Below are 112,443 nucleotides of genomic sequence, written 5' to 3'. Positions count from 1 at the left end.
AGATGTCAACACTGCAGCGAGGTCTCCTCGGGGCCCCTCGTCTGAGGTCCACTGTGTCCTGTCACTATCACGTCACCACATCCTGCTTAGGGTTAAAGCACTTCTCAGTAACTGCAGTGTTTGTTTGTCTCTCCTGGGGATCCAGGAGAGCAGGACCTTGACCGTCCGCCCACCACAGTCCTTGGGCCTAGCCTGGGTCCAGAACGGGTTGGCACTCAATACTTCTTGCATACTAATCCTGAACACAAAAGAAGTGGGTCATTCCTATCCAGTCTGCTGTGCTTGCTTTCGAGTCTCCACGCTTGCTTCTGGGCAGATCTCTGGATCTTTCTCTGTGGTTCCACCTCTCCGTCTCTGTGTAGTTTTGTGCGTCTCTGAGACATCCCTCCTCCGACCTGTGCACTCTGCCCCTCTTCCTGTCCCCTCTGGGTCACCCTCAGTGTCTTCAACTTTCCCTGTCTCTGTGACTCACCCTCACTCACTCTCTTACATCCTCATCCTTACCCCCTCCCCCATCTCTCCACTCCTCCCCATCCCCCCTCTTTCTTGCTCTATACGGGGCCTTTGGACTCTAGAATCCACTTCCCCCAACCAGTTCTACCCCCTCCTCCACCAAAGAATCCCCCGTCCTCCCCAACTTGTCTCTTCTGACTCTGCCTCTCCCTGTCCTGTCTCTCCATTTAGCTTCCCTACACCCCGGTGCTCCTGTTTTGTAATCCTTCCCCCACATTTTCTACCCACTCTCCCTGAAACTGCCTCCAGGGAATTCCTCCCTGGTCCCCTGCCCTCCAGGCTCTCCCTTTTTCTAGTCCACCCAAGGGCCCCTGAGGGGAACTCCCAACTCCCAGTCTGATTCCATCCCTCCTTCTGCTGCCTCATATCATCAGGACAGAGGCTGCGGAAGCCCCTGGGCACCACCAATAACCACTTCCTCGCCATCTGTGTCCGAGGCTGTCTTCCCACCAGGCTGGGAGCCCTAGAGGGCAGGGCAGGGTCTGGAGCATCTCCAAACCCCAGCACATCAGGCACACAGGCAATATTTACTGAGCAGATGAAGGGACATGCACTAAGCAACGTCCCTTCTGCATGCTCAGTGGCCTTCGAATCCATCCCCCTCCACCCCCACAGCCCTTGCTCAGCTCACCTGACACCCTCTTCTCTATCCCACAGCATCAGCCTCCTGTTCACCACTGCCCCCCAGTGGTTCCTTCTAACACTCACATCTGGTCCTGGACTTCTGCTGCTCAAAACTCTCCCGTCTCTCCTCACGACCCTCAGAAGAAAGCCCAAACTCCTCCTCCTGGAACTCCAGCACCTTTCAACTCTGGCTATCTAGCTGCTTCTCTGACCTGACCTCCCACCCCAACCCTGTCCTCCAGCGTCCCAGAACTTTGAACCCTGTCCCAGAGACAGCACGCTATGTCACTCCCCGCGGCCTTTGCCTGAGTCACTCCCTTCATCGCTTGACAGATTCCTACGCATCCTTTTTAAACTTAGGCTGGGCATTAGGTTCTCCAGGAAGTTTCCCTGAGTACAGCCCACTGCTGGAGCTCGGTCACTGTGTTCTCTGTTCAAGGTGCCCATCATGGTCCCTGTCACACCAATCGCCCTCCTTGGATTACAGTTTTTGGCGACTCCTCCTCGACAGCAGGGCTGGGGTCTGTTTCATTTCGGGGGATCCTGATCCTATAACACACTGCCTGGTATGTTAGCAGAGGCAAAGAAATGCCAACGAGTGAATGGCTGAATGAATGAATGAATGAAACACAAACGTCTAAGTCCCACAAAGCTTCTCTTGCACACCAGACGCCCTGCCTGTGCTTTAGGATTTTGTGTGATTACTTGCTTCCTCCCAGGAATGTGAGTTTCAAGGGCCACTGCCTGTGTTTGATGCTGAATTTCAGCCTGCCTCTGCCTCACTCTCCTCTTTGATTTCCTGCCTCCCTTTTGTGCCCTATTCACATTATGCTCCTGCTTAAAGCCATTCCATGGCTTCCTGCTGCCCTCAGAATGAAATCCAAACTCCTGACCTGACCTACAAGTCCCTGGGCAGTCTGGCTCTGTCTACATCTCCAGCTTTGTCTTGTCCCATCTGCACCTGGCTCACTATACCTTAGCCCTCCCTGGAAGCTCTTCCTGCCCCAGGGCCTTTGCATATGCTGCTCCCTGGCTGAGACACTTCCCCCAGCTTCACCGGCTGGTGTCTTGTCATCCTTTCAATGTCAGCTAAAATATTCTTTCCTTTTAAACTGGGTTACACCTCCCTAACAGAGCATTTCAGATTTCTCCTGTGTTCTAACTGTAACTTACTGTTTGTATATACAGTTCTTTGATTACTGTCTGTCTCTTGCACAAGATGCAAACTCAATGATGACGTTGGGGAACCCCGTCTGTCTTCCTTCCTTCTGTGGGCTCAGCATCCAGCACAATGCCTGGTGCTTAAGTATACAAATAAATTTCGGATAATGAATGAACGAGTCACTCTCTGTGCCCGTTATGTTCCCTCCCCAGTACCTTCCTGGTACACAACAGGCACTCAATAAACCCTTGTGGAATAATGAATGAGAAAGTGAATGAATGCCCACGTCCATTCCTTGTTACTTTGCCTTTCTGCAAGCCTTCTCTTTACCTTTCTGCCTCTTTACATAGGGCATATATATAGTTTGTAGGTATAACTATATATTCGTGTGTTATGGGCCCCTCTCCAGGAGTTGGGCTGGGCTGGGAGTCCCTCCCTCCCCCCCGCCCCGCCCCCACATGCACACAGCAAAACATTAAAAAGAAAACATCTCAAAACTGCAAAAAAACTCCACGGCCCTCCCCCCTCCCCCCATCCCACAAAAAAAATAAAACACGACGCCCCCTCCCAACGGCCCCCTCCCTCGGGGGGGGTCCCCGATCGGAGCGCGGGGCGCGGGGGAAGGCCAAGCAGTCTCCAGCGCGCTCGCGGGGTGGGAGGGGCGCCCCCGCCCCCCCGGCAGCCTCGTTGCACGCGCGCCCGCGCACGCGCCCCGGACACGCCCCCTCGGCGCCCCCCGGCGCGCGCCCCTACACCGGCGTGGTTTTCCTGTTGAGCGTGTTGGTGTTGGAGGCGGCGGCCTCTTTGGCCAGGGTCCCGGGGGCGGGCGCGGCGGGCGCGGGCGGGGCGGGCGCGGCGGGCGGCCCGGTGACCGTGACCGTGACGCCACCGCCCGCCTCCTTGGGGAAGGCGTTGTGCAGCGTGAGGAAGCCGGGCGCCCCCCCGCGGTCCCGCTCGGCGCCCGCCCCGCCGCCGCCCGCGCCCGCGCCGCCGTACGCCCCGCCGCCGCCGCCGCCGCCACCGCCGCCGCCGGCCCCCGCCAGCCCCGCGGCCACGCTGCCCTTGGACGGGTCGCGGCTGAGCGTGTACATGGAGATGTCCGTGGAGGCGAAGCCCGGGCCCCCGGCGCCGCCGGGAGACGCGTCCCGCGACGGCGACGGCTCGCTGGAGCGGGAGCTAGAGCGGGAGCGGCGGCGGTAGCGGAAGCGGTAACTGGGCAGACGGAGGATGGCCGAGGGGCCGCTCCCGCCACTGCCGCCCGCGCCCCCGCCGGCCTTGAGCAGGTCCGAGCGAGACTGGCAGTGCGCCTCGCGGCTGCGCTCGATGTAGATGTTGACGGCCAGCACGCCGATCACCTCGGCCAGGATGAACGACAGCCCGCCGAAGTAGAAGGACCAGCCATACGAGTAGTGGTTCTTCTTCTCCTCGTCCCGCTTCGGGCCCGGCTCGCCCGCGTTGGCCGAGATGTACACGATCACGCCGATGATGTTGCTCAGGCCTGGGCGGGGGACGGTCAGACGGGAGCCTGGAGGCCACCGCCGGCCCCGCCCCCGCCCCGCCCCGCCCGGGCAGTCAGAGCCCAGTCCCAGATGCTGCGGCTCCTCTGGAGCGGGCCCAGGCCCCGCCCCGCGCTGGTCTAAGCTCCACCCCCGGATGGTCTAGGCCCCGCCCCAAACGAGCTCTGTCCCGTCCCAGGTGTTTTAAGCTCCTCCCGAGCTGGCCTAGGCCCCGCCCCACACTGGTCTAAGCTCCACCCCCGGGTGGTCTAGGCCCCGCCCCAAAGCTCTAAACTCCTCCCGAGCTGGCCCAGGCCCCGCCCCGCGCTGGCCTAATCTCCACTCCTGAGTGGCATAAACCCCGCCCCAAATGACCCCGTCCCGTCAAGTGCTCTAAACTCCTCCCAAGCTGGCCCAGGCCCCGCCCCGCCCTGGTCTAAGCTCCACCCCCGGGTGGTCTAGGCCCCGCCCCAAACGATCCTGTCCCGTTCCAGGTGGTCTAAACTCCCGAGCTGGCCCAGGCCCCGCCCCACGCTGGTCTAATCTCCACTCCTAAGTGGCATAAGCCCCGCCCCAAATGATCCCGTACCGTCTTCTCAGGTGCTCTAAACTCCTCCCCAGCTGACCCAGGCCCCGCCCCGCCGTGGTCTAAGCTCCACCCCTGGGTGGTCTAGGCCCTGCCCCAAATGCTCCATGTCCCGCCCTGGATGGTCCCTGTTCCACCTCAAGCGGTCTAAACTCCTCCCGAGCTGGCCCAGGCCCCACCCCTTGCTGGTCTAAGCTCTACCCACAGGTGATCTAGGCCCCGCCCCCAAATGCTCCGTGTCCCGCCCCGGGTGGTCCTTGTCCCGTCCCAGGTGCTCTAAACTCCTCCCTGGCTAACTGGGGCCCTGCCCCAAGAAAGCCTAGTCTGGATCACGCCCCAGTGGTCCAGGCCCTGGCTGGCCCAGACCTAGTCACGGACGGTCTAAACTCCTTCCCAGTTGATCTAGGCCCCACCCCTAGAGGGTCGAAGCCCCACTCCCAGCTAGCCCCGGCCCCACCTCCACTAGTCTGGTCTAAACCTGGCCTCAGCTGGTCCAGGCCCTGTTTGGTCTGGTCTAAACCCTGCCCGTGATGACGTAATCCCGGCCTGGGTTTCCAGGCCCTACCCTGACAAGTCTAACTCAATCCTTAACGTTATAAACCTGGGTTTTCTCCTGAGTCCTACGCTCGTTTAAACTGTTAATATGGTAATTCCGCTCTGATTCTCTAGGCTCGGTCCCTTGCAGATCTAAACTCTTCCTTTCGTGATATCAATCCAGACTGGTTATCTAGTCTAGGCCCTCCCCCCGCTGGTCTAAAATTAGCTCCTACTGGATCAAGTCCCCCTTCTACCCCAAGTCCCGCCTCCAACCCATCAAACCCCGCCCCCTGCGGGTCCAGACGCGGCTTCTCCGCTTGTCACCCCCCTTTCAGTCCTCTGGCTCAAAAGCAGATCTTGACCCATCTCCAAAGCACCCCCTGCTCTTTATGCTAAGTCCTCCCCCTTCCCTGGATTCTGCCCCCTGGAATTTCCCAGCACTACTCATTTCACGTAGAAAAGCAGGGAAGCACCTGCGGGGGTAGGGGAGAGTGGGGAAACCTCACTCGAAGTTGGTCTAGATGGTTTCCCAGGACCAGCCTCTTCCTGGATCTACCGGGGTTCACGAGGCCCCGCCCCCTAAAACAGGTTCCTCCCCTCCATCTGCCGCTCAGTCACCGGGATGCCAGCCCCGCCCCTCTATCTTCAAGACCCCGATTGTCTCAAGGCCCCACCCCTCCCCCAATCCCCGCCCCTTCCGTGTGCAGAACCGCGGGCTTTGGAACGTAAGCTCCCCGCATCCCTGATTACGCGCTAGACACCTGTCAGTGCTGGGCTTGTTCCCCCCAAAGACGGCGCGAAGGCGACACCTACCTTGCACAGCGGGTGGCGATGGAGCTTAGGAAGAGCCTAGGAAGGCTCCAGGCCCCAGCAGGCGCCTGGGGCAGGGTAGCTTTGCAAACGCACAGGCACACACACACACACACACACACACTCACGTACACACACATAACACACACAAGCGCCCGCGCAGGTGGCCGCCCCAGCCGGCCGCCCCCTCCCTCTGCCTCTCACCTGCTGCCACGAACAGGATCCCTGCGCCCAGAATGATGTTCCTCTTGGACTTATAGACCCGGGAGGCCGCCACGCACACGCCCCCGAGCAGCAGTAGGATGGCGCTGAGGATGGGGAAGATGCTGGAGGCCCGGACGACTCCTGCGAGGGAGAGGAGAGGAGGGGAGAAGGCGTGGGAGCCAGGGCGTCAGGTGCGGCCCTTTGCGCCCCTCGCGCGCTGCGCTTCCTGCCGGCTTTCGTCTCCGCTCCTCTCGCTAGAAACCTCCAAGTCTCCCTCTCTGCCTGTGTTCTGGTCATTTCATTTTTTCTTTCATTCTCTCTCCTCTTTAAAATTTCTCTATTTTTCGGTCTGATCTCCTCTCCCGCCTTTTTTCTTCCTCCTTTTCTTTCTCCCTCGGCCTATTTTTCTCTCTCCTGGCACATTTTTTTTTTTCCTTTTTACTTCTCAAAATCACTCTCCCTCTCTGTTTTTCTCTGAACTTCTCTGTGGACCCTCCCTCTTTTTCCTTCTCCTTTGCATATTTCTTCCCTTTCTCTAGATCCGTCAAATCTCTTAATATCTTACCCACCCCCTTTCTGCCCGGCTTCATCTATCTCTCCGGATTCCCCGCCCTTCCTCCCTCTGTGCCCCACCCCCTATCCTTCTGCCTGGCTCCATCTACTGCTCTGGGCTTCGCGCGCGCGTGTGTGTGTGTGTGTGTCTGTCTGTCTGTCTGTCCTTCTCTAGCTGCAGTCCTTTCCACCCACCCTCCAGACCCCAGCAAACGGATTTTGCAATTTCTCAGCCCCGCTGAGGCCGCAGCCAATCACAATTCAGGATTTGCCGCGTTCTCGGGGTAGCTACCAATCGCAGCACCGGCTTCCTCAGCCAGCTCGCGAGAGTGGCCCGTGCGCGCCGCAGGTCGCCTCAGTGGCCAATCCCAGCCCAGAAACCGACAACCAGTCACGGAGCAGTGTCGCCGCGAGCCCGGGGCAGCAAGGCGGCCAATCACCTCCCGGGATCCCCCCCACCGCCCCTCAGCCCGCCCCAAGGTGAGAGGAGGGGGTGGGAGAGGGATCACTAAACCAATTGGGATCCAAAGGATCTCAACATCTGGATTTGGATTGGCCGTCTAAGTGCCGCTCCCCAGCGCCCCCCTCCGCGCTCCGGCCCCCGGCCCAGGCCCGGCAGTCCCCCCCACTCTGACTCAGACCCCCACGTACGGAGCAGATACTCCGCGCTGTCATGATCGTAGTCCGTGTCCTCCGGGAAATGGTTGATCTTCACGCAGACGCCTCTTTTCAACCCTGGAGGGGGATGGGGGGGCTGATGGTGGGGGGGCGGGGCTTTAAGAGTTGAGAGAACCCCCGGTGAGAGAAGACTCCCCCTCCTTCCCCAAACCCTTCCTCTCTCTGGGCCTATTGGGAGACAGGAAATCCTGGCTCCTGAGCCTATCAGCATCTGGGACAAACTCTAAACTTCTCTGGCCTCGGTTTTCCCAGCAGTTAAAGAAAGAAAGAAAAAAGGAAAAGGGGGGGGCGGGGAACACCCATGCAACACTCACTAAAAGGCCACAAAGACCTTTGCCCTGTAACCCGGGCTAGGACACAACCCCTCCGGCTTTCCGTTTTCCCCCCGCTATGAGAAAGAAGGCACGGCTTCGGCAATGTCAAGGCGCTCGGCAACTCTGCACTTGTCGCCGGATCTGAAAATGCGTGGGAAAACGAAGGCGCGCACAGAAGGCGAGGACTACATTTCCCATGAGGCCCTATGAAGTCTTGAGTCCAACGGTGAGAGCGCAGCCCCACTGGACCATGGGAGTTGTAGTCTCTTCAGTTCTGCCTATAGGACGAGGGCTTCCCAGGCTCTTACCTGGAATCCTCTGGAAGGAGATGGAGTGGCTGGAGCAAGTAGAGGCATGTGAGGAGGTATGCCTCTAGGCGTCATGCAGTCTCACCCCCTTCTTCCATCCCAGAATCCTCATTCACACACTCTTTGGGGACCCATCTTCTCAACTTTGGGGCAGTTCCTATTCTACTACCTCTATCACCTAACTGGAGATGGATATGTAAATAAATATAAATATAGATACATTTAGTTTCCTCGATTCTCCAGGCTCCTTCCAACCTGCAGGCCTTTGCCCATGCTGTGGATTCCGTTCACAGTCTTCACTGATGAAAAACTTAGCCTGCAAGGGGGCAGCTCACAGGGTACCTGCTTGAGGAAGCTTGCCCTGTGTACACGCACGCGCGGGCACGCACACGCACACGCCTCCCACCAAAGTTGGGTCAGTGTCCCCCTCTAGGGTGCAACAGCTCCCTGTGGTACACACACACACACACACACACACACACAAAACCCTTTTTTTTTTTTTTGGCATGCATAAGGTTGCTTTATGAGCTTCTTCTTCCTCAGTAAGCTGGGAGTTTCCTGCAGGGGGAAGACAGGGAGTCTGATTCCTCTATGTGTCCCTAGCATCGCCTGGCACAAAGGAGGCCTCAAGACATGAGTGTTGAATGAATGAATGAAATTATGAATGAATATAGGCATAGCAGAAGGGGAGATTGGAGGCAGAAGATGACAGGGAAAATAATGGGGATAAAGGAAAGGATTGGGAAGAAGGAATATAAGGCAGTGAGTAATTCCACTAACAGCTAATATTTGCTAAGTGCTTCCTAGGTGGATTAACTCATCCGGAGCTCCCAAGAGTCCCATGAAATAGATAATGTTATTGGTGTTGTGCAGTGGCCAAACGTTGGGAATTGGACTCACACTGCTCGATAATGAAACCCAACTCCATCATGTCCTGATTCTGTGACCTTGTTGGTGTTACTTAGGCCAATTTGCTTCAGTCCTTTCACCTATGAAAGGGGATAACAGGACCTACGTCATGGGATTGCTGTGAGGATTGAATCCAGGTAAAGAGATTTAGCACTTTGCCTAGAACATAATTAAGTGCTCAGTTGATATCAGTCAATCTACCCATTGTCCAGATGAGGAAGCAGAGCCACAGAAAGGATTAATCAATTCATAGCTGATAGGTGGTGGAAGCAGAATTAAAACACAGCAGTTTGCCCTACGGTATATAAGGTTACAGGCTGTTCAGTTCACCACTAATCTTCCAAGCATCTAGAACAATGCCTAGCACTTAGTGCTTAATAAATATTTTTATGAGAGTATGATTGAATGGGCCGAGGACATGAAAAGATGCTCGACATCACTAATCATTAGGGAAATGCAAATCAAAACCACAATGAGATACCACCTCATACCCACCAGGATGGCTACTATTAAAAAGCAAAACAGGGGCACCTGAGTGGCTCAGTTGGTTAAGCATCTGCCTTTGGCTCAGGTCATGATCCCAGGGTCCTGGGATCGAGTCCCAAGTCTCAGCAGGGAGTCTGCTTCTCCCTCTCCCTCTCCCTCCCGCTCTGCCTATTTGTGCTCTCTCTCTCTCTGTCAGATAAATAAATAAAATCTTAAAAAAAAAAAAGCAAAACAGAAAATAACAAACACTGATGAGGATGTGGAGAAATTGGAACCTTTGTGCACTGTTGGTGGGGATGGAAAATGGTGTCAGCTGCTACCATTTTAAAAATTAATTAAAAATTTTTTAAATTAAAAACAGTGTTACTATATGACCCTGCAATTCCACTTCCGGGTATATACTCAAGAGAATTCAAAGCAGGGTCTCTAAGAAACATGTGTACACTCATTTTCATAGCAACATTATTCACAACATCCAAAAACAACCCAAGTGTCCACTGGTGAATGAACGGATAAGCAGAATGTGGTCTATACATACAATGGAGTATTATTCAGCCTTAAAAAGTGAGGGAATTCTGACTATGTGCTGCAACATGGAAGAACTTTGAAGACATCATGCTTGAGTGAAGTAAGCCGTCACAAAAATACAAATATTGTATGATTCCACTTATATGGGGTGTCTGGAGGAGTCAAATTCATAGACAGAGGGTAGAGTGGTGTGTGCCAGGGGCTGGGGGAAGGACATGGGGAGTTTTCGTTTAATGGGGACAGTTTCATTTTGCAAGAGTTCTGGAGAATGGGCGCACAGCAATGCGAGTGTACTTAACACTACCGTATTGTACCCTTAAAAATGGTTAAGATGATAAACTTAATGTTATGTTTTGTTATATTTTACCACAATTTTAAAAAAATGAATGAATGATTGATCATACACCTCTCAAGTGCAAATTCTTATCCATCAGCACATCCATCATGGTGTGATCGATAAGACTGTGGGCTCAAGTTCTCTCCTTTCTTGAATGGGATCACAGTACGTCTCTCAAAACAGTTATCATAATTAAATGAGGTTGAGCATGTAAAGCGCACAGCACACAGACCCTCTCAACAGATTAGCGATGACAGCAGTAATGATAACCAGTACGTACTGAGGGCTAAACGCACACCAAGCACCTCTCCGAGCATTTGTCCGGTATTAATGCACTCGGTAATTATGACAAACCCTAGGGATACTGGACAATAATGACGTCCCTGCTTTATAGATGAGAAAACTGAGCATAGAGTGAAAGAAGTTGCTTAGTCCCATGTAGATGTTAATTTGGGGTGGGGGGAGGAGATTAAGTGCAGCTGGGCTTCAGAGAATGAGTATATTTAAGACAGTGGAGCATGGTCCCTGGAATCACATTCTCTGGACTCAATGCCAGGACGGCCACCTCCCACCTGTGTGGCTTTTGGGACTTGAATACTCTTGAGTCTCAGCTTCCTCATTTGGGAAATGAGGACAATGACATGACCTCATAGGGTTTGATAAGAGTTCAGTGAAACAGAGTCCAGGGCAGAATACAGGGGGCTATGCAACATGCTTCTGCGTATGATCTGACTTGACTGGGCTGAGCCAGGAGCTTTTTATGTGCAGGGATGGCAGTGATGTGTCCCTGGGTCTCCCCCGAGCCTGCCCAGCACAGACCCGGGTAGGCAGGAGTGAGGGGGTGGGGGTGCTGCAGTGAGGGTGCATGGGGAAGTGGGTTCCAGCCCGCTCTGCCCCTCACATGTTGGGTGACCATGTGGCTGACTCACTTCCCTTGCTGGCCGTCAGCTTCCTCCTCATACCACTCCCCCCGACACAATTGGGAGGATTTGGTGAGATAATAAGACATGCAAAGTGCTGAGCACAGGGGCTTTAGATAACCAGCTTGAATAAATGGAGCTGTGGGCCCAGGGTCTTGATTCCTGAGGAGGGGGCTACACCCACACGGATGCCACCAGCCCCAGGTGGCTCTTGGGCACTTGAAACGTGGCAATTGAGATGAGGTGTGAGCATAAAATACGCACCGAATTTCAGTCTTAGTATGAAAAAAATGCATAATATTCCATCAATAATTTTTATCTTACATATTAAAATGATAATATTTGGCTATGCTTGGTTAAATAAAAGATGTTATTAGCCTTTATATTGATTTATTATAGTGTATAAATTCTATTTATTAAATTATACTCATTGAAACTTCTCCTTTTTCCTTATATGAATGTAGCTACTGGAAAAATTTAAATCCTATATGCGGCTTGTGTGATGTTTCTATTGGGCAGTGCTGGGTAAGAGGCTGGGATTTCTGGGCTATCAAGGAAGATGAGGCTCAGGGCAGTCACCTGAATTCTGAATAATTAGAAGAACACCAACAACAAAATATAAACGACATAATCTAGCCCTTACTCTGTGCCTGCTAGCCTTTTAAATGCCTTACAATTGCAGCTCATTGAACCCCTCCACAATCCCTGTGGGTCAGGGGCTATTGCAATTCCCAATCCTCGGAGGATGGAAATGAGGCACAGAGAGGTTCAATGTGTGGTCTGAGGTCACCCTGTTGTGCTCGGCAGACAGGAGGTAAACCCAATCCCAGTCTTGTCCCAAAGTCTGTGTCTCAGCCACTCCATCTACTGCATCTGTCGGGGAGACTCACAGGGACATGGGGACGGAACCCGAAAATCCACGGGGATCCACTGCCTTGAGGAGGCAATGGTCCAGGGGGCTCAGTTTCTACATTCCTGGGCCCCACATGGGCTGGAAGCTGGTGGATGCATTGCTTTGTTCTCCTAGGAAATAAAACAGACCTGGATTCAAATCCAGACTCGACTACCTATTAGTCGTGTGACCTTGGGAAAGTCGCTTCACTTTCTCTGAGCCCTTGCTTCCATTTCTAGAAGGTGGAGGTAACAGGGGTACCTATCACACAGGGCTATTATGAGCATTCTGTGGCACATACACACCTTCATTTACACTCTCCTTGCAACATTTCCTTTGGCTTCTGGGATACCCACTTACCTTATTTTCCCTAAATCTCTGTGGCTCCTGCTTTCTGAGCTCCTTTTGCTGGCTTCTCTCATCTCTTTTTTCATAGTGGACTAGCTCAGGCTGCAGCCCTTCATCTAATTGTTTGGTATGTTTCTCTCTTCGCATTCTCTAGGTGACCTCATCCATCCATATGCAATGACCCCCCCAATTTATATCTCCAGCCCAGACTGTCCCCTGAACTCTGGCCTCATACATCATATCGCTCACAGCTTAGATCGGGGGGTCAGCAAACTACAACCCGTGGGCCAAACCCAGCCTGCCAAATCCAGCGAAGAATGGGTTTTACATTTCCTAAGTGATTGAAAAAAAAAAAAAAAAAATCAAAGGAGAGTGTTTCGTGGCACGTGAGAAAGATACGAAATTCAGATGTCGGTGTCCACATACGAGTGTAACCGGAACACAGCCACGCTGATTCACTCACGTGTTGTCTTTGGTTGTTTTCAGGAGTGGCTGTGACAGGGACAGGTCCACAGAGCCTAAAATATTGACTGTATGGCACTTTGCTATGCCCACCCCTGTCCTAGGTGGTATCCCTAATAGGCATCCCAAATGTAACATGTCCAAAACGGAGCTCCTGATATCTCTGCTCACAATAAATTAGATCAGAGACAATAAAATAAATGCAATGAAACGCCCACTGTACCATCCTCCGGGGGCCCCCGCCTGCACCCCCACCCCCACCCCCACCATGCTCAGGCCACAGCCCTGGGTGCAGTGACTCTCAACCGGGGGCGAATTTATTCCCAGACCAGAGACAGTTGACAGTTTTGGTTGTCACGACGTGGGGACTGCTCCTGGCACGGAGAAGAGAAGGTGGAGGCCAGGATGCTGTCGAGCCCCCCTACAGTGCGCAGGACGGGCCCCCACAGCTCGGAACCATCCACGCCAAAGTGTCAACAGCGCTGAGGTTGAGAGATGCTGTTTTAGAGACACCCCGACCTCTCTCTCTCTCTCTCTCTCTCTCTCACCTCCCACAGCCACCCGGCCGTCAATGCCACAACCCCCACCTCCACTCTAGCTTTGGGACACGCTCTGAATTCAGATCACGTCTCCGACTCCGCCCACCCCCAGCCCAGACAAGCCTCCGCCCGCCCCTTCAGTCTCTCCCCCGCGGGCCAGAGCGCTCCTGCCCTGGTCCGCAGTGTAAGCCAGCCCAGGAACTCCGGACGGGAAAGGCAAGTCACCTTCCAGCACCCAGAACGTGTGAAATCGGGGCCTGTTCTCTCTTGGATTGCATCTCCCACCACGTCCCCTCACTCACTCTGCCGGGGGCCAGACACACAGGCTCCCACCTCAGGGCCTTCGCTGTGGCTCTTTCCTCCAGAGAGCCGTGTGGCTCCATCTCTCACTTCCTTCAGACCTCCACCCCGAGGTCACCTGCTCAGCGAAGCCCATCCTCGTCTCCTCACCTGCAACTTCACACATGTGTGTCCTAACACATTCCATCCTCTCCCCCGTCCTCCTTAGCACCTAGTGCCAGCGAACACCGTAAAGGTTCTGTTTACTTAAATTTCTTATTATTTGTCTCTCCCTCTTGAATAGAACACATATAAAAACGGGGATCTTTTGTTTTTCGCTGCCATAGTGCCGCGATTAAGAACAGTGCCTGGCGCATAGTATAAACCCAATAAATATTGGTCGGGTGGATGGATGGATGGATGGATGGATGGATGAATGGATGGATGGATGGCATTCTTATTATACGCTGTACCCTGTCCTAGGGGTTTCAGGATGCAAGCCTCCACACGCGGCCGGTACTTGGTGCTTGGTCAGGCCAGTGAATGGACATGGATTCGAATGTCCACAGGAGAAAGGAAGTACCATAATGAGAGAGTGGACGGGTGTGAGGCGATAGGGAGCAGAGGCGAATGTGGGGACCCACAGACCGCATGCCTGATCTGAAGGAGCAGCTGCTGCTTGGATGGGCCAATCGTGGCCACTGCAGAATGAGGCCCTGCGTTGTCAAATCTTCCACTAGTTCAAAAGAAGCCGGAAATCAGATTTTTCAATGTGAAGTCTCCCTATTTTTAAATGTTGGCAACTGATTCAGATTTTGGTTTCAGTTTTAAACACTTGGCACACCAGACAAAGCATATCTGCACATCCCATCCTTCAGACCTGAGTTCTCTTGGCTCTGCCCCAATCACAGCTGGGCGACCTTGGGCAAGTGGCTTAACCTCTCTGAGCCCCGACAGGAGGGTGCACCTGCCTCACAGGATTAAATGAGACAGTTGCACTCCTTGCTCACCATGAGTGCTCAGCAAAAGAGAGGAGGAAAGCATGGGAAAAGAGAGCGATGAGGAAGTGGAGGGATCTTGGTCTTTTTGACGCTGGAGGCGAGGTTTGGGATTGTGTAGTTGCAGGTGAGAGCTGTGAGGCTCAGGGAGGTGAAAAGAGAGCATTCACACAGGGGACAGACGCATGGTGGGCCTGAGACCCAGACGTCCTTCCTCTTGCCCGGCGGCCCAGGGCTGTGCAAAGACACAGCAAAGCTGAGTGGGAGGGAGGAAGAGCTGGGGAGGGAGAGAGCGGCAGTGGGCTGGTGAGTGGAGGTTGAGGCGGAGGGCCCCAGCTAGGAGAAGGGCTGCAAGAGGGAGAGCAGGACCCAAGGACAGAGCAGAGACAGAGACTGGAAGAGGCGCTGGTCTTAGAGTCCAGAAGTGGGGTATTCAAGGAGGAGGAAGAGGTGAAGGAGGTGTGAGTGGAGGGAAGATGAAGCAGAGGAGGCCTAGGGCCAGGATGGGAGGCTGGAGGCAATCCTAACGGGTAGAGCCAAGCATGACTGGAGTCTACAGGAGGGAAGAGAGAAGAGGGTCATGAGCTCTGCCCAGAGAGGGCATGACCATGACGTCTGCGGGAGAAACAGCCCAAGAGGAGGAAGAAGGGGCAGGGGGAACGGTGGGGACTGGGGTAGGGTGGTGTCTGTGGAGAGAAGCTGAGAGGGGGCCTAGAGGAGGCGAGGCTGCCCCGGAGAGGAAGGGAGGGTCCGGGGCAAAAGTGAGAGGGAAGAAGACTGGATGCTGAGGGCGCCGAGGAGGGAGGAGGCAGAGGGACCGACGGGAGCGGGCAGGAGGCGCCCAGGAGGCAGGACCGGGCGCCAGGGCCAGAGGGGAGGGAGAGTGTGCGGGGCGGGGGATGCGGGAGGGGGCCGGGGTCCCAGGAGAGGTGACAGGGCGGGGGAGGGCGGGCAGCGGCCGGCGGAGAGGGGCCTGGAGTCCGGAGGGGAGGAGGGGCGCGAGGCAGGGGCCCCCCGCACCCTACCTTCCAGGCAGCAGATCCTCCAGAGCCCCGAGTGGGTGAGGCCGCCGGGGTCCTTCTTCTCCGAGGAGCCGCCGCCCCCGCGGTGGGCCGGCGCGTCGTCGCCGGCCGTGAGGTTGGTGGTGTTGCAGATGAAGGCGCGCGTGTACAGCCAGTAGTCGGTGCTGATGGCGATGGTCATGAGGCCGAAGGCGGCGAAGGCGCCCACCGTGGTCAGCAGCACCTGCGCCCCCTTCTCGCACCAAAGGCCCCTCTCTTCGTTCCAGCGCTTCAGCGACTCCAGTTTGACCACGGGCAGCCGGGGGGCCGGGGGCCACCACCGGGGCAGCGGGGGCGGGGCCGTGCCGGCGGCTGGGGGGGACACAGCGCAGGCGGAAGCGGGGGCCCGGGGCCGGCCGGGCTGGGCGGGGGCGGCGAGGAGGAGGCGCGGCCCCGGAGGGGGTCAGGGGGCGGCCATGGTCGCCGGCTGGTGGGGGCGGGGAGCAGAAAACGGATTAGTCCAGAAGGACGGAGCCGCCCCCACCCCACAGAGAACCCGCACCACTTCCTAGGTTGAAGAAACTCCTTCCACTCGGGTCCTCCCTGCCTCCCTTTCTCTGAAAAAGTCTCCCTCGGCCCAGGGCGGTCTTCCCACTAAATCCCACCGGGAAAAACTCCCCCCACCGTGCCTGACACAGCAGACACTCCTCCTGCGCCTTCCCGCTCCTCCCCCTGGTCCTCCAGTCTTCCCCACCGCGAAAGCCACCCCACCCCCACTCTGGCCCCAGGGCTTCCTCCTCCCAAGGAACCTACAAGATCCCCATCGCCATTCTGATCTCTCACAGTTCTGTCCGCCCCCCACGTCCCCTGCAAGTTTCACCTCCTCACCTACTATGTCCTGTAGTCAAGAAACATAAATTTCTCAATCCCTCCTCAGCTAACAAAAATCTTCCCAAGGAATCCTGACTGTTTGCACAACTAAGAAGAACCACATGGTCACCACCACTACCACCCCCATCCCCCTACAGTCCCTTCTGGGTAGGAACCCCCTTCCCCACTCAGACCTCTATGTCTCTGGACCAAGGTCCTGAACCTCAAAAGCACCGTGAAATCACCAAAGGACCTTAGAGATCAGGATACCTGATCTTTAGGATACCCACCTGAGCCCCACCTGAGCTCCACCTCAGCCCCATCAGAGAAATTCCAATTTCATTGCTCTGGTGGCCCCAGAGCATCTAGGTTTTTGAAAGTTCCCTGGGGGATTCTAATGGGCAACCAACACGTTGGACCCTCTGGTTTAGAAGAATGCCCCCATCTCCCTCATACTTACTCTACAGCACCCACTGTCTCCCTTGAACCAACCCCAATCCCCTACTACATCTTGGACTCAAGCAAAATCCCCCACCCTCTGCTTTGCTTAAAAAAGTCTTCCGAATCTGGCCCCCACTGTCTCTACAACTTAGGCAAACTCATCATAGCCATCACTTTCTCCTCCTCCATTAAGAAAAATTTCCTCCATGAGCTCCACGGAGGAGCTACTCACAGGAATCCCTTCCCCCAGACCCACATTTCCTCTCCATTCAGAAATCTCCCGAGGTTTGATCCAAACTCCCACTGCTGTCCAGGGAGAGCCCCCCACTCTGCCCGGCATCTCTCCCACCCCATTCTTCTGTCCTTCCATCATCTCCCACTGCCTCCAAATCCCCAGACTGGAGCCCTGGTTCCCTGTTATCTTCATCACACCGATGAACCCCCCAACTCCAGATCTCCCCAACTCACTTGGACCTCCCACTCTCTTCAACTTACAAGAACCTCCCCCCTAACCTGACTTCTCTTACACCACCAAGAATCCCCTTCCTCCACCAACATCTCCTCTACTCAGGAAAATTCCCTTCAGGAGCCCCCACCAACTTCCTTTCTTGGGAACCCCCCAACTCCCCTTACTCTTTCACCTGTGCAGGAACATGCTCTGCAGCCCTACTTACTTCTAAATGTAAATGGAGCCCCCCCCCATAGACAGTGCCCCTCAGAAAAATTTCATCCACGAGGCTACAAACTCTCTTTTAGTTGGGAATAATTTCCCACTCAGCAACCCCCCCCCCCACCGGGTCTCCTCATTTCCCTCTTCCCCAGCATGTCCACCACCACACCCCCAGCCCTGACTTCTCCACCCCAACCCTCCTTCCAGGCACAGGACCCTTACCTGCTTCCACCACTCACTGTTTCCTAGACTTCTTTCCCAAACCCCCTGTTAAGGTTCAGAGCCTGGAAGCCAACAGGATACCCCCCCACCCCCCCACCCCCCGTCCTAGTACCAGGGTGACCTTGGCCTTTTCCACCCCCATCAGCTGGCCCTGCCTGGGTCTGCTCCTAGGAGGGGCTGCTGAGAAAGGTTGTCTATGGGGGGTGTCTCCATGGCAACTGGGCCTAGTGCCCCACACATGTGTTCCCTCCCCCACCTCTACTAGCCTGCCCACACGCAGCCCCTACCCATCCCCATTCATCAGCCCACTGGACACTGATATCCCCCAGCCCCTGTCCTCAGTTCTGGCCCCTTCCTCTTTCCTCTCCAGACAAATGCCGAGTTTCCTCATCTCCTGGCTTCTTCTCCCCCATCTGTACCCCTCACCACCAGCACCACCACCGCCACTGTCCTAGCAAATCTCTGCTTCCACCCCGGGGTGAGCCCATGACCCCGAGGTGTACCCCTCCCCCTGCTGGCCCCCCACAACCAAAAATAAGCAGGGGATGGAAACGGGGTAAGTGAGGGAAATTCTCCATCAAAAAAGATTTGAAGATCTTTTCATTTTGTCGATTTGAGGGGCAATCTGTTTGGTTTTAGGGACTCTTCCTTTAGTCCATCTGTCAGCGGCAGCAAAAGAGGAGGGAGCAGGGGACCCCCAATCCTAAAGCTTCCGGATATGAGAGGGGTCACCAGCCCTTCTCCCTCTGAAGGGGCTGGCTCCTTCCTCCAGAATTAGGGGGGTCACAGAACCTTCCTTCTACACCCACCCACCTCCGATTAATAAAAAGATCTGTCTCACCTCTGTTAACGATAGGTCAACTCTCCGATGCACTGGGGAGGGGACGATGAGCCCCCCTGTCTGCACCCCCCCAGAAAAACCCTTGTGGCTCCCAGTTCTCACTGCTCCCCCTCCCCCAGCAGCGAGGGACCCAGGCGTCCGACCTGGTTGGGGGGTGGAGATGAGGAGGCGTATGGGGAATGAGGGTGTTGAGGTGGGAGGGGAGGCTGAGGGGCAGCTCTGAGCTCGGGCCCCAAGGGAGTGGGGGTCGGGGTGGAAAAAAAAAGGTGAGGAGACAATTTGGTTCTCGTGTCGCTGGGTAAAGTGCGGAGCTGGAGGACGAGAGAGAGAGGGAGGAGGGAGGGAGGGGGAGGGGAGCCGCTGAGGATGGGGGAGCCACGGAGAGGAGGTGGGGGGAGGGAAAGGACTGGGGGGCAGGGTCTGGGTGGCAGAAGGAAGCTGAGGAAAAAGAGAGAGAGGGACCCAGAGAGGGAGGGAGAGAGACAGAGAGAGACAAGGAGAAGCGGAAAGAGAGGAACCCAGAGACTGTGAAACAGAAATGGGGGAGGGAGAAATTTGGGGGAGGCAGCGGCTGGTAGCAGAAGGAAGTTGGAAAGAGACACACACACGGAGAAATATCCAGAGAGAGAAGGGGACAGAGACAGAGACACAAAGAGAGAAACCAAGAGACTGGGGGACAGATGGGGGATGGGGTAAGGGAGAGGATGGGGGGGTCAGAATGGGATAACAGAAGGAAAGAAGAGACAGGGACAGAGTCATCCAGAGAGGGGGAGGAGAGACAGATGGGGAGAGACAGACAGAGACTGAGGGTTGGGGGGAGAGAGAGAAAGGGAGAGAGAAATGGGGGGGTGGGGGCAAGGTCTTAATGGAGAGAAGGATGCTTTAGAGGGAGAAAAAGATGGAGAGAGAGAAAGAGAGAGGGAACGGACAAGAGAGTAAATAATAAGAGAAATTTAGGGGAGAAGGCTCTGAGTGGCAGAAGGCGGCTGGACACGGAAAGGCAGGTGCAGAAGGAGAGAGAGAGACCCGAAGAGAGAGATAGGTGGAGAGCGCTTGGCTGGGAGAGACCCCGGGATGGAGACACAGAGAGACACTGAGGAGGCATCAGAAGGAAGCTGGAGGAAAACAGGAGAGGGGCCAGGCTCCGATGGATGAAGGAGGTCAGAGACCGAGGGCACCCGCGCCCCTCCCCCACCACATCCCTCGCCCCGATCCCTACCCCCATCCCCATTTCAAAGCCACCACCCCACCCCCACTAGCCTCCATCTCTCCACAGCATCGCCTGCCGCCGCCGCCGCCTCTTCCTGTCGTCATAGCAACAGGATCCAGGCGCCCAGCCAAGGCTAGCTGCAGCGCCGGAAACGAGGGGAGGGCCTTTCCAAAAGGACCCCAGGAGCTGTCCCCTTCCCCCAAATCCAAGGGACAGCTCCACCTCCCCGGGCCTTCCCACCGCCCCCCCAACAGCTGCCAAGGGCAAAGAGCCCCTGAGAATGAAATTCTCTTCTATTCAAGTTACGAGGGTAGTAAGCCCTTAGTTTCACGGACATTTCATCTCCCCATCCCCCCACCCTACCCGTCACTTGCTCCAGGAGTTAGATCCCCCCCCAAGACGGGAACGGGAGTGAGGGGGCCAGGAAGTGAGAAACTCGGGTGGAAATCGGTCTTGAACTCTGCCCGGGGCTGGGCGGGACAGCTCTGCAAGTTTGAAGAATAATGATTGTTGGAGTTCCAGGACTAGCCAGTGGGCAGGGGGTGGGACGACTCGAGGCAGAAAATCTGAGAGTCAGAAAGTTTGGTCTTGGATTCAAATCTCAGAGATGCCTGTAGCCAGTGTGTGACCTTGGACAAAACGTTTCCTTCTTTCTAGACTCAGTTATAATGGGAACAAAAACTGCCTCCGATGTATGGAGAACGTGGATGAGAAAAGGTCTTTGCACACTGCTCTAGACAGGCAGTTATTTCAAGACTCTGTCCTCCGGCAAATGCTATCCAAAACCCAAAAGCTAGCCATGACCATAGACTTGGGCTAGGGAGTTTGCATGCTTCGATGTCTCGTGGAATTCTTACAGAATCCTTGCGACGTGGGCACTGACGTTCCCATATTACAGATGAGCAAACTGAGGCTCAGAGATGTATCACAAGGTACCCAATAAAGGCATAGTTGGAATAAAAGGCAGAGTTGGAGATGAAGCAGCCTCTTTGTGGGGCTTGACAGGGGCGGACAGCAATAGGGGAACTTCAAAGCCACTTAACATGCCATTTTGGGGTCAGCTCCTCCCTTTGGGGGACTGGCAGAGACAGAGAAAACCTGTATTCCCCACACACCCAATCCCCTCACCCTGGAGGAGCCATATCCTTCCGTACCCAGCATCTCTCATTTCCACTTGGAGTTTCTAGAGGTCAGTTTACTTAATTCTCACCATGGCCACGGGGGAAAGGAGTTCAGAGAAGCATTCTGACACCCCTTGTTTGGAAGCAAAGAAACACCAGCCTCAAGGGAAGGGGCCTGGAATTCATTCATTTGAGAACTATTTGTCCCGCCTCTGTTCTTTTGCCAGGGAGAGGGACGCAGCTGCGAACAGTGATGGTCACCGATATAAATTGAGCGCCGACTATTACAGACTTGAAGTCATTCGCGGGCATTGCCTCGGTCTTCCGGCTTCTGTCATTAGCCCCCATTTCAAAGATGTGGAGACTGAGACTGAGAGAGGTAAGCCCATCACCAAGGTAGGAAGTGGTTGCCCTCAGAGCCAGGGCTTCAGATCCCAGAGCCTGTGTTGTCTTCTAAACTGCCTCTGCTAAAAATAAACAACAAAAACAGAAACTTTCAAAGGATGAAAACAACTATGAAGCTAATAAAACAAGCCAGGGTTTCTAAACCTCAGAACTAGTGGTCCTCGAGGGGCAGGTCTCTGTGGCAGGGACCACCCTGTGCCAGACGCCGGTAGTAAGGGGTTATAATAAAAAGTAATTTAGTCTGTCCCACTTCAAATCCTGTTCCTTTTTGGAAAAGCCTCTTAACGTTTTTAGCTGTTTCTTCTCTTACTTGCCTTTCCATCTGTAAATAATAATTATCTTCTGGATGTGTCAGCCTTATACATTATAGATTCCTTTTCTCTGATAGATAAGGTTTTAACTCCTGTCGACCTCACTCTTCCCCTCCCTTCTTCCCCGTGTAAATAGTTTTAGTTCTTCTGTTGGTTCATTTTGTGGCAGGAAGCGATAGACTTTACATCGTGATTGCTTGTTTCAGAGGGCGTATATCTGGTTTCTTTTTAGCAGCTTTATTGAGATAGAATCCACATACCAATACAATTCACCCATGGAAAGTGTACCACTCAATGGCTTTTAGCTATAATCACAGAATAGGGCAACCATCGAGTTTAGATCCATTTCAGAGCATTCTTGTTAGCCTGTGAAGATACCACCCACCCTAGCCGGCCATCATCCCCCACCACCCCCCACACCCTGCCCTAGCCCCAGACAATCACTAATCTACTTTCTGTCTGTGTAGATTTGCCTATCCTGGACATTTCATATGAATGGAGTCATACAATATGTGTTTCTTTGTGTCTAGCTTCTTTCTACTGAGCCTGTTTTCCAGGTTCATCCACGTTGTGATATGTATCATTATTTCACTTCCTTTTACTGATGAATATCATTCCATTGTATGGATATATTACATGTTATTTATCCATTGGATATTCGGGTCATTTCCCCATTTTGGCTATTGTACATAATACTGCCGTAAACATCTGTGTTCAAGTTTTTGCATTGGGCACATGTTTGGGTTTTTTAAAAAAGATTTTATTTTATTTTTTTAAAGGATTTATTTTTATTTTTATTTTTTACACTTTATTTATTTGAGAGAGAGAGAGAGCATGGGGCGGGGGGGGGGGTTGCACAGAGGGAGAGGGAGAAGCAAATTCCTTCCCACTGAGCAGGGAGTCTGAGGAGGGGCTGGATCCCAGGACCCTGGGACCATGACCTGAGCCAAAGGCAGATGCTTAACTGACTGAGCCACCCAGGCGCCCCCAAAGACTTTATTTTTTAAAAGTAATCTCTACACCCAACGTGGGGCTCAAACTCGCAACCCTGAGATCGAGTTGCATGCTCCACCAACTGAACCAGCCAGGCGCCACGGACATAAGTTTTCACATTTCTTGGGCATATACCTAGGTGTGGCACTTCTGGATCCTATGTTTATCCTTTTGAGAACTGAGATAGCATCTCTGAACTTTGTGTTGTAGGATAGAAATGTTAGACCCACTGATCAACCCTTCAGTTCATGGAAGGACCCTTCAGAAGGGGTGTCACAGAATGTTCCGGTTATGGCCCCTTTCAGATCTCATTCCTATATTTGCTCATGAATTCATGTCACATTATCCAAGGTCTCGGGGCGCCTGGGTGGCTCAGTCGTTGAGCGTCTGCCTTCGGCTCAGGTTATGATCCCTGCTTCTCCCTCTCCCACTCCCCCTGCTTGTGTTCCCTCTCTCGCTGTCTCTCCCTGTGGGATAAATAAATAAAATCTTAAAAAAAAAAAAAACACATTATCCAAGGTCTCCCATGGGTTTGACCCAGAGATCTAGAGGCTGTAGAATCAGAGATAAGTCTGCTAAGCCCTTAGGCTCGAGAAGGTCCTCTGCCCTTACTTCCCCTGATCCCATGTGGTCGGCAGAACTCTAAAATGACCCCCAATATTCTCACCCCCAGCATACACACTCTTTAGAATTGCCTCCCATTGAGTGTGGGCAAGCTTGTGAATAGGGTAAAGTGTCATTCCCATGATTAGATTACACTATATGGCAAGGTGAAGGGATTTTGCACATGTAATTAAGGTCCCTAATCAACTGACTTGTAGTTAATCCTGGGTGGGCCTACCGTAATCAGGCAATCTCTTCGCAAAGGGTCCAGAAGTGGCAGAGATTCAGAGCAAGCAGTTCTCCTGCTGTCCTATGTCAGAGAGGGCCCGAGGTGAAGACCCGAGGATGACACCTGCTAGCAAGAACACAGGAACAATGTCAGCTGTACAATCACATGGAAATGATCTCTCTCTCCTGAGGGAGCTTGGGAGTGGACCGCTCCCTAATCGAACTTCCAGATGAGGATGCGGCCAGCCGGCATCTTGATTGCAGCCTTGGGAAGCCCCGAGCCGAGGACCCCGTGCCCTGTACTGGCGTCCTGCACCATGGAAAGTGTGAGATAATAAATACATGCTGCTTTTAACCATTTGTGGTCCTTTGTTACACGGCAGCCAATCACTAATAGACCCTGTAAATCACATTGCACTGTGAAGGTCACACAGGGACAGCTCAACCAGCGGCACATTAATGCCACCTCTCCATGTCTCCCTCTCCCCCACTCCCACAACCAGTCAGTCAGTCCCCGTGTGCGGGCCCCTCTCCCTCCTGGATCCCTTTCATATCCACCCCCTTCCCTCTGTCCTGCTTTTGTCTGGACTGTCCCACCAGCCGATGGATGCCTCCAGTCTCCCTCCAGCCCGATTTTCACTCGGCCCCTAAAGGCTCTCCAACACTCAGAGCGGACCCTTTCCCTCCTCTGCTCAAAATTCTCTTATGGCTCCCTATTGCCCTCAGGAGAAAATATAAGCTCTTGATCTATGTCCTTTGCCAAGAGCACCAGTCTTGTCTTATGCCATCCCCACAGCTGCCTCCTGCAGACTGGAGTGGTTTTCCCCACTCTGCTCGGCTCCTTTACACTTCCAAGCTTCCTGAGTGTGGCTCCCTCACCTGGAACCCCTTCCACCTTGTCCATCTCTTGGAATCTTCTTCCATCTCCCACATGAAGACTCAACTGAAATGCTCCCTCCTCTGGGAAGCCTTCCCTGATCTCCCAAGGCTGCATCAGAGGATATAGCTGCAAGCTGCATCCCCCATGCCCTGTCGTGCCCCCATGAGAGCAGGGTGACTACCCTGCATTGTGATTGGCATGTCAGTCTGTCCCCCGCAGCAGAGTGGGGGCCGGTTCACTTCGCTATCCCCATAGTGCCCGGTTTTGGTAAATAGGAAGCGTCGATCTGCAGGTGCCGAATGGATGGACGGAGAGATGGATGGAGGAAGGAGTGAAAGACTCGGGGAACAAGTGGATACATATTCTAGGGTCCTCGGGCAGCCAATTACAACCTCCCATCCCTGTCCAACCCCTCTCCCGCCTCATATCCTGCGTGTGCGTTCTCCCTCCCAGGTGCTTGAGTGTGTCTCGTCAACAACAGCTGGGGCCTTTGTGTTTTCTCAAGAGGAACAGAGTGGTGGTGGCGTGTTTTCCCGCTGTACCAGGAAGAGAAGATCAGCGTTTCTAAAATGTCCTCATTCAGGGTGAAGTGGAAATATTCCAGCGCTGAGGAATCAGGTGGCCTGAGTTCCAGTCCTTGCTTTTCCTTGCCTCCCTAAGGGACCCCAGAACCAAACACTTGTGCTCTGGGCACTTTGTCCTCCTGTCTGTAGAGGGGATGGGGAGGGGGTGTGGGTAGTGATCTCGCTTCAGATGGGACGTCCTGGGACGATGATTCAAAGTTACACATCCAAGGAATTGTGGCAGGGTTTGGGGGTATCTGTGAAGCTCTGGAAATTGCCTATGAAATTTTGTGAATATGGGTACTCTTTTCTGGAGGTCTATAACTTTTATCCGGTTCTCGGAGGGACCCCTGATCTCCTACGAGTTAAGATTCACTTCCTATTGACAGATTTAACCAAATCTCATTTGTGTCAGTAAAAATTAAAAAAGAAAAGAAAAGAAAAGGCAAGGGAGAGTACGTGAATGCAAAGATATTGTTTAAGGCAGGTTTCCTCAACCTGAGCACTAGTCACATCTTGGACCAGATCATTCTTTGTGGTGGGTGTCATCCTGTGCATCAGAGAGCATTCAGTAACATCCCTGGCCTCCACCCACCAGAGGACAACAGCACCCCCCCCAAACTGTGACACCCAAAAATGTCCCCCCGGGGGCATAATCAAAAATGATAACAATCGTTCCGTTGGGAAATGAGGCTGGGGTTGGGATCAGTGAGAAGATGAAAGGCACTTTTTTCTTTTGGTCCTTCTCTGCTGCTTACATTTGAAATTCATGACTAGGCATTAAACTTATAATAAAAATGAGTTTATTGCTAAAATAAGTTACGTCCATTCAAGGGACACACACAGCTGTTGAATAAAATGAGGTGAATCTCTACATCTGACGTGCTTCTGCTTCCATAACAAACAATAGCAATGCTTAACACGTTTGGTCTCAGGACCCCTCTATACGCCTAAAAATTACAGGGGACCCCAAAAGTGTTCGTTTCTGCGTGTTATGTCTATTGATATGTAACATATTCAAAATTCAAACAGAGGAGACTTAATCTGTACTAATTTCAGGAAAATAATAAACTCATTGAATGTTTACATAGACAACTTATTTTAGTGAAAAATAAATGTGTTTTCCCAAACACACACAAAAATATAGTAGTCTTGGCTTATATTTTGGAGAATCTATTCAATGTTAGGGCTACTAGAAGAAAGCGGGGTTCTCATATCTGCTTCTGCATTCAATCTATTGTGGTACCGCCCATCATGAAGCCACAAAAAGACTCTGGACCCTATACACTCATGAGAGACTAAAAGTGAAAAAGGCAAACCATATCTTAGTATTCTTGCAAAGGCGGTTTTGATCTCATGGACCCCGTCAACAGGTCTCAGGGATGCCCCAGGGTCCCTGGGCCACACTTCGAGAGCCACTAACATGTGTATGTGGTATTATTCTGTAAATTAACTGACTGGGTAACACGGTGTGAGAATGATGATAGATGGGCCACCTGGCTGGCTCAGTCAGTAGAGCATGCGACTCTTAATCTCAGGGTCTTGAGTTCAAGCCGGAGACTTCTTAAATCAAGCAAAGAAAATGATGATAGGTAAATAGATGGAACTATGTGGCTTCAGCATCCTCAGAGCTGTACAGCTTAGTGGTTAAGTGTGGTCGGTTCAGGAGACCCCCAGGATTCAAATCTTAGCTTGACCACTTACTAGCTGTGTGACCAGGAAAAGGTTAATTTATCTCTCTGCACCTCTAGGACCTCATTTATAAAAATGGGATGAATAGAAAAGCACCAGTTTCCCTGGGTTATTGAATGCAAAGTGGCTGGCACATAGGAAGCCGTCGATAAATTATGCAATTAATTTATGCAAACTGTCGTTATTAAGCATCCTTGAAAAACAATAAGTTAGCGTTATATAACGGATACTAGATATTCTCCGTAATACATTGCCATGTGAAATTGGGAGGTGCAGAACTATGTGTATATGATGATAAATGCTGTGTCCAATAAACATGTATGAGCTACATATTCACCTGTGTGTGGATTTAAACACACTTGTATTTACTTCAATATGCAAATAGATTCTTGAAATTTTACATGGTATGATGAAAATACCTCAGGGTGTGGGGGACTTCTGGATGTCAAGAGGTCAGAAGGACTGACTTTTCACAGCATTTTTTTAAAGATAAACAAATCTTTAATCTTTAAGATCCCGTTCCATTTTCAAAATGTAAAAAACAAAACAACAACCAAAAAAAAAAAAAAACCCACAAAAACTTGGTTGGTTCTTTTTTAAAAAGAACATAAGCTTTAGGACATTAGGTTGTTAAGTTCTGGACAAAATGAGCAAATGTCCATCACTTGCACCGAAACTGCCCTTTCGGCAGGCAAGACAGACAGCACCAATCAACCCAATCAACGGGGACATCCTTTCCCACGGAGCAGATAGATACTCAAAATCCCTCTCCACACCATGCTCCAGGCAGCCAGTAGGAATCGATTCGTCTTGACAAAGGAGCTGAAACATCTTTGCCATCCCAGATCTCAAGCGTGACCTCCAGAAATTCCTGAAACCATTGGAAATGACTCAGAATATTTCCCTCAGGGAGTCTGATCCTGCTGAATCTTATTCTTCCCTGCTAACCTGCCCCCACCACTCTCCCTGTTCCAGAGGGATTTGGAGTCCTTCTAGCTCATCCCCCCTCCTTTTTACAGAAAAAGAAACTGAAGCCCCAGAGATTAAAAGACTTCTCAAGGTCACAGGATGAGTTTGCATCAAAGTCATGGGTGAAATAGAGTGGCTTGAGAGAGGAGGTTCTGGGACCAGGCAGGCCTGGGTGGAAATTCTCCTCTGCATCTTACGAGCTGGGTGATCTTATCGTCCCAAGTGCTAGTTTCTTCATCTACAAAATGGGGCTGTGTGCAATGCCTTGTTCCAGGAGGTCTGGGAGAATCCAATGAGCTAACACATGGAAAGTGCTCAGCCCAGTGTCTGACACCTAATGATAGCTTGGTGAGTGTGGTCGTGATGGTGGGAGCTGTCCTCACCGCCCCCAAGAGCCTAAGTCCCAACAAGGCGAAGGAGCCAAAGGGCTAGCACTGTTTCCTTCTCAACACACTTCAAGAAGAAGCTTATTAAACATTCAGGCTGTTTTCAGTCCCTCTGTGGAGTAGGTGAGATCACAGATGTTAGGGCCCACTTGGAAGCCTCGGACAGGGGGCTGCTGGGAACATCTCATCAGATCACATTCGGGAGGAAAGTGTGCGTCTCATAGTAGGTGTTCAATCAACGCAGCAGTGATTGCTCGATAGAGCGTTAGGAGAATCCACTGCTCCCCAGTGAGCAGGGAAGGAAGCTGAAATCGTTGTGCCTAGGTGACCCTGGATGAGTCATTTCACTTCCACGGCCCTATCTGCAAAATGACTTCAGTAAATTCAACATGTAGGTTTGGGGAGAAAACCCAATGAAGCAATAAATGTAGAAGGAAGGCAAGCAATAGTAACAGTACTCTAAGTGGTCAGGGTAACACCAAGAGTTAGTTTTTATTGATCCTGACGGGTGTCACTTGCTGTCCTACATGCTTTACACGGACTGAATTATCAAGTGCTGCTGTTAGTAATTAAGATGATTAAGCAACTTAACAAAGACCAATCTAACCTTGTTCTGCAGGACTCGAGGCCCCCACCCTTGGGGCAGAGACCAGGACCCAGACCCTCTATCCAATCCCCTCCCCCTCGGCAGGCGGAGACGTGTTTGAAATAAAGTTTATTGAAGTTTCTGTCGGTATTTACATATGATACACGGCAAATATCAGAGCCAGGCCCCCCACCCCCCCTCCCCACCCCCAAGCCCCCCCTCCCCCCAGCCTCGTTAAAAATCGCTGCGTAAAGACAGGTTAACTGCTGCGCTCCCCCCTCCCCCCTCCCACCTAAGATGCAAACTAAAAGCCCCCGTCCCTCCCCTGCCCCCCTCCCCCCACCCCGGGGGCCTTCCTGGTTCCGTGTACAACACTGTGCTACCTCGCCCCCGCTCCCCTAATAAGGGGGGAGGGCGAGTTTCTGGTGACCTTCCCCCCAAATCTGTCCAAGGGGGCGGACGGACCCTTGAAAGAGGCCAGAGTTGGGGGTCTGAGATGGGAAGGGGGACTTCGATGAGGGGGAGTGCCAGAAAATGGAAGACTTGGAGGTTTGGGGGGTTTCGACCCCCGCTACTGCCTCTCCCTCCCCCGACGGGGCCTCGAGGGGGAAGAGGCGGGCACAGGTGTGGAAATGGCACGGAGGAATTCCCTCCACCCTAGGGTCTCCATCCCTGTCATGTGGCGTGCGGGGCTAGATGCACCTAGGGGCGTTGGGTGAGCGGGGAGAAAGGAGGGAGACAGAGCTGGAGGATGAGGAAGAAGAGGAAGAAAAAGAAGCCAAGGGCAGCTGAGAAAACAAGATCCTTCCGACGGCGCCCGCTAAAAGGCTGGTGACCTTCAGGAGGCCGAGAAGAGCCCAGCCGGTGAGGAAGAATGGGGCCTCCCAGGGGAGCAGAGAACTGGGAGGGGGGCACACCAGGTAAAGCACGCCCCGGCCTCCCGCTCCCCACCCCACCCCGCAGCTGCGGGCGCAGCAGGAACACCGGCCGCTGCACCCGCGGGCCCGGAAGGTCGGGAGATGAGATCGTGCGGGGAAAGAGGGAAGTCGGGGCCGAGGGGAGAAGAGGATGGTTGGCATTCCAGGCGGCTGCCGAACCTACTCTCCAGCCCCGCGCCCCTGCGGCGAGGCAGCAGGCTGTGGGGCTCAGGGTGGGTGGGCGCCTGCCCCGCGGGGCCCCGGCGCGCACTGCGCGCAGCAGGGAAACCGCGGCCCGGAAACTGGAGGGGAGGGGCGGGGCCAGAGGTAAGGGGCGGGCCCCGGGGAAGGGGCGGGGCCGTCTGCGAGTGGATCGGACCGAGGAGGTCGAGAGGCCCCGAAAGGGGAGGAGCCCTTGGAAAGTAGGAGGGGCTAGGACGGCGGGGCGGGGCCACCAGGAAGAGGGCGGGGCTAAAGCGTGCGCAGCATCCTCCCCGAGGGATCGAGAAGTCCCGAGGGAGGGAGCGGAGCTGTGGGGCCCGGAGACCCGGGAGGAGGAGGAGGACGAGGAGCAAGAGAAGGAGGAGGAGGGAGCGCCGAGGGGCGGGCCTCAGCAGGGAGAGGTGGAGATGTGCAGGTGGTCCGGGTACTTGATGGCGGGAGGGTAGTTCTGCGTCATCTGGATGGAGACGTCGCTGGAGATGTCGGAGGGGCTGCGGCCGCGGCGCCACGCCTCGGGCTGCAGAAACTGGCCCGAGTAGTCGGAGCAGTCGCTGAGACGCGGGCGGTAGAAGGCCGGGTGCGGACGGTACATCTCCTCCTCCGCGTAGCGCTTGGTGAACAAGTACACGGACATCACGCCAGCCCCCTGTGGCAACGCATGGTCAGGGTCCCAGAGGCTGGCCCCGAGGTCCCAAGGACCCCAAGACTCCAGACCCCCCAGCCCCTCCTCGCTCAGACCCAGAAGTCCAGGCCCGCAGCCCCCTCCTCTTTCAGACTCAGGAGTCAGGGACCCCAGCCCCCTCCTCCCTCAGACCCGGGAGTCCAGACCCCCAGCCCCCTCCTCCCTCAGACCCAGAAGTCCAGGCCCGCAGCCCCCTCCTCTTTCAGACCCAGGAGTCAGGGACCCCAGCCCCCTCCTCCCTCAGACCCAGGAGTCCAGACCCCAGCCCCTCCTCCCTCAGACCCAGGAGTCCAGACCCCCAGCCCCTCCTCCCTCAGATCCAGGAGTCCAGGCCCCCAGCCCTCCTCCCTCAGACCCAGGAGTCCAGGCCCCCAGCCCTCCTCCCTCAGACCCAGGAGTCCAGGCCCCCAGCCCCTCCCCCCACCAGGACCCCAGAAGTTGGGAGCTGTTAGACCCCTCCTCCAGGTCCCAGGGGTTAGGCCCTCAGCCACCACCTCCCTTTTAAATCCAGAGTCTACACCCCCAGTTTCCTCTTTGTCCTGGACCCAGGAATGAGGTCCCCGCAGACCCCTCCCCATTCACGTCTGGGCCCCACAGACATCACCTCTTTGAGTAGGAAGGAGGAAGCAGCGAAGGCAAAAGACCACCCGTAGCGGTAGTGGAAATACTGCTCAGAGCTGCTGGGCCTGTTCATGACCTCGTCATTGATGCTGGAAATGTAGAGAACCAAGCCCACCACCAAGGAGAGGCCTGAGGAGCAGAGGGTGCCCTTGGTCCGTCAGCAGTGGACCCCTCTCCCATCTCACTGCCATCCCCTTCCCTTTCCTCCCTGCTCTGTCCTGAACTAAATTCCATTTTTTGAAGCCCCTTGTGTGCTGGGCCTTGGCTGGCTGCAGGGGTCCCAGAGATGAATGAACTTCCCCTTCCCCCTCCCCTAATCTCCCGTCCAGGAGTTCACAGTGCAATTGGGGAAGGCAAATATGGACATTGGTGGATAGTCACATACACGGTGACATGCGCAGCAAGGGAGGTAGTAGCACGAGTTCTGTGGGTCCAGAAGAGGCACCAACCCACCTAGGGGAGGGGCAGGGACCGGGGGAGGGGCAGGGGAAGTCAAGGAAAGCTTCCTGGAAGAAGGGCCTTTGTCCAAGTCCTAAAGGATGAGGCCTGGGGAGAAGAGTACACAGTTATACCACTCCAGGCAGAGGGAACAGCGTGGCCAAAGGAGAGGGAGCACCGAACTGATCCATCCACATAGCCAAAACATGGGCCACAGCCACAAAATATGAGGCCAGAGAAAGGGGCAGAGACACGGCCATGATGGGCCTCAAATGCCAAGCTGAGGAGCTTGGCATCGATGCCAAGGGCATTAGGGAGCCATGGAAGGTCTGGAGCAGAGGAAGGACAGGGTCAGATAGGAGCGTCAGAAGAACGCTTGCAGGACGGTTGGTTCTGGGAAGAGACTGGAGGGAGAGACTAGTTGCGACATTCCAGGGGGAAGAGGATGAGGCCTGAGTTGAGACTGTGTGAATCATAGCAACAAATCAATAATAATATTAATAAAACAATAGCAACTGCTTATATAGGTCTTGCCCTGTGCTGGGCACCGTTCTCAGTGTTGTACATGTATTAACTTATTGAACCCTACCAACGGTCCTTCCACAGAGGTACCACCTTTATCAACACTGACAGTTGAGGGAATAGAGGCACATGGAGAAGGTGGGGAGGAGGTGTCTGGTTTGAGAAATCTCTAGAGTCAGATATCACGTCCTCAAGCTGAACGTCTTTTAAAGAGCAGCCATGCCAAGTGTGGCTTACGGAGGTTATAGGGTCCCCTGCCCTAAATCCATCCAAGTCATCCCTATCAGCATCTTCCCCCAGATAAACATTTGCGTGCCCATCACACCCAAAATAAATCTAAATTCCTTCCATTGCCAACAACAGGGTTCAGCCAACGGCGGCCCATGAGCTCCATCCAGCCCACCTCCTGTTTTTGTAGGGTCTACTAGCTAAGAATGGCTTTTACACGATCAAATTGTTGAAAAAAAAAATCGAAAGAAGAATGATATTTTGTGGCATGTAAAAAAGTATATGAATTTCATTTGGCAGTTCCTCAAAGTGTTAAAGATAGAATCACCACATGACCCAGTGATTCCACTGCTAGGTATCTCTACCCAAGAGAATAGGAAACATATGTTCGCACAAAAACTTTGCATGAATGTTTGTAGCAGCATTCTTCATAATAGCCGAAAAGTGGAAACAACCCAAGTGTCTATCAACTAAATGGATAAACAAAATGTGGTATAGCCGTATAAAGGAATATTATTCAGCCAAAAAAAGGAATGAAATACTGATTTACACTGCCACATGGATGAACTTGGAAAATAAGCAAAAGAAAGAAGGCAGATACATACTGTATGATTCCATTTATATGCCATGTCGAAAATAGGCAAATCCATAGAGAGAGAAAGTGGATTAGTGGTTGCCAAGGAGCGGGGTGGAGGGGAGATTCCCACTGGCTGTCGTTAAAGGGTATGAGGTTTCTTGCTGGGATGAAGAAAATGTTGCGAAACCAGGTAATGGCGATGGTCGCACAACCTTGCAAATATACTCAAACCCCCGAATTATGTGAACTTTAGGTTTTGTGAATTGTAATATCTCAGTTTAAAAAGTATACGGATTCCTCATGTCAGGGTCTATAAATAAAACGTTGCTGGCACCCAGCCACAACCCTTTGCTTCCACGGAGCCTCCGCCTGCAGTCGCAAGGTAAAACAGTTGTGGCAGAAACTGTGCAGCCGGGAAAGCCGAAAATGTTCATTAACAGGCCTTTTACAGAAAACCTTTCCTGACCCTGGACTGCGATGCCTATGCGGTCTGCGCCCCACCGGCCTCATCCCTGGACAGTTTCCCCTTGTTCCCTCTACTTAGATCACACGACTTCCTCACGCTTCCTTGAACACATCAAGCTGATTTCTGCCTCAGGGCCTTTGCTCTTGCTGTTCCCCCCAGCTGTATTGCTCTTCCTCCAGATTTTTCCACGTCTCTCTTTCACTTCATTTGCATCTCCCCTCCCTTGTCACTTCTTTAGAAAGGCCTTCTTTGAGCTCCTTGTTTAAAAAGAAAAACGTGGGGGCACCTGGGTGGCTCAGTCGGTTAAATGGCTGACTCTTGATTTTGGCTCAGGTCATGATCTCAGGGTCCTGGGATCGAGCCCCATGTAGGGCTCCACGCTCAGCAGGGAGTCTGCTTGAGGATTCTCTCTCTCTCCCTCCACTTGCTCCCTCCACAACCCCCCCCTCAAATAAATAAATACATCTTTTTAAAAAATGCTCCTTTACTTAGAATAAGAAAAATGTTGATGGAAACTGTGAAGAGATGTCCTTTCTCATCCATCAGGTCATCAAAAGTTAAAAAGCTTCACAATATACTCTTCTGGTGAGGCCGGGGAAACAGAAGCTCTTACGTGTTGCTGGTGGGAATGCAAAATGGCCCAGCCCGAGTGGAGGGGAATCTGGCCATATCTAGCAAAACCACACATGTATCTGTCCTTTAACTCCACAATCTCACTCATAAGAATTTACCCTGCAGCTATCTGTCCAACCACACAAAAGCACAGAGAGGCATGCTAATTCACCTCATTACCCATAACTGCAAAATCCTAGAAACGACCTACATGCACTTACACAGAAGATTAGTGGGATAAACTGTCAAACATCACGGAGTAGAGTACTGTGCCATTGTGAAGTGAGAATGAGGAAGTTCTCTGTGAACTGGAGCGGAGTTCAATGATAGTTCCAGATGCTATCACTCAGTTAAAAAAAAAAAAAAAGTAATGCACAAAACAGTATACAGGATGCTAGCTTTTAAGCAAAACTAAATAAATAAAATACATATATGCATCTGCTGATTTTTGCAAAAAGAGACACAGTAAGGAAAACCAACAAATGAGGTTGATCACCTACAGGAGGTAAGTGAGAACAGGAAGGAAGTGGCCCTCCTCTGAGTACGTATTTTTGCGTGATTTGGACCCTTGGAAGAATGTTAATATTTTATATATTTGAAAGCTAAAATCAACAAGGATGGGGGAAAAAACCTAAAGTTGAATACAAACAAAAATAAATGAAGCTAACTTTATATCAAATGAACGATACAACCACAGGAGGGGGTAAAAGTAGTATTCTAAGTAACTTTCAAATACAGTACTTTGATTATATATTTCACTCTAAAGACAAAAGATCTGCAAAGAAATCTTGAACCTTAGTACATTTCTGGGGAAATGGTTTAGAGGTAGCAGGTCTTAAGCAGTGTAGGGCTGAGCAAATCTGCAAATATACTGATATTTAGGGAGCTGGATTCTGGTGCCGAAAAAAGGAAGACACAGATCAGAATGGGGTAAGATGAAGAAGACCCCAGATGTTAGTAAAAAACCTCCTGTTTTACAAGCACATAATTCCCCAATTTGTGTCCTGAAACATCCTAGAGACAGTGTAGCAATGAGCCCACCTAGCACCGAACTTTTGGTCTCTAATATCATCCCCCACTAAATAAGAAGCTAGGGCTTCCAGAAGAAATAGCTCATTTGAAGTCTGGGGGAGAGGCAGTAAAAGTGCGCTTGTGCCACAAAGGAAGGAAAAACTCAAAAAATGAGAGGGACACGTCAGAAGAGGATGCAGGGACTAGTTTGAAGGGGGTCCCTGATAGTCCAACTAGGGACAATTTGAACATCAAAATGAATAATAGAAGTAATGGCATATATTGGGGCACCTGGGTGGCTCAGTCAGGTAGGTGGCTGACTCTTGATTTCAGCTCAGGTCATCATCTCAGGGTCATGGGATTGAACCCCCCAGGGTGGGCTCCATGCTCAGTGGGGAGTCTGCTTCTCTCCCTCTCCCTCTGCCCGTCCCACCCAGTGGGGATGCTCATATGTGCACCACACTCTCTCTAAAATAAATCAATAGGGCACCTGGGTGGTTGTTAAATGTCTGCCTTCAGCTCAGGTCATGTTCCCAGGGTCCTGGGATCGAGTCCCGCATCGGGCTCCTTGCTCAGCAGGGAGCTGCTTCTCTCTCTCCCTCTGCCACTCTCCCCCCCACCCGCCACCGACAAATAAATAAATATAATCTTAAAAAAAAAAAAAAGAAATGGCATATACCATGCTGAATTTTAAAAAGTGTGAACCCATACTGATATATTTTTTAAAAAATAAACAAATAATAAAAGAAAAGAGAAAATTCTTCTTTTCGGTAGTATACCTGTAGATGGAACAGCAGATTTAGAAAACCCCATTTTGCAACCCTACGAGTAATATTAGGATTTCAGCCAGCTTCATCAGTGGCCATTAAATCACTGCACGACAGAATCTCCCCCTGGAATATCTATTAATTCATAAAGAGGATTTTTAAAAACTTCCTTTATCATAAAGGAACCCAACACACTATCTCAAGCAAGTGACTAAAACTAACATCACCAATAACGGGGCAGACGGACACCATTACCTCCTGATGCGAGCCTGCCACTACTCCATTTACGTAGGGTTCCTGCTGAAAATGTGTAACCTGAATCCACTCCTAAGAAAACCGTGGGCATTCTACTAGATGTCTGGCTGCTCTCTTCAAAAAAAGTCAACATGAAAGATATTTCTTTTTTAAAAAGGCACAGGTACTATATAAAAGATAAAAGGCAACAAAGGAGACAGGACAAAGACATACGAAGCGTGATCCTAGATTGGATACTGAATGGGGGGAAAATGACGATAAAAGACAGTCCTGGGACAATCGGTGAAATATGAATATGGACTGTGCTTTAGCTATAATACTGTATAAATGTTAAACTTCCTGAATTTGATTATTGTACTGTGTTTAGTACTTGTTTTTAGGTGATACTTGCTGAAATATTTAGGAGTGAGGTGTTTGCAACTTATGTTCAAGTGGTTCATATATTTATATTTATAAACATCTAGATACAATATACACACACACACACACACAGAGAAAGCGAATGTGGCAAAATGTTAAAATTTGGTCCAGATGAAGGGTATGTGAGAGTTCACTGTGTTATTTTTGCAACTTTTCTGTAGGTTTAAATTTTTTTCCCCCAAATTTCAATAAAATAGGGGAAGGTTTTACCTCCCCAAGTTACCAAAGTATTACCCTGCAAATTACTTATTAATTGGAAAGAGGAAAATGTACAATTTCAATGAACAGCCCTGATGATCACCGCCTTTATCAAGGGTTCAAAATTTGTTCCCTTCCCGGTGCGAACAACCAACAACCGGATAGTATTTGCCACTGAAGGGCTGGGATATAAAGAACAGGCATCAGCTTTGCATCTGCTTGCCAAACCTGTTTAACCCGAATCTAATAAAACCTCTAGTCTAGACAGAACTTCCGGGTTACAGAGAACATGAGGAAATAGGAGCAAATCATCAAATGATGGCATGGGAAAACAGTCAAACTAACCTAGGATGTGGGGCATTCTACACGATACCCTGGCCTCCAGTCTTCAAAAGGACAGTGATATGGGCCAAGCTGGTAATACCCGAACCAGTGATCATCCTTAACATCTCAAGAAGAGAGCCAACAGGGAGATCTTATGTCTCTGGATGCAATGCGGTAGGATGTAAACAGCACCCCCTATCTATGAAATATTTTTTGCCAAAAAAAAACACACAAAAAACACAAAACCAAAAAAAAAACAACAACAAAAAACCCCCACAAGTCTGGATCAGATAAACAACAGTTTTATAGGAAAACACAGGGATGAATGAGCACATTAAACCACAACAGGAGAGAGAACACAGTGAGAAAACTCAGGGGTGTGGGCATTCTACAAGACAAATGACCAGATTTCTTCAACAAATAAATGGTAAGGAAGAAATAGGAGAGAGGCTATTATAGATTAAAAGAGGCTTCCGAGATCTATTAGCTAAATGCACAAGTGGAATTTGAATCCTGATTTGCAACAAACTAACTGTAAAAAAGCATTTATTTATGAGACAAGTGGGGAAGTTGAACACTAACTAGATATTAAATGATACTAAGTAGCTATTCTTAATTGTTTGGGCGCCATGGCTATGTTAAATAACAAAGTACTTATTTCTCAGGGATATACTGAAATATTTGTGCATAAAATGATTTAATGGCTGAGTCTGCCTTAAAATAATGTACTGAAGTGCAGAAGGGAGATACGGCAGTGCGACTAAAAAAAGATTCGCCATATGTTGATAACTACTGAAACTGAGGGAAGGATACATGGGATTTCATTTATTTATACTATTCCTTCTATATTTTTGTAATGAAATTCATTTTAGAAGTCAGTGTTGTAAAAAAAAAAATAGTGGGGGAACTAGTCTGGAGTAAAAGAGACATGAACTAAATGCTGTGTGTGAACCAAGACTGAATCCCAGGTTTTTTTGGGGGGGAGCTATAAAAGGCATTCTTGAAACAATGGGACAGTCTACAAATGGAATAAATTATGCTATGGAATTACTGTAAAATTTCTTGGTAGGAGAAGAATGTCCTTCCTCTTCAGAGATGCATACTACAGTGTTTGCAGATGAAATATCATGATGCCTGTGACTTATTTTGAAATGGTAAAGACCCAAAAAAGTATGTGTGGAGAGAGAGAGAGAAAGAGAGAGGGAGAGAGAATATGGCAAAAACATCAGCAAAATGCAGGATTTAGGTGGAGGAAGGTATTCCAGTGCTCGTTACACTATTCTATCAATTTTAAAGTTTTCATGAAAAAATTGGAGTGATTGAGATAAAATAATGCCCCCCCACCAGGATACTTGGAACTAACTTACCTGTTCCCTCTTGTACCCCTACCACCTAGCACAAGATCCAGCACATAATAAACACCAGTTGAATGGGTAAGTGTACTTGGCAAGCAACTGGAGCTTCTAGAAAAGCTCGTTAGTTGCTTCCCCTTTTTGAACCCACAATAAATCCCACCATTCCTCCATTTCCTCTAAGAATCAACCTTCCCTTGCTCTGAACTTCCATAGTCAAAACCCCTTCTTGCAACCACAAGTCCTCTGACCCAGTTAAGGCTTATTGTCTATGCTTTTACCGTTACCCCAATTTCTAGTATTCCATAATTTTGATATTCAAGAAGAGAGGGCCCACAAAGTGTCACATGGTGGAAAAGCATCTGAGATAGGTCTAGAAAGATGAGCAAGTTTAAAGAAAAGAGATAGAAGAGGAATCCCACAATCCACACTCACTCAGGTACCCTAGTCCAATGCAGGGGAATCCTCTTGATTTTACTCTCTCTCTTTCATCCAGCAAAGATGCTCAGTCATCAGGTCAAGTCCATTTTACTTCCTGCATCTCTCATAAATCAAAACCCCTTCTTGCAACCACAAGTCCTCTGACCCAGTTAAGGCTTATTGTCTATGCTTTTACCGTTACCCCTAAATCCTTGTCCCCCTGCTTTAGATCCTGGTTCTTTCTAAAACCCATATAAAGTCTATCCTTCTCTCATCAAAATTCTTCCTTTGGGGGTGCCTGGGTGGCTCAGTCAGTTCAGCGTCTCCCTTCGGCTCAGGTCATGATCCCAGGGTTCTGGGATCGAGCCCTATATCAGGTTCCCTGCTTGGCAGGGAGTCTGCTTCTCCCTCTCCCACTCTCCCTGCTTGTGTTCCCTCTCTTGCTGTCTCTCTCTCTGTCAAATAAATAAATAAAATCTTAAAATATATATATATATTTCTTTCTTGGCTCCCTACTGTCCAGAGAAGGTTTTCATTCTTCAGTCTGACATTCCAGACTCTGTGATCTGATTCCTGCTAACCACCCAAACACACCTTAAGTTCCATGTTTCACATTATAGTTCTAAGTAACAAACATTCTCTGTAAGGTGAGTCAGGAGCAAGTGTTGATAAGGAAATAAATATTTCCAAAGAGAAAGAATCTTTGGCTGTTCTTTTTTGCTTTTGTGTGTGTGTGTGTGTGTGTGTGTTCAGTAATTGAAAATCACATGAAAACAATTGCAAAAGGTAAGTTATTCTTGCCATTCTTTCTACTGCCTGGACATTTTATAATGACTCTGGTTCTCCAAAAATAATCATCTTTCGCCCTTTTTCTCCTTTCCTCTTTTTCTCCCTCCTTTCCCCCTTCCTTTCTCTGTAATCCAACTCCCACTCCCTCTTCCCCCTCACCCCACCTCTGTTTCAGGATTGTGCAGTAGGCAAGAATCACCTACATTCTAGGCTGAGTAGAAACAACCCAGCCTTAGAACAATAGGGTTTCAGGACCATGGAGAGCTGCACACGAGTCTACCGGTCTTTATGCTTTCTAGGGCATTAACACATGCTGTGACTTCCACCTCCATACAAGGCACTATTCTTTCTTCACTTGAAAAATTCTCCCTCACCCTTTCAGCTTCATCTACTCAGATGTCACCTCCTCTTGGAAGCCCTCCCAGGTCATTTCCCCCCTCCCCACCACTCTACTGTGCCAAGTTAATGCATCCTCCCCTTTCCCAGAATGCCCTAAATTGTCCTTATCATTTCTCTCTTATACAAATACTTCAATGTGTACTTTGTACCAGCAACTCATCTAGGCTCTGTGGACACAAATGGGAGCATGCTTGTAAAGGTCCATGTATTTAGGAGTTTACATTCTAGTGGGAGACGGAAAACGTGTAAGATGACAATAGCTATGAATCAAATATAAAGCATGCAAAATGACGGTATGGGGGGGCATGGCAACATTACATACTGTTGTCAGAGAAAGAAAGTCTGAAGAGAGAAAGTTCGAGCTCTTTGAGTATCAGGAAGAAGAGACTTCCAAGCACGGAGGGTTAATGAATGTAAAGTCCTCATGTGGGGCTGAGATGAGCATTTTTAAGGAATAGGAGAGGCCAGTGTGGCTGAGGTTGTAAGCAATGGAGAGAGTGTTAGTGGGTTAGGAAATGAGGTCAGAGATCTGAGCATTAGCTAAATCCTGGAAAACCTTGTAAGCTAGCATGGAGAGTTTGGATGTACTCTACGTGCAATGCGAATCCATTGAGCATGGAAGGGATTGAAGCAGGTGTGCAGTTTTGATTGATGGGTAATTGGGGCTGTTTTGTATTTGACTGAATGTGAGCTCTCACCTAGGATTCAGCCACATCTTCAGTGCTCAGTGCTGGGCCTGGCAATATAGGGTGTCTGTGTAAATGCTTGATGAGCAAATGAAGGAGCAGATGCATAGAACATGTTGAGGGTCAGGGGTTAGTATGGGCTTTGCATGGGAAGCATGCTTCTTATGACCTGGAAAAAGAAAGTCAATGTCATTCCAGCTTCCTCCCTGCTTCTCTCACCAACCATATCCAGCCAGTCATCTGGTTCCATTGATTCTTCTGTCAATATCCTTCTCTGTCAAAGCCATGCACTTGCCTTTATCTTTCCAACCCCAGCCCCAGCTCAAGCCCCAGCTGCTCTTGCCCAGAGCACTGCATAAGCTTCCTCCTTGGTTTGCCCATTTCCTGTTTCTTTCCTGCTAGTCCATCCCTGAAGGATGCTTAACACCCAGGTGACCCTGTCCCTCCTCTGCCCCAACCCTCCCACTGCTTTCTCCAGAATTGAATGCCAAAGCCACTATTCACCAGCCCTTAGGCAACTCCTCTCTCTCTCTCTAAGTCTTGGGAACATGAACTAGTTGGACTAGATTATCCTGTTCCCAGATCTAAGATACTGGTACTGTCATCTTTCCCTCTCCTTTTAAATCTCCTTCATTTTTATGATTTTTTTTTTAAGTAGGCCCCATGCCCAGCATGGAGCCCAATGTGGGGCTTGAACTCATGACCCTGAGATCAAGACCTGAGCTGAGATCAAGAGTTGGATGCTCAACCGACTGAGCCACCCAGTGCCCCCATCTTTATGATTTTTAAAAACTTTTTATTTTTTTATTTTTTTATTTTTTTTAAGTTTTTTTTTTTTTTTAATTTTATTTATTTATTTGAGAGAGAGAATGAGACAGAGAGCACGAGACGGGGGAGGATCAGAGGGAGAAGCAGACTCCCTGCTGAGCAGGGAGTCCGATGTGGGACTCGATCCCAGGACTCCAGGATCATGACCTGAGCCGAAGGCAGTCGCTTAACCAACTGAGCCACCCAGGCGCCCAAAAACTTTTTATTTTTTATTTATCCTACTTTTTTAAGCAATCTCTACGCCCAATGTGGGGCTCAAACTCATGACCCCAAGATCAAGAGTTGCATGCTCTACTGATTGAGCCAACCAGGAGCCCCATTTTTTGGTGATTTTTAATTGTCGTGGGGCAATATAATGTCACGGTGAAGGCCTGGTGGGCATCCTGCTTCCGCTATGGAGCAACTTAACCTCTAGGCGCTTCCGTTTCCTCAGCTAGAGAATGACAATAACAATGACATCTGCCTTAGTAGGTCAAGAAAAAGAAATACCTTAATTTACGTAAAGCACTTAGAACTTCCCCCAGCCATGTCTCTTGATCGTTTTGGTTGCTGCTATCACCACTACTATGGATGTACATATGTACGTGTTTACCAGGCACTGGGTCGGCCCTTCACATCTATGATGGAGATCAGGGGTCAGCAACCTACCAAGTGTCCCAGCACCTGGTTTTGCATGGTTTTCGAGCTAAGCATGGTTTTTACATCTGTAAAAGGTGTAGGGGGTTGGGGTGGGGGACAAAATGAAAGAAGAATATTTCATGGCTCATGAAAATTACATGGAATTCAGATTTCAGGGCCCATAGGTAGGATCACTGGCACACAGCCATGCCCATCGCCTCACCTCTGCTTCCTTTGGTATTACAATCCTATGGCTCACAAAGCCTGAAACATTTACTATTCGGCCCTACACAGGTTTGCCAACACTTGACCAGGATTTGTCCTCTCGACAACTCCTTTCCCCCTTCCTTTCTCTGTCATCCAACTCCCACTCCCTATCCCCCTTCACCCCACCTCTGTTTCAGGATTGTGCAGTAGGCAAGAATCCCCTACATTCCAGGCTGGATAGAAACAACCTGGCCTTAGAACAATAGGGTTTCAGGACCATGGAGAGCCCATGCGGTTCAGGCGAAGAATTCGCACCCAGTCTTTCTAGGTTCACAGCAGCATGAACTGTCAGTCACCTCACCCCACAACCTTGAAAGCACATGACAGACTCCTTGAAGTGGGGCACACAGGCCATAGTCTATGACATGAACTCGAGGAAGGGCTTCAGGAAGCGGGGTTCAGTCCCCCCAAATTTCTCTGTTACATCAGAGGCCTGACCTCCAGCCCTGACAGCACCATTGATCCTCAGCCTGACCCTGGGAAATCAGGTCCTGGGACATCGCAGGAGCGTGAGTGTGGGTTTTGGGATGAGAACACCCTCTGGGCCAACCGCCCTCTACCACTGAGCTATGTTGCCCCTTCTGTGAACAGCAAAAATGGGATCTTCCTTCTAGTGTTTTGGGTGGATTGAATTAGAGTCTCCATGCTTCCTACCCTTGTCCCACTTTCTCTCTCTCTAGGCCACTATTTTTCCATATGAAAAATGATAAGACCGGGGTGTGCCTGAGTCGCTCAGTTGGTTAAGCGGCTGCCTTCAGCTCAGGTCATGATCCCAGAGTCCTGTGATCGAGCCCCATGTCGGGCTCCCTGCTCAGCGAGGAGCCTGCTTCTCCCTCTCCCTCTGTCTCCTGGCTTGTGCTCTCACTCTCTCTCTGTCAAATAAATAAATAAAATTTTAAAAAAAGAAAGAAAAATGATAAGACCTTTCTGCTCTGACACTCCGGGGTGGTGATATTGTACGGGTCTTATTTCAGCTCTGTGTCCAGCTCCACATGCCACGATTCAAGTTAACAGGGAGGCTGCACCCTGGTTTCTCTGGAAAAGGTCTCATCAGGTTAGGTTGGAGGCACGGGGGACGTTTAGCTGGGTGAGGAGCAGGGACGAGACTGGGGATAGTCAAAGATCCATCTTTAACTCTTTGCGGAGCCGACTCTAAAGAGGGATCTGGGTGCAGGCCCCAGGGGACAGAATGGAAATGAGCCATAAACGGGGTTTGTTCATAAAATATCAACTGAATGAAAAGGACCCGAACGGAGTTTAATGAAATGATGCTGAATTAATTTGAATGGAGTCAGAATGGACTGGGGTGAGCTGGACCAGATGGATGAGTTAAATGTGTTAGGGCCGGGTTGGCCTGGCCTGATCTGAGCCGAGAGGGACTGAATTGGACCAGACAGTGCTGACATTGGAGGGGGGTGACACCTGAGAAAGAACTCTGCTCTGGAGCTCAGGACACTTGGTCCCCCGGCTCCAGTTCAGGCTGGTGTCTTGGGCAACTCCCTGCACAACTGTGGGCCTCGGTGCCCCCATTTTATCAAGTGAGTGCTAATAATAACTCTGCGGCAGAGATGTTATGGGAAGGGTGTGAGATCGCTCATGCACAAGAGCCTCGTATCTCAAAAGAAAAAAATAAAAAACAAAGACAAATACTGCAATGTAGCTAATGACATGCAAGGTGACATATTCGGGGTGAAGTGTATGGACACCTACAACTCCCACTGAGCTGCGTAAGGAGATAATAATAAGGTGGACTGACGGATGGGCAGGAATACAGACAGATGGACAGATACAGGACAAAGCCAGGCTAGTAATAGGGTAATGGCTGCCTCTAAGTGGTGGGCACATGGATGCTCACTCCAAAATTCTTTCCACTCTTCTGTTTGAAAATTTTTCAAATAAAATGTTGCACAGGAAATAAAAAGCCCTGAAATATGTGAACTGCTAAAATATCAGGAGCGGTGAAAAAACTCAGCCTCTGGAGGTGAACGGCAAGTGTCTGAGTCCCAGCTCTGTGTCTCCCTGGTTGTGCGGACCTGAGCAATGACTTCAGCTCCCTGAGCATCTGGTTCTGTATCCGTACAATGGGACTATTAACAGCATTTCCCTCACAGCGTTGTGGGAAGTATCAGAACAGAGCCCAGCACCTAATCAGCACCTAATAAACACTCGCTATGATTGGGTCCTCCCGACAAGCTGTGAGATGGGTGCTTGCTATCTCCATTTCACAGAGAAGGAAAGTGGGGCTCAGAGAGGTTGGGCAACCCCTCCAGGATCACACAGCAAGGAAGCGGCTTTCTTAGTGGAGGAGGGACCGCAGATTCCTGGAACCGAAAATAGTCCCCAGGCCCTAAGTCTTTTCGTTGGGCTCACCCGATAGGATGAAGAAGATGCCAGAAACGAAGGCCAGAATGGTCCTCTGTGGGCGGATGTGGCCGATGTTACTGATGACGAAGGCCGTGAACACTAGGAAGAGACTGACCATGGGGAACGGGGTGGCCGTGCGCACCGTCTCTGAGGGAAAGGTAAAGGGAGAGACAAGGGGTGAGGGGGACTCTGCGAGGGGTGACATCTCCCCATTCCCCTGGCCTCTCCTCCTGCACCGGCCCCGCCCCTTTATGTAGCTCCTCCCCTTCCTGATACTTCCATTGCTGACCCCAGCCCTTCACCCAGGCCACACCCCTTGAGTTTGACCCCACCCTGTTAATGTGGACTCCACCCACTGCCCAGGCCCCGCCCCATCAACCTGGCTCCTCCTCTTCACCCAACCACTGTCTTCTTTCAAGCCCCCACTCCTTCTCCTCCACCCCACCCCTTTCCTGGTGCTGCCCTTTCTCCCAGGACTCGCCCCTCCTTTGTCTAGGCCCCCTGCTTCCCCCTCACTCAGAATATTCTCCGTGTTCTCCGTCACCAAGTTGATCTCCGGTTCAAGGAAATACTCCGAGGCCACACAGCGACCCTTCTCCCTGCCTGGGGGTAAGATACGAAGGCAAAGCTGGATGAGGGGCTCCTGAGCTCTGGAGAGGCAGTGAGGGGCAGGTGGCACAGTGGGGAGACCCCGGGATGGGTATGTGAGGCTGAATCCAGGGGTTACTGTCTATATTATTCTTAGCGGGTCGAGAAGGGGATGCACAGGAGGTCTGGGAGTTCCTCTTCCAAGCTTCCCTGGAGACCCATGGATGGACGACAGGGCTGGAACCCTGGGTCCCAAAGGGGTGGGGTGGGGGGCCGTGGGCGAGGACTCCTTAATCCCTAAAGAGGATTGGGGGGGGATTCCAAGGAGGAAGGTCTCTGTGGTCTCTGGGCGGGGGGGTGGATTTTTTATTCTGCCCATTCAACACTGGAACTGTGCAGGAGACAAGCTCTGATGCTAGACTCTTGCTTCTAAGAGTGGACTCTCCAGGGATTAGGGACTTGGCATGGGGGGCTCTTAGATCCAGGAAATACAGGGCTAGAAATCGGGTCTCCAGGTAGAAATCTGTCTCTCCAGGAAAGAAACAGGATCCGTTTCTGGATTTCTGGAACCCCAGGGATGGAACTGTGGATAAGGACCCTCGGGTCCCAGGCAAGGCAGAGACAGTCGAATGGAGGGCACGTGGGGTCTGTACCTGCGAAGAAGCAGACTCGCCAGAGGCCGGCGTGCAGTGCCATCTTGACCTCCGTGGTCTGGTTCTGCGGCAGCACCGTTCCCTCCTCCATGTACAGCCAGTAATCAGTGCTGACCGCGATGCCCACGAGCAGCAGGCCACACGCCCCGAACACGCTGCTCAGCAGGGTCAGGGCGCGGCTGCTGCAGTGACTCATCCTCAGCGGCGGGGGGCGCCCTGCGGGGCCTGAGACACGCGAAGCTGCTGCCTTGGAGAGCCCCGAGGGGACTAGCTAGAGTCCCCAACCCCAGGCAGCCACCTGGGACACCGATCCCAAGCCAGAGACACCATTTCTTAGACTGAAACTTCTCAAATCTGACCTCTGTGCCCTAACCCATGACCCCATTTCTGCATTTGAACCAGTGACATCAACAGTTGACCCGCAACCCCAGGACTGGACTTCCCAAACCTGACACTTGTGTTCTGGCTCTGGATCCTGATGAGAGACCCACCACACCAGATCCCTGACCCCAGGATAAGATTTCCAACAATAGGGGCGCCTGGGTGGCTCAGTCGTTAAGCGTCTGCCTTCGGCTTAGGTCATGATCCCAGCGTCCTGGGATTGAGCCCCGCATCGGGCTCCCTGCTCAGCGGGAAGCCTGCTTCTCCCTCTCCCACTCCCCCTGCTTGTGTTCCCTCTCTCGCTGTCTCTCTCTCTGTCAAATAAATAAATAAAATCTTTAAAAAAAAAAAAAAAGATTTCCAACAATAACCTTCAGTCCAGATCCAGAGATTGAACCTTAGCTCCAACCGTGTGCCTGGACCTGGGTCCCAAATATCATAACGCTGACTAGAAACTCAACATCCATATTCTCAATGCCAGAACCAGGCCCTCCAACCCTAACCTTATGCCCTAACCAGAGACCTTAATCCTAGACACCAGCCCTCACCAGAATCCTTAACCTTGAGCCTGGACTCAGAAACTATTACATGGATCAGACATTTCAACACTAGAACCAGGGGTGCCTGGGTGGCTCAGTCGTTAAGCGTCTGCCTTCGGCTCAGGTCATGATCCCAGTGTCCTGGGATCAAGCCACGCATCGGGTTCCCTGCTCAGCGGGAAGCCTGCTTCTCTCTCTCCCTCTCCCCCTGCTTGTGTTCCCTCTCGCTGTGTCTCTCTGTCAAAAAATAAAAATAAAATCTTTAAAAAACCAAAAACAAAACACTAGAACCAGGCATACTCCCCCAATCCTGACTCCTGGTACCCTGACCCCTTTCTTTTGGACCCTGCTAAATAATTACCAGAAATCCCCCAAGTAGGTCACTAACCAGAACCCTAACTAAGGGTCCTACTAACCAAGGACCCACTAATCAAGACCCGAGCAGAGGTCTAAACCTAAGTTTAAATCCTTGGACTCTTATCTCGACCTTTAATACCCAATTCTAACACCAGGACCATGACCCATGACCTTCTAACTTTGATCCTGTGCCATGACCTCAATTTGGTTCCCCAATCTGAGATCGCGGCTCACGACTCAGATCTCAGGTTCCAGAACCCTAATTCCCCCCATCCCGGATCCGGGCAGGCCCCTGAACCTAGGATGCTGGGATTCCATCTCAGACTGCTGGATCCAGAACACTGGGATCCCGAGACCTGGAGCCTGGATTTTGGCTAGAGACTCCAGAATGTCAAAACCATGATCTGGGACCCCCTTCCCCTGCAACTCAGCACCCTAACCAGAGTATCCTAGACCATCCTTGAACCTAGGGATCAGTGCTCCGAACACTAAAATTCCAAATCAGGAAGCCCAGGATCCCCATCCCCCTCATGGGCCATCACAAGATCCCCAAATTCCCTACCAGAGATTCTGGACTCCAGCTTCCACACTAGGACTCCCAATTACAGACCCTCTTCAACATCTAGTCTGGAACTCTGACCCCTGTAACACCAGGCCCTCAAAACAAGAGATCACCAGTTCATAGCTGTGCCCTTCCAGATTCCAGTCAGAGATCTAGAGATTCTAACTAGGGAGTTCCTAATCTCTTATCTACCACCCTTGCCCCCCCCCCCGCCCTTAACTTTTCCCTAAACTACACAATCCCATGATCTGGGGGACTCAACTTGGGATCCCCATCCTTCCTCAGCCAAAGACATCTATATCCCTGAATATCAGCGAAATACCAGCGATCCCCATCATCTTTTTTAACTATGAAGGTTAAGACTCCTAAACACTCCCCAACAATGCAGCCAAGACTTAAGACCCGTTTTTCTCTAATAGGAATTCTCGGAGCCTTGAAACTCTGCCCCATGCCAGTAACGATCTTGGAGTCAGACAACTTTCATCAGCCCCCCCCCCCCCACACACACACACATCTCAGCATCCAGAGCCCCCATCCCACCAGGCCCCACCCCCAGCCTCCTGGAGGAGTCAGGGATCCGAGTCTGGCAGAGCTCTGACCAGCTTTTCCTCCCATCCCCCGTCCCAAGCCTTGACCGCCAGCAGCCGGCTCCTGTTCCAGCCCGCTCAGCTCAGAAACAAGCATCAAAAACCCAGTCACCCTGATTTCCTGAGTCCAGGTAGCTGACCTCAGCTCCCCCCACACCCCCACCAAGGCTCCTAGGACTCCTAGGACAGCTGGGACCTTGCCCATTGACACCTTTCTCACTTCCCCTTTGAAACCCCCTCCTTTGCTCCGATTCCGCCTCACTCCAAATGGCCCGCCCAGATCTCCTCATTTTCCTCCAGCCCTTCCTCCTTTGGGACCCTCCCCCAGGCCTGGAGCCACCTTCTTTTCCTTCTTTATCTATCGCAGTCTCTCCTGGATTCAGGCATTCGGATCCCAGGGGTCCCGTTCTCCAAGCCCCAAGTCCAAACTCCGTCTCCCTCCAGTCTCTTCAGGAACGTATTCCCCGTTTCTGGGGACCCCTTCTCAGACACATCCTGCTCTTACCGGGCCCGGGCCCTCCCCCCTTCCTCCAGGACCGCCTCCCTCAAGGACCTGGCCTGCACCCTCCTCAGGGCTCACGGTCTCTAAGACTCGGACATTAAGAGTATAGTTGCCCCACTCCAGGACCCTAGGACCCCGTCCTCCCGGATCCCCTAGGCCCAATGTCCCCCCACCCCTCATTGCCTCCCGAACTCGGGCGTCCTGACCGCCAGAATCCCACACCCCGGGGCCACTCAGGTCCCTCTCAGCCCCAACCCCCGGCTCCCAGCCACCTCAAGGGGAGCCCCCACTCCTTCCAGGACCCTCCCCTCGCGCTCACCTCGCTCAGGGCTGGGCGCACGCTCCGGGCCGCGGGCCCCGCAGCCGCATGACCGGCCCCGCGGCTTCCCCCGGCCGCCGCCGCCGCCACCGGGGTCGCCGGTGCCCGCGCCCCCCGCCCCCGCCCCGGAGCCCGGCGTCCCGGCCCCCTCCCGGCCTCCCACCCCCCACCCCCCGCGCCCGCGGCCTCACTCGGCGGACGGCGCCGGGAGCTGGAACCGGCGGCCGCTCATTGGCTACTGCGGAGGAGGGGAGGGGCGGGGAGGGAGGGAGGAGGAGGCTGCAGGGAGAGAGGGAGATGGGCCTTGAGAATGGGGGAGGCAGGGAGGGAAGGAGAATAGAAACAGAGGCAGAGAGCCCGAGAGGGGCAGGGGACACAGAGAGGCAGAGAGGCAGAGCCGTGGATCTAGAGTCCCACCGAGACCTCGAGGCTGAGAAATTCTGAGACTCGCAGGTCTGGAGACTGGGGGAAACACAGAGGTGGCCTAAAAGAGAGAGAGGGAGAAAAGAAGAGGCAGAGATCAGGTCTAAGACCCCCGCTGCCCTCGGGCTCAGAGATTCTGGGGCTCTGGAAGTGGACAGGTCAGAGAGACAGAGAGACAGGGAAACGCTCACAGGCCCTGGGCTGAGAGAGGCTGAGACCCAGACACCTTGAGCTAGGGAAAGAGACAGAGAGAGAGACAGAAGGAGAGAGAGACCCTGAGAAGGAGAGAGAGCAGGGGCGATCCTGGGGCTCCCCTGATAAGGACTGGGGCTCTGGCCAGGCCTGGGCGGAGCCTGGGGTCTGGGCAGCTGGAGGAGGCGGGAGGGGGCGTCCCGGGCCGGGGTCCCCAAAGCAGCAGGCGGGCGCAGAGCGGAGCCGGGTCCTGCAGCCGCCGCGGAGCCGGGAGCCGGGCCAGCCCCCCCCCCACCCGCCGTGATGTCAGCGGGGCCACTCTTAAAGGGGCAGGCCGCCCGCCGAGGGTCGGAGCTGGGGCTGGGGGCCGCGGGCAGAGCATGGGGGTACCGCCCCGGTGCTGAGGGAGCCAAGGGGAGCCCCAGCATCCAACTGGACCGAGTCCCGGAAACCCAAGAGCCTGCAGAGACAAAGAGACACCGGGGCTCCCCGAGGGAGCCTGCGAAGCTTTGGGGCTCAGTCCCCTCCAAACACACAGACATAGGCACACCATTCAACTGGCCTGCCCGGGTCCGGGACTACATTTTCCATCAGCCCTGGCGGTGAGGGGCCGCACTTGGGGGGGAGGGTCCGCCGCGGTGTCTGCTGGGAACTGTAGTCTGTTGGGACTGTTTTTTCCACCCCCCCCCGCCCCCCTCCCCCGCAAGTGGGTCAAGGCAAAGAGGCCCGGACCGCGCGTCGGCCTGTCTTCTGCCTCTCTGGCTAACTCTTAAGCTCACGGGCTCTGCTTGTTTGGTTTCTCTGTCGTGGGGTCTCCCAGGGATCACTTCTCCAGGTCTCTCCATAGGTTTGCCTTTCATCTCCCCTCTCAGGACTGCCCCCAGCCCCGCCCCAGTCTCTGGGTCTCAGTGTGGGTCTGTGAGCTTCTGTATGGCTCTGGGTGAGTAGGTGCTGGGTCTCTGCGCCGGGGGGTCTCTACCTGACACTCCCAGCGGTCTGCGTGTCCATCTCTACGTCCTTGTGCACGTGCCCACTTCGCTCCTCTCCGCGGCGCTCGTGCCTCCCCCCACGCCCGGCTCTGCTCCTTCCCTCTGGCGCTGTGGGTACCTTCTCCCCACTTCGTGGGTCTCTGTGCTTCCCCCCCCCTCTGTCGCCCTGCCCCCAGCCTCTGGGTGTGTGTTTCCGTGTACAGTCACTGTCCCACCTCCACACCCCCTTCATTCTGCAAGCTTAGAAGAAAACATCCAAACACTTCAGCATCAGCATCCCAAATTTATTCTCCAGTAGCTGTGGCCGGGTGGGAGAGCCAAAGAGAAGAGTGGGCGCAGGGAGGAGGAGAGAGTCCCGGAGAGTGGCAGGCACGGGGTACGGGGCGGGGGGGGGGGGACAGGAGGGAGGAGGGGTTCCGAGCAGGACTGGAGCCATGCACCTGGCAGGCGAGCAGTGATGGGTTTAGGGTGGGGGCGTCTAGAACAAAAGCTGATTGAGAACAGCTGGGGTAAGAATCCTTCATACATCCCAGGAATCCCTAGAGTGTAGAAGAGGAGTGCTGGAGCATGGGGGCACAGCCTCCCACTTACTCCAGAATGGAGTGGAGATGGGGGGGTCGGAGGTGGGGGTTTGTTCTGGAATCCAAGTCTGGAACGGCCCACCCCATGAGACTATTTCCCAGAAAGGAAAAAAAAAAAAAAAAAAAAGGAGAGGCACAGAGTCTACCAAAATGGAGTCTAGAACCCCATGGAATTGGGATAGTGGTAGTGGTTCTGGAACCCGGTAGAGCAGAGTCCAGAACACTGAGGTGAGGGAGAATCCAGGGCTCAGCACAGCAGAATCTAGAACGCGATAAGGCTCTAGAGACTGTATGGAGTTTAGAATGCCAGGAACGCTGGGGGGGGCATCTAGCACCCACAGGGCAGAGGCTAGAATGCTGGGGAGCAAGAACAGAATTGGAGAGGGGGTGAAGAGGGGGCTAAGGCTGGAGCGGGGAGGGAGCGATGGGGACACCTAGTGGCGGCAGGACAGATTACATGACTGGCACAGGCGGTGGGCTGATGGGGCTGCGGGCGTCCGGGTGCACGAAATCCGGGTTCACGTAGGTGAAGCCCTGGAAATCGGCCTGGTCGATGCTGGCCAAAACTAGGCGGTCTGGCGGGGTCAGTGCTGGCGCCGCCCGCGTGAAGAATTTGTCGAAGTTCTCGCCGCTGCGTCCACACTGTGGGAAGCACAGGGGAAGGAAAGATGAAATTCTCTTGGCTCCTTGGGGGTCGCTCTGTGTCCCCTCTGTGCATCTCCTGGCTCCTTTGGAATGTCTGCACATCCTTCATGTCCTCTGCATCTCCCGTTAGGGCGTCTCCACAGAGGGAGCCCCACCCCACCTCCACATATAGGAACTGGAGCTCCTGGGTACCCCCACCCCGAGGGACCAAGGTTTGTTCCCGAAAGGTGGCTGACCGGACGGGGTCTGAACGGAGGGGCGATCTCCAGTCGCTCCAAGCGCTCCCAGTCCATCCAGCGGAAAAAGCCATGAGCACGGATGGCGGGCTCCCCGTCTGGCCCTGAGCCCAGGCGCTTCGCTGGATGCTTAGTTAGGAACTGTGGAAAACACAGAGACACACAGACAGACAGAGTCCCGGACAGGGAGGCACAGAGAACGAGCAAGAGAGAAAGACAAAAACAGAGGAACAGAGACACAGCATAGAGACCCAGAGAGAGGAGAATAGCAAGGGGGAACAGGGGTGGGGGAGGTGGAGAGAAAGAGGAATGGGGGAGAATAAATGAGAATGAGATAGATGAACTCCAAACCCAGAGACCCGAGGACAGACAGAGAGAGAGAGAGAAATCAGGGCATCAGGGTATGAGGGGCAAGAAACCCAGAAAGAGGAAGGGGCAAGCGAAGAATCCCCAAAAGGGATGGAGGAGAAGGAGGAGAGAAAGAGAGAGAGGAGAGGAAAAGGGAAGGATGAAGTGAGGGAGAGAGAGAAAGCGGTTGGAGCCCCAGAGCAAAGAAGGAACAGAGATCCCGAGAGAGGGGGAGATAGAGACCCAGGGGAAGGGCAGAGACCCAGAGAAGGTGGGAGATAGAGCAGATGTTGGGGGGAAGCAGAGATGCAGAAAGAGAGGATGGAGATTCAGGAGACAAACCCCCAGAGAGAGGGGTAAAGATACAATATGAAGGCAGAGACTCAGAGAGAAGGAGAGTTCCAGAAAGAGGACAGAGACCCAGAATATGTGTGTATGGGAGTTGGGGGTAAGAGGGGAATAGACACCCAGATAGAGGGGGACAAAGATGCAAAAGGTGCATCCCCAGGGACACAGAGAAAAGGTGGAGACACAGGAAGCCCCATCGAATGCAGATGGAGGCAGAGGTGGGAGACAGAAGCCAGAGAGCGACAGTCAGAGAGAATGGAGACGGGAGCCAGAAGCAGAGGGTGCTAATGCTTGTTGAAAAGCTGCCACGGGCTAGACTCTTTCTCTTGCACTAACTCCATGACCCCAGTAGAGGAGGCAGGCTCCCGGAGTTTTGGTGGCTTGCCCAAGATCCCACAGGAAGAGAAGTGGCAGGAGTTAGGTTCACCTGACCCACCCGGTTCTGGAGAGGCAGACCCTGGCCTTCCAGCACTCCACACAGTGAGCTGGGGAGTGGGTGCAGCGGAGGGGAAGGAGACAGAGGCCATCCTTGGACTGGAGGGGACAGCAGGGCAGTCGATTAGTGTTCTAATGACATCTCTGTATTATACAAACTTTTCCAGCAGATGGAAGGGAAGTAACTTGAGGGGTGGGAGCCTTTTTCTAATGTGCACAGAACCACTGCATGGGAAGCCCAGGATGGTGGTCGTAGGGCACAAGGGTTGTCTGGAGACTCTGGGGGTCAGGGGGCTCTCACCCCCTTGCAGATCGCCACAGCTTCCCGGGAAAGCGACTTGGGGTAAGTGACAGTTTGTTCCATGATGGCCTGAAACAGCTCTTCCTCATCCTCCCCATCAAAAGGGGGCTGAGGAAATAGAGGGATAGAGTCAGAGACTTGACAAACTGCCTCCCCCCACCTTCCACACCCTCATTATCCACCAAGAACACAAACACCCCCCTCCAACATCCTAGGGAAAAATTGGACCAAGCCACCAAAGCTTTCTCTCTCTCCGTCTCAGACTCTCTGCTTTCCTATCTCAGATGCACCAGCTCTCTGCACCTCCTTGCTGTTCTGTCTTTCTCTGCTATGCAAATCAGCAGGGCATTAATTAGACAATATGTCACTTAAATAGAAGAGAGACCAAAAAAATGCAGGAAAAACTGTAAAAGCATTCTCTTGGTTGGATGAGTGGCTTCCAGTCTTCTGGGATTAGGAAAAGCAATACCAAGGCAAGAATTCTTTTCTTTCTTTCCTTTTCTTCTTTTTTTCTTTTCTTTTTCCTTTTTCTTTCTTTCTTTTTTTTGAGAGCATGCAGGAGCAGGGGAGGGGATGAGTGAGGAGCAGAGAGAGAAAGAATCCCAAGCAGGCTCCACGCCCAGCGAGAAGCCCAACACAGGGCTTGGTCTCAGGACCCTGAGATCATGACTTGAGCCGAAATCAAGAGTCAGATGTTTAACTGACTGAGCCACTCAGGGGCCTCCCCCCTTAATGTGGGGTCTAGGAAGTCTGTTCATACAATTGAGAGGGTCCATGAGCTTGAACAGGGGAAAAAGTACATCTTTATTTTTAAAGATCTCTAACTGAAATTTAGCATTCCCTTATAAATGTAGGCAAAAACCACAACAGTAGTACTTGTGACTTCATCACAACAGAAACCACAGATATTTTCTTAGCACATTAGATTTGCAGGTAGCTCAAAATGTTAGTCATCTCAACTTCAAGATTCCTGGTAGACCTTCCTGTTTATTTCCCACCATTGTGAGACATTACCATTTAATTCATTAATAGGAAATCACATATATGTCCACATCCCAGTGTTCAATATTTACCTAATTGTATACCTTTAAATTAATTTAGTTGGCTGAACTAAGTTAAATTAAAATTTTAAAGTTTTGATAGCCATTTAAATACGATTGATTTCCTTTGTAATCCTATTATTTTATTTCAGGCATTTAAACACATTGTTCTGAGAAGGGGTGCTTGGCACCAAAAAAGTTTTAAGAACCTCTGGCCTAAAAAAAAAAAAAAAAAAAGAACCCTGGCCTGTGGGAAAATAATGCTTCAGAACCAAGGACAGCACTATCCAGGCAGGACATTCCCAACTGCTTAGCACCCCTCCTTAGATGGCAGACATCCCTTCCTAACCAGCTCCTTTGAGAGGCCATGTAACAGATGCCATCCCACACCGTGTTGCCTTTAGCCAGGCCAGCCTCTCCCAGCTTCCCTTACCTGTCCTGCCAGCATCTCATACAGCAGAACCCCAAAGGACCACCAATCCACAGACTTCCCATAGGGCTGGTAGGCAATGATCTGGCGAGGAAGGATGGAAGTCAAGGAATCCTGGTTTGTGCTTTAAGAAGCCTAAGACCCCTTCTGGCCTCACCCCCCTGGGAACCCTACCCACTCGAAGTGTTTTCAACACAAACTCTTCCCACTCGGAACACTTCAGCCAGAGCTCCATCTTTTTGGACAATTCACAAACAGAATTTACCTACTTAGAACATTCCTTTGGTCCCAAAAATAAAGACCATCTAGGACCAAGTCAAAAGTTCCACCCAGCTAGAATATTTAGGTAACTGGACCTTCTCCTTAAGGAGAGGGTAAAATAAGGGCTAAATTTCAGAGACCAGAGAGTCTTAAATCTGGATGCATTTAAGATTCATCTAGTGGGCTGTTCCTAGCCCTAAGAATTCCAGTCTCAATAGGTCAGAGTCAACAGTATGTGTGTTTTTCAAAATCTCCACAGGTGATTCTGACTCCCAGCCATGTTTTGAAACTATGGACATTGATCACACGATGCAAAGGCATTAGCATTGAATCACCCTGGAAGATTAAGAAAGGCAGCACTAACACCACATCCTCCCTCAACTGAGACCCTCTACCTACTTACATACGGTCAGATCATTAGCTCCACCCCCTTAACAAAGTCAGAGTATACTCCCCCCCTTGAAATGTTCAGGAGACAGCCTCCACATGCCCAGTGTTTTGGGGGGACGGGCCCCACCCACTCAGAGTACACTCGAAGTTGTCTCTACCTTCTAGAATAGTCCTGCAACAGGTCCTGCTCTCTGAGAATTCTTAGGGCCGAGCGGGTCCCGCTCTTTTAGAACACTCACCCACCTGTCCGCCCACTTTGCCAGCTTAGAGACCCAGCTCCGCCCACTGGGAATGCGGGGCGCACAGGCCTCTCTGCGCTGCTTGCTGTTGGACCGCCCACGACTCATGTAAAGACCCCAAGGTCAGGACCCCCACATTCTGAATATTAGACAACCAGCCACACACACACACACACACACACACACACCCCGTGAAGGTGCACGGCACCAAGAGCAGCAGAGGGAGGGTACCTCGGGGGCTATGTAGTCTGGGGTCCCGCAGAAGGTGCGGGTCGTGGTCCCGGGGAAGACGTTCTCCTTACACATGCCGAAGTCAGTGATTTTGATGTGTCCTTCGGCATCCAGCATCACGTTGTCTAGTTTCAGGTCCCTGGTGGGTGGGAGGCAGGATGGATAGGAGTTGAGGGACGGGTGGAGTTCCACAGGCCGGAGCAGCAAGGTTTTGGGTTTTGTTTGTTTGTTTTGTTTTAAAGTAAGCTCTATGCCCAACGTGGGACTTGAACTCATGACCCCGAGATCACCAGTCGCTCGCTCTACCCAGTGGGCCAGCCAGGTGCCCCTGCAGCCGCGAGTTTGATCCCTTTCCCTCTAGGGGCCTGATGACCTCCAGTGAAAGGCCCAGACCACTCACCGGTAGATGATGCCCTGATTGTGAAGGAAGAAGAGGCCGATGGCGATTTCCGCTGCGTAGAACCTGGAGAAGGGGGCGGGGAGTCAGAGGTCAAAGACTGGGGCCCCCCCTCCCCCCACCCCTCCTCTCTTGGGCGAGACTCACGCTGCATGGGGCTCCTTAAACTTGCCCAACTGCTGAATGTGGTACATCAAGTCGCCCCCGGTGACATACTCCATCACAAAATACAGGCGATCCTGGGGGGGGGGGCGGGCGGGGGGGGGGCTTAGAGGAGGGGACACGCTGACCAGAGGGTAGGACGCGTCCATTCCCGCCCCCTCCAGACAAACTTGGAAGGCTCCGGATCCACCCAATCAGCAACCCAGAGCATCTGGCAGGTCCCGAGGACTCTAAGCCAGCCCCACAGAATCTCCACCCGCCCTATCCCCTGCTACTCGGAACTGGTCCCGCCCTCTGCGAATGGAAGACTGAGGCCCCCACATTCCCTGGAAATCCCAGGGGCACCGCCACCTCTTCCCGCACCTCCTCACGCAAACGCAACCCTGACCACCTGTTAGGAACCAGAGGTGTTTCGGGCCTCACTTGCAATGGACAATAATGTTCCTTTAAATCCAGGAAGCTGACTACGTTTATCCAGAGCTTTTTGAAGGAGTCATGCCATCTCCAACCTCGGGCGGTTCTCACTCCTTGTCCCGTCCCACGAACTGCGGGACACGCCCCATGTCTGATGAGACCTTCTCTCAGAATCCAAGAGTGACGACCTCGTTACTTGGAGCCCAGCTGTTGGCAGGCCACTCAGAAGCCATTTTCCTCCCCGCACTCCCTTTACTCAAACCTCCTTGGCTCAGAACACCCCCACTCAAGACCCCGCTGGCTCAGGCCACGCCCAACAGGCTCCCATCCCTCTGGCCACGCCCAGTCAGCGTGCAGGAGGTTCTTTTGCCTCGCCAGAATCTCGGAATCCCGGAGCAGAAGTCTGACCTGAGCCAGCCTATGCACCTCCCCTTCCTTACCGGGGTCTGGAAGGTGGAGTGCAGCTGGGTGAGAAAGTGGGGCCGCCCCCCCGGGCCTCGGCCCCCCAGGGCCAGCACTCGCTTCTCCACCAGGGTGCAGTCCACGTCATCATCCTGAACAATCACGTCTTTCTTCAGGATCTTGATGGCGTAGAGCTCATCAGAGCCCCTGCGCTCAGCCAGCATCACCTAGGGACAGAGCCCCAGAAGGCCCAGTCCATCTTGGGAACAAACCCAGTGATGCAGGTCCCTGCCCCGCCCTTTCAGGGACACAGAGAAAGGGAATCCCAGCTCCTTCCTCTCTCTCTCTCTCTCAGGGGACCAGGTGCCCTGATTTTGCTGAGCACTCCCTCAGGGAAAGCATCCGAATCTTTATGCCTGTCCTCTCAGGGGAACTCAGGGGTCCCATCGAGCCCTTTTGGGGGACTCAGTCGCCTAGTGTCCCTCCCTAAAGACCAGGAATCTGATCTCCCCCCAGACATCCTCCCCTTTCCCCCCTAGGGCCCCAGGAATCCAACCTTCCCAAAACTGCCTTTTCCTAGAACCATGAGGAAGCTGAAGTCAGAGATGTGCAAACGTCCAGGGCTCGTCCCAAAGAAACAGCGCTTGGAGTCGGTGGGACTGGGGGATGGGGAAGGGATGGGAGAGGAAGAGGGACCCATCCGCACCCGCTGTGAGAAAGGGGAGAGATGCGGAGGTAGTTAGACCCCAGACGGGCATATGCCCCCGAGAGAGAGCATCCAAGAATGAAAGGGATGTGGAGAGACAGAGAGAAAAAGAAAGTTGTCTCTGCCCCCTCCCCATCCCCTTGGCTTAAGAACTTGCACTGGATTTCCACAGCCTGGAGGGTTGGTCATTTAACTAACACTCAGACATTTACTACATGCCATTAGATAACCTGTTATCACCCCCCCATTTTATTTTTTATTTTTAGGTAATCTCTACACCCAACATGGGGCTCAAACTCACAACCCCAAGATCAAGAGTCTCATGCTCCACTGACTGAGCCCACCAGGTGCCCCCACCCCCACACCCATTTTAGAGAAGAGGAAATTGGCACAGAGACATTAAATAACTTGCCCAATGTCACACAGCAGATTAAAAAGCAGAGCCAGAAATCAAGATCCATTAAAGCCAGAGACGGCATCTCGCCCTCCTTTTTGTGTCTTCAGCATCGTCCAGCACTGAGGGTGCTGAATGGACGAAGGTCTCTCAGGACACGAGCGCTGAGCGCATTTCCTATTGCTCAACCTTCAGAGCACACCCAGAGTCAGAACACAGACACGACCACTGCTTCCTGCTCCTCCCACCTGCGTCTGCACAGAGCCTCCTCTCCCCTTCCCCCTCTGCCTCTGTCTCTGTTCTCTACACAGAGCTCGTGTCCTGTTCAGGCCTAAACCACCTCAGGCCACCTTTGATGCTCCCACCCCCCCACCCCATCTCACCCAGTTTAAAAGCTAAAATCCTGGGGTGCCTGGGTGGCTCAGTCATTAAGCATCTGCCTTTGGCTCAAGTCATGATCCCAGGGAGCCTGCTTCTCCCTCTCGCACTCCCCCTGCTCGTGTTCCTGCTCTCGCTATCTCTGTCAAATAAATAAATAAATAAAATCTTTAAAAAGCTAAAATCCTTGGGCGCCTGGGTGGCTCAGTTGGTTGGGCGACTGCCTTCGGCTCAGGTCATGATCCTGGAGTCCCTGGATCAAGTCCCGCATCGGGCTTCCTGCTCAGCAGGGAGTCTGCTTCGTCCTCTGACCCTACCCCTCTCAGGTGTTCTCTCTCTCTCATTCTCTCTCTCTCAAATAAATAAATAAATAAAATCTTTAAAAAAAAAAAAAAGCTAAAATCCTTCCAGTGAATGACAAGTCACACCCCTTCCCTCTCTGATTTAATGTCCTACTTTTTCCCACCCTCTCCCCCCCTTCAGCCCCACTGTCCTCCTTGCTGTGCTACATACACTCCCAGCCTGCTCCCACCACAGGGCCTTTGCACCTGCTCTTCCCACTGCCTGGAAGGTTTTCCATCCTTCAGCTTTGAAATCTGGTCTCTCTCTCCTGTGCCTGGAGAATCCCGCACTCCCTCCTGGACTCACCACCCCACTCAGAAGCTTTCTCTGGCTCTCCCAGGCTGAGCAGCTGCTTCCGGCACTCCCCAGTGCCTGAGGCTACTACCTCTATAATCAAACATAGTCCTTCTGGATGGATGTCTCTATCTGTACCTTTCTCCTACTTTGAAATTGGAGCTCCCCAGGGAATGGACTGATTCTACTCCCAGAACAGGGTTTGGCTTATGTGACACCTCAGGAAATAGGTGTTGAGTGAGTGAGAAAAGGAATGGAGGACAGAAGGCCACAGTGATAAATAGAAAAACTCAAGGATCCGTTCAGGTGTCACCTCCTCAGGGAAGTCCCTCCCTGGCCACTCTCCGCCCCCCCCCCCCCCCCCCCGGCTGGCTGAGCGGCTCCTCCAGGCTTCTCGGTGCCCTGGGCTACCTCTGAGGTAGTACATCGGGGCCAGGTTCCCCTCCGGGCTGCTAGGTTTGCTCAGCAAGCACAAGACCGGCCGCCAAGTCTGTGCTCAGCCCATGGGTGTGGAAATGAAAGCAGGTATCAGGGGAGCGAGACGTGGGGAGAGACATGCAGACCACAGGAATGAAACTCTCCATTCCAGGCCTGAGCTCTACTCACCTCATACAGTTCCAGGGGGTAGTTACAGGCCTGGGGGAGAAGAAAGCCAGAGTCAGAGCACCCAGGGAGGTAGGAGGTTGCCCTAGAGCAAACCCCCAAGCCATGGGAATGGCTAGGAACTCTAATTCCCATCACACCCTGGGGCAGGAGTCCCGAGAAAGGCAGGGGAAGGAGCCCCGGGGTCTTCTGGGAATTGTAGTCCCAGTTCGCGCGGGCACCCAGCCGCTCTGAACCGTGGGAGGCAGGGCTGGACTCCCCCTGGGGGAAGCCGGGCCGAGTACCTCAAACTTCTGGAGGAGGCTGCAGTTGTCAGCATCAGCCACCGGCACATTGTAATATTCGCCCTCCTCCTGGTTCAGTAACTTGTACCTGACATACAGACGGAGACCGGAGCCGGGCAGGAGGCGGGGTCGGGGTGGGGGTAGGGGGTGGGGGGGATGCACCCGAGGGAGAGGCAGAGGGATCAGAGGGGGGAAAGAGACACAGAAGGAAAGACACAGAGATGGAGAGAGAAAGAGTGAGAGAAGGAGAGAAGGGCGGGGTGGGGGGACACGGGGTGGGGGGGAGAGGGACAGGGGAGGAGGGAGAGAGAAGCGCAGGGAGGCAGGATGCTGGTGGTCCGGAGGAGAGAGACCACGCCCCTGCCCCGTCCTCACCAGCCGTCCACCGGCGCCTTGAGCAGCTCCGAGACACCGAAGGACATGGCACCCATGAAATCGTTGCGGGAAGTCCGGTCCCAGTCCCACACCTCCACGCTGAGCCGGCGCTCCACGTCCCCCGGCTTCAGGTTGCTGCGGGAAGGGTGGGGCGGAGTGAGGGTCTAGCTCCCCACTCCCCCAACTCCCCCATCCTTGGTGCTGGGGGAGGACGCAAGCCCTTCTGGGGTGAGCTGGGGTCTGTTCCTACTCCCTAAAGTGTCCTGTCATCTCTGAGCCTCCCGAAGGGGGTCTTCCCCAATATCGGGACCTTGAGTACATCTGGACCGCGCTGTCTCTCTCCCTTCCTCCCACATTCTTGGCTCCTTCCGATCCCTGCGTCCTGTCCTTTCTCTCCAGATCTCTCTCGTATCTGAGTCTCTGTGCTCCCTCCTTCCTCTGGGTCTCTGTCCTTCTGTCTTTCTGTTAACTGGCTTCTCTTTCTCTTCCTGCCACCCACCCACCACCCCTCTGCTTACACCCCACCCCCCTGCATTCTGTCTATGTGTCTCTTTGGGTTTGTGTCTCTTCTTCTGAACACCCGCCATCTCTGTCTCACTCTAAAGTAATGGGCTTTGATGGAGATTAAATGCACAGATCTCTCTCTCTCTCTCTCTCTCTCTCTCTCTCTCTCTCTCTCTCGGCTTCTGTAACTCCATCACTCTCCCTCAGTCACTCCATTCCCTCTCCCACCGCCTTTCTCTGCCCTTTTCTTGGGTTCCTTCTATCATAACACCTCCCACCATCTGCTCTCTGGGGTCTTGTGGGCCACCAAGACCCTCAGATCATTCTCTGTCAGCCATCACAGCGTCCCCTGCACCCGAGGCTCACAACACAAAGGTCTCGTTCCACACAGGGTTTAGTGTGGCTTTCACCGTCCGGGTCTTCTGTTTTGTCAAGTTCCGAGGGTCTGGGATAAGCTTCAGCTTCACATAGGGATCCGACAGACCATTGGGATCCATTGGGATGAGGTTACGGGCCTCGCCAACTGAGAGGAGAAGTGAAGGAGGGTAGACCGGGTTAGAGATCCAGGAAGAGGCCCCTAAGTCTCTCCCAGTCGGCAATCAAAAATCCAAGCTCGCAGCCATTCTGACGACCCAGGTGTCTTTGGTCTCTTACCTCTCCAGTACCCAGAAGACAGGGCCTAAATCCTTTTTCCCAGCCAGGGACCCAGAAATCAGACCCAGAGCCCCCTCCTCCCTGAGGACCCCGGAGTGAGGACCCTGGCCATATCACCAATAGTAATCCCAGGCCTCCCTCAAAATCAGGTTTTCTCTCCTCCCTCCCTCTCAAGGACCTTCATTTAGAATGGCTGAAAGGGGGGGCTCCTGGGTAGCTCAGTCGTTAAGCATCTGCCTTTGGCTCAGGTCAGGATCCCGGAGTCGTGGGATTGAGCCCCGCATTGGGTCCCTGCTCAGCGGGAAGCCTGCTTCTCCCTCTCCTACTCCCCCTGCTTGTGTTCCCTCTCTCGCTGTATCTCTCTCTCTGTCAAATAAATAAATAAATAAAATCTTAAAAAAAAAAAAAAGAGGTGCTGAAAGGGGGCCCTTGGGTGGCCCGGCATCGGGCTCCCTGCTCAGCAGGGAGTCTGCTTCTCTCTCTCTGCCCTTCTCCCTGCTTGTGTGTTCTCTTTCTCGCTCTCTCTCAAATAAACAGATATATTTTTTAAAGATTCTATTTATTGAGAGAGGGGGAGAGGGAGAAGACTCCTCGCTGAGCAGGGAGCCCGATGCGAGGTTCCATCCCAGGATCCTGGGATCTTGACCTGAGCCGAAGGCAGACGCTTAGCCGCTTAGCCGACTGAGCCACCCAGGCGCCCCAGTAGATAAAATCTTAAAAAAAAAAAAAAGGCGCTCGGGGTGCCTGGGTGGCTCAGTCGTTAAGCGTCTGCCTTCGGCTCAGGTCATGATCCCAGGGTCCTGGGATCGAGCCCCACATCGGGCTCCCTGCTCGGCGGGAAGCCTGCTTCTCCCTCTCCCACTCCCCCTGCTTGTGTTCCTGCTCTCGCTAACTCTGTCAAATAAATAAATAAAATCTTAAAAAACAAAAAAGGCGCCGAGAGTTGCAGGAGTCAAGGCTGGGGACTCCGCCACAAGGTGGAAGGGGCGTGGCGGGGTGGAGCTCAGCCTTTGCAGGTGGGGTCAGGGGGGTGGGCGTGACCCTCAGGGGTGTGGCCTTCTCTGGAGGGTTGGGCGGGCAGCGCAGGTGAACACCTTGGGCCCTTCCCCCTGGGTAAAAGGGCGGGACCAGACCCAGGAGCCGGGCTTCACCTGTGACGTGTATCTCATCTGCAGTCGGAGCTCGGATCTCCAGCTGCAGGCGCCCACGGCGCTCCGTGTGGTCCACCCCGCACAGAGAGGGCACGCTGCGCACACAGCGTCGGTGCACGTTCATCTCGCAGCCTAGGGGGCACAGAACGTGAGGTAGCGTGTCCCGCCGCCCCCCCACCCCACCCCCAGACGCCATCCTCCAGCACTACCCGGAACCCAGACACTGCGCTTTGAAAGGGGCCCGGAGCTCCAGGTTCTGGCAGGAGCCGCAAGGGTAGACTCACAGGAGCATTTCATGCCCTGGTGCACCAGGCCGTAGAGAAGGGAGCCGCAGTGGTCGCAAAAGGTGGGGCTGCTATAGCTGTGCAGACGGAACTTGTGCTTGTTTCGGGGGTCCTGGAGGCAGAGAGGCGACATCAGAGGGGGCCAGGACGGGGGGTGCCCTAGACCCCTGGGAGAGAAGCCCTTTGAACTCGGCCCCCTCTGCCTTGCTCTCCCAGTCTCCTGCGGCTCCACCTCACTCGTTCGCTCTACAATATTTATTGAGGGCCTGCTGTGTGCCGGGCACTGTTCTTGGTGCCAGGACCAGCCGTGAACAAATAAAAACTCCTGTCCCCATGGAGTTTCCTTTCTAGTGGAGGGAGACAGAAAATAAACACAGTGAATAAATAAAATAGTATGATAGATGGTAGCAGGTGCTTTGGAGAAAAATGAAGCAAGAAAGGGGATTGCCAGGGGTGGGGATTGAAATTTGCAGAAAGTGATCAGGGAAGGCTTCACTAACAAGGTGGCATTTGGGCAGAACCCGCAGGAGGTGGGGGGGCTCCTAATGTTCCAAGTCCCTATGCTTCCCCCCCCCACCTCCCAAAAGCTGTTCTCTGAGGACTTGTGGGCCACAATGAACTCCAGATGGTTCGCTGTCAGCCTCTGTCAATGTCTGCCCACTGACGATCTGCCTTCTCTGAGCCCCTTGTGAGATGGAGAATATGACCTCTCAGTTATAGGGACCTCTCAGTTAATGAAAGACCAAGTGTAGGGGCGCCTGGCTGGCTCAGTCGATGGAGTGTGCGACTCTTGATCTTGGGGGTGAGTTCAAGTCCCATATTAGGTGTAGAGATGAAACAAAGAATGAAAAGAAAGGAAAAAAAGAAAGAGAAAAAGAGGAAAGAAAAGAAAGAAAGAAAGAAAGAAAGAAAGAAAGAAAGAAAGAAAGAAGAAAAGAAAGAAAGAAAAAGATTAAGTGTAAACTGCATAGCAGGGCCTGGCATGCTAAATGTGCTCAGTACTGTTATTTGTGCTGCCGTGGTTACTATTCATGATTTTATTGCAGTCTCCACATAGCCCTGGGTTTAAATAAGAGCTGGGCCATTTACCAGCTGTGTCATTTGGGGCAAGTTAGTGGCCAATTTTGAGCCTCAGTGTTCTCTTCTGCCCAGTGGAAATCAACAGTCTGTATCTTGAAGCAATGCTGAATGTCCAGAGTCCAATTAAGCATGAATTTAGGACACCGGTAAAGCATTCCTTCCCCACCCCTGGCAGTGTCTGAGTGTTAAATAATTGGGTATTTGCCTTTTTCTAGGAATGCATTGTGAGAGTTATCGCTAGGGTGAAAATTCAGGATATTCTTGGACTTTTATTTATTTTTGCAGTTTAGCGGGGATTCTATTTTGAATGACACTGGGCGGGTGGGGTAGGGTGTGATGATCTCTTTCAACGCTCTGGGCCTCTAACGATCTTCAGCTGACCCTAACTCAAAGGGTGCCTGTCGCTGTCAGTGATATACTATGTAAAAGTTCTCAGCAGGGTGCCTGACTCACAAGCTCCATCGCTCCACGGAGAGAAGCTGTTCTTATTCTCAAGGTGAAATCACCATTACAAAGGAGACAGAGCTGCAGCTCCAGTTAGATTAACATCCACATTTTGACTCTGCCCACTACCCAGCTAGTGGCTTCCCCCCACGCTGCGCTTTGCAGAGACTCAGCCTTCCTTCCTATAAAATGGGGCCGCAAGGCCTCCCTGAAAGGGGTCTAATGGAAATCATGCTTGCCAAGCCCTTCCCACTTCTTTAGCCCCTGATCCATGTGACTGACAACAAGATCAAAAGCATTTAGAAGGAAAAAAACATCAGAGTGAGGTAGAAGAAGATCCCTCCTCTGCTTTTTCATCGGTAACAGCAACAATTGTACAAGGATAATAATCGATGTGTTGTCTCTCGCCATGTACCAGGTACCACCCCAAGCATTTGACTCATTTAGTCCTCAAAACAATCCTTTAAAGTAGGCGTGGTCATCATCCCCATTTTGCAGATGAGGAGCTCAAGAGGTGCAGAGAAGTAAATTAAAAACTTTTGGAGGGTCACAGAACCTCTGTGTGGTGGAACTGGGATTCAAGCCCAGGTTTTCGGCTCAGGAGCCTCTGCTCAGATGGGGACAGGAACAACACCTCATCTTATATGCTGTGCAGACTCGCTCCTGTAGTGTCCGCCAGATACCTGCTGAGTGCCTGCAATGAGCACTGGATGGATCAGAAGTATTGGTGGTGGGGCAGGTGGGCAGGTGAGGTGGCTAATCATGGACATATATGGGTGCTAGTAGACAGTGGTGCTCAATAGATGTCCTATGAAATCACATCCTGTATGTAAATTTCAATTTCCTTCACCTAACCAGCTGGCAAAATGTCCCATGGAGTTCTGGAGATCTCTCTGTCCCTTTCTCTCTCTGTCTCAGGTTCTCATTCTGTCCCTTTCTTCATCTGCTAATCATAAAGCTGGCTCCAACCTTATGTCAAAACCTGGGCTAGACCCTCAAGCCACCTGGCTTCACTGAACTATCAAAACAAGCCGGGGGCTCCTGGGTGGCTCAGTCGTTAAGCGTCTGCCTTCGGCTCAGGTCATGATCCCGGGATCCTGGGATCGAGCCCCGCATCGGGCTCCTTGCTTAGTGGGGAGCCTGCTTCTCCCTCTCCCACTCCCCCTGCTTGTGTTCCCTCTCTCGCTGTGTCTCTCTCTGTCAAATAAATAAATAAATAAATAAAATCTTAAAAGAAAAAAAAACAAGCTGGGGGAGGTCGAGATTTATGCTGTCCCACCCAGTAGCCACTAACCGCACGTGGCTATGTAAATTTAAATCAGTTCAAATTAAATGGAGTTTAGATTTCCGTTCCTCAGGCACGGTAGCCCCTCTCGAGTGCACCTCGAGCTAGCTGGGTGCGGCTGGTGGCTGCCACAGTGGACAGCAGAGGTAGAGGGAAGTGGAGGCTCAGAGAGAAGAGCCCCAAGGCCAGACAGGAAGTGAAGGAGGGACCAGGAACAGGCCACAGGGTCCACTGTTCCTGTAAGTCGACCTGACATCCCCCCGATGTGAAGCGGAGGGAGGGAGGGAGGGCTTGTGCGTGTCTGTGTGTGTGCATGAGGGATCTGTATGTGCACGTGTGTGTGCTCACGGGGATACGTGCATGCACGTGCAGCTGTGTGTGTGTGCACGCGAGCGCACGCGCGTGTGCGCTGAAGGGTCTCCCTGGGCCTCCCTCTCCGCGTCTCAGAAATCAGTCTCCATATCTACCATTTTCTATTCTAGCTCGTCTCTCTGGGTCTCTGCAGCCCTGTGTCTCTGAGTTTCTTGTCTCTGTCTGTCTCTCTCAGTCCCTGTGGCTCACCTTTTCCTCCCTCCTGGGTTTCTGTCTCTGCTCCATTCCTCTCTCTTTCTCTGTCTGGGTCTCTATCTTTTTCTGCATTTCTGAGATTCTGTCTGTCTTATCTCAGTGCTTGCATCAATAGTTGTCTCTCTCTCTCTGTCCCTCAACTCTCTGTTTTTTTTTAAATCTCTTGATCCCTGGATGACGGCCCACCCCCTCCAATGCTCTCTTTGGTCCTCTCACCCCTGCCTCTTCTCGGTCCCCCACCTGTGTCCCCAGCCTGTCTCAGCCCCCTCTCATTTCCCCTTTCCAGGCCAAGGGCAGGGAATCTGGGCCAGACTAGCTCCCCCTATCTCTCCAGCCCCCCTCCCCTCCCAGCCTTAAAAATAGCAGGAGAAATTGGGACGGACGCCGAGGGGGTGAGGGCGGGGGCGCGGCCCAAAGAGAAAAAATAAGGTGTCCGGGCACTCACATCCGTCTGGGGGCCCTTCCCAGCGCCTGGACACTCGAAGGTCACAAATTCGTGGCATCGTCGATGAACCACAAAGCTGCAGACTGAAGGTGAGAATCATAGAGACATAGAGACAGAGAGAGAGCCCAATGGATAGAAAATCAGAAAGACAGAGACCCCTACAGAAAGAAAACCAGAGAGGGGGGACCCCAAAATCAAGAGAGTTTAATAGACAATCAAAGGAGAGACCCCCAACATGAAGTGGGGGAGGGAAACCAGGAGACAGAAATTCAGGAGATGGACCCAAAGACAGACAGAAACAGAGACACAGAGCATCACAGAGCAGAGAGACCCCAGTGCCTACACACAGCCAAAGGGAGACACAGAGACCGAGAAAGACAGACACAGGGACACAGAGAGAAAACAGGATCCCATCGACAGACACAAGCCCACCAAGGCAAGAAAGCAAGGAAAGAGGCAGGCTGAGGAGGAGAGCAAACAGAGAAATGTCCTCCGACAGAAGAGAGAGAGCAGTGACTTGGGCAGAAGTGAGTCTGGGGGCTGCTGCAGGCCTCCCCCTCCCTGACTCACTCTGTTCTCAACAGTAGCAGCTGGTGCTTTAGGACTCGCCCCCCTCTCCCGCCCCCCATAACTGCCAGCCCCGCCCGGCCCCCACCCGCCCATTGGTGACCCCACCCGGCCTGCCCCTGCCTAGGACTGTTGGTGTCGTCATGGCGACAGCAGCTTGAGGGGGGGGCTCTGACTTCTCATCTCCAGCCCCTCCCTTTCAGCTCCCCTTTTCCAAATCTCCCTGTTCCCATGGCAACAGATTCTCCAAATATCTGTCCCCACCTGGAGCCGGCCGAGGGAGGGGCCCCCAGCACCACCTCCGCGGTGGCCCCGCCATCAGAGCTCCCTCCCCACCACAGGCTGTGTCTCTGCCACACCCCCCGCCCCGGGCTCCCCCGCGCCTCTCTGGGGACCGAAGAACACGTGTGTCAAGCCTCCTGGGCTGTGGGGCCCCAGCCTCCACCCTCCTGAGGGTCCCAGGAGTCTGGGTCCCCAGCTCTTACCTTGACATTGCAGGCCCTGTTTTCCAATCCCCCTGCAAGATCAAGGATCAGAGGTCAGTGCAGAAAAGGGTACCCGGTCTCCCACCTCTGCCAGCCTTCCTGCACCTTGCTCCCCCCGTGAGCAGGACCCCAGCTGCCTCTTGTTCTAGAACCCAGACATTCTAGTCCTCAGCCCTTCTTCTCTCAGACCCAGGAGCCCAGGCCCCCAACCCCTCCTCCCTCAGGCCCAGGAGTCTAGGCCCCCAGCCCCTCCTCCCTCAGACCCAGGAGTCCAGACCCCCAGCCCCTCCTCCCTCAGACCCAGGAGTCCTCACCCCCAGCCCCCTCCTCCCTCAGACCCAGGAGTCCTCACCCCCAGCCCCCTCCTCCCTCAGACCCAGGAGTCCAGGCCCCCAGCCCCCTCCTCCCTCAGACCCAGGAGTCCAGACCCCCAGCCCTCCTCCCTCAGACCCAGGAGTCCAGCCCCCAGTCCCTCCTCCCTCAGACCCAGGAGTCCTCACCCCCAGCCCCTCCTCCTCCCTCAGACCCAGGAGTCCAGGGCCCCCAGCCCCTCCTCCCTCAGGCCCAGGAGTCCAGACCCCCAGCCCTCCTCCCTCAGACCCAGTAGTCCAGCCCCCAGTCCCTCCTCCCTCAGACCCAGGAGTCCAGACCCCCAGCCCCTCCTCCCTCAGACCCAGGAGTCCAGACCCCCAGCCCCTCCTCCCTCAGACCCAGGAGTCCAGGGCCCCCAGCCCCCTCCTCCCTCAGGCCCAGGAGTCCAGACCCCCAGCCCCTCCTCCCTCAGGCCCAGGAGTCCAGACCCCCAGCCCCTCCTCCCTCAGAACCAGGAGTCCTGGCCCCCAGGCCCTCTCCTCCCTCAGATCCAGAAGTCCAGACCCCCAGCCCCTCCTCCCTCAGACCCAGGAGTCCAGGCCCCCAGCCTCCTCCCTCAGGCCCAGGAGTCCAGACCTCCTAGTTCCCTCCTCCCTCAGACCCAGGAGTCCAGACCCCCCTAGCCCCCTCCTCCCTCAGACCCAGGAGTCCAGGCCCCCAGCCCCTCCGCTCTCAGACCCAGGAATCTGGACCCCCAGGCCCTCCTCCCTCAGACTCAGGGTTCTGGGTCTCCAGCCCCTTCCTACCCTAGGACCAGGAGCCAGGGCTGCAGCCCTCTCCTTCCCCAACCCTCAGGGGTCTGGGGCGACAGGAGTCTCCATCCCTCGTTCCCTCCCTCCTCAGGCCCCCAGCCCCTTCCCTCACCAGATGAAGTCGGTGCAGTGGCTGCAAAAGGTTGGCTGCTTGAAGAAGCGGGCGGTGAACTTGTGGCTCTTGACTTCGTGGACCACCTTCTGCCTCAGAGCCCCCTTTCTGCAAAACAGGGGCCGGGGTCCCCCCTCTGAATCGCCTCCGCCGGGGCCCAGGCCTGCCATGGCCCCAGGAACGTAGCAGGGACCAGGATCCTGCCTTTCTGGGGAAACAGGTGGAAGGGCGAGGAGCCGGAGACTCGGGAGAGCACTGAGCCACGGGGAGATTGCGAGGAGGGAAGGAGAGGGGCGAGGCACCTCCAGGCGCAGAGCGCAGGGCGGGGAGCGGCACCCCGGGGCGCGCCGGCTCCGCCAGGGGGAGCGGGCGGGCAGCGCGGAGAGCCGAGGGCAGGGGCGCCGAGGAGCCCGAGGCAAGGGCGGCGGCGGCGGCGGCGGGAGCTCCAGCTCAGGCACCTGCTGAAATGTGGGAGCCCCGGCTGGGGGGAGGCGTTGCCATGACGACCGAGGGGCGGGGTTTCAGCTTAAAGGCGTCCCCCCTCCCTGAGACTGGGGACAAATGCCCTCCCCACCCCCGACACACGTGCGCACACCCACTCCGGGGGCTGGCTGGAGGGAGGGGGCATCCTCTGAGCGGTGCCCTGCCCCCACCTCCTTCTGTCACCCGGCTGGGCTTCCTCCCCACTAGGTGCCTCGGTGGGTCCCCTGAGCCAGTTGAGACTCCACTCGGATCCCTGGGTTTCTGACTGTGTCACTCTGCTTCATTACACAAACTTTGTATTCAGTGCTGGGGACCCGGTGGTGTACGGGGAGGCCTGCTGTCTCTCTCTGCTGCTCTTCAAGTCTTGATTTCTCTCTGGGCCTGGGTGAATGTGTATGTCTGTGTCTCCCTCTGGGATTGTCTCTTGCTCTCAGTCTCTGTCCCTGTCCCAGTGTTCCTGGCTCCCTGTCCTGTGTCTCTGTCCCTGTCCAGTGTTCATGGCTCCCCATCTCTGTGTCTCTGTCCCTGTCCAGTGTTCATGGCTCCCCATCTCTGTGTCTCTGTCCCTGTCCAGTGTTCCTGGCTCTCCGTCTCTGTGTCTCTGTCCCTGTCCAGTGTTCATGGCTCTCTGTCCTGTGTCTCTGTCCCTGTCCAGTGTTCCTGGCTCTCTGTCCTGTGTCTCTGTCCCTGTCCAGTGTTCATGGCTCCCCATCTCTGTGTCTCTGTCCCTGTCCAGTGTTCCTGGCTCTCCGTCTCTGTGTCTCTGTCCCTGTCCCAGTGTTCCTAGCTCCCTGTCCTAGTGTTCCTGGCTCCCTGTCCTGTGTCTCTGTCCCTGTCCAGTGTTCCTGGCTCCCCATCTCTGTGTCTCTGTCCCTGTCCAGTGTTCCTGGCTCCCCATCTCTGTGTCTCTGTCCCTGTCCAGTGTTCATGGCTCTCTGTCCTGTGTCTCTGTCCCTGTCCAGTGTTCCTGGCTCCCCGTCTGTGTCTCTGTCCCTGTCCAGTGTTCCTGGCTCCCCGTCTCTGTGTCTCTGTCCCTCTCCAGTGTTCCTGGCTCCCCATCTGTGTCTCTGTCCCTGTCCAATGTTCCCGTCTCTGTGTCTCTGTCCCTGTCCAGTGTTCATGGCTCTCTGTCCTGTGTCTCTGTCCCTGTCCAGTGTTCATGGCTCCCTGTCTCTGTGTCTCTGTTCCTGTCCAGTGTTCCTGGCTCCCTGTCTCTGTCCCTGTCCTGTGTTCCTGGCTCCCCATCTCTGTGTCTCTGTTCCTGTCCAGTGTTCCTGTCTCTGTCCCTGTCCTGTGTTCCTGGCTCCCTGTCTCTGTCCCTGTCCAGTGTTCATGGCTCCCCATCTCTGTGACTCTGTCCCTTGCCTCTATTTCTCTGGTTTTTTTGCTCTGTGTCTCCGTCTATGCCTGTGGCCATCCTGTGACCCTCTCTGGGTCTTGGTGTCCCTCTTTCTGTGGTGTCTGTCTCATCAGTGTTCCTTGGCCTCTCGCCGGAGGTCCCATACATTCCTGTTTCGGTCTCCCTGACTCTCTCCCTCTTCTCGCCTCTATTTGTCTCTGTGGCTCTCTCTCAGTCGCTCTCCATCGGGCTGTGACTCTGGGCCTCCGTGTCTCCGTCCCTCTGTGTCTTTCTCTTGGAGGGTCAGTCTCTGCCTCCCGCACCCCTCAGCCCTCCTTCTCCCCGTGCCTCTGTGTCTGCGAACCTCCCTTTGCTCCCCTCGTCCTCCTCCTCCGTGCCCGGCCCTCTCTCTGACCCACTCCCTGGCTCTGCCAGCGTCTCCCTCGGTCGCTGGGGGTCTCTCTGGATGTTTGAGCTCATGTGTCTCTTACCCCCACCCCGCCCCCCATCTTTATCCCTTTCTCACCCTTCTGGCTAGGAACCTCTCTCTCCGCGCCTGGGGGTCTCCCCGTCCCTCCACGCCCCTCCCTGGCCCTGGAAAACCCTGTGCATCCCGGTGCCTCCGAACGTCGGCCTTGCCGGGCTCCGGGCTCCGCTCTGTCTCTCCGCCCGCGTCCCCACCCCTCTCCAGTAGCGCCCCGGCCCTCCCCCAACTCCCGAGCGCGTCCGGTTCCCGGCTCCCGGAGACCCGCTCTGTTGCCAAGGGCAACCACGGCCCGCCCCGCGCTGCGGAGTGCGGTGCATCCTGGGATTTGGAGTCTGAGCCTGAGGACTACCTGTTGTGGCGACGCGGCCGAGAACTTCCTCTCCCGGCGTGCCCCGCGAGGCGGAGGCGGGGCGCCGCGGCGGCGCCTGGGGACCCGGCCCCCCGCACCTTCTTCGGGAATTTTGGGGGTCCGGGGAGGCTTCCCGAAGCCGAAGGGGAGGTGAGGGAATCCGACTCTTCTCCAAACCCCTCAGAAGTGGGGTGCTCTTGCCTGCCAGCCACCTCCCAGGCGTCCGGCCTGCCCAAGGGCAAGGATATGGGGTCGGGGTGGCCCTGGAAACTGACCTAGGATCCCACCTTGCCCTGCTTAGCTGCTTTTCCCGCATCACCAACACATCACCCCCGAGCTCTAGAGCTGTTCTCTCTGGTCCCTTCCAGAAGGGGTTCAAGCAGGGGGTGGGGGGAGGGGAGGGGGGCGAGACGCCCTTGGAGGAGGCAAGCATTGGTGTGGGTCGGAATTCCGGGGTGGGCCCTGCAGAGATCAAACGGAGGCTTCTTCTGGAGAAGGAGTGTATCTATTCCCGTTAGCCCTTCCTTCTCTTCCGGGGGGGCCTCCTCCCTCCCTCGACATATCGCTTGCCATTGCTTTTGCGGGTGTTAAGTGCAGAAAATAGGTTGCATGATCCTGGGATTTTTGTGGATTTGTTTATGTATTTGTGATTCTCCTCAGGCAACAGGACCTTCTCTGGGACATTAGATTCATTGTAGGCGTAATTCCTTTGCTCTTTATCAAGGTCTTCTATGGACAGGTTGTGTCAGGGAGCTTGGAACTGAGGGTGAGATGGAGCTGAGGGTGGGAATGTAGGCAGCGTCGATCCTGAAGGCCCCTGGCTGGTATCACCTGTAGGCAGATATGGATTTGAGCAGGGGAGGGCAGTGTCAGAGGTTAGAAGCATCCCCCTGGGGCCAGGGTGGGCAAGAGGTGGGCTAGTCAAGGAGGAGGCTGGGGTACTAGCTCAGAACAAACAAAATGATACCTGAGCTGGGTCAGGAGCCTGGACAGACACTGTCTGGTGAGCGACTGACAGAGCAGATGGGAAGAACCAGAGCCTGGGTTTGCAGGCTCGGGAGCCTATTACTGAGATGGGGAACCCAAGGAGTTGATTTCGGGAAGAAACGTTGCACTCAGATGGGGACACTATATTTCTGAAATGCTCATTGGATTCCAAGGAGGGACAAATCTTATCCATTTCAATCCTAACTAGTTATCCTGGCTTGAGAGAGTAAATTTGGGAGATCCAAAGGCCAAAGTTTTCTTGGCCCCAGGACCCCTCTTCCACCAGACCCAAGAATCTGGACCTTGCCTTCTCTCCTGGAGCCCTCCTCCCCAGCAATAAAGCAAGCACAGTTTTTCTTTTATCTTTATATTGATGTAAAAAAAAAAAAACAAAAAAAAACCATTATGGATGTGGGAGTGAGGAAATGGACAAGTCTTCCCTCTGTGGTTGACAGCGGGGACTGATGGGAATCAGAAGCTCCAGGGAATTAAAAAAAATAATAAAATATATATTTATACATTTATATATATGACGTTACGCGTGTGAGTCCCGGAGAAGCAGGAAGCAGCTACAGGAAGCAACGAGCATGCAGAAACACACGTGTGTGTGTGTGTGTGTGTGTGTGTACCACACTCAAGCAATGCAATTCAATTCCTCTGACTATGGCAACAGCAATCCCCACCTACCCAACCCAACCACCCCCCAGAAAAAGATGCTGAAAAGAAACTTCCCTTTTAGAAGAGGGCCACCCAGTACATTTTGCCCTCGTGACCAGGAAAAGGAAAAAAAAAAACAAACAGAAAACAACCAACCAAACAAACCCAGGCTCACATTGCCTTTAAGGCTAGCAGTGGCCACCCTCTTCTCCCAGCAAAGGCAGTCCATGCTGTTTTTAACAGAGGCGGGAGGGCCACATCCCTGCCCCTATAAATACTTCAGACAGTTGTCCTTAAGACCGTGCAGTTCTTTGCTAGCCACTTTTTCGATAACCCAGACAGCACTTGGGATGGAAAGCATTCACCCTTTACTTCCTTTAAGATGACCTCCAGGCAGTGGAATTTTAGTAAGCCTGGCAAAAATTCTGGTTAGTAAGCCTGGCAAAAGTTCTGGAGCCAATCTCAGGTGAGGCTGGGGGCCGGGCAGGGCCCGGGGACCCAGGGCCTGTGATTTAAGCCTCATGCCCATTGGAGATCACTGGCCTCCAGATATTAAAGGGGACATGTACTGTACACCGCCCTCCACTGGGAGAAAGGGAGCCCCATCCCTAGCTACCCACCCCCACCCCCACAAACCCACATGTATACACCAACTAAGGCACAGCCAGGGCGGGCAGTCATGCTTTGGCAATGAGGCCCCTCGGGAGGCCCAGGGTATGAACAGCTGCAAAGAGGGGGGTGGGACGCGGAGCTCAGCACCTTTGGAGGTGGGGGGGGGCAGTGGAGTGGTAGCAGAGAAGAAAGAAGTCTCAGAGCTCCCAAGGAAATCGGAAGAAAGAAACCGGGACAGAGATGGCCAGGATACAGGCAGATGAGAAAACAAACAAGAGGACCAGAATAGAGCCGAGAAACAAACAGGTAGGAAAGAAGAGGTGAAAACAGAAAGAAGCAAACAGGCAAAACAGGATGTGGGCAACCCAACAAAACAGGAAGGAAAGGTGAGAGCAACAGGAGAGAGGGGGCAGGAGCTAAAGGAACAGAGATGAGCAGGATGAATCGGGAAGGAAATGAGAAAGGTAGGAGAGAGGGAGCCAGGAAGAGGAAATTAGGACGTGGGAAAGAAACCTCTGCGGACAAGAGGGAATTGAGAGCTCCCGTCGTCACCGTCGTCGGAGCCTCAGACCCTAACGAAAACCAGGCGGGCCGAGTACACCAGGTCAGCCAAGTAAGCCAGCAGGTTGATGGCCGTCAAGATGGCCACGGCCAGTCGGCAGTCCCAGGGGCACACGTAGTAGGTGTGACGGATGCCGCAGCTCGCATCCCCTGACCGACGGGGATGGCCACCGTGCTTCTCGCTGAACTGGTAGAGCGGCCAGAGAACAATAGCAGTGGCGTACAGAAGGACAGAGAGCAGGGCCAGGCCCGACAGGAAACTGGGGAAGGAGATGGGCAGCATGTTGGTGCAGTCGCCCAGGTTCAGCAGGATGGCCACGGCCGCCAGGATGAAGCAGATGGAGTACACGGCCACACACCACTCCAGGGCCGGCTGGTGCTGGTACAGGGAGGGGCTGCTGATGAAGGCGAAGATGATGCAGGCCACAAAGGTCTCCAGCACCTTGAGCAGCCCGGGCACGGTGGCCATGTAGCCGGTGATCTCCCCGGGGCGGGCCCGGGTCCAGGCCACTTCGGTGGCATAAGCCACGCAAGCGATGCAAGAGAAGGCGGTGGCGGCGATGGCGTGGTCCCGGGAGCGGCCGTGAGACAGGAACTGGACGTAGGTGGTGGGGTAGATGATGGAGGCCGACAGGCAGAAGAGGGCGGCGTAGCACGCATAGGTGATGGGGAAGTTTCTCCAGGACAGGGGGAAGCGGGACTGGAGCCCGCATACCTCAACAATGAGGATGATGAGGGTCACAGAGAAGCAGAAGCACCAAGTGAACATGGACCAGTTACCCATGGTCCCGGTCCAAGCACCCACACTGGCCACCAGGGAGAAGGCCACACAGGTACAGAGCAGCTGCAGCAGGCGGAGGAGGCCCAGGGGCTGGGTCAGCGCCCGAGGGGACCCCACGATGGCTGGGGAGCCCAGGCCTGAGGATGACGACATGGTGGTCGTGACGGTCGTGCGGGTCACCGTCACCGGCATGGCTGGGAAGAAGGGAAAGGAAGTGTCCGCCGACGGTTCCGCATGGGAGTCCAGGCCCTCAGCCCTTCCTCCCCGGGGAACAAAGTAACCTGGACTCTAGCTGGGGGTGGAAACCCAGGGTGCAGGCTTTTCAGTTTTCAACGTGGGACAGTTGCAGGCCTATGGGGATGAGTTGGTTACCGAGGTCCTAACCCCCTCCTCCCTCTGGACTCGGGTTTTCTACCTCTCGTGTCAGAACCCAAGAGTCTAGGCCGTCTCTCTCCTTTCCTCTCTCTGCAACCCAACAACTACAAAACCATCTATCTTTCTTCCCACCCGGGGCACTGAGAGCTGCCCTCGTTCCCCTAGGGACTCAGCTACCCAGCCACTCAGGACTCTGCTCTAAAACCTCCCGGACCATGGTCAGAACGAGAGGCCCCGCGTCGTGAGCTCTGCCTGCTCCCTCTGGCCACCCGGGGCTCCGCACCCCTGCTCCTACACCCACCTGCATTTCCAGCCTCCAGACATTCAAGGGTCCAACCTCCAAGTGGGAACGTTCTCAGGGACCCACATGTGATCAGAGCTTCCAACCTCCCAGCCTGTCTCTGGAACTGGGTCTGAACTCTCGGGAACACGCCCTCTCATGCCCACCCCCCACCTCAGAGACCAAGGGTCTGTGCCCTCCGTCTGAATCCCACCGGGGATGTGGTTCTGGACTACTGCCCCCAAGGACACTGAGCTTCCTCCTGCCTATGCCCCTCCCCCACATGGAGCCCAACCTCCAAGATCCCCAGCTTCCAAAAAACTCAGCGCTCCAGATTCTTGACTGTCCAGTGCCCCAGCCCCTTCCACTTAAATCTCCAGGCCCCTCACGTCAGATTACATAGCTTCAGACCTCAGGACTCTGGGCCCTCAGCCTTGAGTTCACCAGACACCTGTAGTCCGGGAAATCAGCTTCTTTCTTCTGTCCCTCCAGAACCTACACCTTCTACCTCCTTGTCCTAAAGACCCTCAGGGATAGAGGGCCCAGCCTCTTGGGGACCAGGTGTCCAAATCCTCCCTCAGGCCCTAGGACATCTAATCTCTCAGCTGCCACCCCTAAAAGGCTCAGAAGGCCTTTCTTAGCGGCACGGAAATAAAACTTCCCCCTTCCAGGATCAGGCACAGGAGGGCCTAGAGGACAGCAGAACAGGCTCTAACCTTGCCCAGCTGTCCCTGCAAGAGGCCCTGAGGACCCAGGAGCCCAGTTCCTCGACACACTTCTTTCCCAGGTACACAGGTCCAGGTCCCCAGATGTTCCTCCCTCTGACACGAAAGTCTAGGTGGGAAGCTCCCTCCTCCCTCAGACCCAGGAGTCCGGGCCCCCAGCCCCTCTTCCCTCTGACACGGAGTTCAGGCTCACTCACCTGCGGTCTTTGCCGAGAACCCCGACCGAGAAAGATCCGGCTCTGGAGGTGGATTAAGTCCGACACCTGGAAAAGGCTAGTCAGAACACAGGAGGGAGGGAGAGAGAGTCAGCGTTCAACTCAGCCCCGGCTCCGCCCTGCCGGGACCCAGGCTACCAGCCCGCCCAACGCGGGGGCTCGCCCAGAACTCGCGGCCAGGCTCTGCGGCCCGGGCGCCCTCCCAGCGGGGGCGGGGATTTGGCCGCGAGCTGGAGAGGTCCCGGAGGTGACCCCAGGGAAGCCCCGCCCCTTCTTCCTCCCCAGTCCCCAAACGGCGGGGGCAGGAATGGAGGGAACCCGGTAAAAGTGCACGGCCCGCGGGCCGGCGTGGGTGTGAGTGATCTTAACCCTGCCCAAGCCCAAGAAAGCCGTGGGGCCGGCGGGCGGGAGGGCCCTGGGCGGTGGCTGCGGGGGCGGACGGCCAGGCAGGGCGCAGCGTCTCCGGGCCTTATAAGGGCTTCAAGTCATCCCAGCCATCTGGAATGTGGCGGGGACGGGGGGGGGGGAGGGGCGGTGCTGGGACCTCTGCCCCGCGCGGGCCTCCGGGAGGGCCCGCCCCACTCGTGGATTTCGGGGGAGGAGGGTCCACCTAGGACGAGAGGCCTGAAGCCTGGATTTCAGGGTCCTTCTGGGTCCCTAGAGCAGGGGCTGGGAGCCTGGACCCCAAGAGGGTCTCTGGGAGACGAGTGGCTGGGAAGCCGGACCCCTGGGTTTGCACAGCGGAACCCCCCCACCCCCTCGAAGCCGGAAACTGCGATGTTGGAATCCAGTCCAGAGATTAGTAGCCACACCTCCCACCACCCCTCGGAAGTCAGGTCCCTGGGCGAAGGCTGGGCCTGCCGGGCCACCTGGGAGGTGCTACGCGGGACTCGGCCACCTCCTCCCCCGACACGCCCTTTGAAAACCCGTTAGGAGGAACTCAGGACCGGCCTACACTCTGGCGTTCTAGAAAGCGGGTACTGCTGGGTCCCAAGCAGGGAAGGAGGAAGAGCGCGAGCCACAACTCCAGAAGTGCCTCAAGGAAGAAGGTGGGTAGCTCAGGGACCACCCGGAGGGGAGGGGTCTATCTCCTTCCGCCCGGCTTCCGGCCGCCACCTGAGATCAGAACTCAGGAATGCACAGCCAAAGACAGCCTGAGAGAGGACACACCGCTTCGGCTTCTCCGCGCTGCTTAAGGGCTCCCCCGGCCACGCCCATCCCCTCTCGCCACCTCCACGCCAAACACCACACCCCATCACTCAGACTGAGAATCGCGTCCCTAAACCCCAGCCTCCACTCTCAGCAACCCAAGGACGCTGGCCTCAGCCTTGGCTTCTCTCCGCCCAGGACACCAGCCTCCCAGTCCTCGCTTTTTGGCCTCTGGGGCCCAAAGTTCGAATTCTGTCCCCAGAATGGAGGGGTGGGGAGCGGGGAAGGCCACTCTCTTTCCCAAACCCAAACTCCCAACTCCAAGCTCCTCCCCTCCTGAAGACCTTCTTCTACTAGGTATCAGCCCCTTTCAACCAGAGCACATAGGGGTCCCCATCCCTCTCAGACCCAGGAGCCCAGACACCCAGGTCCCTCCTCCCTCAGACCCAGGAGTCCAGGCCCCCAGCCCCTCCTCCCTCAGACCCAGGACTCAGAGCCCCAGCCCCTCCTCCCTCAGACCCGGGAGTCCAGACTCCCAGCCCCTCCTCCCTCAGACGCGCAGGATTCAGGACCCCCGTTCCCCTCCTCTTTCAGATGGATGACCTGTATGAGTGCAGGTCTCAAGCCCTGTCCTCTCCAGAACCCGACTCCTGCTCCATGCCCTAGTCTTTCTAGAGAGTCAGACATTTCCGACCCCAGCCCTTTCCACCCTGTGCACCCAGGAATCCTGACGGCGGCTTCCGCGCCGGGGGGTCCCCGCAGCCTCACCTCTCCCGCAGTGGCGGCTGCTGCCGAGCAGAGGCGGCAGCTGCAGACTGTAAGGGTTTGCTTACTGGGTGGGGTTAGCGGGCTGGGGCGGGGGCGGGGCCGGGGGCGGGGCCGGGGACCCGGCGGGAGCGCGGGTTTCGGGCTGAGATAGGGACTCCCCGAGCCGGGGTATCCCGGCCCCACCCCCGAGGCGGGGCCAAGAAAAGACCACGCCCCTCCCCGGATACAATGGACCGAGCCTCCCCAGCCAAGCCAGTGGTGGGGGTGGAGGGCTGAGGTCACTGTTGCCGTGGTGACAAAACAGGAAGACACAACAGCTGGCGGTGTGGAGGCTCCTGGGGGCTGCCCTCCCCGACTCGGCCCTCGCGCAGTCTCCAGGCGCGGCCCGGGAAGGCCGTTGCCATGGCAACCCCTCTGTTTAGCGTCTGTTTAGGACGGAGCCCCCAGCCCAGGTCCCCCACCCCAGTCTCACCTCACTCAATCCTCCCTCTCCCTTCCGGCCCCCTCCCCTCCCCGTCTGCTCCAGCCCCGCTCTTGCAGGACGGATGAAATCTTGGACATCTCGGTGGCAGCCGGTTGGGAGACTAGGCCTCTCAGTTTAATGGGGTCTGTGGGCTAGGGTCTCTGTCTCCTGGGTCTCTGAAAGGCGAAATAGTTGAGGCTGCTGATCTCTAGGCTTTAAGGGGTTTCTGGGCTGAGGTCCCCGACTCCTGGGTCCCCAAATCTTCATTTATACTGGGACTCGCGGTGTTAGGGATTGGTGGGCGGGACTCCTGGGTCCCAGATGTCACAGTCGATGGGGGCAGGGGAAGGGCTGTTGACAGCAAAACGCCTGGATCTAGGGCGGTGGGAGTCGGAGGCACGGACTCCCAGGTTCCAAATGACGCCTAGGCTGGAGGCCCAGATTCTTGGCGCAAAAAGCAATCAAAGCTCAGACTCCTGGGTTTTCATCCGCTCAGATGTGGTTGCAAGCCGAGCCTCCTAGGTCTGGAACGGAGAGATATTTTTGGCCTGCATTCCTGGTTCCCGGATTGAGGGAGGGGCTCAGGAGCTCGATGAGGACCGGGCTGGGAGGCAGGGGGCTTCAGATTCCTGGTTTCTGCAAAAAGGGAGGGGCCCGAGTCGCTGGTCTGCCCGAGGCCCACAACAGGGAGGGGCTGCGGGGTCCTTTCTTAGGGCGACTCTGGGGCCCTGAAACTGAGGGACGGAGTCCAGAAGCAAGCTGAAGCTGAAGGTCGGGATGCCTGCCCGGGGTAGGGGCGGGGACCGGGACGCCTGGGTCCCTCCCTGCTGGCCCTGCTCACTCACCGCGCTCTGCAGTCGTCCCTGGCGCGGCCTTGCTCGCGGCTGCCTCTGGGCGGGGCCTGGTGGCGGCTGCGGATGCTCCACGACGCTGAGCTAACGGGGCGCTGCTGGGTGCCTTCCAGGAGGACAGCTAAGGAGGCTTTGAGACCCAGCCCTAGGGTGGAAGGCGCGCGAGTCGCGGCGGGGTAGGGTGGTGGGAAGGGGTCCGGGAGCCTGTCTAGCAGGCTGCGTGCCCTACGGAGGTGGGAGGGGCTGGGGGGCCTAGAATCGGTGAGCTCGGCAGTATGGGGGGGGGCCTGGGGGGGAGGGATGAGGAGCGTGCCTGCCCACTTTTGTGCCCCCGCAAAGGGGATAGGCACAGACCCTCTCTGTCATTTCTGTGCTCTGCATAGGGGAAGGGGTCTCCATGAGCCAGGCATCCCGGCCCTGCCTAAGGAGTCAGGACACGGTGCGAGTTGGAGGTTCTCCAGCGTGGTCCCCGGGTTCCACTCAGACACCTTCTTGGCCCCCAGTGCAGAGGCATCTCTCTCCCGCTTCCTGCCCCAGTCAGTCACCCTCTTTGACCCCCATAGCGGCACTCGGATACCCCAAATAGTCCAGGGGTAGCCTCCACCCACACAATTTACTGTGTTGTGCTCTCTGGTGGAAGTGTTTTTCTTTAGGCACGAAAACCCCCAAACAGCAGAGTTCAGGGTAGCAGAAAGAGGAAGCAAATATTGAAAGAATGAGTCACCGGGTGTGATCTTGAGAAGTGATACCTTAGGGTTCCTGGGTATGTGTAATCTGGCACCATGCATGTGCCCCTGGTTCGGAGTGTTTGCCCATCCTGTAGGACAGCCCCCAACACCAAGGATGTTGTCTCCAACCTGGCACTGTAATGCACTCTCAAACAGGCTATACCTCTGTTTTATGAAGCTCACTGCTTTGGGGTGATGGGGTACATGGGCCTACCCACCCACTTCTTAATAAATGGAATTCCTTGATCAGAAGCAATATTGTGTGGGTCAACATGATGGTGAATAGGGCCATTCAGTGGGTACACAGATGCTGCTGTTGGCGGGAGTGGGTAAGGAAAGGAAAGCAAATAACAACCCAGATTTAATTATTCCAGGCAGGAAAAAGTCATTGCTCAATTCATGATGGTGGGAGCCCAACATAATTCTCAGGTGACCAGGTGTTTGGCTGGTGTCCCTAGGAAACCTACCACGCTAGGGGCTCAGCACTGCTCAAGAAAGCACTTTACTTAGTATTACTGATTTATTACAAAGGATGCAACTCCAGAACAGCCAAATAGAAGAGGCACATAGGGCAAAGTATGGAAGGAGAGATGCGGAGCGTCCATGTAGAAGTACCACCTCCCAGCACCCTGATGCATTTACCAACCTGTTGTTTAGGAATTTTATGGAAGTTCCGTTACATGGGATGGTTGATTAAATCATGGGCTATCCATGATCAAGCTCAATCTCCTCCAGGGAGGTCAGGGGGTAGGGCTGAAAATTCCAACCTTCCAATCACAGGATTGGTTTCTCTGGCAGTCAGCCCCCATCCTGAGCCCCCTAGGGGCTCCCCGTGACTCATCTCATTAGCATAAACTCAGGTAGGATTGAAAGGGGCTTATATTGAATAAAAGATTCTCCTCTCACCCCAACCACTCAGGAATTACAAGGGCTTTAGGGAGTTCTGTTCTATCAATATCACATGGATCTTTCCATACATACTCCAGGTCCATCTGAAACTTGCATTCAGTCATCAACAAATATTTATGAGTGAGCACAAAGCAGGCTAAGGAATACCTCCTCTCGTGGAGATTTTATCTCATTTGTTAGTGGTAAAGGGCTCGAGATGTAGTAACTTCATCTGAATGGGATATTCCCACTGTCCTCAGACTACCTGATTCTCAGGTAACTTCCTTGAGGCGACAGGCTCCCCGATTTTCATGGTGTTTATCTCCCATGCTCTGGCATGTGTGTGTCTTAATAAGACATACAGTATATCTATCTGCTCCTTCCTGCTTTTCAGGTCTTATCTTTTCAGGGGTTATCAGCGTTATATCATATATGTGGTTCAAGTATCTTAAAAAATAGTCAGAGAATTAGTGTAACCCCAGGGGAAGGTAAGACAATATTGCTGTTTACCTGTGTTCGTGTCCTAGGGCTGCAGTAACAATCATCACAATCCCAGTGATTCAGAACACAGAAATTTATTCTCTCGCAATCCTGGAGGCCAGAAATCTGAAATCGAATTATTAGCAGGGCCTCACTTACTCTGAAGGCTCTAAGGAAGAATGGGTTCCTTGCTTCTTCCAGCTTCTTGTAACTGTGGGTTCCTTGTCTTGTGGCCTCATCACTCAGGTGTCTACCCCCCGTTGTTATGCACCTTCTCTTCTCCTCTTCAGTCTGTCTCAAATATTCCCATCCACCCCTTATTAGGATTTTAGGACATTTACCATTGGATTTAGGGCCCACCTGGATAACCCGGGATGATCTCTCCGCAAGATCCCTAAGTTCATCATCACATCAGCAAAGACCCTTTTCCTAAATAAGACAGCATTTATAGGTTCCAGAGATTTGGATGTGGACATATCTCTGGGGCTACTATTTAGCTACTACACCATCCCTAATGAAAGCAAACTGCATCTAGTTCCTCTGTCTATTGTGATAGAGATAAATGGATTGGCCATTCTAGATGCCACGGGCTGGGTTGATTTCGTCCAGCAGGGAGATCGCACCTGGAAGAGTAGCTGCAATTGGAGTTACCCTGCTGGTGTCCCGTATACCCAGCTATGAACCTCGTGGGAGTGGGGAAGAATGAGGGGCATTAGGGTCCTGTGTGTCCAGATCTCAGTTTTCCCCAGAGAGGTTGGGTTTCTTGAGATGATGGAAACCCGTGACTCCGGCACCATACAGGAGGGAGACTCCCAGATGCTGGCTCTCAGTCACCACCACCCTGCTCCAGCTCCTCCCTGCTCAAGTCCTCAGAAACCCTTGCTTTAAGTCCTTTGGAAGTATTCCACAATCAGCAAATCAAATTCCCCTATCAAAGCAACTTCAGCCTCTTCTCCTTCTTCTTCTTCTCCTCCTCCACCTCCTCCTCCTTCTTCTCCTCCTCCTCCTCCTCCACTCCTTCCTCTCCTCCTCCTCCTCCTCCTTTTTTTTTTTTTAAGTGGGCTCTACACTCAACGTGGGGCTTGAACTCACAACCTTGAGATCAAGAATCACAAGCTGTACCCACTGAGGCAGTCAGGCACCCCAAAGCAACTTCTTTAAGTGTTCTTCTCTTGCCTTCAATGAAACAAATACACCCCTGGAGCACCTGAGTGGCTCAGTTGGTTAAGCATCTGCCTTCAGCTCAGGTCATGATCCCGGGGTCCCAGGATGGAGCCCCACATAGGGCTCCCTGCTCAGCGGGGAGTCTGCTTCTCCCTCTCCCTCTGCCCTTCTTCCTGCCCCCCCATGCTCTCTCTCTCTCTCTCTCAAATAAATAAATTAAATTAATAAAATCTTTAAAAAAAGAGAGAGAGAAACAAATTACGCCCGCCCCCCAGCCTGTTCTCTGGCCATACCACCTTTTTGTCACATCTACTGACCTCCCGGTCACTTGCCCTCATTTTCCACATGGTTTTCTGACATTCTCTAAAGAGCTTCCCAATCGATGTGCCATGAGCAGGTCATAGGTGGGCTGGGGGACATTGATTTCCTCAGCCCTCAGAGTGGCCTGATTGCCTCTGTCTATGGCAGGCTTATCTGTTTACCTCAATGAGCTGTAAAAATATCATCGTGTTTCTATTTTCCACATGATGGGAAGGCCTTTGGGAGGCACCTAGAGGAGATACAGCTCTCCACTCCATCATCTGCTCAGTTTTCCACGCCCCTTTGACCTCAACCACTCCTCCTTCCGCCTTGCTTTCTCAGCAGCCCCCCCACCATGACCTTTTCTTTTTTTTTTTTTTTTCACCATGACCTTTTCTTAACTTGATATGAACCCGCATCTGCCCACCCTCTCTTTCCTTTGGGTATGATTCCAGGGTCCATCATTTCAATAATACTCTTTACGCATCTAACACTCCTTTGCCCTTCTGTCTTTGTTTTGTTTTGTTAAGATTTATTTATTTATTTGTTTTAGAAAGGCAGGGAGGGGCAGAGGGAGAAGGAGAGAATCTCAAGGAGACTCCCCGCTGAGTTCAGAGCCCCACATGGGGCTCAGTCTCACGACCCTGAGATCATGACCTGAGCTGAAATCAAGAGTTGGACGCTTAACCAACTGAGCCACCCAGGCGCCCCTGCCCTTCTGTATTTGTAAGGCCCCAGTCTTGGAGAAGAACTAGCCCATCGATCAGGTTTCGTTTTGTTTTTCCGAGCTTATCCCTAAGCAACTGAGCGTTACTGAAGAAAGTCACCTTACAGTGCCGAATGTTTCCACCGTGAATATGTGGTGGCCGAACCCTCCATGAGCTCTCAACATTGCCCACAGTCCCACTGCTATCACCTGGTCAACTCATCCTCGTTTCCATGGTGACAAGTGCACTATTTTTATCCTCTTCAATCTCGGACACACTTTCTGCCTCCAGCCCTCCCCCCTCCCATTCTCAGCCTATGACCTGCCTCCTTTATTTGAGAGATGATAGAAAACATCATCTGGGAAGTCCCCCAGTCTCCTAAAACCACAGACCTGACTATTTCCAGGACTACCTTCCTCTAACAAGTACAGAGTTGTTCTCTTTACCTCATGCCAATCCTTCTTAGCTTTGTGATTTTTAAATACATCCTTCTCCACATACCCTTGCTATTGCTATTACTATTCATCCTCTTTTTGGATAGTCAGTATCTCCCACTCAAAGAATCTTTCACTGACTTTTCAAAAAATGATAGTTATATTTAATTGTGGTAAAAGTGCACATAACATAAAATTTACCTTTTAGATCATCTTTAAGTGTACAGTTCAGTGGCACTGGGTATAACCACGCTGTGACCATGTGAAGACGCAGAAAAGATGGCAGTCTACAAGCCAAGGAGAGGAACTTCAGAAAAAAAACAACCGCACATTGATCTGGGGTTTCTAACTTGCACAACTGTGAGAAAATGAATTTCTGTTTATTTCTGTAAATTCTGTAAATTTCTGTATCACCCAGTCCATGGTACTTTCTTATGGACCCTCTCCCCCGCCCCTCCGCCCCAGCAAACTAATATGGATAACTGATCTTGTTGGCATCTCCTTCCAATCTGAAACAGTGTCCTCTAGGATTACGTGGCACATCATTCTCCTGGTTTTCCTTTTGCCTCTTTGGGCTCCTTCTTTGACTCCTTTGTAAGCTCATGCTCCTTTGAATACTAGAGTTCCTCAAAACTCTTCCTGAGCCCCTGCTCTTCTCATGACCCACTCTCTCTTGCTAGGGGATCCCATACACACCAGACTTCGGGTGGCACCAATGGGTAAACAACCCATGTACTAGTGAAGATGCTAGTTGAGCAAAGGCAAGATATCAGTGGCTGAAACAAGGGCTGACCAATAAAAACAATAATGTGAGCCATGTGTGCAATTTTAAATTTTCTAGTAGCCACATTAAAATGAAATAGAAGGAAAGGGTTAATCTTAACAACATATTTAATCCAATACATCAAAAATTTCAACGTATGACACTAGCCACGTTTCCAGTGTTCAATAGGCCCATGTGGCCAATGGCTGCCGTATTAGACAATATAGACCTAGGCAAGATAATGATATATTTCTCTCTCTCCTAGCAGTCCAAGAGTTAGCAATCCAGGGTTGATATGACACCTCCACCGTCTCAAGGAACCATTCTCCCTGTTGCTTCAACAGGGCTTCTGTCTGGGATCCAGCATGTGATCCAGATCACATCACTATGTTGGCATTTCCTCCAGCAGGAAGAGGGGAACAGGCAGAGGTTGGCATTCTTCCTTCTTTTCGAGGGTGTAATCCTGAAATTGCACACATCCCATTGTCCAGAACTTAGCTGCATGACCACGCGGAGCTGTAAGGGAGACTGGGGGAATCTAGTCTTCAGCTGGGGAGACGTATGTCCAGATAAACCTTCTATTACAGAGGAAAGAAACTGGGGAAACTACTGATAGGAATAGACTACAACTCATAGGAATAGACTGCAACCCAGATCTGTGCGCTCCAGATGTGTGTTTCCAGGTGCCCCCGTGCCTCCCCTTGGATGACACAAAAGTCCAAACTCAACACATCTACAATGAACAGAAGACCTTTCCTCCAAAACCTTGTCGTTCCCAGTGCAGCACGCAGCACACAGCACCAGTGAGATCGCCAGCCCTCATCCAGTTGCAGAAGCCAGAATGCTAAGTCATCACTGATCATCTCAGCCCCTACATCCAGGACACCCCCAAGTCCTGTCATGTTTGCTTCCTGTATTTCCTCTCAGATTCACCAACTTCTGTACATCTCTGTACTAGTCACATATTGCTGGATAATAAATTTCTCCAGAACTCAGTGTGTTTTTTTTAATAGTTTTTTTTTTTTTTTTAAGAGAGAGAGAGCGGGGGAGGAGCAGAGGGAGAGGAGAGAGAGAGAATCTTAAACAGACTCCATGTCCAGCATGGAGCCCGACTTGGAGCTCCATCCCAGGACCCTGAGATCATGACCTAAACCGAAACCAAGATTGAGGCGCTTTACCGACTAAGGCACCCGGGCACCTCAAAACTCAAGTGTTTTAAAGGAAGGAAATTCAGACACCTGCTACAACACAGATGAGCCTGGAGGACATTATGCTACATGAAATAAGCCGGACACAAAAGGACAAACACTGTGTGATTCCACTTATATGAGACATCTCTAGTAGTCAGAGGTATGGATACAGAAAGCGGAATAGTAATGACCAGGGGCTAGAGGCAGGGAGGAATGAGAGTGTTTAAGGGATACAGAGTTTTAGTGTGGGATGTTAAAAAGTTCTGGAAATGTGTAGTGGTGAAGGCTGCACAACCATGAGAATGCAGCGGCTCCCAGCTGGCTCAGTTGGAAGAGTGTGCAACTCTTGATCTCAGGGTCATGAGTTTGAGCCCCACAGTGGGCGTAGAAATTACTTAAATAAACTTAAAAAAAAAGACTTACTTATGAAGCCAAATACTTGAGTGAGTGTTGTGTTGGCACAAAGCTAGATGAATAACACAATGGAACAGACTGGAGCTTTCAGAATAGAACAGGAGAAAGTGGAAAAAAGGAAGCACTCTGAACCCCCCCCCCTTTTTTTTAAGGAATGTTTGAGTATTGCAGTGTGATTTGTAAGAAATCTATATTTAGTCCCTCTGATGACCAAATATATATTTCTCCTATCATCCACAGTTCTGGATCACAACTCCTGAAACCCTTGGGATTTCCTGTGATAAGAATGATAAATTATTTTTGTTAATTAAAAGGAGATTTTGGGACCCCACCCAAGGGCGGGGGCTGGTGGCCAGGAGGACCAACCACATGACTAGAGGGTTGGAACTTTCACTCCCCCTGACCTCTGGGGAGGGGAGAGGCTGCAGGTGGAATCAGCCAGTGGCCAATGAATCAGTCAATCATGCCTATGTAATGAAGCCTCCAAGAGCCCCGAGAGGACTGGGTGGATTCAAAGAGAGCTTCTGGGTTGGGGAGTGTGGGGGGACCTGGGAGAGTGGTGATCCAGAGAGCAGCACGGAAGCCCCACGCCCTTTCCCCACACCTGGCCCCATACATCTCTTCCATCTAGCTACTGATAAATATCCTTTATCATATCCTTTGAACCTAAGTGTTCCCTGAGTTCTGGGAGCTGCTCTAGCAATTTAAAAGAACCTAAGAGGGGTGTCTGGGTGGCTCAGTTGGTTAAGCATCTGCTTTTGGCTCAGGTCATGATCCCGGGGTCCTGGGATCCAGCCCCGCATCAGGCTCCTTGCTCAGCGGGGAGTCTGCTTCTCCCTCTGCCTGCTGCTCTGCCTACTTGTGCTCTCTCTGTGTGTCAAATAAATAAATAAAATCTTATAAAAAATTAAAAGAACCTAAGGAGGAGGTTGTTGGAACCTCCAATCCATAGCCATTGGTCAGAAGCACAGACAATGGGCTGGGGTGTTGCGGCGGGCATCTGTTGTGGGGGTGGGGGCAGTCCCTGTAGAACTGAGCCTTTAACTTGGGGGATCTGGTGCTATCTCTGGGTAGATAATGTCAGAATTGATTTGAATTCTTGGACACTAGCTGGTGTCCAAGAATTTGTTGTGGGGTGGGGGAAACCCCTCCCATGTTGGAATAGGTCCGGGAACCCTAAAAGAGTTGGTGTCAATAGAAGTATGGTAAATAGAATTATCCAAATATTACTAGAATGGATTTTTGCAAGGTCCACACTTGCTGGACTGGACTGGCCTACAGCAATCCTCAAGAGTGAATCAGTCCTTAATGTTCTCACGATGGCCGGGAAACCCACCCCCTCAGAAGTACCTCTCCAGAGTTCTCAGTATCTCTAGTTCTTAGACCATCTAGCGCCAAAGCCTACAAATGAATTTCTGCTTTCTTCGAGAGCAGCACCGTCCAATAGAAATATAATGCGAGCCACAAATGTAATTTAAACATTTCTAGTAGCTACATTTTAAAAAGTAAAAAGAGACAGGTAAGTTAACTTTAATAACATATTATATATAACCCAAATTATTGATGAGATGTTTTATATCTTTTTTTTTTTGGAATCTCTATACCCAATATAGGGCTCAAACCCACAACCCTGAGATCAAGAGTCCCACATTTTACCGACTGAGCCAGCCGGGTGCTCCTACATCGTTTTTTTTTTGAAGATTTCTCCATAAGATCTAGCTGTTCGCCATGGTGATGATGCTGGCCTGTACTCTCTTCAAAATTCAGGGACTATTTTGCATTTTTTTTAAAGATTTTTTATTTATTTGAGAGAGAGAGCACGAGCCAGGGGGAGGAGCAAAGGGAGAGGGAGAAGCAAACTCCCTGCTGAGCAGGGAGCCGGATGCGGGGCTCGATCCCAGGACCCTGGGATCATGACCTGAGCCAAAGGCAGATGCTTAACTGACTGAGCCACCCAGGCGCCCCGCTATTTTGCATTTAGAGCACATCTCAATCTGGACGCTAAGTTTTCAAGGGAAAACGCTTCATCTGTAGGTAGAATTCATAAAATAGCTGAAAAAGTAAATCCCTACGCCCAAGTTGTCCAAACATACTTAGAAGTTATCTAACCGAGGGCGCCTGGGTGGCTCAGTTGGTTAAGCGACTGCCTTCGGCTCAGGTCATGATCCTGGAGTCCCTGGATCGAGTCCCGCATCGGGCTCCCTGCTCGGCAGGGAGCCTGCTTCACCCTCTGACCCTTCCCCCTCTCATGTGCTCTCTCTCTCTCATTCTCTCTGTCTTAAATAAATAAATAAAATCTTTAAAAAAAAAAAAAAAAGAAGTTATCTAACCGAATCAAGTATCAGTTTTATTTTATTTTTTATTTCTTAAATTTTTAAAATTTATTTATTTGACAGAGAGAGACACAGCGAGAGAGGGAACACAAGCAGGGGGAGTGGGAGAGGGAGAAGCAGGCTTCCTGCGGAGCAGGGAGCCCAATGCGGGGCTCGATCCCAGGACCCTGGGATCATGACCTGAGCCGAAGGCAGATGCTTAACGACTGAGCCACTCGGGCGCCCCAAGTATCAGCTTTTAGATTAAACATCAGTAGAATGTTAAACCCAGTTCTTTAGTCCCACTGGCCAAAGCTCAAGACACTCATCGTGGCTATCGTATTGGATAGCTCATCCTTAAAGCGTTACTTCCTCACGCTCAGAGTGGAACTCTCCGTGTTTTTGAAGTGTGCTAGCCTAAACCAGCAAACAGATTCCAGCAGTATTTTTTTAAAATAATAATATAATTGTGGGGCGCCTGGGTGGCTCAGTCGTTAAGCGTCTGCCTTCAGCTCAGGTCATGATCCCAGGGTCCTGGGATCGAGCCCCGCATTGGGCTCCCTGCTCAGCGGGAAGCCTGCTTCTCCCTCTCCCACTTGTGTTCCCTCTCTCGCTGTGTCTCTCTCTGTCAAATAAATAAATAAAATCTTTAAAAATATATATATAATTATGACCAAGTGGAGTTTACTCTGGAAATGCAATAGAGAATGGCTCAACATGGAAATGGCTCATATTCAGAAACCATGAATGAGATGTTATCACATTCGCAGAGCCGGGTAGGAAGAAAAGCCTATGACGATCCCATCTATACGAAAAGAGTATTTGGCAAAATTGAATCTCTATTAGTGCTTAAAAAACAACAACAACGCTGAATGAGTAGGAAGTTACAGTTGCCAAAGCTGTTCGACGTCTGTGGTCCTCCAAGGTTGCTGTTCTGGGAGGGGCTTCCCTGGGCTCTGGTATCAGGGCGCGTCTACGGCCCCTACTTCTCAGAATGCTCTTTGCAGGACGTCAGCATATATAAACGCTATAGAGAACGCCAGATATTTTGGGGGCTTCCCGGTATCTAGACCCCCCACCTTCTTACTTTGGGAGTAGTTCCTCGCTCTGGGTACTGTGGTGGGGGCTGGTGTCTGATTTTTTAGGAAGCCTAGGGGAGCCAGACCTGCCTTCCTCCTATCCCTGGGACGTAGGGGTAATTGAAAGCTTCCTCCTGGGCCTCTGCTTAGGCAGGAAAGGACGTGGGGACATTCAGAGTGCAGGCGGAAGGGGGAAGGCTTCGTTCATTGGTCAAGCGAGGAGAGGAGGGGTTGTCCAGGGGAGACGGTGGGCGGTGGCCACCCCGTGGCAGCTTCCCAGCTGCCTGTGGTTTCACATGACTTTAGGGACACTCTGCTGGTCTGTTCTTGGCTTCCCACCAAATTCCCAAGCTTGATTGTCTAACCTTCCCATGCATAATGTGATTTACTCAGGGTCCCTCCTATAAATGCCTTCCCTGCGTCTTAAACCCAGAAGCAATATCATTTGCAAACCAGGACCTCAGTAGGGAGGAGCCCTCGATGCCGATGCTACCCTGCAGGAGACCCTCAGGAATTACCCTTCGTGGGATCTGAAAGGAGATGTCATGGCCATGAGACGATTTTCATTTTCCCCCATAACGCAGATTGGATTAACAGATGGTGACTTTCATCCTTCTTAAGTAAAACAGACTGGAGTCTTCTGTTTTGAAGATGTAGGCTGCATTTGTGGGGCGGAGGGGAGGAGGTGAGGAAGGAAATCTAGTTGATTTGTAAAACTCCCCTGCTAAATGTTCTTATCAGATGGGAAACAAATCAAGTCCCCAGCTATAGGGAACTGGATAAGCGAAGGGAGGTACCTCCAGATAATGCAACAATGTGCATATCTTTAAAAAAAAAAAAAAAGGAATTAGAAGAGCTCTGTTTACCTAAGTGGAAAATTTCCCAGGGTATGGATTTAATGAAGAAGGCAAGATGCAGAACGGTGTAAGAGGATTTAACCTTTTGTGTGAGAATATTTAAAATTAGAATAGGTCTATTTGCTGATTTTTTTTTTAAAGATTGTATTTATTTATTTGATTAAAGAGAGAGAGAGAGAGAGAGAGAGCGCGCGCACAAGCAGGGGGGAGGGGCAGAGGGAGAGGGAGAAGCAGGCTCCCCACTGAGCAGGGAGCCCGATGCGGGGCTCGATCCCAGGACCTCAGGATCATGACCTGAGCCGAATCAGGCTCCTGAACCAGGATCAGACTCTTCACCGACTGAGCCACCCGGGCGCCCCTATTTGCTGATGTTTGTCCCTAAAAGCTGAGGCTTGCAAGGGTGGGCAGAAAATGCAATGTGGAGTAGAACAGGGTGGAAATGGGACTTCTTCGTGTGTATGGACATTGCAAAATTTAAACATATTAACCGATTATTTCCAATTATATCTAAGTGTAGATTATATGACTCAATGCACGTGAAATGCTTAGAAGGATGACTCCGTATCGGCAGACACTAATAATGGTACAATACCTAACATATCCTAATATTGTATAAAATACGCTGTGGAAAGTTCTGGAAAGATACAAAAGAAATCGGGTCTGACCAGAGGGACAGGAGAACGGGGCAACTGGCAGGCAGGCACGGGCAAGAGACTTATTTTTCACTACCCACCCCTTTTCTGTATTTTCTGAATCCTCTGCCGGGGTAAATATATTACCAAGTCAAAAACGTGTAAGTACGCATGCATGCAATTTAACGGGCTATTTTTAATCTGCCAGGCAAGGAGCCTTATGATGATAAATGAATACAGATGCCTTTTCCTTATTGAGCTCCCTTTCTCCGATTAAAATAGTGGGGATCAAACACGCACAGTTGGAAGGCTTGGAGGCCCAGGCTGATTTATCCCGGTGTCCGTGATCTGCAGGCGTGAGATGCATCCCATTGCTGTGGGGTCCCAGGGCTCTGTGAGCCAGGCTGTGGCCCTCGAGGCTGGGGTCACCCCCACCATGATGACCACCTGGCCCCGTTAACCTCTGCATGCCTTCGGGGGACCTAGCGTGGGGCCCAGAGTCAATAAAAATTACTCATCTCGGGTCACCTAGGGCTGAACCTTGGCTTCCACCATTTGTGGTCTCTTTCTAAATCTGTAGTTAAAAGGCGCAGTTCAGGGAAAACTCACAAAAACAATTCCAGATGGCCCAGCCCTGCGGGCGCATCCGTGATAGGCCGCCCTCTAGGGGACTGTGAGGGTGGAATGCATTCATCCTGGATTTGGAAGAGGTGCCTTTTCCTTCTTGCTCGTTCCAAGCGAAGGCAGCACCCGGAGGAGAACAGGGCACAGGAGAACAAGACACAAGATCCTCACTGCTCTGTGCACACAGTTGTGAGAGAGACGGTGAAGATGCAAACAGACGGTTTGTGTCTGAGAAGTGACATAAAGTATGTGCAGAATATCGGGGGTCTGCTTTAGACAGAGTGGTCAGAGAAGGGCCTCGGGAGGGCGTGACATGTGACTCAGTGCTGGAGGATGAAGAGAAGCTGCCTCCCAAAGAGACCGAGGAAGGCGGCACATTCCAGAGCAGGTGCAGGTGCCCTGAGGGAGAGAGAAGAGCAGGAAGGTGACGTGGCTGAGTCCAGAGCCACAGAGGAGCTGGTGGGAGGGAGGCCTCTAATGTGCTTTTCTCACAAAGACAGATGCACAGGTGGATGAAACAGATACACACATAGAAAGTCACTTGGGGGCGCCTGGGTGGCCCGGTTGGTTAAGCATCTGCCTTCGGCTCAGGTCATAATCCCAGGGTCCCGGGATCGAGTCCCGCATCAGGATCCCTGCTCAGCGGGGAGCCTGCTTCTCCCTCTGTCTGCTGCTCCCCCTGCTTGTGCTCGCTCTCTGACAAATGAATAAAATCTTTTTTTTTTTTTTTAAGATTTTGTTTATTTATTTGAGACAGAGAGAATGAGAGAGAGAGAGAGAGAGCACATGAGAGTGGGGAGGGTCAGAGGGAGAAGCAGACTCCCCGCCGAGCAGGGAGCCTGACGCGGGACTTGATCCAGGGACTCCAGGATCATGACCTGAGCCAAAGGCAGTCGCTCAACCAACTGAGCCACCCAGGCACCCACAAATGAATAAAATCTGAAAGAAAGGAAAGAAAGAAAGAAAGAAAGAAAGAAAGAAAGAAAGAAAGAAAGAAAGAAAGAAAGAAAGAAGGAAGGAAGGAAGGAAGGAAGGAAAGAAAGAAAGAAAGAAAAAAAGAAAGAAAGAAAGAAAGAAAGAAAGAAAGAAAGAAAGAAAGAAAGAAAGAAAAAGAAAGAAAGAAAGAAAGAAAGAAAGAAAGAAAGAAAGAAAGAAAGAAAGAAAGAAAGTCACAAGACTTACGAACAAACATACACCACATTGCAGTGGAGAAAGGAGGGGCTTTTTTTTTTTTTTTTTTTTTTTTTTTTGAGTCTTGCTGAGCCAATGCCCTGAGGGAGTTCAGACCAAGTCTCACCAAAAAGGTCCCACTTTGGCATGTGGACTATTTGGGGCTGAAGGCAATCGAGACCCTGCAGGCTCAAGAGAAACTTTTGCCCCTCCCTTCACTACCTAGAAGACTCTAAATTGGGGGTCTTTCCAGAATTAGAGCTATTACCAAAGATAAGTTTTATCTGAGTGCCCATCTGCACGGCAGGGCAAACATCTACTTACCAAACATGTGTTCTTATTGCCCTGCTCCCCTTTGAGGCCCCAGCCCCGCCCATATACTGAAATCCCCAGTGTGATGGTTTGGGGAGGTTTAGATCATGAGGGTGGAGCCCTCGTGAATGGGATTGATGCCCTTATAAAAGAGACCCCAGAGATCCCCTTGCCCCTTCCTCCATGTCAGTACACAGGGAAAAGACAGACAGCCCTCTCCAAGCCAGGAGGCGAGCCCTCGCCAGATGCAGAATCGGCCAGCACCTTGATCTCGGGCTTCTCGCTTCTAAAAGTGTGACAAGTAAGTTTGGACTGTTTGTAAGCCACCCGGTTCATGGTATTTTGTTAGAGGGGCCTGAATGGACTAAGGCATCCGCTCATCAAAAGCTACCTCTGAGGGTTGCCTGGGTGGCTCAGACGGTTAATTATCTTCGGCTCAGGTCATGATCCCAGGGTCCTGGGATCGAGTCCCGTATCGGGCTCCCTGATCAGCGGGGAGTATCGGGGAGTCTGCTTCTCCCTCTACCCCTCTCCCCTGCTCATGATCTCTCTCTCTCTCTCAAATAAATAAAATCTTTAAAAAAAAAAAAAGCTACCTTTGATAAGGATCTGGCCCCCAGATTATCCATACCCCACATCCCCATATCGCCCTTCCACACTCAAGTGGTTTTCAGATATGTCCGTGTTACCGGGCATCTTTGGAGTCAGGAACCACAAAACTCTAACGGGTAACTGGAGGAGCATTTAACAATTTGCAAATGTGTGGTGGTGTCAAAATGGAGACAGCAGGCCCAACATGGAGTCACTTGTACTAAAACCCCACATCAGTAAACCAAGACTTAACACCTAACCTAAATGCAATTCCAGCCCCCAAGAAGGTGACTTTTAATCAGTCAACTTGGAATTATTTGCTAGGCACCAGTGTGGATGGTATGGGCCCCTCAGTTTCCCTCAGGAGGGTGACCTTGCCTAAAACAATGCATTCTTTGCTAATAATTTACTTTTTTCTGCCTTTAAAAACCCATCCTTTTCTGGGACGCCTGGGTGGCTCAGTCGGTTAAGCGTCTGCTTTCAGCTTGGGCATTGACCCCAGTCAGGGTCCTGGGATGGAGCCTTGTATTGGGCTCCCTACTCGGTGGGGAGCCTGCTTCTCCCTCTTCCTCGGCTGCTCCCCCTGCTTGTGCTCTCTCTCTCTCTCTGTCAAATAAATAAATAAAATCTTAAAAAAAAAATAACTTTACTCAATTGAACTTTTGTTTCTATTTTTAAAATTCTTTTTCAAGTAATCTCTATATCCAGCATGGGGTTTGAACTCATGACCCTGAGATCAAGAGACATGTTCTACCAACTGAGCCAGCCAGGTGACCCTACTCAGCTGAGCGACTGTTATTTAACTGGATAGAGCATAGGAAAATCTCCAGGATCTATTTTCTAGTAAGATAAGACAGACTAGGATTACATCATCATTTGTGTGAGGAAAGGTTTAAAATGGGAATATATTTTCCTATCTTCTGGGTTTTGCATAAATACTGGAGGGTTGCATAAGAAACTCATCAACATGGTGGCCTGTAAGGGAAGGACGCCTGGCAAGTGTTTAGGTTATGACAGCATGGGTAAGACCTTTTGATGTGTACCTTTTTGCATTATTGGGGTTTCTTAAACCCATAAATGTGTTTCCCATTTAACAGTTAGTTATTAATTATGAAGCTCAAACCAAGGAGAACATTTAGGACGGTGCCTCCAAATCGTGACATCTTGTCACTTACTAACCACTAAATACATTCTTGTATATGCAGTGAATTTCTGGAGAAGATGATGAAGTGGTAAGGGGTGGGGGATTGAGAAACTGGAAAACGGGGATGGGTGGGGGACTTATTCAACTTAAAAAAAATTTATTTTTATTGAGATATAACTGACATATAACACTGTGTAAGTTTAAGGTTTATACCATGTTGATTTGATTGATTGATTTTTGGTTCTGTTTTAAGTAGGCTCCACACCCAGTATGGAGTCCAACACAAGCTTGAACTCAACGATCCAGGATCAAGGCGTAAGCTGAGATCAAAAGTCTGATGCTTAACCAACTGAGCCACCCAGGCACCCCAATACATTTATATATTGCAATATTATCACCTGATTTGATATATTTATATATTGCAATATTATCACCTGATCTGATACATTCATATATTGCAATATTATCACCTGATCTGATACATTCATATGTTGCAATATTGTTACCTGATCTGATACATTTATATATTGCAATATTATCACCTGATCTGATACATTCATATATTGCAATATTATCACCTGATCTGATACATTCATATATTGCAATATTATCACCTGATTTGATACATTCATATGTTGCAATATTATCACCTGATTTGATACATTCATATATTGCAATATTATCACCTGATTTGATACATTTATATATTGCAATATTATCACCTGATTTGATACATTTATATATTGTGATAGCATTAGCTAACATCTCCATCATGTCATAACACTTACCATTTCACTATAGTGAGAATAATTAAGATCTAGTCTTTTAGCAACTCTGAAGTTTATAATACAGCATTACGAACTATAATCACAATGCTGTGGGTTACATCTCCAAGACTTATTTATCTACTAGTTGCAAGTTTGTACCCTTTGACCACATCTCCCCACTTTTCCCACCCCCTGGTAACCGCCATTCTACTCTGAGTTTCTAGGAGGTCAGCTTTTTTTATTTTTTTTTAAGATTTTATTTATTTATTCATAAGAGACAGAGAGAGAGAGAGGCAGAGGGAGAAGCAGGCTCCCAACTGAGCAGGGAGCCCAATGCAGGACCCGATCCCAGGACCCTGAGAACATGACCTGAGCGGAAGGCACACGCTTAACCATCTGAGCCACCCAGGCACCCAGAGTTCTGCTTTCTTAGATTCCACACGTAAGTGTTATCATATGGTATTTGTCTTTTCTCTGGCTTATCTCGGTTTGCATAATGCCCTACAGGTCCATGCATGTTGTTGCAATCTTCTGTTCTTACATGTTGACCATGTACAAAAGTACTTTATACTTTGGCAGTTTACCATGTAAACGATTACTGAGTCAAACCTGGGCACGGAATAGAATCTGGCCAACAGGGAGCCTTATGCTGGAAAAGGAATGCTTCTGGAAAGAGACTGCAGTGGGCTTGCCCCAGGGGAGAAGACACCTGGCTCATGGCAAAGGTAAAGATAGTGATAAATAGTAGCAGCTGATATGTCCCCAAACAGGCAGCTGGAAGCAAGGCCAGAATTTGACCCCAAGGGTCCATGATCTCCAGACTGGGGCTCCGCCCCGGCATCTGTTGCTGGGACCCCGTGTTCTGTGACTCAGGCTGTGGCCGCCTCAGCAGACTGGGAGCGGTTCCAGGGCTGGTACGGGTCCGAGGAGGTTTCCAGAACCACGCCTCATTTCCCAGATAAACTTAGGCCTGGAGAATGAGAGACCAGGCCGGCCCTGGGGCTCTCTCCCCTCCTTAGGTCTCCTGCTATATCGTCAGACACGAGTCTGGGCTGGGGCATTTCAGGAAAGCGGCTGGGTCAATCTGGGTCCTGTGAGGGCTCCTGCATGCTGAGATCTTGCTCTAAGAACTGTGATGAGAAAGTGCATTTACCCTAGATATTGATGAAGACGACAAAGGTTCTTTTATTCTTTCCTTCAGCAAGAATCGGTTGGCTGCGTGGGACGGGGCAGATGGCCGTGGATGAGACAGACGTGGCCCATCCAGGGCACGCATGATCTGAGGGGAGAGGCAGACAATACAGACAGCAGAGACATGGATCGGATACTTTCAAACATGAAAGACGCAACGTGAGGATGCACGAGGGTCCTGACCTGGTGGGAAAGATCACTCGGGGCTGGTGACATCCAAGCCAGAACTGAGGGATTAGGAGAAGCCAGCCACGTAGAGAGTGGAAGAGAAGGAGTCTGGACATTTCGAGCACGGGGAGGAATCAGCTTCAGGACCCCGCATAAAAGGGGTGCAGTCGCAGTGTATGGAAAAAGAGCTTTTAGGCTAATGCCGTGTGGGACAGAGATGGGCAACCGGGAGGCAGGAAATGAGGCCGCTGAGGTGAGCAGGAGCCGGATCGTGGAAGGTGTTTCAGGACATGATAACGACTCTGGCTTTTGTTCAAAGTGGAAAAGGAAGCAATTAGAGGCTTTTAAAACTGCAAATGACATAATCTGATTTCTGTGCTTTATTTATTTTTTTATAAAGACTTTTTCCTTTTTTTTAAAGATTTTATTTATTTATTTGACACAGAGAGACACAGTGAGAGAGGAAACACAAGCAGGGGGAGCAGGAGAGGGAGAAGCAGGCTTCCTGCAGAGCAGGGAGCCCGATGCAGGGCTCGATCCCAGGACCCTGGGATCATGACCTGAGCTGAAGGCAGACGCTTAACGCCTGAGCCACCCAGGCGCCCCTGATTTCTGTGCTTTAAACCATCTTGCTAGGCAGAGAAAAGCCAGCAAAGTGGCTGGAGTAGAGACAAGAAGTGAAGTGAGTGAGGAGGCCAGAGCAGGCAGGGGCCCCGGGGAAAGATGCCGGGTGGCTGCAGTGGAGTGGGGGTCAGTATACTGACGGGGCGACACCCACCCAGCGGCATTAACAGAGAGCACCGTCCCCGTTACACGCCCTGCAGGTGAGGCCATGAGGTCCTCATGGGGTCGGACAATATGGAGAAACAGAAAACAGCACATGATAGGAGTGACCAGGTGCAGCTCCAGGGTAGGTGATCAGAGAAGGCCTCTCTGCCTGGGGCCTGAATGCCTTAGAGCAGAGCATTCCCGGGAGTGGGAAGAGCAAGTTGAAGTGTGGGGGGTGGGGGTGGAGGGGGAGTGTGTTTGCTCGGTCTAAAATGAGTGAAATGGGGGCGCCTGCTTGGCTCAGCAGGTGAAGCATGCGACTCTCGATCCTCGGAGTTGTGAGTTCGAGCCCCACGTCGGGTGTAGAGACCACGTAAAAAAATAAACCTTTAAAAAATAATCATAAAATAGGGGCGCCTGGATGGCTCAGTCGTTAAGTGTCTGCCTTCAGCTCAGGTCGTGATCCCAGGGTCCTGGGATCGAGCCCCGCATCGGGCTCCCAGCTCAGCGGGGGAGTCTGCTTCTCCCTCTGCCTCTGCCCCTCCCCCTGCTCATGCTCTGTCTCTGTCTCAAAAAAATAAATAAACTCTTTAAAAAAATAAAATAAAATGAGTAAAATGAATGGTGCCGTAAGAGGAGAGTGGGGTCTGAGAACAAGCAGAGTTTGAGGGAGATCCAGCTGAAAGGTCCCCAGGGAGTTTGTTGGGGGCGGTCTATAGGGAGAGACACACACACTGAAGGACAGGTATAATCTTACTAGAGGGGACAAGCAGTAGGATTATAGATTCACTCTGTAAGGACACATCCATCCAGGGTTTGCAGGTGAGATAATCTGAGGGATCTCCTAGCTCCAGGCAATGCTGCCTCAGTGTTTTGATGACCAAGAGGCACCCATTCATGACAAGGTAGCCCAGTCATCCAGCCAGCTGCACAGGGGCCATGTTGCTGGGAGGGGGTGTCCGGGCCAAGATGCATGGCCCTCCACCGTTCATCGGGCCATTTCTCAGGGGCGGAGCTTGCCACAAGCAACCTTGGAGGGTGAGGGGCTGTCTCCTTCCAGAACAAAGTGTAGAGGCTTGCTCTACCAGAGGTGGACCCCCAAACCCCCGAGCTGGTGTTCTTCAGCTGTCCCCTCTGCTTGCCCAGACGGGACATGGGGGACCCGGAACAACGTGGCACAAACGTGCAGCTCGTACTGCTTGCGGCGCTGTGAGAATAAACCCTTTGGTGGGTTTTTGGGTTTTTTTTTAAGATTTTATTTATTTATTTATTTGTCAGGGAGACACAGCGAGAGAGGGAACACAAGCAGGGGGAGTGGGAGAGGGAGAAGCAGGCTTCCCGTGGAGCAGGGAGCCCGATGCAGCGCTCGATCCCAGGACCCCGGGACCATGACCTGAGCCAAAGGCAGATGCTTAACGACTGAGCCACCCAGGCGCCCCGAGAATAAACTCTTTGTGACTCAGGAGTGCAAGTTTTCTGCCAGCAGCCATGAAACAGGGACACGACAACTCATGAGTCTGTAGGAATTATAAATGCCAGACCTTGACATGCATGTCCTTGAGGAGTGAACTGCCAGTTCCTCCAGTCTCCAAGGCCCACCAGGGGAGGTGGGCTCAGATGGGACTGTGGTCTTCCTTCCCATTCAGAGTTAGGAGCTCAGTCTCTCAAAAGATTTGGAAGAATGCCTGGAACATAGTAAAAAAGGTTAAGAGAAAGGAGCTATTCTTGGAGTTATTAAATGGTTGTTCTGGAGGCAAGGCAGACACACACTGTAAGAGGAAGCAGGGCTCATCTGGGGATATTCTGGGAAGCAAATGAGTGCATCCAGGGGATCTGGGCTACAGCTTTATGGGAAGCAGATGAATGCACTTGGGAGTTTGGTCTCCCCCACTTGGAAGAGTTCATAGCTGATAGGATGATGACAAGCATGGTTACCTGTGCCTTTATATATATATTAAATTATGTATATATTTATATGTATATAACATATATAAAATTACGGAGACTGACATGTCCCAAGATCTGCATCCAGCAAACTAGAGACCCAGGAGAGCCGGTGGTGCAGTTCTGGTCTGAAGTCTGACAGGTTCGAGACCCGGAAAGAGCCAAAGGCAGGAAACAAAAATGAATTTCCCAGCCCAACGGCAAGCAGGCAGAAAGAACTTTTTGTTCTATTCAAGTCTTCAACTGATTAGAGGAGGCCCACCCACATTGCGAAGGGCCCATCTGCTTCACTCAGTGTGCTGATTCCAGGGTTAATCTCCTCCAGGAACACCCTCACAGACATGCCTGGAATAATGCTTGACCAAATATCTGTGCACCTCGTGGTCCAGTCAGGCTGACACAAAATTAACGTTCACCTACAAGACTTGATCAGGGACTTCAGAGGAGGTGGCTCTGCTTCTGAGCTATCCTGGACACATGGCTTTGGAAGTGTGCAGGGAGCGGCTGAAGAGCATCACGGTTGGAGGCAAGGATGCTGGTCGAGGTCGATGAGCTTCCAATCCTGGCTCCACCATTTAAAGGTGAAATGCCTGTTGTACACTTTCTTAGAAAGATGGTTGCAGACCATTCCTTCCAAATCTGTGGAATCACGTTGCTTGTCCCACGGAGAGGTGGAGTTTGTTGACCTCCACGTGGTCTGATGACTTGCCTTGGCCAACAGAACATGCTGGGAGTGTTACTGTGTCACTCCTCAGCCTCGGCCGTACCAGACGTCGCAGCTTCCGATTACATTGGGTTGGAAGCCAGCCACCAGTTACGAAGCCTGGGCTAGACTCTGATGAGTGTACTGGAGAAAGACCCCCGTGCTCCCGTCATTCCCACCAAGGCTCCAGGCATTTGACGGATGCCATCTTGGACTTTCCAGCTCAGCTTAGTCACCCACTGAACGCAGCTTCATGAGTCCCTCTAGTCGGCACCGCTCGGAGCCGAAAAACCAGCCGGCCGAGAGCCCAGCCAACCCCAGCAACCGTGGGAAGTAAGAAATCATTATTGTTTTGAGCTCTTCCAATTTTGAGAACTCTGTTGCATAGCAACAGATGACTAGCAGATTACTTCAATTCTCTGTGATAACACATACCTCAGATTAAATTATTTAATGCGTGGATAGGATTTGGATCAACTCCTAACACAGTCGGTGCTCAATAACTGTTACCCTATTATGTTACTCAAGCTTGATGAATAGGAGACATGCCAGGCAAGGACAGTCTTTATCAGAAGTGTGTTTCCGGCTGTCCCCTCGGGGCTTATTAATTCTGTGCAAATAAGAAATATGGATGATAAGCCCTATCCTTTATCAAAATTATCATGGAAACCAGAGGCCCTGAGTTTCAACATGCAGTTACTGAGGAAAACCATCAATTTAAAAAAAAAATTTTTTTTTAAAGATTTTAGTTACTTATTTGAGAGAGCTGGCACACAGGAGCGGGGAGGGGGGGCGCTGGTTAGGAGCAGAGGGAGAAGGAGAAGCAGGTTCCCCGCTGAGCGGAGAGCCCAACACGGGGCTCGATCCCAGGACCCTGGGATCGTGACCTGAGCTGAAGGCAGTCGCTCAACCAACTGAGCCACCCAGGAGCCGCCCCCGCCTTTTTTAGATTTTACTTTTTTTTTTTTTAAGATTTTATTTATTTATTTGACAGAGAGAGACAGAGCGAAAGAGGGAACACAAGCAGGGGGAGTGGGAGAGGGAGAAGCAGGCCGCTGAGCAGGGAGCCCGATGCGGGGCTCGATCCCAGGACCCCGGGATCATGACTTGAGCCGAAGGCAGACGCCCAACCAACTGAGCCACCCAGGCGCCCCTAAGATTTTACTTTTTTATGTAATCTCTACTCCCAACGTGGGGCTCAAACTCACGACCCTGAGATCAAGAGTCGCACGGCTCCTCTGACTGAGTCAGCCAGGCGCCCTCAGACAATCTTTAAGAAGTGGTTGACAGGAGTGAGCCCACATAGCTGGGTTAGTCATTAACCTTTGTGTAAATGGCTCAGAAAAAAGTGAGCAAACATTGACATACCAAATGTCTTAAAATTAGAGTCCAAATTATATTTATCCCATAACTCGCCATCATAAAATACTTGAATAACATTCGTAGATTTTTAAAAAAATAGTCCTGAGGATCATCACCTCGAAACCTCGAAACTGTGACTGTTAGTAATGGACACTTAATGTTTGTTGAAATGTTTGTTGTGAAATAGTCTGCCGATCTGAAGCTGTGAACCAAGTTTACAAAAGGAAAGGGAGCTTGCGTAACAAACTTGTGATAATTGCAGATGTCAGCTACACTTGGAGTGAGCACGGCGTAATGTATACACTTGTGGAATCACTTTGTTGTGCACTTGAAACTACGGTAACATTGTATAACTGTTCTTCTGTTTAGGGGCGCCTGGGTGGCAAGTCAGTTGAGCATCTGACTCTTGATTTCCGCTCAGGTCACGATCTCAGGGTCATGAGATCGAGCCCCACATGGGCTCTGCGCTCAGCGTGGAGTCGGCTTGAGAGTCTCTCTCTCTCCCTCTGCCCCTCCCCCAACCCGCCCTCTCTCTCTCTTAAAAAAAAGCCAAAATAAAAAGTATACTTCAATTTTTAAAAAATGGAAAAAAACACATAAAAACTTGTGATAATTAACCACTGGCTGTGACTTTGCTGATACAGTTTTAAGTATCTCAACCCATATAGAATATTGGGGAGGAAAAATTCTCCTCTACCCTTCAAGGGCTGGTCCAAGAATTAAACCGACATGAGATAGATTAGCAGGAAAAATCAAATTTACTTTCGTACGTATGAGGTTCCAAGACAGAGAGGCAGGATGAGGTAGGTATCCGTGCCGTGCTGAGCTAAAGAGTGGGCTGGGGGCTGGGGCCTCAAAGGAGAGCAGGGCAATAAGAACACAGGTTTGGAAGTAGATGTTTGCCCTGCCGTGCAGATGGGCACTCAGATAAAACTTATCTCTGATAATAACCTTTATCTGGGGGAAGATTCCAGTGTAGATTCTTCTAGGTAGTTAAGGGAAGGGCAAAATTTCTCTTGAGGCTGCAGGATCTCAATTGCCTTCAGCTCAGAATAATCCACATGCCAAAGTGGCACCTTTTTGGGGAGACCCGTTCTGAATCCCCTCAAGAAGATTGCAGACAGGGGTTTCTGGCTGGCTCACTAGAGATCTCAAGGTCATGAGTTTGAGCCCCACATTGAGCATAGAAATTACTTTTAAAAAAGCTAACAGACTTAAACTAGACTTGGGGCGCCTGGCTGGCTCAGTCAGAAGAGCATCACACAACTCTTGATCTCTCTGGGTCGTGAGTTCAAGCTCCACATTGGGTGTAGAGGTTACTTAAATAAATAAAACTTAAAAAAAAAAAAAAGATTGCAGGGGCACCTGGGTGGCTCAGTCGGTTAAGCATCTGCCTTCTGCTCAGGTCATGATCTCAGGGTCCTGGGATGGAGCCCCGCATCGGGCTCCCTGCTCAGCGGGAAGCCTGCTTCTCCCTCTCCCACTGCTTGTGTTCCCTCTCTCGCTCTCTGTCAAATAAATAAATAAAATCTTAAAATATAAATAAATAAATAAACAAACAAACAAACAAATAGGGGCGCCTGGGTGGCTCAGTTGGTTGGGCGTCTGCCTTTGGCTCAGGTCATGATCCCAGGGTCCTGAGACCAGGTCCCACATCAGGCTCCTTGCTCAGTGGGGAGCCCGCTTCTCCCTCTGTCTGCTGCTCCCCCTGCTTGTGCTCTCTCTCTCTCTCTCTCTGTGTCAGATAAATAAATAAAATCTTTAAAAATAATAATAAATAAATAAAATGGAGGTTTTACATATGATTTCACTCATAAAACAAATGAGTAAAGGGAAAAAAAAGAGAGAGACAAACCAAGAAACAGACTCTTAACTGTAGAGAACACACTGCCGGTCACCAGAGGGAAGGTGGGGGGGGGGGAACCAGATGATAGGGATGAAGGAGTGCACTTGTGATGAGCACCAGTGTTTATGGAAGTGTTGAATCACTATATTGTACACCTGAAACTAATATAACACTGTTGACTAACTGGGATTTAAAGAAAAACTTTAAAAAATATAGAGGTTTTATTATTCTTCAGGTATGGTGAGGCCAACAGATCAGGACGATTGTCTGCCATTGAAAACGTAGTTTAGGGGGGCGCCTGGGTGGCTCAGTTGTTGGGTGTCTGCCTTCGGCTCGGGTCACGATCCCAGGGTCCTGGGATCGGGCCCCGCATCGGGCTCCCTGCTCCGCGGGGAGGCCTGCTTCTCCCTCTCCCATTCCCCCTGCTTGTGTTCCCTCTTTCGCTGTGTCTCTCTCTGTCAAGTAAATAAATAAAATCTTAAAAAAAAAAAAAAAGAAAAAGAAAAGAAAACGTAGTTTAGGGGCGCCTGGGTGGCTCAGTCGTTAGGCTGCCTTCGGCTCAGGTCATGATTCCAGGGTCCTGGGATCGAGCCCAGCATCGGGCTCCTTGCTCAGCAGGAAGCCTGCTTCTCCCTCTCCCACTCCCTCTGCTTGTGTTCCCTCTCTCGCTGTGTCTCCCTCTCTGTCAAATAAATAAAATCTTTAAAAAAATAAATACATAAAAAATAAAACTGTTGTAATTTCCTGGGTGATAAGGGAGGATAGGAGCATCTTTTGTTCTAATATTTGGTCTTTGTGGGCAGTTCCTGGCACTTGGCTCCCAAAAGCCTTGGACTCTCCGGAGTGGTGTCTTTTGCACGCTAAGGAGCTAACTGGTGGCCCCTACATGGCTTCAGCATGGGGACTGGCTGCCACCAAGATCCAGGCATGGTTAAAGGATTGGAGCCTTCAGCCCCTGCCCTGGGCTGGAGGTCGAGTCCATCACCGATGGCAGGGGGCATGAAGCTCTGTGTCTGCCCCAACCCCCCCAACACCTTGCTCTATGCATCTTTCTCTCTTTTTTTATAGAGGTGTTAGAGTCTGGGCACATGGGTCCTTCTAGGAGGTTGTATTTTATTTATTTTTTTAAGTAAACTCTACGCCCAATGTGGGGCTTGAACTCACCACCTTGAGATCAAGAGTTGCACACTCTACCGACTGAGCCAGCCAGGTGCCCCTGTGCATCTCTCCTATTTGGCTATTCCTGAGTTGTATCTTTGATAATAAACTAGTTATCAGCAAAGCACTCTCCTGAGTCCTGCGAGCCATTCCAGCAAATTGTCAAACCCGAGGAGGGGCTTGCGGGAACCCCTGGTTTATAGCCATTCGGTCAGAAGTACGGGTGGCGAATTGGGACTTGCGGCTGGCATCTGAAGGTGGGGGGGCAGTCTGGTGGGACAGAGCCTTAACTCACAGGGTGTGATGCTGTCTCCAGGTACATAGGTTCAGAAGGGACCTAAATCACTGGACACTCGGCATCTGGAAAGTTAGACAACTGGTTGTGGGTGTGGGAATCCTCCCCACGTTTGCTGTCAGAACTGCCCGTAGTAAAAACAGTACAGGGACATTCCCAGATCCCAGGAGGAGGGGGCACGCCACACCAAGGGGAAACACCAGGGTCAGACAGGAGGCAGAGGGAGGGGAAGACGTGGCCAAGAGCCCGACTGTGGGTTACTGTGGGAAGGCACAGGGGAGGCAGGGTGAACAGATTTAGGATGGGCTCTTGGCCATCAGGGTATGTCCCTGGTTGTCTGGCCCCTGGGAGAAGAGGGGCCGTGAAGGGGGGCTTCTGCACAGGAAGGGCACACGCAAAGGCCAGTTTGCTGTTTCTAGGAATTAGCTAGACCAGAAAAGGGCGGTCCCTCCAGAGCCAGCCAGACCCCAACATGTCAAAGCATCACAGAATAAAAGATGATTAATACACCCCTCCCTCCAAGGACTTCAATGTCTTGAGACAGTTTTGGGGCTCTCAGTAAGGGGGAGGGAGCTACCGGCACGCAGGGGATAGAGGCCAGACCTGCAAGCAGCCCCCCCGCCCCCGCCACAACCCGCCACAGAATGACTCAGCTCCAGATTCCAGTTATGCTGAGCTTGAGGAACCTTGCTTGAGAACAAACCCAAAGAGCTTATTTTTTCCACAGCTGATTCACGAATTCAGGAGACTTTTCCCAATACCTCCCGTGTTCTGGGCCTCATGCTGGAGCATGATGGCACAACGACCCAGGTCCTGCCTTGGGGAGCCCTGTAATCTGCGGGCGCTGGCTGGTCCATACCCAGGAGGTCTGAGAGGCCCTTGACAACAGCCCTAGAAAGAGTGGAACGAAGCGAGGGTTCTCCGTGCCAACTGTTTATATTCTTCTTCCTGAGCCTTTGATTTGATGAGAAACATGAGTAATTGTTTTGTTCTGCCGAGCACAGTGGCATCTGCTTCATACTTGCCTGCTCCTTCTTGCATCTCCTGAGCTTGCCGTGCATCCTTGGGATGCACTCGGACACGCACCTGTGACCGGCTCTGTGTCTGTTGCGTGTATGAGTACCCCGTGAGTGAGTGAGTGAGTGAGTGAACGCATGCCCGCGAATCCTGAGTACGTCCCCGAGGAATAATGAATACATGCAGGGAGAGGCAAGAACGATTTGGTTTTGCATCTCCCTCATTCCTTCCTTAACAACAAACACGGCAGAGGAAAATAACCTACAGACAACATCTGCAGGAAAACTAGGTGGGCAAGTGTCCCGATGAACCCTGAAACGCAAGCAGAGGAGCTCAGCCAAACACAGACGTCTGATTCGAAATCACAGCATCACAGAGAAAAGATGATAGCACTCAGGAAATCTCAGGAGGTACCCAAAGAGGCACTGATGGGGGTCAGGAGAGGACTAGAAATGTTTAAGAAGATATCTTAAATGTAAATTAAAAAAAAAGAAAAGGAAGATATTTTAAAAATGACAGCTGAACTGTAATAGGAATGAACAGACCCACAGAACACATGGTAGGTGAAATTGAGGATGGAAAGAAGAAGAAGAAAAAAAAAAACAGATATAAATGAGGCTACAAACCATTCCCCAGAAAGTGAGAGGAAAGAGGAGAGACGAGGAAATAGCTAAAGAAGAAAAGCCAAAGCAAGGGAGGGAAACAATGAGTAAAGTCAGAATCTAAAAAAATTTTCCTGAAACTCAAGATTTGGGCCTTCAAACTGAAGGGCCGAGGATGTAACTAGAAAAACCAACCAAGGGGCACCTGGGTGGCTCAGTTGGTTAAGCATCTGCCTTCAGCTCAGGTCATGATCCCGGGGTCCTGGGATGGATGGAGCCCCGCGTTGGGCTCCCTGCTCAGCAGGGAGTCTGCTTCTCCCTCTCCCTGTGCCCCTCCCCCTGCTTGTGCTCTCTGTCTCAAATAAATAAATAAAATACTAAAATTTTTTTAAAAAGCCAACCAAAACCAATCATCAGAATGAGGCATTCTAGAAAAACTACTACTTGGCTTTTTTTTTTTTTCTTTAAGAGGAAAACAATTATTTAGACATCTGAGCAATAGATCAAGTTGACTTAGAAGGGAAAGAAAATTAGATCAGCATCAAAAGTTTCGACCACAGCACTGTGTTCCAGGAGAGAGTGGTTTGGGAGGCATAGGATACTCAGCAGCATATTAAAACAAAGGAACAAAAATACATCTTGGCTGATCGGGGGATGCAAGGATGACCCAGATTAGGAAATCAGTAATTTATCCTCTTAACTGAGATAAGTAGAAACAAAAGCCTATGATCATCCCCAGACACGCTAAAGGGGCATTTGACAAAATGCAATATCTATTCTTGTTGGCACACAATGTATTAGAATGTGACGGTTCTTTAAAACATTAGATAGCTTAGCCTAAAATTCAGGATCTCAGGGGTGCCTGGGTGGCTCAGTCGTTAAGCGTCTGCCTTCGGCTCAGGTCATTGTCCCAGGGCCCTGGGATCGAGCCCCACATTGGGCTTCCTGCTCAGCGGGAAGCCTGCTTCTCCCTCTCCCACTCCCCCTGCTTGTGTTCCCTCTCTTGCTGTGTCTCTCTCTGTCAAATAAATAAAATTTAAAAAAATAAAATAAAATTCAGGATCTCAGTGAATAAATATTCGGGTAAATAATACACCAGGAGCTAAACCTAAGTCGGGCACAGCATGTTTTCCATTGTGTGCCGGTGAGGAGGACTTCCTACCCACCTGTCAGCATTTGGGAAAATCTATTGATTTCTCAGGTCTGCCTGCAGGTTTCCCCACGCTTCGTGCAACCGACGAGTGAAAGGAATCCAGTTGCAAATGACCCAGCACGACCATTTGCCCCATATTCTGTGCCCGCCTGCAGTGCATCAGGAACTCGGCCAGGGCGAGCCCCGACCGATGGGGGCGGGGATGGGGGGGTCATGGTGACAGCTGGCCACCCATCTTATCTCGCTTCCTGGAGGGGTTCTAACAGCACAGACCGCGGCTACCTTCCTCCTGACTCCAGATGAGATTATCTGTATCTGGGGAAAACCATCTAGGGGGATGCAACCTCATCCTTTTGCCCCCACCATCTCCTGGGTGATCAGTCTCCTGAGGGCATTGCGGGCTGCTTGGTGCAGCCACGGACTAGGGGACAAAGGGACGCCTGCCCAGCCGGTGCTCTCTTCCTCTCGCTCCCTGGCTCCTTCCCTCCTTGGGTCCGTCTCCCTTCCAACCTCCCTCTCTCCCTTCCTCTTTACAGAAGTTAATGGCTTGCCCTGCCTTTAAATCACCACGGTATCCGGTGGCATTGAAAATACCTGTTTCCTTACTCAGAGTTGAATCCTTGATGGGAATCACCTCCGCACATGGTCTGCTGAGTAAAGCTGTCTCACCTGCTGCCCAGGGTCCCACCCTCAGTTTTGCCCAAGAGAACAGTGGCAGGCTTCCGCTGGCATTCCTCAGTGTTTTATCCTGTTACGGGAACTTTGCTTACCTTGCCTCTTGGCAACTGGCCTCGTTGCTCACAGGTGATTTCCAGGAGCTGCCACTCGGGTTACTCAGCCGGGAGGCATTTGCAAGTTGACGGGCCCGCTCACCTGGCTTCCGCTCCCACCGCGAGCGCGGCCGGGTTGGCACCTGCTGTGTCGGAGCGCCCTCTGCTGGCGGCGCGGGCCCTCTGCAGCCGCGGGCGGCCGCGCGGCGGAGGTCACAGGTCAGCCTGCGAAACCCAGCCGGGGCCCCCCGCCACCCCCCACCCCCGCAGCCCCCGCCTCCTTGGCCCCTAGGGGCATAATCCCGAATTTGGAGGCCGCTGTCCTCGGGAGCTCAGCGGCTTTTGTTTTCGATTTTCTTTTCTTTTTTTCTTTTTTAAATTTATTTATTTTTTAATTTTTTATATTTTTAATTTTTATTTTTTTTATTTATTTATTATTATTTTTTTTAAAGATTTTATTTATTTATTTGACACAGAGAGAGAGAGAGGAATCACAAGCAGGCAGAGTGGCAGGGAGCGGCAGAGGGAGAAGCAGGCTTCCCGCGGAGCAGGGAGCCCGATGTGGGACTCGATCCCAGAACTCTGGGATCGTGACCTGAGCCGAAGGCAGACGCTTAACGACTGAGCCACCCAGGCGCCCCTTTAATTTTTATTTTATTATTTTTTGCCCTGATTGACTGCTGGGCAATTCGACTTAAGATAATATCCTGTAAGGGGTGCCTGGCAGGCTCGGTCAGAAGGGCATGCGACTCTTGATCTCAGGGCTGTGAGCTCGAGCCCCACGTTGGGTGTAGAGATGGCTTCAGTAAATAAATAAACATACAAATATATGTAACATTGTTTATGTTTTCAGCGACCGTTAACTATGTGACTCGCACCCCACTGTGCTCAGCTGTAAAGGATGACTCCCACCTGCCCTGCGTTGTGTCCATTAACTTTCTTTTTTTTTTTTTTTAAAGATTTTATTTATTTATTTGAGAGAGAGAATGAGATAGAGAGAGAGAGCATGAGAGGGGGGAGGGTCAGAGGGCGAAGCAGGCTCCCCGCTGAGCAGGGAGCCCGATGCGGGACTCGATCCCAGGACTCCAGGATCATGACCTGAGCCGAAGGCAGTCGCTTAACCAACTGAGCCACCCAGGCGCCCCCCATTAACTTTCCTGAGTGTGTGCAGATGTGTGGGGCCGGCACTGGTCCGAGCAGGTTTTCATACTAACTTTGACCAGTAGAATTGCTCCTAAAACTAGCTGGATGGAAGAGTTAATTCTGCGGAGATCAATCTCCGCTCGGCAATAAAACCAGGGCACTTTTTATTGGAGGCCCGAATCGAGAACACGCAACATTTTGGATAAGACAACTGAATGCTTTTTAAAAGGTCTGCAATATGCTTTTATAGAATCAATTGATTTTTTTCCCCATTTGTTGGGCTCCACATATGGACCTTTGTTTTTTTGTTGCTAAGCCACTTTGAGGGAGTTAGAGTGTGAGCCCTCTCTTGTTATAAATCATAATATCACAGACCCTCGTTCACTGCTTCCCAAGACACTGGGCCGTGATAACATTCGCTTACCTACACGTCCTCACCCAGCTAAGAAGGGCCATATCAGCAGTTACGTCCTCCGAGCACCCCAGCAACAAACATACCTTCCTTTCAAGGCTTCTCATCAAATCCCCGTGTGATGCAGGGTATCCGTTCATTTTAACCAAGGCTAATTCAGATTTTTAAAAAAGATTTTATTTATTTATTAGAAAGAGAAAGAGAGCAGGAGCCTGGGGGAGGGGCAAAGGGAGAGGGAGAAACAGACTCCCTGCTGAGCCAGGGGCTCAATCCCAGGACCCCGAGATCATGAACTGAGCTGAAGGCAGACACTTAACTGACTGTGGCACCCAGGCGCCCCAAGCCTAATTCATATTTTTAAGGCTTAGAGGATGATCTTTTCTGAAATGTGAAATCATAGTGTCCATATGAATGTAAAAAGGAAATGTGTCAAAGATTTTATTTAATTAATTAATGAGGGAACTAGTAAGATGTTATCAGTTCCGAGTGTTTTTTTATAAACAACATATATATGCATATATGTGTGTGAATACATATCCCAGATTTTTTATTTATTTTATTACTATTATTATTGGTGCAAAAAAAGTGGTTTTATTAAAGCACGGGGACACGACCCATGGACACAAAGTGCTGTCTTCCCAGATATCTTATAAGATGACACCCCAGCCAGCCCACCCTGTGGAGCCAGGCCTGGATATCGTCTGTGTATAATGAATGAAGTCCATAATGAACCTGCATATGATGAATGGGATATACAATCAATATCTAATGAGTGAAGATGCAGGC

The 112,443-nt window shown here is 52.1% G+C and overlaps 4 protein-coding genes and 2 long non-coding RNA genes across 13 annotated transcripts; 2 read left to right on the top strand and 4 right to left on the bottom strand.

Annotated features, from left to right (window-relative positions):
• Positions 1-3,038: 3,038 nt before the first annotated feature.
• Positions 3,039-15,842, bottom strand: CACNG8 (calcium voltage-gated channel auxiliary subunit gamma 8). Its single transcript, XM_036065437.2, has 4 exons — positions 15,508-15,842; positions 7,136-7,219; positions 5,933-6,073; positions 3,039-3,797 (listed from the first exon to the last, which is right to left on the bottom strand). The coding sequence occupies exons 1-4, from the start codon at positions 15,683-15,685 to the stop codon at positions 3,049-3,051; spliced, it is 1,152 nt and encodes a 383-aa protein (XP_035921330.2). The 5' UTR covers positions 15,686-15,842; the 3' UTR covers positions 3,039-3,048.
• Positions 15,843-19,360: 3,518 nt separating this feature from the next.
• LOC118518555 (uncharacterized) lies at positions 19,361-23,753 on the top strand. Its single transcript, XR_004908679.2, has 3 exons — positions 19,361-19,687; positions 21,086-21,237; positions 23,435-23,753. It is a non-coding gene; the product is annotated as an uncharacterized LOC118518555 (long non-coding RNA).
• Positions 23,754-29,802: 6,049 nt separating this feature from the next.
• On the bottom strand, positions 29,803-49,038 carry CACNG7 (calcium voltage-gated channel auxiliary subunit gamma 7). Its single transcript, XM_036065436.2, has 6 exons — positions 48,946-49,038; positions 45,699-45,923; positions 44,974-45,060; positions 44,464-44,604; positions 30,900-31,045; positions 29,803-30,259 (listed from the first exon to the last, which is right to left on the bottom strand). Exons 2-6 carry the CDS (start codon positions 45,892-45,894, stop codon positions 30,002-30,004), a joined length of 828 nt encoding a protein of 275 aa, XP_035921329.1. The 5' UTR covers positions 45,895-45,923; positions 48,946-49,038; the 3' UTR covers positions 29,803-30,001.
• A 1,774-nt stretch (positions 49,039-50,812) lies between these two features.
• On the bottom strand, positions 50,813-69,917 carry PRKCG (protein kinase C gamma). 3 transcript variants are annotated; one of them, XM_036065430.2, is made up of 18 exons: positions 69,488-69,897; positions 68,252-68,283; positions 67,200-67,282; positions 63,379-63,490; positions 63,095-63,226; positions 61,656-61,812; positions 60,786-60,920; positions 60,411-60,498; positions 60,130-60,159; positions 57,966-58,118; positions 57,448-57,636; positions 56,579-56,670; positions 56,435-56,497; positions 56,035-56,173; positions 54,917-54,997; positions 53,444-53,551; positions 52,012-52,152; positions 50,813-51,772 (listed from the first exon to the last, which is right to left on the bottom strand). In XM_036065430.2, the coding sequence occupies exons 1-18, from the start codon at positions 69,655-69,657 to the stop codon at positions 51,584-51,586; spliced, it is 2,094 nt and encodes a 697-aa protein (XP_035921323.1). In that variant the 5' UTR covers positions 69,658-69,897; the 3' UTR covers positions 50,813-51,583. The 3 variants fall into 3 exon arrangements, with proteins under 3 accessions (XP_035921323.1, XP_035921325.1, XP_035921326.1); XM_036065432.2 differs by lacking the exon at positions 52,012-52,152 and having other exon boundaries at positions 69,488-69,916; XM_036065433.2 differs by lacking the exons at positions 52,012-52,152; positions 53,444-53,551 and having other exon boundaries at positions 69,488-69,917.
• Positions 69,918-72,766: 2,849 nt separating this feature from the next.
• On the bottom strand, positions 72,767-80,705 carry MYADM (myeloid associated differentiation marker). 2 transcript variants are annotated; one of them, XM_036065434.2, is made up of 4 exons: positions 79,256-79,325; positions 77,321-77,396; positions 73,113-75,937; positions 72,767-72,976 (listed from the first exon to the last, which is right to left on the bottom strand). In XM_036065434.2, the coding sequence occupies exon 3, from the start codon at positions 75,933-75,935 to the stop codon at positions 74,967-74,969; it is 969 nt and encodes a 322-aa protein (XP_035921327.2). In that variant the 5' UTR covers positions 75,936-75,937; positions 77,321-77,396; positions 79,256-79,325; the 3' UTR covers positions 72,767-72,976; positions 73,113-74,966. The 2 variants fall into 2 exon arrangements, with proteins under 2 accessions (XP_035921327.2, XP_035921328.2); XM_036065435.2 differs by lacking the exons at positions 72,767-72,976; positions 79,256-79,325 and adding an exon at positions 80,564-80,705 and having other exon boundaries at positions 73,511-75,937.
• LOC118518556 (uncharacterized) lies at positions 77,535-87,028 on the top strand. Of its 5 annotated transcripts, none has more exons than XR_013444109.1 (3): positions 77,535-77,692; positions 78,272-78,387; positions 85,479-87,028. It is a non-coding gene; the product is annotated as an uncharacterized LOC118518556 (long non-coding RNA). The 5 variants fall into 5 exon arrangements; XR_013444110.1 differs by having other exon boundaries at positions 77,542-77,659; XR_004908684.2 differs by lacking the exon at positions 77,535-77,692 and having other exon boundaries at positions 77,881-78,387; positions 86,302-87,028.
• Positions 87,029-112,443: the final 25,415 nt, after the last annotated feature.

This window comes from Halichoerus grypus, chromosome 15 (genome assembly GCF_964656455.1).
Source record: "Halichoerus grypus chromosome 15, mHalGry1.hap1.1, whole genome shotgun sequence".
Lineage (NCBI taxonomy): Eukaryota > Metazoa > Chordata > Mammalia > Carnivora > Phocidae > Halichoerus > Halichoerus grypus.
This window is presented reverse-complemented; position numbering and strand designations above follow the sequence as displayed.

What these genes read in the sequence shown, in the direction of transcription:
- CACNG8 (XM_036065437.2), bottom strand. Translation starts at nt 15,685, where the DNA reads ATGACCATCGCCATCAGCACCGACTACTGGCTGTACACGCGCGCCTTC. An exon ending in GAGGATCTGCTGCCTGGAAG is followed by an intron (nt 7,220 to 15,507) that starts GTAGGGTGCGGG and finishes ATCCCCCTCCAG; the next exon opens with GGTTGAAAAGAGGCGTCTGC. An exon ending in GATCCTGTTCGTGGCAGCAG is followed by an intron (nt 3,798 to 5,932) that starts GTGAGAGGCAGA and finishes TCCCCCGCCCAG; the next exon opens with GCCTGAGCAACATCATCGGC.
- CACNG7 (XM_036065436.2), bottom strand. Translation starts at nt 45,894, where the DNA reads ATGAGTCACTGCAGCAGCCGCGCCCTGACCCTGCTGAGCAGCGTGTTC. An exon ending in GCGAGTCTGCTTCTTCGCAG is followed by an intron (nt 45,061 to 45,698) that starts GTACAGACCCCA and finishes TCTTACCCCCAG; the next exon opens with GCAGGGAGAAGGGTCGCTGT. An exon ending in CATCTTCTTCATCCTATCGG is followed by an intron (nt 31,046 to 44,463) that starts GTGAGCCCAACG and finishes TCTGCTCCTCAG; the next exon opens with GCCTCTCCTTGGTGGTGGGC.
- PRKCG (XM_036065430.2), bottom strand. Translation starts at nt 69,657, where the DNA reads ATGGCAGGCCTGGGCCCCGGCGGAGGCGATTCAGAGGGGGGACCCCGG. An exon ending in GAAAAGGCAGTTTTGGGAAG is followed by an intron (nt 57,637 to 57,965) that starts GTTGGATTCCTG and finishes CTCTGTCCCTAG; the next exon opens with GTGATGCTGGCTGAGCGCAG. An exon ending in CAGACTACATAGCCCCCGAG is followed by an intron (nt 54,998 to 56,034) that starts GTACCCTCCCTC and finishes CTTCCTCGCCAG; the next exon opens with ATCATTGCCTACCAGCCCTA.
- MYADM (XM_036065435.2), bottom strand. Translation starts at nt 75,935, where the DNA reads ATGCCGGTGACGGTGACCCGCACGACCGTCACGACCACCATGTCGTCA.